A 109,279-nucleotide genomic window follows, 5' to 3' on the forward strand; every position below is an offset into this window, starting at 1 on the left:
CCAGAACTTTGAAAAAGTACTAACTAGCGATCAGGTACTTTCAGAGGGGGATTTTTTAACCCGGAACTACTGGTTCCTGCGGTTGAAACACACCGAGTACCACCGTAGTTCCTGGGTAAAGTTCCTGCAGTGGAAACGTGGCTAAAGTCAATAAAGAACATTTTTAAGAGTAATTCAGTTTATATAAAACAAGTCTTACCACTTTTTCAAACAAAGTCAGCTTACTCAATTTGGTCCTTTTTATTAAAATGTGTGTTTTTTTTACAGTTTAATGTACATTTCAATATATAGTCTAATAATTAACCAGACTAAGTGAAAGATGGAAGGTGGCAAATCCAAGCAATCCAAAAGCTACTGTAGCCTGATATGCAACATATAACTCATCATAATGAGCTTATCCACTACAGTTATCCAACCAGTGTAACACAACCAAACGAGGTCAAAAGGTCATGTAGTGGCAAAAAGAGTGAGCAATCCTTTCAGGAAGGAGACAATTTCATTTCCACCCAATTTGGACTCCCCATAAACACGATCCACAAATGTAATAGGAACCTGCGTAATAAACAGACAAGACCACTTTCAGAGACCTATAAAATAAAGCACTCTGCTACTTTGAAATAGCTATGAAAAAAACTTTACTTGAAAGTATAAATGTATGCAATGTAATTTAGTTCAGTATAATACAGTAATAGTTCACAGTCATAATAGTCTCATTATTATGTAAATGATTCTCTAAAAACATGTATTTATTTATATTAATGACAACAACATTTATAGGAAATGTAGAATGAGAGATGTGCTGACCTCCCCCACTGTATATCCCAGCTGTCTCGCACGGACAATCATCTCCATCTGAAACACGTAGCCTTTTGACACACACTGCTCTACTAGTTTTTCAAGAACCTCTTTCTTATAAAGCCTGAAAAACATGATAGGAAAGAGTATTAAAATAATGTAGTATAAAAAAAAAACATGTCATAAAAGCAATAATTCATTTATTAACATGCACTAACCTAAAACTCCCTGTGAGATCAGATGCTCCTGGTCTGAGCAGCACTTGTGTGATAAAGTTTGCCCCACGACTAAAAGAAAATAATCATTACAACAAAGTTATCTAGTGCCATAAAATCAATCATAAACATGGACATTGATGTGTGGCAGAATATGTGTGTATGTGGCAGTAAGGATAGAGTTTCAAAAGGATGCAAAATTTCAAAATATATTTGGCAGTTATTACAAAATGTATTTCCTCAGTCAGCTGAAATTTCCAGTCAAATACCTGATGAGTTTCCGGCGCAGATCCCATCCATACACACCACCGTCTCCTCTGTACCTTGTGCCAGACACCAGGTCAAATCCACCCTCCTTCTGTTTTCTGAACGAATAACAAATCCATGTAAGTGGCTGCTATACAAATGCATGTGATAATGCTATTGTAGCAAAACTATAATGAGCAGATAAAAAGTCTTTTAACAGCAGAGGCATGAGGTAATAGAAAGGAAATGACTTACTCAATGAACTGTGGGATAAACTTTGGCTGTGAGGGAGAAGGAAAATAAATCACTTATAGTACACAATCACTTCCGAAGGTTTCACTCAGCGAAGCAGAAACAAATGATTTATTTAAATTTCTGAAAATGTGAGTAAACATGCTTGAAGCAATCCAAAACTTTTTGGCAAATCAATTTCCAAGACATTTCCAGTGGTTCTTAAAAGTAATTCACATTCAAACATTCGCTAAGGAGTCATTCAGACTAATTTTGTGAACCGCTTTGATTCTAAGGAAGCCCATTTCTGCTACATAAGAAAACAAAGTCATAATTGACAAAAAATAATTGTATGCGACTGAAAAGTCTTTTGTCACAATAATAACTTACGTCTTTACTATGACTTTTGACTACTTTGACTATTTTATAATTATGACTTAGTATCTCATAAATGACTTTGTGTCATATTTATGATTTTACCAAATCATGATTTTTTTTATTATGTGGCAGATATACAGATTAATTAAAAAGGTCCAACTCAAAAGAATGATTTTCACAAATTATTCACTGTTGCTCAGGTTTGTAAACACATTGTACTATATCCAAGATACATATTTCACCAATTAAAGGTGCTAAAGAGGATGTTTTGTTTTACACATTTTTGCAATATTACTTGAAACTGTCTTTACTAACGGATAAAAGACTATTTATTAGGTGCACTGAAAGTAATATTAATATACATCATCTGTGCACGAGGTAGGGCCTTAAAAACATCCGCCAATCGTTTCCGCGAAAATAACAGCGATTGGCCCTCTGGCTTGTCAATCACTGCCATGACGTTCCTTGTGAGAGACGCGCTCCAGTAACTTTCCACACTCCACAGGCGCTGCATGCAATGTTTTTGTCCGGAGACAGGAGTAACATCTGCAGATTATGAGTTACCTGCGGTGAGTCCGACATAATGAATCCAAAAAACACGACACAGCAAATGCCGGTGGTAAACACTCGTGTTCCAATACTCATGCACGATTTTTGGGAGGCGTTCCCTTGAAATGAGCTGTGAAGGAGGGGGGTTGTTCTTACGCATGAACTCATTTCAAAAACTCATTAACAGTCTTTGGTTTCTCAGTCGACGAAAAGACCCTCTTTAGCACCTTTAAGAGCATAACTAGAAAACATTTAAGGCATTATAGAACTTTTCATGACATTAATTTCCATGACTTTTCCAGATCTGGAAAACACAAATATTTCCAGCTTTTCCACGGCCGTGGGAACACTGAATACCAGGATTTACTCAAGGAGGTACAAAATCAAGGAATGCTTACATGATGTGAGAGATCTGCATCCATAATGATAACGTAGTTTCCTGACGCATGTTTAATGCCGTGGATGTAAGCCGTTCCTGAAATGACATGAACGTAAGTCACGCTGTGTAAGTTAGCTCTAAAGGAAGTATTAAGAAATATGAATCAATTTACCTAATCCCAGTTTTTGTGCTCGCGGTCTCAGGAGCTAAAAAGAAGAGATATGCCATATTTTCATGATTTCTTTCAATATTCGACGAGCTGTCAATCATGCGGTGTGTATTATTATTATTATTATTATTATGCACAACTCACAATCTTATCCGCGCCGTATATCTTCTGCAGCTGCTCGGCGATCTGCAGTGTTCCGTCTGGACTACCATCATCAATGACTATGATCTCGTAGTTGTAGCCACTGCATTAAAACATGGTAATTTGAACAAGAACACTCTTTTTAAAACAAATGAAATACCTTTTCTTCTTAGGGACTCTCTAATCAGGTGGTTATGTTCTGTGATGTCAGTGACAGCTCATCATTAGGACTTCTACAATCTGACAAGTGGTTGTTTTCCGGTTCTTGACACACAACAACACAATTACCTCTCGCCGAAGTACTTCACCAGCAACCACACAATCAATGGGAGGTTTTCTCGCTCGTTGTAGGTTGGTAACAAAACAGAATATTTGTCAGACTGCTCCCGGGTCTTCGCATTACCTCTACGGTTCGCCATGTTGGCGTCTCCGACAAAATAAACACCGGATGTTTACACCAGACACGTTGTCCGTGGAACTCACTAGGTCTATCTTTTGGTTCCGGAGCACATAACGAAAAATATTCGAGTTGTGCGAGTGAAAAACATCGAACAATGGTCTTGTACAGTGGAACAATAGTAATGTGCAATTCACAATACAATTCATTCAGACATGAAGGTTTAAAGCTTCAATTTGTAGTAAAGTTGTAGCCTATGTTAGTTATACTTTACATTGGGATAACGTCTTGAAAGAAATCAATACTGCACGAAGTTGTAAGCAAAAATGTAACAAATACGAATAAAAATACCACATTTGACTGAAAAACAAAACAAAAAATAAATAATGGACATATTTTTCTTAGCAGTTTGTTGCTCCATCTGGCAATTATAAAGACAAAATAATATTCATTGCACTGACGTCTGTCATTTACACTGAGGTAAAAGGCTTTCCTCCTGAAATACTCAGATTTTGTGCTGTGTTGTTGATTTGATCTGTTAAGCCAGTTATTTGAAACTAGATTACATCAAAAAGATAAAGAGTTTCTTGAAAATGATCTTGCATGTTATTAAGGATTTCACTACTAAAATTCTGCTTGTGAAACTGGGATTTTGTAAACAGCAGTGAGAACTACTGATTTTGTCTGGAATGAAAGAGAACGCGAACAGTAACTATTGACACAGCATGACAGATCTCAGATGAGTCAACTTTTTTCATTTCATACAGGTTTAAACATGAATTAACACAAAAACAAAAGACCAGTTCACTTAGTATAATCCTATAAAATACTATGGACAACACTTCTGCATATGTAAAAAGACAATTAATATAATATCACAGTGTATTTCATATCAACATATGTATTGCTCTTGCAAAATATTTCTTATTTCATATTTTTTTTTAAATACAAAAATCAGAAAGTGAAAGAAACTGGAATGGAAAATATTGAAAGTATTATGCCTTCAACAATATACACACATATAGTGCATTAAATACAATAAAATACATTATGCAAAATAGCAGAAACATTCTTAGTGCGGATATTGTTCAGTAACACACTAGTTCCTCATCTGGATGTCCTTCCTTGTCTGTCTCTGTAAAACAGAGTCTGAGTTTGTTGTGAATTCCTCTGTGCTGCACAAATAGTTCTGTACTTGAATCTGCCGTTGTGTCGCAGCAGCAGATCAGGTTGAATACTGGGTAACACAGTCAGGGTCAAGGATGATCAGTGCTTTGTTGATCTCAGAATGGGTGTATTGAGCGGAGATCAGCTACCACTTTGAGAAAATAAAAGTAAAAATATTCCATCAACAGGCTCATTCAAAGTCAACGTCTGGCAGAATCTCTTTATCCATTATGTCACGTAGTGTCCTTATACAAAGTCTGGGGAGAGAGAGGATTCTGGCCGTGCTGAAGTAAAAGACTTTTCAACTCAAGGCTGGTATCCGAGGTATGGGTCCTCTAAAAACGATAAAAACATACAGTAATTTTACCCAATGGTCGAACATAGGCTTACACCGTTTTTCATGGTGGTCACAATGACACATTTCTTTACCTGCAGCCGGGGGTCCTTGATAACATCCACTGCTGTCACATACACCAGGGGGTCCGACTTCTCCTCGCAGACCTGAAGCTCCTGGAATACCTGGAGGTCCTGCTTTACCATCCTCACCTTTGGGACCTGGTTCCCCTGTTTTACTTTCACCTGGAGGTCCTGGTGAAGTAGAAACAAATATTGGTACTATTAAAACTTTAACTGTAACTGTTTTAACCATACATGTTCTCACAAAGTGAAAAAATACATTGCAGAGCAAAGAGGAAGCTGAAAACGCATTGACAGAAAAGACAGAACAGGTTACTTTTGATATGAAACACAATCTCAAATTTTGTAATTTTTAAAGAAATTTAAACAATACTGTTTTGTGACAATACTTTTTGTGTCGTGACAGATCGCTGTAGATCAAGTGGCTCATGAACAGATCATCCTACTAGTTCATTTATATCATCAAATAAACATGAATGAACATCAGAATGAATGTTGTTTCAACCGTGGAAAGATGTCAGAACACACCCTTTTTTCACGTTCAAGTCCACAACGTTAATCTACTAATTCCCCTGACTGCTTTGTCAGACATAACGGCGGATTTGGCGTTATGATTGGTTAGTTCGCCTGTCAGTCAAACTCCCGGCAAAGTGTCAATTTTGCTCCTCCAGTAAATTTACAAGACATTTAGATATTTTTTGGGAAGACAAGACAGAAATACTGATTAATAAAATATGTTTTGCAGTGTTTTTGACACGTTTGCTAATGGAAACCTAAAATGACCCTGGACCAAAAAAAACAGTCATAAGGGTCAATTTTTTGAAATTGAGATTTATATATCACCTGAAAGCTGAATAAATAAGCTTCCCATTAATGCATGGTTTGTTAGAATATGAAAATATTTGTCTGAGATACAGCTATTTGAAAAACTGGAATCTGAGAGTGCAAAAAAAATCGAAATATTGAGAAAATCGCCTTTAAAGCTGTCCAAATGAAGTCCTTAGCAATGCATACATTTAATTTTTATATATTTATGGTAGGAGATGTACAACATATTTTCATGGAACTTCATCTTTACTTAATATCCTAAAGATTTTTGTCATTAAAGAAAAATTGATCATTTTGACCCACAAAATGTATTGTTGGCTATTGCTACAAATATACCCATGCGACTTATAACTGGTTTTGTGGTCCAGGGTTACAAAAATGATGATAAAATGATGACAACCCCATTAAACATTTTTACAAACACAGCAATGTGATACACAAATATATTTCAATACCTGCAAAACCCTTTATTCCCTGTGGTCCCAGCACATTTGCTCCTGGAGACCCTTTCTCACCCGGCATACCTCTGCGTCCTAGAAGTTAATCAAAGAATTATGTACATAACTTAAATTCAAAATGTGATTAATGGCAACCATCAGATGTAGTTTTTGCCTAAGAAAAAAAAAGTGTGGAGGCTTACCCTGCTCACCAGGGTACCCGGGTCTCCCAGACTCCCCTCTGCTTCCTTGCCGCCCCTGAGGGCCTCTGGATCCAGGTGACCCTCTTCCCCCCGGTATACCAGGCTCTCCTGGTGGCGCTACTGGTTCCTGGATGGGCACTGGCTTTCGATTCATCTCATTCAGAAAAGCATCCAACTTCAGCACTTCATCTAGAACACAATTTATTATCAACTCATAATTGAAATGCAGTTACTCACGCCAAGATTTCCATCAAAGCTGCTTTTAAAATTCTGCATTTACTTTGATTAAATTAAAATGGATGTAGTTAATGTACTACATACTGTGCACAAGCTTTTCACAGGCCTGTGAAACAAGCTGGAAGATCACAGCAAGCGACTGTGGCTCGCCCTAATAAACAAAATAATTATTAAAACAAAATAATTTATTTTAAGGTTATGCAAATAGCAAACATGTAATTTTGTAACATACCTTCTCTCCTCTCTCACCCTTACTTCCAGGAAGACCCTGTGAAAAAAATAATGTAGTATTAAACACTCCCATCTGTAACATCTACTTAACATTAACCAATTTTATCCATTCTTTTTTTCCCCAATTATATCAAACATCCTTTCTGAACATCTATCTTGGCTGGATTATGTGGATAAAAAGTAATAGAGTTTTACTCACAGTGGGCCCTACAGGACCTAGTGGCCCTCTCTCTCCTACTGGCCCTGGATGACCAGGCATACCATGGAAACCCTACAAAGTGTAAACACTGATATAAATAAAAGTGCAATGAAAGCATGCATTAGATACTCCTTAAATGCATATGGCTGTCTTACTCTTGGCCCTGTGATTCCTGGGCTGCCAATGTTACCCTCCACTCCTCTGGTGCCCTGTGAGAAATGTACAGACAGAAAGTTGAATGACAGACTGAACATTTCAAATGCACTTTTGACAATAACAGCCTTGAGCCACACAGAGACTTGCCTTAGGACCAGGGATGCCCTCTTCACCTTTTGGACCCGGAGGCCCTGGTAAACCCTACGAACACAGAGTGAAGAAATTCCTGAAATTAGATGGCCTGAAAAACACTACTAATATGACCAGCTACAAACATAGCCTAAAAGCTCACCTGACTCCCTGGTCTTCCGATTTCTCCTTTTTCCCCTCTTGCTCCTGGTGGACCCTTATATAGACAAAGAGAGATGGTTTTAATCTGTTCCAAATGCTCATATGCACTAGATCTTCTCTGTAGAACAAGTGTAGATGTACCACTTTGCCCATTACAGCTATTCCCCGTGGACCAGCAGGTCCAAGAGTGCCAAAGCCGCCTTCAGGGCCCGGTTTACCAGGTGGGCCCACCTCACCCTGGAGAGAAGTAGAAAAGGGACAGAAACACATGAATAAAACATACAATACTGTTCATATAAAATTAAAGGGTTAGTTCACCCAAAAAAGAAAATTCTGTCATTAATTACTCACCCTCGTGTCGTTCCACATATTTAATGAAATCTGAGAGCTTTCTGTCCCTGAATAGAGATCCAATGCAACTACCACTTTCAAGGTTCAGAAAGGTAGAAAAGACATTATTAAAGTAATCCATGTGACTCCAGTGGTTTAACCTTAATTTTATGAAGCAACACGAGTGCTTTGTTTGTGGAAAAAAAAAAAAAAAATTACCACTTTATTTATGAAAATATTGATACGCAGCGCACGTTCATGAGAGCATCACAACACATGCGTGTTGTATTCAGACTCACGTGTCAACAACACAACTTTCCTACATTTCTGGACCTTGAAAGTGATAGTTGCATTCGTTCTCTATGGAGGGACAGAAACCTCTCGGATTTCATTAAAAATATCTTCATTTGTGTTCTGAAGATGAAGAAAGGGCTTAGGGATATGGAACGACACGAGGGTGAGTAATTAATGACAGGTTTGGGGTGAACTAACCCTTTAACACTTATTTAGCAAGGATGCATTAAATTGATCAAATACATTTTTGAAGTCAGTAAAGAAATTTTTGATGTTACAAAATATTTCTATTTCAAATAAATGCAATTCTTTTTAATTTTCTATTCATCTAAAAGATTTTAGGGGGAAAATGTACTAGTTTTTACAAATGTATTAACTAGCACAACTGTTTTCATCATTGAAAAATAATACAAAATCAGCATATTAGAATGATTTCTGAAGGAGCATGTGACTCTGAAGTCTGGAGTAATGATGCTGAAAACTTCAGGAATAAATTACAGTTTAAAATATATTAAAATACAAAACAGTTATTTGAATTTGTAATAATATTTCACAATATTAGTGTTTTAACTGCATTTTTGATCAAATAAATTAGATTTCTTTCAAACATCTTGCCGACCGCAAACTTTTTGATGGTAGTATATAATATTAATATCAGTAAAATGAAAAATGTGGTGGTGTGGCTTAGTAGTTTGTAGGTTTAAACCCCACATAGTCTGTATGCGAGTTGCCCTACCTTTTGGCCCAACTCTCCCTTTTCTCCCTTCTCCCCACGAGGGCCAGGTCTCCCCTGAAAACAGGCATATCATAACACTAATAATTATCATAACACTAATTATTCCAACCAACTATTAAATGATTACACAAGCTTTCTAATGTCAGTGTTGGTTTTAAAATGCAGCGTTGTAATCTCACAGGTGGCCCGATGTCTCCAGGTGCTCCAGGGATGTCGGTGGTACAGGTGCAAGCATAAGCAGGGGCTGGACAGCTCTCATCGTCTCTCTAGAGAACAGAAATTGACATTAAAAAAAAAGAAGCATCCTGCACTACATAGAGTAATTCAGTGCCATCCATATTGAGATGTCGACACAAACTAGATTGATTGTGTACCTGAGAGGGCAGATCACAGCAGCTGTCTTCTGATGCCCAAGTAGTGTTGCACACAATCTCAAAGGACTGCAGCTGAAACTAGAAAAAATATAATACATATAGCCTTAATATGTGTGTATATATTACAATTCAATGTTTAGTGTCAGCAAGATTTTTTTTTTTTTAAGAAATTAATATTCAGCAAGGATGCATTAAACTGATCAAAAGTGAGAGTAAACATATTTATAATGTTACACAAAAATATGTTTCAAATAAATGCTGTCTTTTTTACCAAAATTTTTACCAACCCCAAACTTTTGGACGGTTGTGTATGTACAGTTTGTATATTTGTATTTCATATTTGAATTTGAAGTACGTTTCTGGTCATGAAGTGAGACTCACAGCTGCAGATCCGCTGTGAGGTCCACGTGTCCTCACTAGTTTTCCCAGCATCTCAAAGCCATCAGTAGGCAAAGTTCCCAAGGGACGTGCGGGCCGCTCACCAACCCTCTGGCAGTCTACAGACAGTGATACGCTCACCTGACTGACTGACAAATGGATCTGCCAATCAAATCAGGTAAAGAGATAAAAAAGAATCAGAGGCAGCTTTATTGTTGTATCTCTTTTCTCCCCTTACTAAAAGACACTTCGCTATGCCCTGCCTTAAAGGTGCCGTAGAACATCTTTTTAAAAGATGTAATATAAGTCTAAGGTGTCCCCTGAATGTGTCTGAAGTTTCAGCTCAAAATACCCCATAGATTTTTCTAAATTCATTTTTTTAACTGCCTATTTTGGGGCATCATTAACTATGCACCGATTCAGGCTGTGGCCCCTTTAAATCTCTCGCTTGTCTAATGCCTTGAACATGAGCTGGCATATGCAAATATTGGGGGCGTACATATTAATAAACCTGACTGTTACGTAACAGTCAGTGTTATGTTGAGATTCGCTTGTTTTCCGGAGGTCTTTTAAACAAATGAGATTTACATAAGAAGGAGGAAACAATGGAGTTTGAAACTCAGTGTATGTCTTTTCCATGTACTGAACTCTTGTTATTTGACTATGCCCAGGTAAATTCAATTTGTGATTCTAGGGCATCTTTAAATCGTTTCGGACCAATACAACCTTCACAACTGTAACTATCTGCCATTTTATAGACAAGCTTGCACAGTTTTAAAACACAATTTTATTGAAATTCTCCCAGAAAAAGGTGGGATGCTTATAACCTTTTTCTTTTTCTAAACTTTCAAATGAGGCTTTTCTCTTTTTAGTTGCTGTTCACAAGCGTTTACCTCCATTCTGATTTCAAGTTATTGTTTAAAGGTGCAGTAAGCGATTTCTGAGAAACGCTGTTGAAAGTGGAGCGCACTGAGCACCAAAACACACTTCAGCCAATCAGCAGTAAGGGGGGAGGTGCCTGTGTTACATAGCGTGTTTGTGAATTTGGGGGTGGAGCTATCAAGATAGTGATCCTTTTGGGTAGAGGCATGTTTGTTTTGGTGATTTTAAATATCAACAGAGTTTCTCAGAAATCGCTTACTGCACCTTTAATTTAAAAACATAATTCAAGTAAAATGGCAAATAAAAAACTTTTTTGAAATGCCAAATAACAAACAATTATTGTTGGAAATCATTCTGTAAAGCTTTTCTGACTGAGCATGAGTAACCAGTAAGGTTTGCACAAACCTTATGAAAACTGCCGTAGAAAACCGAGTGGACTTGTGGCTGGTCAAAGGTCAGTTCCTGTATCTCTCCTCTGTAGTCCAGACTGAAGTACAGCAGAAGCTTCTTCTCAGCTAAATAACAGAACAGAGAAGAAGGATCTAATGAACTTGACTAGGGATTTACAATTCAATAGTCTGGCTTTTGAATTCAAACCACTCTTGAATTTATTTACAAAATGTCTAGGTGCTTACGGTCCAGCACTACCCCCATCTTGGGCTGGAAGTCATTGTCCGTGAGCTGCCAGAGGGCGAACGGTTCCCTGGGTGAATCCTGCAAGAGCCTAAAGGCCATGCTGATGGTGTGTTCTGGAGAAAATCCAGCCGGGTGGATAAAGCTGAGACAGACACGCAGGGTGTGAGCGGTGACTGCAGGGTGTAACTGGGCTGTTTAAAGATATGTGCATGTGTGTGTTTGTGTTTCTTACCCTGTACTCTGGGTCAGCTGTACGTCTCTATAGAGGGTGTAACTGGGCAAGGTGTTGAAGATGAAAGGTTCAGCTGCCACACCCTCAATAGTAGAGTGAGCTCTCTGAGTCAGACCGAATGCTTCCATCATGTTGAATCCTAGAAAACACATGTACACACAAACACACACACACACACACACACACACACACACACACACACACACACACACACACACACACACACACACACACACACACACACACACACACACAAATTCACATTTTCTAATAGTTCAGGGCTAAACAAAAAGGATGGCCTGTTAACTCGGTTGGTATGAGAGAGTTTATGAATATAAGAATGGAGTTTTCAGTAAAAGCAAATAATGAAAATAAGTAATTTCCAAGCTAATTTTATTTGTAAAGAAAATATAACATTTGATAATATTTATATGTTCTGTTAAAAAATACTTTATTTTAAATTGAATATTAAATGCAAAAATTACATTAAAATATAAAATGTTTTTAGTTTTTTTTTTTTATTAAAAAATATGAATCTATTAAATGACAAAAAATATATTAAAATGAGAAATTGAAAAAAAAAATATTGTACCTGAAATATTGGCCTGACTGGATAAACACACAAAACCTTACTGTTGATCCCTGCATTAGCATAATATTGCTTTCTGAGAAAGGCAGTAGACTATATCTTGGTTGTTGAGATTAAAAAGTCAATGTCATGGATTTGTTTTTCAGGAAATGCATGAAATGATCATATGTACACCTAAAATTCTATGCAAGTATGCAAAAGTATGACCATACCTTTAATCACATGATTTCTGACTGTCATCTCAGGACACACTGAAAAAGAAAGAAAGAAAGAAAGAAAGAAAGAAAGTTATGTTTAAGAGAAAGCTGCGTTTTTACCAAAAGCAGCATAAAGGTCTGTTCACACCAAAAGTGAAGTGGAAAAGCAAAGCGAATTGCTTTTGTTACATTTGCATTCAGTATTGACCCACTCGCCAAAGAAAAATAGCTTTGTTCTGATGTCGAATGAATTGGTTTGATATGAATAGATCAAAAAGGTATGCATTGTTTCTATTCAAAATCTTCTTTGCACTGAATATTCATTGAAATATTTGTGTTTGGTATGAATTGCACTTAACTCTTACCTTCTCTTTGTATGGGATGCAGACGAGGAGGAACCTGAATTCTCACAGGAGCGGTTGCTTTATGAGAGAATCATATGCGATTACCATTTAGAAAAACATAACATCAGTCATTTTTTGGGCTGAAATCTGTCTCAAACAGGATTCTGACCTGTGGGGTGAAGGATGGTAACAGCACCACCCTCTACTGTTCCTAGACGCGAGTGCACACTGATGCGGTACACAGTTTCAGACTGCAGCTCGGAGAAACAGTGACTGCTGCTGCCAGCATCTACTATCTCCTCCTTAGTCTGTTTATCTGAGCACAAACGTTCAGAGAGAAAGAGAGAAATAAATGATACCAAACAAACTGCCTGTTCAGCAAGTTTTCCAAAGAGTTTCATGATTCTTTATGATGCTTCATTTCAGAGCTGGTACCTCTGAGGGCCTGGATGACTATGCGATAACCACTGACTGCTGGTACGGGCCTCCAGGACACACATATACTGGAGTGGTCAGACCGTACCACACTCACGCTGCTCACCCGCAGGCTGGCTGGTTGTGCAGAGAAACACAGGAGATTACATTCAAGACATAGCTGGCAGTGCAAAGTATATACTTGGTCAGTACACATGTAATACTAAAGATACTCTGTGTGTTTGTGTGTGACTCACTGGTTTTCCCCTGAGCTGAGGCACTGCCGCCCTCTCTGCTGCGGTACTCAGCAGTCACCAGCACACTGTAACGAGTGTCTGGCTGCAGATTCTGCAGAAGGACCCGCCTCTCCCTGCCTGGCAATGACACCTATTCAAAATAACCAACATGAATATTACACCACACTTATAGCACAACAAACAAATCAAGAAGTATTAAGAAGTTTCAGGGTTATTATTATTATTTTTAATTTAGTTTTTACCTTTATTTATTATCAGTTTATCCTTTGGTTCATTATACTTATTCATTGTTTTTCTATTTTTTGTTTTCAATTTGTATTTTGTTTCAGTGTTTTTCTATTTTTTATTTTTAGTATTTTAGGGCTGCAAAAGTTAGTTAAGTTATAGCATTTAAATGTGTTAACATATTTTTAAAAAGTATAATCTTTATAATAATATCCTAAAATATATATATACAATATACACACATTATCATTCAAAAGATTGGGGTTGGTAGACATATCGTTAAGATATGCTCACCAATACAGTAAAAACAGTAATTTTGTGAAATATTATTACTATTTAAAAGAACTGTTTTCTATTTGAATATATTTTAAGATGGAATTTATTTCTGAGATGCAAAGCTGAATTTTCAGCATCATTACTCCAATCTTCAGTGTCACATGATCCTTCAGAAATCGTTCTATTATGCTAATTTAGAAACATTTTGTATTATCATCAATGTTTGAAAAAAGTTGTGCTGCTTAATATTTTTGTGGAAACCGTGATGCATTTTTTCATTATTTGATGAATGGAAAGTAATATATAGGATACAAATCTTTTGTAACAATATAAATGTCTTTACTGTAATTTTTGATCAGTTTAATGCATACTTGCTAAATAAAAGTATAAATTTCCTTTCCTTTACTGACCCCAAACATCTAGTCCCCAAACATCTATCTCGAAGGCCATCTGGTGTTATTATCAACTGGCTTTTTTATGATTAATCAGGATGGGTTGTAAGATTTCATAATATATGCTGGCAAAAACTAAAATTAATCTGAGGTCATTACTTTATTAATTTGAGTTTGTAGTTTGTTTTGTAGTTTGTTTGTTTGTTTGTTTTTTTTTAATTACACTACCGTTCAAAAGTTTGGGACCGGTAAGATTTGTAATGTTTTTAAAAGAAGTTTCGTCTGCTCACCAAGGCTGCATTTATTTAATTAAAAATACAGTAAAAACAGTAATATTGTGAAATATTATTACAATTTAAAATAACTGTTTTCTATTTGAAAATATTTTAAAATGTAATTTATTCTTGTGTTGGCAAAGCTGAATTTTCAGCATCATTACTCCAGTCGTCAGTGTCACATGATCCTTCAGAAATCATTCTAATATGCTGATTTGCTGCTCAAGAAACATTTATGATTATTTTCAATGTTGAAAACAGTTGTGTACTTTTTTTTCAGGATTCCTTGATTAATAAAAAGTTCAAAAGAACAGCATTTGTCTGAAATACAAAGCTTCTGTAGCATTATACAACCGTTCAAAAGTTTGGGGGCAGTAAGAATTTTTATTTTAATTTTGTTGAAAATAAATTAAAGAAATTAATACTTTTATTCAACAGGGATGCATTAAATCATTCAAAAGTGACAGTAAAGACATTTAAAATGGTACAAAAGATTAGATTTCAAATAAATGCTGTTCTTTTGAACCTTCTATTCATCAAATAATCCTGAAAGAAATATTGTACACAAATATTTTGTACAATTGTACACATTAAATGTTTCTTGAACAGCAAATCATCATATTAGAATGATTTCTGAAGGATCATGTGACACTGAAGACTGGAGTAATGATGCTGAAAATTCAGCTTTGCCAACACAAGAATAAATTACATTTTAAAATATTTTCAAATAGAAAAGTTATTTTAAATTGTAATAATATTTCACAACATTCCTGTTTTTACTGTATTTTTAATTAAATAAAATGCAATCTTGGTGAGCAGACGAAACTTCTTTTAAAAACATTAAAAATCTTACCGATCCCAAACTTTTGAACGGTAGTGTATATTTTTGTATTTTAATTTCAATCATCATAAATGTTTTCATTTAGAACCAGATCTTTACATTGTCTGAAGAAAATATTATTGGTGTTTGGCCATTCAGAAGTTGTCAGGCCATTGCTATGCAGCTGCTAAAATGATCTAAGTGGTTTTAAGTGCCTTCAGGACAAAACAACTACAACATAGGCAATACAAAATAAGTTTCACTCTTCTAAAAGCACTTACTGAGTTCTCTCTTGCATCCCCATTGAGGGGAGTGTAAGACACACGGTACTGCAGCACATGGGCATTGGGGTGAACCCAGGTGACCAGCATACTGACTGCTGTCTCCTCTGAGATGGATAAACTGCTCGGACCACCTCCAGACACTAAAAGAGCACAAAAAAACCCCAAGTTATTCATGTATTGTAGTCAAAAAATTTTATATATGCGTATGAGTTTATATACTTACAGGTGCTGTATCGAATGGCCACAGCCTCACTCTGAGCCCCATCGGCATATAGAGCAGAGAGTGAAATCTGATATTCCTTATCTTCCTCAACCTCTTCCAAGATTGCCCCCTCACTCTCCCCATCTACTGTCAGCTGGAATATACCCATGAATCACCACCTATTACCAAATTACTATTACCTATAATTACCTATTACTAAATTCATGTAGTAATCAAAGCTATTTCAATCAGTATTGACTGCACAAACATAACACAGGAAGTGCTAGAGTTGGAGCGAACCTGCCTGAGGTCTCCTCCGCTGAGGGAGATCCATTTGATGAGATAAGAGACCACGTCATCTGCCGCGGCTTCCCATCGCACCGTTATGTCACTGCCGGAGAAGTTAGTGACTCTCAGATCTGAGGGAGCCGGGACCCTCACTGAAACATCAGAGAGCATTTAAGCAACAATCTTTCCAAACTGGGGTCACGAAATGAAACTTGTCAAATATGTGTGTAACTTACAGGTAGTGACATTGGCTGTGACGGGAGTGGAAAGGCCCTTTTCATAGAGTGATTGGACTGACACCAGATACCTGGAGAGGGAAGACAGATTCTGCAGCAACACTGTGTTCACACCTTTGACCTCCACCTGAGAAACAGAGAGAATGAGTACATACTGTACACTACCGCTCAAAAGTTTGGGTTTTGTAACAGTATGAAAGTTCTTACTGTCACTTTTGACCAATTTAATGCATCCATGCTTAATAAAAGTATTTAAACTAGTTTAATCTCTGCTCGTATTACTAGAACGAAAGAGAAAGACTCAAAGCTGTTTGGGACATCAGAACCTCATCAAAAACCAGCTAACAAGAGACTTCTGAGATCTGCTTACCTGCTTGACATCACTGCCGTGATTGGTGCTGTAGACGATGCGGTGTGCAGGAACATCGACAGCTCCAGGGACCCATGTGACCTTCAGAGTGCTATGACTAACCATGGGAAATTGCAAACTGAGAGGAGACGGCAATGGGACTGGAAGAAAATAGACAGGCGAGAGAAAGAACAAAAGGAATGAGCAAAAGACACAGGAAGAGGTCTGCATTCCCATGGGATTCCTGCCTCAATTCAATTTGTTGCAGCAAGGGACTAAACTTCTGAGCTGGAGGTGGAAATCTGTTCTCAATTTCCTGTACTGGTGGGAATTCCCAGTTGATCAGTTTTTGTGAATTGTTTATTTCAATGAATTGGTTTAAAATGATTCAGTGATCGTTTTGCATCAATCTGAGATAGAACGTTTTGAGAACGTTTTGTAATCATGCTGTGCCGAACCAAGCTCAAGTGGAAATATAACTGGAACTGTTCCTTACCATTCTTGGAAACGTTCAATTAAAAGTCCAGATAAAAGTGTGTGTGAGCAGGAAAATCAGTCCTGCACAGACCTCAGATAGAGGTAGATACATTTCTATGTAAATGCTGATAATGAATCGATATTTACATGTGGTGCCGATGGCAGTGATGGGGTCACTAGGGTCCTCATCATACAAAGCATAAAGTGTGACTGAATAATCTGTGGATGGCATCAGATCCACTAACTCTACGTCTGTCTGAGCAGGTCCAAACTTCACCTGGCACAAAAAACAAGAGCACAGGAAAGGCATCAAACCATTGTAACATAATTAGAAACACTGAACCATATGGCCAGACATCTCACCTCTTTGGCATCATCAGGCTCTCCATCATTGAGCGCAGAGTATAAGGCCATGTACTGTGTGGCTCCTGCGGCCGGTTGCCAGCGTACTCGCAGGCTGCTGGGGGAGGAGGCGGTGACCTCTAGAGCCTCAGGTATCGCCAATGGTACTTTAAAGTGGAGAGCATTTCATTAATCCAAATTATATTATCAGCATAAAAAAAATCAGCATGAATTTTCAGAATGACTTTAATGTAAGAAGCATTTTTTATTAACTCTGTAATATGTACGTTAATTCATGATCGCCTCATGCTGCCTTCATGTGCTATAGGAAATGTGATAATTCCCACTTCTGAAGTCATGATTACGAGCTTATCGTATTCAAGTTTAGACATAAGAGGGCGTTCATGTGCACTTCTTTACCTAAGAAACTAATATTTGTGATAATTCTGAGAGCATGTAAAGGCAGCATAAGTCCCCTTTAAAACTCATATGAAACCGGCGAAAGGCTTTGACTCATCCAGGTATTTCAGTCAGCGTTATTCAGCGTGTTCTTCAATCCGCAGCAGCGCAGTATCAGAAGCAGAGGACAATGTGTGTGCATTTATTGATAGATTGTTATGATATCTGCATCTGTGTAGTTTTTTTGTCGTAAATGAAGTTTACATAATATGATGTGGGAGCAATTCATGACTGTAAAATCTGGGCTTATTTATTTATTTTGTGAAATTCCATTCATCTAAATGGCATGAGACTTTGTGACTTTTCCTACTTATGTTATACTTCATATTTCAGTGCAATAAAATTGCTAAAAATGTGTTATAATATTAATTTTATAATAAATCCAAAAGCAAAAAATGCAAACTATAAAAAGGAGTGGAAATGGCAAACTGAGCCAATGAGTGGTCATCTGCAGCCATCTACTGGTTATAGTGGTAATTTCAAGTCATTTTCATGTTAAAAGTGTTTGGTGACAGAAATCCTCCACTAAAGCACAGAACTTTTTCTTTCATTTATTTATCTCCATGAATGAAAATGATAAATGTAGATCTTCTTTAAAGTAAATTTTACTGGACAAATGTAACTAAAAAAATAATAGTGTTTAAAACATTACATACAAAAAAATATTTTACCTGCATATTGCCAATATAGACAATTACAGTAATATAAAGTTTGTCTATATTCTTAATGAATATTAATGAATATTAGCTGGTTATTTAAAAATGATTAGAAATGTATTCAATATTCATGGATTGATTTGATAGGTAGTGTAGAACCTGAGCCCCCCTACTATCTACCTAAATCCTAGAATCGACTCTGATTCAATAGTGCAGAATCTGAAATATTTCTAATTCATTTTTACTATTACAATTATTTCTTTAAAGTTTTCAAATTCTAAAATTTTCTCATGTCCAAGTTTTGAACCCCAGATTTTTATGAAGGTTAATCAGTAGCAAAACCCGAGAGGTTGCTGATTTGAATGTGAGAACTTGTTGTATTAATATTTGTATTTGTAAATTGAAATTTACACTCACAGCCCTGATGTGAAAAGCTGAATGTTTCGATTTGCACACACGGACAACAATCAAAACACCCGAGTTGTAGTTGCAGATTAATAGTTACAAATGTCTAAAATGGCATTCACATAAACAAAATGACAGACACAAATGTGTGTGACATATTTACATTTTTACTTTACTTCAGTTTCGCTGTACAGCTTTAAGTCGGCGCTTACAAATTAATTGTTTGTAATTGCTTAATTATATATTATTGATTGTTTCCACTTTTGAGTAGAAATGAAAGACTATAATTATAATCATTTGGTGCAAAGTAATAAAAGTATGATGCAACTTCATACCCTTATTAAAATACATCCATTCAGAAATGCACCTATGGTGTCTCCATAGAGATAAACTGTTATTGATCACTAATGGCTGTACAAATAGCACAGGCACATTATTCACACTAGGCATGTTTGCATTGTACTGAGCCCGAGCGCGTTTGTCCCCCTCCCCACTCCCCACTCTCCCGCTGGCCTGCACTCACACAAACGCACACCTTTATATATTCTCATACTCACTTGCTCTCTTTATATATAATGAGTTTACACAGATTTTAATAATCAATTTTAAAAAATTTGTAAAAAAAATAATTAAATAAAAATAGCGCCCTCTCATGGTATACGAACAGTGCGTACACTGGCATTGTTCATTGTGTCTGTCATTTTGTTTATGTGAATGCCATTTTAGACATTTGTAACTATTAATCTGCAACTACAACTTCGTAACACGGGTTTTATGATTGTTGTCTGCGTCAATTTACAAATACAAATATTAATACGACAAGTTCTCACATTCAAATCAGCAACCTCTCGGGTTTTGCTACTGATTTACTTTCATAGATTTTCAATGTGGTCTTGTAACAGCATAAATAAGCATTTTCAGTGCTGAAACTCACACGTCGTGAAGGTTCCTCTGAGAGCAGAGCCCACATTGTGCTCATAGACGGGGAAGATGGACAGGTGGTACTGTGTCTGTGAGGACAGTCCTGTCAGCAGTGCTGTGGAGCTTGTTCCATTCACCACCACCTGAGACCAATCAACAACATGTGAATAATGCATGCATGAAGTGAGTTTTCTGAATGCAATTATAACTGCAGCAGAGAAAATGTCCTGTAGGTGGCGCCAACAAACCAACCTTTCCTCAATTCCTGGCGCTCAAAAGTAAGACAAAATAAACACTGCTGTCTGATATAAGAAATTATAGCTTTTTACATCTTTACATGAAAACAGCTTTAAGTGTGTACCAATGGCTGGTAGATGCCAACTCTTAGTCTAACCTATGCAGACTAACATTTTAGTACTAGACACCTGGCTCACCTCTTTCAGACTCTGTCCTTCAGCGGTGTGGTACACTACTCTGTACTGTTGGGGACCTTTGCTGGGGGCCATCCAACGCAGGCGCACCTCTCGTGAGCCTAGTCCTACGTACTGCAGATCAGTTGGGCTGGGATAGGACAGGACTGGGTCCTGAGTGGGTCGCTCCATTCCTTTTTACCATAGACACATGCCATTTCTTTTTAAAGGGAGTACACAGAAGAAATTTGTAGGATCAATATAACGAAGACAAATTGACCTACTCTTCGCTTTAATACGGTCTTCAATCTTGCCACAGAGGATGCGTGCTAGTCTTCCCACCAGTTTACTGAGCAGAGGAAAATCATTCACGTTATACACATTCAGCTCCAGTGGTTCAGATGCCACCTGCCTCAACTCGGCCTCATCTGCATTTTTCACACCTGGACATAAGTGGGAAAGAAATAAAAAAATATGTAAAACTTTAAATGTGTGTGTATATATATATATTATATTATATTATATTATATATATATATATATATATATATACACGCACATAACTACTAATAAAGGTCATTCTAAACATATAATAATAGTATATACATACACCACCGCTCAAAAGCTTGGGGTCAGTATTTTTTTAAAAGGATACTTTATTCAAAAAAGAAGCATTAAACTGATCAGACCAGATTTTTATTTCAAAGAAATGCTGTTCTTTTGACATTTCTATTCATCAAAGAATCCTGAAAAATTTGTCAAAGTTTATTGACATTAAGCAGCACAACTGTTTTCAAAATTGATGATAATTATAAAAGTTTCTTGAGCAGCAAATCAGCATAATTTCTGAATGATCATGTGACACCAAACACTGCTAACATATCACAATATTACTGTTCTACTGTATTTTTAATCAAATTAATGCAATCTTGGTAAGCATAAGAGACTTTTTTAAAAACATGAAGACCTTCTGAATGGCAGAGTATTCATTAGCAAACAGCTTTACCTTCAGAGCCTCTCTGAAATTCATTACACTCCATGTGCAATTCGCGAAGAAAGTCTCTCACCTATAGCAATTATCTCCACTCCAGCATTCTTCAGCCTGTTAGCTGCAGCAATGGCATCATCCTGAGATTTCCCATCAGTTAAAAGCAGCAGGAATTGTGGGGTGTTAGGCCGTGCTCCCACTTCTTCCTTGAGATTGTTCTGAAGAGCGTGGATAAGAGCCTGACCTGAGTAATAGACATCATGTTAAAAATGGCCACGGAAGACAAAATCACGTATTGGTCTCATAAATGAATCCTATCACCACTGCTGGATTACTTTGATTTGTGAAGTCAAGAGTTAAGATTATTAGACAAAAAGCAATAAGCCACAAGATGCTGTGCATTTCAGTGACTTTACAATGAGTAATAGGTATACTTTGGGATGATGAATCCCCCTTTACCACAGGAAAAATGATTGCTTATAAATGGTGACAATGACAATATGATAAAAGATATAAATGTTCAATAGATATTAAAGGATGCATGATATATTGGCAAAGTCCCTTTAAGACAAGTCATTTCACTCGGCGGCCATCCTGGGCATCATGCAATCTCTTTGAATGGGGAAACATCAAATTCTCCAAAACTGTTCGCCAACCTTACAATTAAATTTCATATATGAAATCACCAATGAAATCTAACAACAACCGGCTCATAAATTTAGTTTCTAAACACTCAAATCATGACAAAATAAAATATTTTTCAGGCTGGATCAAGCTAATGCGCATGCGCAGACCTAAATGCGAGTCTCTTCGGAGGTGCGCGTCTGACTGTTTCTATAGAAACCGGTGATTGTAACGGCCGCTGAAGTGGCGCAATAACTTTACCAGTCGGCGATTGGCTCTTATTTAGATGGCGGGACTTATTCCGCCATATTGCGCGTTACACTTTCTCCCATTCAAAACAATACGAGTGACACGTCTAGTGTTATTCTATAGTCTTTGATATTCGTCATACTGGTACTGGCTAGTGACTTGTTAAAGTTATCAGTATCAGTCCTGTAAGTAAAATAGGCTGGTATATTTAGACTGATAAATAACAGACCAATGCTCATAGGTTTTAATGGTTGCCAAACAATGTGATACATTACTATAGAATGTGCATTCAGAGGGGTGCACTGAATGCAGCCATTCAGAATTTAGAGCCTGAACTTTTCTTTTTATAATATTTATTAATAACAGGTTGGTAAGGAATATAAAGGGTAACATGTCTAGTTACCAGTGAAAGTGTTGCCTCCCTTGTATCTGAAGTTCCTGATGGCCTCCAAAAGTGGCTCTCTAGAGGTGAAGTTATTAAGATGCCACTCTGTGCGAGGATCTCCACTGTACTGAGATAATGCTGAAACAACAACAAATGAATACTTTTATTCAGCAATGATGTATTAAATTGATCGAAGGTGACAGTAAAGACATTTATAGTATTACAAAAGATTTCTATTTCAAATAAATACTGTTCTTTTTAACTTTCTATTCATCAAAGAATCCTGAAAAAATGCATCACAGTTTCCACAAAACTATTTTTGTTTCAACATTGATAATAATAAATTTTTCTTGAGTACCAAATAAGCATTTTAGAATGATTTCTGAAGGATCATGTGATACTGTCTGAAGACTGGAGTAATGATGCTGAAAATTCAGCTTTGCCATCACAGGAATAAATTTCAATTTAAATTATATTAAATTAGAAAACAGTTATTTATATTATATTGTATTAATATTCACAAATATTACTGTTCTTAATGTATTGTTAATGCCTTGTTGAGCATAAAAGACTTCTTTCAAAAATAAAAATATATTTAAAAAATCTTTAAATATTAGTGTATAAACTTTCATTAAGTAAATATTTAATTAAGTAAAGTTTAATGTTATCGCAAAATATATTCCCATGAAGTAGCATCTTACCTATCTGCACGCCCTGTGGGCCGATGTGAAAGGGGACAGCCAGGCCCTCCAGGAAGTCACGCACTTTTCTGAAGTTTGTGCGGCCGATGCTCCAGGATCCATCCACAAGAAGGACCAGATCTGCCTGAACTCCAGCACTGCATTCAAACGGCTTTCGAGTGGAAACACCTTCACACACATTGGGCAAGATTCAAACAATGCTGTTTTAATAAGGCAACATAAACTGAGTGTGAGAATGTCTTTTAATGTCTCTTGTCACGATCACGTCTGTTCCTGTCACATCCCGGACTACATTTCCCATGATCCTCCATTGCTCATCACCTGCACTCACTTCACAATCACTCCACACTAATCACCACACCCAGCTGCCACTCATTACCAGGACTATAAAGGACTGTTACACACACCACCTCACCGCGAAGTCTTGATTTCCCAGTGTGTCATTTCTGAGCGTTTCTGTGTTTCCTGTCTGCCCGTGTTTGATCTTGCCTGTTCCTGTTTATTGACCCGTTGCTGCCTGTCCTGACTCTTGCCTTGTATACCGACCTGTGAATGATATCCGCCTGTCTCGATCTACTGCCTGTACTCTGACTACGACTCTGCCTGTTCCTTGCTGTTCTTGTTTGCCCCTGATCGACCCAGCCTGTACGACTATGCTCACTTTGAATAAAAGCTTGCAGATGGATCTCTGCCTCAGTCCCACTTCATTACAGAAGACTTCGCCGCCACCACGATCCAGCAGCTTTCCCGGAGAGCATATAAACGGTATGGACATTGCTCAATTATTGTTGTGGAGTACACAGGGTACACGATCGCTAGAGGAATATGTGCAGGAATATTTGAACATTGCTTACCTCTCTGATCTACCGGACTGTGCTCTGATTGACTTCTTTTGTGATGGCGTCAACCAACCTCTCCAGAGTAGATTAAGACAAGAGGGACCGCGTTCATCACTCTGCGGTTTTATGGACTATGCTCTGTTGTTAGTTGGTTCTCCATTTACTGTGGGTGTCGCAGAGGAATGCGATTCCTCGGCTGGCTGTGTAATGGCCGCCGCACCTAAGGACACTCACAAGATGGCGGCTTCCATAACAGCAACACCAGTTCACGTCTCCGCTGATCGCCCAGAGCCACGTCACGTCTCCGCTGATCGCCCAGAGCAACGTCACGTCTCCGCTGATCGCCCAGAGCAACGTCACGTCTCCGCTGATCGCCCAGAGCAACGTCACGTCTCCGCTGATCGCCCAGAGCAACGTCACGTCTCCGCTGATCGCCCAGAGCAACGTCACGTCTCCGCTGATCGCCCAGAGCAACGTCACGTCTCCGCTGATCGCCCAGAGCAACGTCACGTCTCCGCTGATCGCCCAGAGCAACGTCACGTCTCCGCTGATCGCCCAGAGCAACGTCACGTCTCCGCTGATCGCCCAGAGCAACGTCACGTCTCCGCTGATCGCCCAGAGCAACGTCACGTCTCCGCTGATCGCCCAGAGCAACGTCACGTCTCCGCTGATCGCCCAGAGTCACGTCACGTTGCTGGTCCTGTCAGAGAGCGGAGAGGATTGCGTGCCAGCATGAATGATCCTCCACTGACTACAGCACGAGCAGCTGGCATTCCGAAACCCACGGCCGCTTCGCTCTCAGGCCCGCCGGCCGCTTCGCTCTCAGGCCCGCCGGCCGCTTCGCTCTCAGGCCCGCCGGCCGCTTCGCTCTCAGGCCCGCCGGCCGCTTCGCTCTCAGGCCCGCCGGCCGCTTCGCTCTCAGGCCCGCCTGGTGCAACGCTCTCAGGCCCGCCTGGTGCAACGCTCTCAGGCCCGCCTGGTGCAACGCTCTCAGGCCCGCCTGGTGCAACGCTCTCAAGCTCGCCTGGTGCAACGCTCTCAAGCTCTCCTGATGCAACGCTCTCAAGCGCCCTGGTCGCGATGGACAAGATGGCTGCTTTGCCAGTGCCTATGGGCAAGATGGCCGCCCCTTCAGTGCTCACGGAGGTAAGGGGCGTTCCAGCCATTGAGTCCGCTCCAGAACCCGCTTCAGCCAGTGAGTTTGCTCCAGAGACCGCTCCAGTCGGTGAACCATCGCCTCACTCCCGGAGGAAGAGGAGGAGGAGGAAGAAGGCGTCCTCCTCTCCTCAAGACGCAGACGCCGTTCAAGAGGCCGCTGTGGGCCTGGAGACCACTCCAGAGGTCTCTCCTGCGCCACCTGCGCTCCTCGCCCTGCCGGCGCCACCTGCGCTCCTCGCCCTGCCGGCGCCACCTGCGCTCCTCGCCCTGCCGGCGCCACCTGCGCTCCTCGCCCTGCCGGCGCCACCTGCGCTCCTCGCCCTGCCGGCGCCACCTGCGCTCCTCGCCCTGCCGGCGCCACCTGCGCTCCTCGCCCTGCCGGCGCCACCTGCGCTCCCTCGCCCTGCCGGCGCCACCTGCGCTCCTCGCCCTGCCGGCGCCACCTGCGCTCCCTCGCCCCTGCCGGCGCCACCTGCGCTCCTCGCCCTGCCGGCGCCACCTGCGCTCCTCGCCCTGCCGGCGCCACCTGCGCTCCTCGCCCTGCCGGCGCCACCTGCGCTCCTCGCCCTGCCGGCGCCACCTGCGCTCCTCGCCCTGCCGGCGCCACCTGCGCTCCTCGCCCTGCCGGCGCCACCTGCGCTCCTCGCCCTGCCGGCGCCACCTGCGCTCCTCGCCCTGCCGGCGCCACCTGCGCTCCTCGCCCTGCCGGCGCCACCTGCGCTCCTCGCCCTGCCGGCGCCACCTGCGCTCCTCGCCCTGCCGGCGCCACCTGCGCTCCTCGCCCTGCCGGCGCCACCTGCGCTCCTCGCCCTGCCGGCGCCACCTGCGCTCCTCGCCCTGCCGGCGCCACCTGCGCTCCTCGCCCTGCCGGCGCCACCTGCGCTCCTCGCCCTGCCGGCGCCACCTGCGCTCCTCGCCCTGCCGGCGCCACCTGCGCTCCTCGCCCTGCCGGCGCCACCTGCGCTCCTCGCCCTGCCGGCGCCACCTGCGCTCCTCGCCCTGCCGGCGCCACCTGCGCTCCTCGCCCTGCCGGCGCCACCTGCGCTCCTCGCCCTGCCGGCGCCACCTGCGCTCCTCGCCCTGCCGGCGCCACCTGCGCTCCTCGCCCTGCCGGCGCCACCTGCGCTCCTCGCGCTGGCGGCGCCACCTGCGCTCCTCGCCCTGCCGGCGCCACCTGAGCTCCTCGCCCTGCCGGCGCCACCTGCGCTCCTCGCCCTGCCGGCGCCACCTGCGCTCCTCGCCCTGCCGGCGCCACCTGCGCTCCTCGCCCTGCCGGCGCCACCTGCGCTCCTCGCCCTGCCGGCGCCACCTGCGCTTCTCGCTCTGTCGGCGCCACCTGCGCTTCTCGCCCTGCCGGCGCCACCTGCGCTTCTCGCTCTGTCGGCGCCACCTGCGCTTCTCGCTCTGTCGGCGCCACCTGCGCTTCTCGCTCTGCCGGCGCCACCTGAACTCCCTGCCTTGCCAGCACCACCCGAGCTCCTGGCCCTGCCGGCGCCATCCAAGCTCCTAGCCCTGCCAACGCAACCCAGGCGTCTCGCCCTGCCGGAACCACCTGTACTCCTTGCCCACGAGGCCGCAACAGACCCCGTTGAAATCCCCAAGAACTTTTTGGGGGGGGGCAGTATACCTGAGGGTGGGGAGCTTGTGGGTGGGCACTCTGCCTGGCCACTGCCGTCATTGGCCTTTGAACTATTATGGCCGTTTATGGACCCTAACCTGCCGTGGTTACCCAAACCACCTGACCTACTGTGGTTACCCAAACCACCTGACCAGCCGTGGTTGCTCAAGTCACCTGACCTGCCGAGGTTACCCAAGCCACCTGATCCCCTATGGCCTTCTGACGCTCCGGACTCACCATGGCTGCCCGTGGCACCTGACCCGCCATGGCTGCCCGTAGCACCTGACCCGCCATGGCGGCCCGGGAACCTGCATTGGAGACTCCATTCCTGTCCGCCACTAGAGCTCCAATGCACCCACCCCCCCTCCCTATTGGTGTCATCTACGCCGCGAGGACGCGCCTTCCGGGAGGGGGGCGTTATGTCACGATCACGTCTGTTCCTGTCACATCCCGGACTACATTTCCCATGATCCTCCATTGCTCATCACCTGCACTCACTTCACAATCACTCCACACTAATCACCACACCCAGCTGCCACTCATTACCAGGACTATAAAGGACTGTTACACACACCACCTCACCGCGAAGTCTTGATTTCCCAGTGTGTCATTTCTGAGCGTTTCTGTGTTTCCTGTCTGCCCGTGTTTGATCTTGCCTGTTCCTGTTTATTGACCCGTTGCTGCCTGTCCTGACTCTTGCCTTGTATACCGACCTGTGAATGATATCCGCCTGTCTCGATCTACTGCCTGTACTCTGACTACGACTCTGCCTGTTCCTTGCTGTTCTTGTTTCCCCCTGATCGACCCAGCCTGTACGACTATGCTCACTTTGAATAAAAGCTTGCAGATGGATCTCTGCCTCAGTCCCACTTCATTACACTCTTAACATGTGCGTTTTCATGAGTCTTTTCACACCGGCAAACCTCGCATTCCTCTCTGCTCTTATATCTCTAACAATTTGTGATTTTGCATTTTTTGTCAATACATATAGTATGTGTGTGTTCCTCCATGGTGCATTCCTATCTTTGTGTGTGTGTTTTTTTGTACAGATGGGAGGAAGAGAACAAATTTCAGTCCTGAGGGCACACAAGGGGCCCTGATAAAAATCTACAGTGTCATTAACTCTGGTTTGTCCCTTATTCTGTTATTAGCCCTCACTATACAGACACAGGAAACATCAGCACAGCTCATTACCTCTGCTAAACACTGACCCTAACATTGTCCTGTATCACGGGTGAGTCAATGTGCATTTTACATTTATATTTGCATATTCATGAGTTTAATAACATTGTACATTGTCTTTTTTAATAGCTGTTTGTCCATCTGGTTGATTTAAATCATCTGAAATGTGAATCATCTTACCTGTGACAGGTTGTGTTGGGGTGGTTTTTCTCAGTTTGTTGGTGTTGGTGACTTCGTCTTTCAATGACTTCCCTCCATTATCCTCTTGATCATTTTTATCCTCAGTCTTGGATCGATTCTTGTCTTTTTTTTTCTTTTCTTTGGGGCTTCTGTCAATTTCTGGCTCAAGCTCAGGTACAGCAGGAGGCTCTATAGTAGCAAAAAAGACATCATGAATGAAAGATAAATAGCTAAATAAAAATATATGTACTGCAGCAAAAAAAAAAAAGTCTAATAAAGCAATCTTGTCTCAGATTTTCAATACATTTTTAATTGTTTTGGCACTGTTACACTATAACGAATGAATCTGAATTTTAATAATCTTAAAAGTAGGTGAATTTGACTCAAGGATGTGAATGACAATCAACACATTTGCACATATAATTGTGGCTATAAATAGATGCAAGGCTAATCACAATCATGTATGCAAGAAATGCAAGACCACCATATGTAAGTCAGTACACAATTATCACTATGACACCATTACAGCTGGTGAGCAAGTGGAATATTTTTAAACACACACAAACATACATACACACAAAACATGGTTATACAACATCAAAAGCTTAAATTATCTGTAAAACTAAATTGTAATGTATGTTAAGAGGTTTCAGAAGAAAATCTGAGAGATATCAAAATATAGAGACTGTGAAAAGGGTCCACAGCTAGTGATGGTGTTTGTATTCCCACACCCCAGCTTGTAGACATTCAGCACAGGTGGTCAGCATCCCCTCCTTGCCCTGTCCTGTCTCATTACAGCACCATTGATTACAGGTGTTTGAGTGAATAGACTCTTATTAATAGGTTAGTGAAGGAGCTGGCGCCAGTTCAACTATCTGTAGCTACACCAGTAAAAAACGTATAATGACAGAGAGGCTGTGGGACAGAAGGTCAGCATAAAGTTCCTTGGCTTTGTACACCCATTTGGGCAGTAGTAGGTTTGGTTTGTCACTAATAAAAGCTCATTATTGTAGTAATACCATTTTACACATCTGGAACTTGGAGTGAAAACTGCAAAACCAGACATACACTGATATTTCAAACTGAAAATGAAATTCTTTTATGTCAAGTACAAACCCGGTTCCAAAAAAGTTGGGACACTGTACAAATTGTGAATAAAAACAGAATGCAATGATGTGGAAGTTTCAAATTTCAATATTTTATTCAGAATACAACATAGATGACATTTCAAATGTTTAAACTGAGAAAATGCATCCTTTTAAGAGAATTAATTTCATGGCATCAACACATCTCAAAGAAGTTGGGACAAGGCTATGTTTACCACTGTGTGGCATCCCCTCTTCTTTTTATAACAGTCTGCAAACGTCTGGGGACTGAGGAGATAAGTTGCTCAAGTTTAGGAATAGGAATTTTGTCCCATTCTTGTCTAATACAAACTTCTAGTTGCTCAACTATCTTAGGTCTTCTTTGTCGCATCTTCCTCTTTATGATGCGCCAAATGTTTTCTATGGGTGAAAGATCTGGACTGCAGGCTGGCCATTCCAGTACCCAGATCCGTCTTCTACGCAGCCATGATGTTGTAATCGATGCAGTATGTGGTCTGGCATTGTCATGTTCGAAAATGCAAGGTCTTCCCTGAAAGAGACGACGTCTGGATGGGAGCATATGTTGTTCTAGAACTTGGATATACCTTTCGGCATTGATGGTGCCTTTCCAGATGTGTAAGCTGCCCATGCCACACGCACTCATGCAACCCCATACCATCAGAGATGCAGGCTTCTGAACTGAGCGCTGATAACAACTTGGGTTGTCCTTGTCCTCCTCATTAGTCCTCTTTAGTCCGGATGACATGGCGTCCCAGTTTTCCAAAAAAGAATTTAAAATTTCGATTCGTCTGACCACAGAACAGTTTTCCACTTTGCCACAGTCCATTTTAAATGAGCCTAAGCTGCAAATCTGTCCTCCAGCTGTTCCTTATATGTACACTTAACTTTTCCGGCCTCTTATTGCTACCTGTCCCAACTTTTTTGGAATGTGTAGCTCTCATGAAATACAAAATGAGCCAATATTTGGCATGACATTTCAAAATGTCTCACTTTCAACATTTGATATGTTATTTATATTCTATTGTGAATAAAATATAAGTTTATGAGATTTGTAAATTATTGCATTCCTTTTTTATTCACAATTTGTACAGTGTCCGAACTTTTTTGGAATCGGGTTTGTACTTCAATTAATTATTATTATATTATTTTTTAGAATATATTAAAATCAACTTGTATTTTATATGATAATGTATACACACAATATTAAGAAATATACACTACAGTTCAAATGTTTGGGGTTGGTAAGATTCTTATGTTTCTTATGCTCACCAAAGCTACAATTATTTAATCAAAAATACAGTAAAAACAGTGATATTGTGAAATATTATTACAATTTAAAATAACTTATCTTCTAATACATTTTAATATGTCATTTATTTCTGTGATGGTAAAGCTGAATTATCAGCATCATTACTCCAGTCTTCAGTGTCACATGTCACATGATACAGAAATCATTCTAATATGCTGATTTGATGCTCAAGAAACAATTCTTATTATTATCTATGTTGAAAATAGTTGTAATTGACAAACACATTTTTAGATTGCATTGACAAACACATATCTCCTGGGAAACTGTACCTGTAGTCGTCGGTTCTTGGTAGAGAACAGTGGGAAGGGCTGCTAGAGCCTCCGTTACGTCATCCACCTCTCCAGATCCAGAGCCAATGGAGGGAGTTTTCTTCTTCTGCTCCCTGTTCCCACTGCGGATCAACTCTTCCTCACGCAACCCATCGACTGTGAGAAAATGAGGAACAGGGAAAGTGAAAATGACTTTTGCTTATTTATTTAGCAAACCATTAGGTAAATCAGATTATATAAAACAAGTAAACCGTATTAAAGCCCTATTTTTTTTTATATATAAGCAGATCCATATGGAAAAACTGAGTGGATGCTTTGGCTTTTATGAGGGAACAATGGAACAATCCCCCCAGACAAGCAAGCATGGCCCTCTAGCCAAACCACACCACTGGCCTGTCCAGACCTGCATGGCTCGACACAGTAACCTACTCTCCTAATCTCTCATCCCAACGTATCACAGATGTTTGGCATAGTCTGCATCTTTTGACAATGACAACACCAAGCTATTATGAAATAAAGTCTGATCTCCCATCTGCATTCTTATTTTAGCACATTCACAGCTGACGCGCAATTCAAATGCAAAGCCAGTTTCTTTACTAAGACATTTCATCATCTGATATCAGGTTTCTTTCAGGGTGGTCGTTTACTGTGTTTTAAATTCCAAAAGTGTTATGTGCCTGTAAAGACACAAGAGTCAGTCCCAGCCTGTAATCTGGCAGGAATCCACCATTTGAGAGTGTCAATTACAGACAGTGCCCCACTGTGTTGAGTATGTGATGTGTTAAAAGGGAAGGTTTCTGTACTTTGGGTCTGTGTGTTGACAACTTCTGACCACTGGGAACTATGCTTCTTGCACACAAAAAGCTCTTATCTTTGGAAAGATCCCCAACCTCCAACAACAGTTGGATGGGAAGCCTCTAATCCTGATATTAAACTTCTACCATTTTTGGTACAGATATGAATGACTCCTCATATGGCTTGAAGTGCAGAGATGTGTGGTTAGTTTCCTAAGTAATCACACTTATTTTAGCCTGGCAGATGATAAAATGGGTGAAAAAATCCACTGCGGTTACAGGAACATGACCTGGAGTACCACCAAATAGGAGTTGAAGGTTGGCGCTTTTGACTTGGGTCAAGTCAACTAGCAACACATAGCGACAATTCTAAACACCAACCACAAAGCAAAGTCCTCTCATCTTCCACTCTTACTGGTAAAACGTCTTTTTGCAATGAGTTTCTCCTGTGTCCCATTGAGCACCAGGACTTGGAGGAGGTATTCCTGTCTGGAGTCCAGGCCTGCCACCGTGGCCCGGCCGCGTGTGGTCGTCAGCATCAGCTCTGGCTGTTGAACCTCTGGAAAAGAAAAAGAAAAGGTGATTTAGATTTAAAGCTTTTTAAGTGTGTATTGCTTATGCTACTAGCATCACCAAAAACCTGAAAACATAATGACTGCTTCAAGCAGGTTTTGCAAACAAACCCTATTGGGTGGAGAAGCAGACAACCCTGCCCCAAACTCATGCCATTGGTTGAGCTGAGGAATTAAAGATCCCTTGTAATTTTGATAAAAAAGACTTTCTTACTATATGCAATGTACTTGATCATTTCAGTCAAATCTTAACGGTTGGAGCAGCGTGTGTCAGTGAAGATTTTTTTTTTCACAATGTAATGAAGCTTTGCAAAGAGGCTGATACTGAAGTACAGGTTTGTTAAAATTAGGGCTGCCCCCTAAAAGTCGACTAACCATTAGTCGACGAGAAAAGGCTTAGTTGACCAAAAATGTATTAGTCACAGGAAAAAAATTTCACAGGAAGTAGCGAAGTCACGCAGTTTGTGACGAACAGATCGTTAACAGCTGGTCTATGTGGTAATGTAGTAACAGTACATCGGGCAGGACATCCAAACGCTCCCCTATCATTCAAATATGGCTGATCATCTGAAACATGTAAGTAGTAGCAACTTTACATGGCTGCTCGCTTTAACATTAACTTAGAAAAATGTGGACTATTCAAGTGTTTTTGCAAAGTGTGAAAGCTGAATAGTAGTGCACTTACTGCATGACAGCTTACATGGTGGCGCCGGTGCGATCACTTGCACTTAAAATACTCCGTCATTTTAGGTCATACCGATAAGAGTAATACAACTTTTGAATCTTTGAAGTGTCTACTTTTATTTGTGTGCACTCAAAATAACAACAAAATGTTGTGCTTTTGTAAAACAATGAAAACAAACAGGGTGCGCTTTCTGCGTCTCTCTCTGTGAACTTGAGCATGCCAAAAAGAAAAAGAAAAAAAGAACTGAAACTCCATGTAAACTTGCCTCATTTACATGTTAAATGTACATCATTGAGGATGTCTCATTTCAGAAAAGTAACCATTATAAAACTGAATGAATTCCTCATGAGGTGAAAATTACTGTCATTTCTTTCTTAATTTGGAATGTAATGGCTGCTTTTCTGAAATGAGGCAGCCTCAATGCTGTATGTTGCTGACAAACGTGACCTCCGGAGGGTGCAGACTTTGAAATGAGACACAGCATGGGGGGTTTTATTTCAAGGTATGTGAATTACTTATGGGAATTATGAAAATAGTTATATAGAGAATGGCCAGCTTTATGCTCATTACACAGAAGTTAAATATAAATGCAATCAAAAGATGGCAGAGTGTGAGACTTAATTATGAAACACGATTGCCTATTTCTGTCTGTCTCTGCCTGGAGCACTTTAGGGCATGTGTGCTGTTTGTTTTGCTGTGTGAACTTTCTCGAGACTGCAAAAGACCTGTCTGGACTCACCTAACTGAGCACAAGGGCGGAACGGTAGATAAGAGAGACAAAGAAAAAGACAGAGAGAGAAAGAGAGAGAGAGATGGTGGGAAAGAGAGAGGGAAATAGAAGGGGTTTCACTGAAAGATAGACACATACAGAGTGGTAAAAAAAACAAGATGAGATGTCAGAAGTGATATGAGCAAAGGTTATGACTATCCTCATCTCTCAAAAATCCTGCTTTCCCATTCCTCACCTGTTCTGAATGCTTACTCAGTGGGATAAGAATGTACTGAAAAGAATTTATCCGAGCACACAATTTTTTAAAATTCATGTGCCCTCGTAATCTTTATTCTAAATAACGATAATGATAATGGATAATGACCCAATCAATTCAAACAAATAAATAAATAAATCAAGTCCCGCTCAACATTTCTGCTTGTTTGAGAAGCCATTTTACTTGTTTTTAAGGCACAATAGGGAAGAAAAGATTATTGCGACTTCATTTTCTGCTGACTTTAAAAATAAGCAACTTTTCTATTTATTTGATTTATTTACTGACAAATATAGAAGTTTCAAAAGTGTGAAAATGCTGCTGGTAAATGAAACAAATCTCAGTGCTTCAGTGGAATCCAGTTCTTGTTATGTGTAGCGGACAAAATTTGGGTGTTTCCTCAGAGCAGCGGAGGATTTAATGTGCCCTGGAGCCAGCAGGTATGACTGCTATGCTTTGCTGTTGTTCAGAACAATCAGTGTGCACCTTTTTGTGTTATTATGTACATTATGAATGCACATTGCATACACCACCGTTCAAAAGTCTATGGTAGGAAATTAATACTTTTATTCAGCAAGAAGGCATTTAAATGTTAAAAAATGACAGTAAAGACATTTACATTGTTATAAAAATATATATTTCAAATAAATGCTGTTTTTTTTAACTTCATATTCATCAAAAAATCCTGAAAAAAATAGATGTAAATATTATTTTTAAATGTATTAGCATTTCCACAAAAATACTAAGCAGCACAACTGCTTTCAACATTGATAATAAGAAGAAATTTGACACTAAAGACTGGAATAATGGCTGCTGAAAATTCAGCTTTGCCATCACAGTAATGAATGACATTTTAAAATATATTCAAATAGAAAACAGTTATTTTAAACTGTGATAATATTTCACAACATTACTGTTTTTAACTTATGGTATTGATACATTATAAAAACATCTTACTGACCCCAAACTTTTGAACGGGAGTGTACCAATATGCAAAGTTTTTGTCCACAGCAAAAAAAAAACCAAAAAAAAAACAGCACTTCAAATGTAAAAAATACCTGCAAGCCAAGCATATGACAGTGAGAAAAAGTAACAAAAAGGGATATTAACAAGGTACTTTCAGTTAGAAGTAATAATGTAATCTTAATTCTTTACTAATAACTAAAGCAGTCTCACCTGTGATGGGCCGCACACGGACCTTGTAACCCTGCACTGGTCCTTCCGCCTCCTTCCATTTCATCTGCAGCCGATCTTCAGACAGAACAGTCAGCTTCAGCCGGCCTGGAAAGGCATTCAAAGACTTTATAAAAAATGCACGCTCACAACACATCATTAGCAAGACTGATAGACATTTGATAATTCTGATTAGTTTGTGTCCACTATGTATAAGTCAGATGAGGGACAAAAACAAGCATGTAATTTCTAGAGAGAATCATGGGAAAAGAGGCTTGTATGTGCAACTAAAATGTATGTCTTGAAAGATCAAAGTCTTCCTCTACAAGCTTCTCAATGGCTTTCTTTTCCCTCAACTTCCTCTCTGAGAATTTATAATATTTGAACGGGAAGTTTTTTATTCATTCCTTCTTTTCCTTCATCACTGTTCTCTTGTTCAACTCTGCCCTTGTCTTCAGCTTATCTGCATAATTTCCACATGCCAGCTTGTCACAATCCCCTCTTTCATGTTTCCTGCTCCGTCTTCCCCTCTCCCCAGCTGTCCGCAATCGCTCAAAGCAGGCCCTGTAATGCCCTGCAGGGTAACAGGGGGTTGAGGACCACAGGAAATCTGCTTTTCGGTGGGGTTGAAGGTCAGCCTGAAGGGGATGCGTGCTTGTAACGTCATAGCCCAGATGAGTGTTACAATGGGTACGACCCCAAAAAACATGAAGATCTTTGTCCCCTCATACTGTAGTGTCTTTAAGCTCTGGATTGTTTTATTGGGGGAATAAAATCAGGGACATGGTGAAATGTTTCATGCACTGCATAAAAAAAAAACTTTTTATCAGGTATAAAAAAAAATGCTTCATATATATATATATATATATATATGTAACATCTAAATTAACAGGTTTAATTAAAGTAAAAAATATATTTTATTTATTTATTTATTATTATTATTATTATAAAATCAGGGGAATGGTGGAATACACTGTAAAAATCAGGTATAAAAATTACAGTTAATATGGTAACATCTAAATTAACAGTTTTAATACAAGCCAAAATATTTTGGTTTATTATTATTATTATTATTATAAAATCAGGGGAATGGTGAAATGATGGGTTTTATCCGGTATAAAAATTATGCTTCATGCGGTAACCTTTAAATTAACACTTTTAATTCAAGTTAAAAAAAATTATTTATTATTAATATTAAATATGGCAATCAGCTGCATTAGATTACATGAATAAAAGTCATTTTTAATGGTCAGAATGGGAAGAAATAGCTCCTTAAGGTAAAAACGTTTTTACACTGGCAATAAATAAATATCCATCCTCTGCATTAACTGGCAGTGGATCAGAGGCAAAACGAAGCTTTCTGGCCGACGCAGCAGCACCACCAACCCAGAAGTCAACAAATGTGCGGCCAACTGCTCAGACAAAAACAGTGTGGAAAACACACGCACAGCATGTATCCTCTAGGGAAGACAGGGATAACAAGAGGCCTAGAAAGGACACATAAATAATTCCAAGCATTTTAAGGCAAATTTCTTTCCCAAATGTAGAAACGTCCATCAAGGTCTATGTGCAGTTAAGGATTCTGCAATGTTGCACAAGCGCCTCAGGCAGTGAGTCACTATTTTTTCTGCTGTGCTGCTAACCAAAAATGTCCTTCCCTTAGGGAAAGTTACAATTTAGACAGTTTAAAAAAATCAGTATCATTTGGCTAAAAGTCTCTATAGTGTCTAAATATGGCTTTCTGACTATTACAGGTTTTTCATTGTTTTGTGGGGTTACAACACACTTTTCTAGCATGTGGGTTGAAAACTCTCTCCCATTAGACAGGCTTTTAGGAATGCAGATGACATTTCACAAACAAAACAAAAGCTGTGTGTTTTCTGACAGTATTTCAGATGCTATCATAATTACAAAGACAGAATAAAACATCTGGGAATGCATTTACTAATGTCTTATCTATAAACTGTTTATTTCTTTAAGGCAATATATATGATATAGTATTAGTAGTACTAAAATACCATTAAAAAAAAAAAACAATGAGGAGATATAATTTTTTTTTTTTTTACATGAATATAATTTCTGTGCCACTAGGAAACTACCATGAACTTATAGTTGTTTCTGCACCTTAAACAATGCTAGGAATATTTTAACATCATAAAATTATACACTTTACCTTTAAATGAATGAAAAAGCAAATGTAGTTCTGTCCCACAAAAAGAGCTATATGTGGATTGCTATTTTGTGGGCATGAATGCTACTTGACCCTTTATTTCATTCTGAAGCACACAGGCCTTGCATTTTGGTTAGAAAAGGGGCATCTAATTATGGAAGCACCAGCAATTATCCATGGCTCTTAAATCTGACCATTTTCAAGGAAGCAGAGACGTGTGTAAAAATGAAATAGCAAACATATAGAAAATTTTGAGTGTTAGGGGCTTACAAAAAATGGCTATATTGGAATATATTTAGTATATCATTGTCTGCTGGTATTTATTTACATATATATTACCTTTGATTTTTCCGTGTTTTACTTTTCACATATTTACGCAAAATAATATTGAGCCATTGATTATATCAGCCATTTTTCTGTTATCCATCATAACAATAAAACTAATTTTCAAAATCAGACAGAATTGTAATATTGGTGAATAAATAGAGCATCATGGAGGGAAAGGTAAAATGCAACAGATAACCTTGGGAATGAACTTCAAAAACCAGCATAAGGAGAACCGTCACCAGGATGAGTGTCGTTCGCTCTAGGAGGACGAGAGGAAAGATGTGGGCCATCATGGTATCAATTAAAGATCTGTGGGAAAATAGTCACTGTAAGCAACGCGAAATAACTTTCATTCACTCCAGATATACATCAAAGAAACATTATCATAATAACATAAACAGTAGCACTGTAAAGCTGCTGTTCTCCGTTGAAGCCGGCCACATACAGAGACTTTCCCAAACCTTTTAATGTAACAGCTTTAAATATAACAATAAGAGGGAGTGATAAGGACAAAAAGAGATGGAACACTTGCAGAAGTGGTCATTACAGGCCCATTGAAGCCAATTACAAGACGAGGGGGGGAAAACTGAGCACCTGTTATATATTTATAACCAGACATGTCTGCAAACCTGAATGTAATTTAGTATGTATCCAGCAAGTGAACTGACACATTAAAATCCCACCTGTCCACATTAAGAAAAAAAAAAAAAAAATCAATGGAGAGAACAGCAAATCTTCTCAGTAGTGCTGGTCTGAATCACACAAATATTATGTGTGAGAAGTGCAATAATTTGGCACCTATTTTAATTGGACTCCCCTTGCTTTGGGCCATAATACGACGGCATTTACATGCATTGGCTTGTTGTGCTGAATACAAACATATGATATTGGGACCTCGTTGAATCTGTTGTGATACCACACCTACAGTGAGCTGTCGAAAGCTATTACCGCTACACAAGAGCACTATGAAACCTACGCATTACTGGATGGCTAGACTTTACTGTCTTTACTCATTAAGTCAAACATTACATGACTTATATAGATAGACTACTGCTCAAATCAGTTAGACAGGAACCACTAGAAGCAAATACAGCGAGTCAAAGGTAATTAAAATATTAATTTTAAAACAGCAAGTTGCAGCAAAGCATTGAGAAAAGCACACACATACTCATAATATATAACGCTATCTGACTCTGATAAGGGTCTATTGGAAATAAGGTAGTTTACCTGAAGCTGAAGAGTGTACCTGGCGCATTCCACACAGGTAAGGGATGTTAACACATTGAGTCCCGGTCACTCACTTCCCATTCGCTCTCGTTTATGTCTCTACTTTGGTTGGGTTAGGTGTGAAATCTGATACGGGTGCAGTGCCCTCCTCTAGTAATATAGAGGCGGGGAATATTCTCAGGGTGGTATATCAGCTGTTCTGCAAAGCTCGAGAGAGAGGAGTTGTGTCTCAAAACTTTGTGCTTATACTTAAAGCTTTTGAACGTAGATAATCCTAAAAATTCGTAAAGTCAGTAACTAGAGCATGTGAGGCGCCATAATGTGTTTAAACTTCAAGTTAATTTTATGAAGCATACTTAAAGGTGAGAGGATTTTTTCGTCGACTGAAAATCCAAAGACTGTTAGTGAGTTTTTCAAATGAGCGCATGCGTAAGAACAACCCCCCTCCTTCACAGCTCACTTCAAAGGAACGCCTCCCAAAAATCGTGCACGAGTATTTGAACACGAGTGTTTACCACCGGCATTCGCTGTGTCGTGTTTTTTGGATTCATTATGTCGGACTCACCGCAGGTAACTCATAATCTGCAGTTGTTACTCCTGTCTCCTGACAAAAACATTGCATGCGGCGCCTGTGGAGTGTGGAAAGTTACTGTAGCGCGCAGCCGCGCTGGTCTCTCATAAGGAACGTCATGGCAGTGATTGACAAGCCAGAGAGCCAATCGTTTATGCGATGATCGCGTAAACGATTGGCTGATGTTTTTAAGGCCCTACCTCGTGCACAGATGATGTATATTAATATTATTCCTTTCAGTGCACCTAATAAATAGTCTTTTATTCGTTAGTAAAGACAGTTTCAAGAAATATTGCAAAAATGTATAAAACAAAACATCCTCTTTAGCACTTTTAAGTAATGTTCAAGTATATTGTTAAGTAAGTCTTAGTTCAATCAGGATATTTAAGTAGCTTTTCTAAACATACACTACTAAAAACATTACTGGTGATTTTTAAGTGATTATAGTTTACTATTTATATTATATTTTTACTTTCAGTATGTGTTCCAATTTAGGTATTAGGTACTTAAAATATACCTTTAACAGTACTTTAATTTTATAAAACATTTTATTATAGCTTCATGCATGCTTTTGGGTAAGTTTGTGGGTAATGTGGGTAAGTTTCATAAAGAAAGGCAACATTTTAAACAAAAAGTTGAGAAAATGTAATTTTTTGTCAAAGATTACACCTGGATCAGATTCATAATGATGACCAAAACACAGATGGAGCAGATTGAGTCCATCAACACCCCCAAAGCTTCACAGTTGTTTCCTCTTCATAGGTTTATCATGTTATTCAATAACATAAGACAATTGTGATTTATATGCTGTTTAATGCATGAAGATCACGTTATTTTACATTTGCGCGAGCAATCTTCTATCGCTTGTTTCAGCTGCTTCTTCTCGTGTGTTTTGATCCGGAGATTCTGTACTAGAAGATGTGTAATAACACCACCAACCATATAATAGTGGAAACATGGATAGCTAGAAAAATTAAGTCAATGGCGGGGAAAAAGTAGATTTTAAGTACATTCCTATGTACACTACCAGTAGACTAGCCTACACAAAAATTCAGATACTCGGAATTAGGAACATATCTGTTTTGTTTATAAATCAATAGTTTCAAGTTTATAAGAATGTTTTTAATAGGCTTCTCAATCAAGACTACAAGCCAAGTATACTTTGAATACTTAATTATACTTTTAAGCATATCTCGATCAAAAGATTGAGTACAAGTATGGCTAAATATACTTAGACTTTTCTCCCAGTATATGTCAAGTATACTTAGGTGCAATTTCTGAGAAGTACATAAAAAGTAGACTGAAAGTATATTTTTTAGTTTAAAAGAAGTATACTAATAAAACACTTGAATAAAAGAGTGCACATGTGTGGATATGCGCGAGATGTAAAGGCAAACTGAAGCATACGTTCCGCTTAAGTGAATTCATTCCCATCTTCTGAAACAACTGCTCTGTCTTGATCTTCAGTTCAGACTACTTGGAACCGAAGTGGCCCTCTGCCTCCATGAATAATCCACTAAACAAACTCAATGAACTCAATAAGGTTCATGAATTTATAGAATTCCCTCCACCTGCAAGAAAACTCCAAACAAATCTAATTAGACTATATAATCTGCTTTGCTGAATTCAGCCTCCCTCTCTAATAACAGTTGATAACATTTGCTGAATGATGAAGTAGGCTAAATGCATGCCATTCATAAAGTTGCCTTGTATAAGGTTAAAAGAGAAAGATTTATTTTAACGTGGATTCAAAGTTCATTCATTTTATTAAAAAAAAAAAAAAACCATGCAAGTAATTCACTCACATTCCGTCATAATTAGTGAAATCATCATGGTGGGCAACTGAAATAAAATTGATATTTAGTAAAAATAAATCCTTTATTGTCATGTAAACAAATGTGTAAGGCCACTTGGAGATTGGTCCTGTGCTGAGACTGATGCCACAAGTAGTTTTAAAGATATATTTCACCTATAAATTAAACTTCTGTCAAATGTACTCACCCTAGTATCCTCCAAAACCCATGTGACTTTTTCTTCAGAGACAAAATGAATTATGTATTACAAAATCATACAGCTTCAGGGGCCTTGGAATATTGCACATTTTTGGAGCTTAACAGTTCCTGGTTCCCATCCACTTTCATTTAAAGGAAGACACTCTTAAAAACATCTCCTTTTGTGTTCCAAAGAAGGAGAAAAAGTCATATAGGTTAGAAATGGGTATGATGACAGAAGTGAATTGTTTGGGTGAACTATCCCTTTAATCACCCAGTGGCTTTTCTGTCATGTCTTCCCAGGAGCACAGGCATTCTCTGTTCTCTCAGCATCATGGAGAGACAGACAACACAAATATACCCCAGTACATTAACTTGAAGTGTCTTCTCATGCTTATTCATTACATTGCTGAGGCTTGTTCAGTACCTGTGGTCAATGTGACCATTGATACGAGCCTTTAAAGCAGAACATTCCATGAGTCTATTAAGGACATTCATGTCTTTCACAAACTAATAAAGAATTTCATGCTCCTCTTCATCATTGGTGTCTTCACAATAGTCGTCTTTTGTCTGCAGAAGTGGAAGCTCAAGGTCTGGGTTGTCTCTGACTGGTAATTGCCTCACCGTGGGGCCATTTCCTATAAAAAGACACAGAGGTACATACAGACTAAGAGCAGCCAATACCTGGTCTCCATACAAACAAAACAATTATAGATACAAAAACTGGCGTTGTGCATTTTCTAAGTGTGTCTGCTGTACATTACTGAGAATCCATTTTATGACAAACACTTCTGAGAAGCCCATCTTAATCAATATTGCACTATACAGCAATTTTCTCAATTAAACACAATAAATCATGCCAGAAGAGGTCACAAACTAATTGTATGTGAAAGTATCTCTTAAAATGGGCTGATAATAATAAATATAAAAATAATAATAATAATAAATATATTAAAAGATGATTTTATTTCTACCCAACAAAATTTTTGCGACAACATGGTTAAAAAGTGGTCATGAACTGCATCTTTCTTTAATTGTATAATGTTCTTTGATGTCCACTTATAATGTTATCAAGATTTACAAAAAAAAAAATCATATATCATATCATAATTTAGTAATAGGCTATTTTTTATCCTGTTTTTTTTTTTCTGACACTCTTTTAAACACTGTTTTAATGCCCACTGCTCTAAATGAGTAACAGAATTGCTTATTAAAATAATTTTCAACGTCCCTGCCATTACATGTGTGGAACTGTTTTGTAAACTTCCAATGTTGAAAAATATCTTGTTACATAGTTGAAACATCTGCCAACAATGTGAAACATTTATGTGTATTACATAAGCTTTATGAGTCTTGGTTGTGCTGTTTAAAGGATTAGTCCACTTTTAAATAAACTTTTCCTGATAATTTACTCACCTCCATGTCATCCAAGATGTTCATGTCTTTCTTTCTTCATTCGAAAAGAAATTCAAGTTTTTGATGAAAACATTCCAGGATTTTTCTCCGTATAGTGGACTTCAATGGGCACCAAACAGTTGAAGGTCAAAATTAGTTTCACTGCAGCTTCAAATTGTTCAAAACGATCCCAGACGAGAAATAAGGGTCTTATCTAGTGAAACTATCGCTCATTTTCTGAAAGAAATTGAAGATTCTATAAGTTTTAACCAGAAATGCTCATCTTGAACGAGCTCTCTTCTTCTCCTCTATTTGAATTCCAGCAGTGTAGACACTGCTAAGTGTATTACTGCCCTCCACAGGTCAAAGTTTGAGCTAGTTCAAGATGAGCATTTATGGTTAAAACTTATATAATTTTCAATTTTTTTCAGAAAATGAGCAATGGTTTCACTAGATAAGACCCTTATTTCTCATCTGGGATCGTTTTGAACAATTTGAAGCCGCAGTGAAACTAATTTTGACCTTCAACTGTTTGGTGCCCATTGAAGTCCACTATAAGGAGAATAATCCTGGAATGTTTATCAAAAACTTTAATTTCTTTTCCACTGAAGAAAGAAAGACATGCACATCTTGGATGACATGGGGGTGAGTAAATTATCAGGAAAAGTTTATTTAAAAGTGAACTAATCCTTTAAGTGCTTGGAGTTACCACAGTAAAAATTCACATATGATAACTTGCAGTGTTTTATGTAAACAGAATTATGAATGAATGTGCCATTGTTTATCACACCGTCCTTCTTATAGGCTATTCATATTTCATTCTATTTGGTAAAGTGAAAAACGTATACATTGCCCTTTGCAGTGTCTTGTTTTAAATAAAAACAGATGTCGCTCACTGTAGCTTTTATTCAGGATTACAGTGAATGGCTTAGATCAAAACAGTAACAAAAGCAGCGTTCTCTACGTGCTTTCGTTTGCATCCTATTATCCAATGCATTAACCCCGTAAATGCCGAAGCAAAACAGCTAATCACAACTATCACAGTTTGACTGCATCGCTACAGTATAAATACTCAGTACATAATCAAATGATCTGTATCAGACAAAGAAATAGTAACACTTTTACTCACATGTGTTGCGACATTACTGTCGGATCTAGGGCTGGACGATATATCGCATGTGATTGTCACGTTTTGTCAGAACCGTAGATCACTGACAAGCTACGCAAAATTGCATTCATTATCACAGATGAATCGTCTTCGATAATGAACGCGATATTGCGTGGCTTATCAGTGATCTACGGCTCTGTCTATCAAATGCCGCTCCATTTGAAAGCAGGTGATGGCGATTTAGCGGTAATCAGGGAACCAGCTTTACTGACGAAATGCGCGTGACAATCGCATGTGATATATCGCCCAGCCCTAGTCGGATCCATTGCAGTTGGCACTGCATCATCTTTTATTTTCAGTCTCTCTGAAAAGCCTGCACCGAACTCTCTTGTCTAAAAATGTATCCGCAGTAAAATCAAGCGAAAAACTAAGTGTCTTACTGACGCAATCCAACTGGAACTTAAAACTTAACTTAAAAATAAACTTTATCCATGCTTTCTTAATGTTAAAGAGATAGTTCACCCAAAAATGAAAATTAGATTTTTATCTGCTTACCCCCAGTGCATCCAAGATGTAGGTGAATTCTTTTCTTCAGTCGAACGCAAATTATGATTTTTAACTGCAACCGCTGCCATCTGTCAGTCAAATAATAGCAGTAGATGGGAACTTCAACTATAACAGTAAATAAAACTTGCTTAGAAAAATCAAAATTAAAACCTGTGGCTCGTGACGACACATTAATGTCCTAAGACACGAAACGATCGGTTTGTGTGAGAAACCGAACATTATTTATATAATTTTTACCTCTAATACACCACTATGTCCAACTTCGTTCAGCTTCCTGTTAGTGAGGTCAAAAAACGCGTTCTGAAGACGGAAGTGATGTCTCGCCCATATACTTCAATGAGAGCGAGACATCACTGCCGTTGTCAGAGCGCGATCAGACCTCACTAGCCGGAAGCTGAACGCAGTTGGACATAGTGGTGTATTAGAGGTAAAAAATTATATAAATACTGTTCGGTTTCTCGCACAAACCGATCGTTTCGTGTCTTAGAACATCAATATGCCGTCACGAGCCGCAGGGTTTAATTTGGATGTGTCTATGGAAGTTTTTTCGACTCTTATTGTTCAAGTTCCCAATCACTGCTATTATTTGACTGACAGACGGCAACGGTTGCAGTTAAAAATCATAATTTGCGTTCGACTGAAGAAAAAAAGTCCTCTACATCTTGGATGCCCTGGGGGTAAGCAGATAAACATCAAATTTTCATTTTTGGGTGAACTATCCCTTTAAGTTCACAAGGATGGCAATGCAAAGACTGTTTTTCCACAACTTGGCACTTCAAAACTTCTTGTAATCCTCAGAGGCATCTTTATGTTTTTGTTGCTGTTTGCATTTCTCGTATTTACTACTACATGACATGTGCAAATGGGTGGGTGGGGCTAAAGAGGAAATAATGTATAAGTAGGCGTGGAGCTTCTTCTGCAGAGGCGGTCTTTCTTCGCACTATGACGTAATAACGTGAAAAAATCCAAAACGAGACATTTTCTGAGCTTGGTTTCACTAAAAGCTGTTTTGGACTAACGAGGACTGAGTTCTGAAACTTGCAGGATATTATTATAGTACAATGCCCTCTTATATGTCAAAAGATCAAGGAAAATTTGTCTTCTCAATTCATGACCCATTTAAAACAAATGAAGCTTGTTTAAAAACCTTCCGTTCATCTGCCTCTCCTCTGAGTGCAAAGCCCTCATTTCAAAATCAACAACTAATACATAAAAACTAAGTCCCGGCCCTACATTTTTTTCTTTTTCAATAACCTGTTACACTTGAATGTATATCACAACACGGTTGCTACTTCCATTTAATTGTGACTTAACTTACAGTACCTTTATCATTATACCCAAATGCCTGTATGAATCATCGTATTGCATTATTTACAGGCATAATCAGGAGGAGTCTTACCTTTGTTATAGTATGTTTTGAGGCTAATATGCAGTGATATGCCAGAGAGACACACAGCAAAACCCAACCAATTCACTGTGCTCATTTTATCCCCCATGAACTCCACTGCCAGCAGCAGAGTGCACACCTCCTACAGAGAGAGACAGAGAGAATGTCTTTGTGAAGAACATTAATGGTTTAAGTCTAATGCAGGCTTTGAACCTAGCTGAGCAACTGAGAAATGGACATAAATAGGAAGAGATAAAGACCTTCTGCAGCTTTTCATATTACTATTTTACAAGAAATTCCTGAAAATGTATCCTCACCTTAAAAATGCCTGCAATGGATAGCGTGAGGCTGGATGTGCGGGACACCAGCAGGAACTCGGAAAAGCCCAGCCCAAATGCCAGCAAGCCACCCACAGACAAAGTCACCAGGAAGTAGAGCAGGTGTGAGAGCTCACTGACCCTGAAAAGCTTCTCTGTGGTGCTCACACTCAGTCCTGTTCATGAATGACAAGATGAAGAAACAGGCAAGCAACAGGTTACTTTAGACACAAACACACTGGTAACCAAGAAACATAGTAAAAATGGCAAAAAAAAGGGCCAGTTGATTTTTTTTTTTACCCCCTAAAAGAAAATATAAATTAGATTTTGAATGGCGTAAATGAAACATATTTAAGAACCATTCAGATGTATTCCACTGCAAATGGATAATTATAAAGGGGAAAAATTATATTTAAATTGTAAGGTACAACTATAAGTCTTCAGGTTCAATAATTTGAGGTTTCATGAAGGTAATTTAAAACTTTTGGGAGACCTTTTTAAAGACAGTAAAGTAAAGAACATTTAAGGAATAAATTGAAGGAAACACAATATGTTCTCTAAATGTAAATGTCTAAGGAGAAACACAATGGGTTGTATTAGCATCACTTTACAGTTTGAAAATACAACTTCCAACAGATATCCATTACTTTTTAATTAAAAAAAGTAGCTTGAATAGCTCTGCTCCCAGCTACTAGAATATGGAAGAAACTTTGACTTTACCTTCTAATCACAGTGCAAAAAAGTGATGTTCTTCCTCCGTATTTTTGTCTTGTTTCCAGTGCAAATGTCTAAAGATTCAAAATTACTAAAAATTAAGATTAACATTAACATTTGTTCTTGTTGTTTTAAGAAAAAAACTAATTCATTTTGTTCAGTTTTTTTAGACTTCAATTTTCATCTCAAGTAAATATATCTTGATTAAAAGATGTTTAGATATTTTTACTGGAAAACAGGACAAAATACTGAGTAAGATGCATATTTTTTGCAATGCATGCAACATGTAATGCCATTAAATGTTAAGACCTTTTAAAGGATTAGTTCATTTTAAAATTAAAATGACCCCAAGCTTTACTCACCCTCAAGTCATCCTAGGGGTATATGACTCTTCTTTCTGATGAACACAATCGTAGAAATATTAATAAATATCCTGATGCATCCAAGCTTTATAATGGCAGTATGCGTTCCCAAAGAGTATGAGCTGAATAAAGTGTCTCCATCCATCATAAACATACTCCACATGGCGATGCGTTTTGTGTAAAAAAAAAAAAATCCATATTTAACACGTTATGAACTGCCAGACCGCCTTTCGTATTCTTCATAACTTGTTAAATATGGATATTTTTTTACACAAATGCATCGCTTTGCTTCAGAAGGGCTTTATTAACCCTTCGGAGCCATGTGGAATATGTTTATGATGGATGGATGGATGTGGATGGAGACACTTTTCTTCAGCTCATACTCGTTTGGTAACGCGTACTGCCATTTTAAAGCTTGGATGTGTCAGGATATTTATTAATATTTTATATTAATATATTGTGTTCATCAGAAAGAAGAAAGTCATATACAACTAGGATGGCTTGAGGGGGAGTAAATCTTGGGGCAATTTTCATTTTAAAGTTTGTGTAAGGATGAATTAAGACATTTTTTAAGACTTTTTTAAAACTTTCAAAAAACCTTTCATATTGTATTAATATTTACACATTTTCCAGAACTGTGGAATTTACACTACACTTCAAAAGTTTGGAGTCTGTAAGATTTTTTTAAATTGTTTTTGAAATATTATTACACTTAAAATGTTATTTTAATAAATTTTTATATATTTTTTTAATAGAAAAAAAAGAAAAACCCTTGTGTCTGACTGACCCTCATTGAGAAGAAACAGAGGAAAGAGGCCCAGGAACATGAGGGGCTGTAGATGGTACATGGTGTCTATGGGGTTCTGAAGGCCTGTGTGGCAAAGAGAAGGACATAAGAGTCACAAGAATTCACCAGACAGAACAAACACAGGTCATAAATTAACGTAAATGTAACATAACGACATGGTTTAGTGAACCGAAACTTCCAACGTTCTCCTCACACCAAGACTTACCAAGCTCTGCTTTCTGCATGAGCACTTGAGTGAGAGTCCAGCGGATCCCTCCGATAAAAGAGGCCAACAGGACCATAAGGAAACCCTCCAGATTAAACTGAGTGGACTTGAGAGTGAACATGAACAGACCGCTGGCTATAAGCAACACAACGATGATCAGGAATGGGTTCTGTTGGGTTCAAAAGAGTCAGGCAGTACACATTACCTACAACAAACACCAAGCCAAAAAAGGTAGCAAGCCCTTCAATATCTCTCGCCCCAACATCCTGTTTGAATACACTGTAAATTCAAATAGTATTCCTTACTATAAAAACACTAGTATGTTTACTTGATTTTAACCAAAATGTTGACTTTACTACAAATTTGTTATTGTTGCTGAAATTTTAGAACCTATAGTTCCCATAACTAATGTAATTTGAGTAAAATTACAAAAAAATTTCAAGACATCCTTGCACACAGTGCAGAATCACACGGACTGAGGTTTCAGCGTAATGTTTGCAGAGTGGATCTACTTCGGTGAAATAAAAGTAAAAGCTATTCTTGCTGTCCATTAATGGCTTGTTTACTCAGAAAACCCAAGTTAAGCTCAATTAGTTTGATGTTGATTTTCCCAAAAAGGTTTTGTTTTTTGTTTTTTTGTTTGTTTTTTTACTTACAATGATGGTGATTCATGTTCCCTTTGGTTGGGCACTTGGAACTTTGTTAAAGATTTTATAATTCTCTCCATTTTGGTGCAGCCATGCATCAAGAAATCATTATTTGTGGTTTCAAAGGAAGAGAAGTAATAAAAAGATAATTTTTAAGAGATGATCTGATTTCTAACTGAATGTTGTTTAGTTAGATGTTTAATTTTCGTATTCAGTAGTAATGTTTTAAAATGTTTGTGCTAACACTATGTTATCAACATCTTGTTAAACTTTTAATTGAATATCTGTAACAGTAGCTTACAGCTGACCACTTGAGCCACACACAGATCTCAACATTCAGCATGCAAACCACAACAAGGGTGACAATAAAAATGTGTTTAAAGTAAATTAAGTACTCTCTACAGTTCTTCTTTTAGTTAGTAGTACTCTCGTGTAAGTGAACTATACTAACAAAGCTTTTGTCAGTACAACATACTATTCTTCTTTCACTTTACCGTTGCACATAGTTTTTTAAGTCTATGTAACATAAAATGGCAGATTAAAGCCATGTTGAGAATAATAGTATTTAAGATGTTTGCAGAACACAATATAACACTGTTCGTTAAATGGAATTTCTTGTGTAATCTTACTATTAAATCTTAAGTAAGATTAGTAAATATTCTAGAGTATGTTAACTAGAATTGACATTAAACTAACTTATATTTATTACTTAATTTACTTGTGAAGAGTTAATCAGATCAACATAATATTTGGTCAGTCTATGCTTAAGGCCTTAGCGATGTTACATTGTAAAGATCTTGAGTTTTCATTGAAGGGCGTGTCTGTGGCAGCCTGACAAATTTAAATGTTTCGCCAGGAAGGAGGAAGCTGTTGTAACATAGGCTTCACATGTGTGACAATAGTCCTGGCCTATTGGCGGTAAGCCCGGGTGCAAGGGCCCTTTCAACGCTGCTTGCAGCTTTAATTTATGGTTTGTTTTTTTCGTTAGCCGGGAAAGTTTTCTTAAAGCTGCTATCCATAAGTTTTGCCTCTTTGTCGCCATCTCTGTTTGAAACCTGCAATTGCAGCTATACACGGAATTATTATCTTTACGTGGGTTGTGCTTTGGCACGGCTCTTCGGCGAGGACAAATCTAATGTTTGCAGTCAGTCTAAAGTTCCCAGAACATTAGTTTTTGGTTTGTATAACATTATTCTAACATTAATCTAGCGTTCCCAGAACGTTATTCGAACATTAATCAAACATTCCCAGAATGTCAGTTTTTGGTTTGTATAACGTTATTCTAAAGTTAATCTAACATTCTCATAACGTTATTCTAATGTTAATCTAACGTTCCAGAACGTTAGTTTTTTGTTTGTATAATGTTATTCTAACATTAAACTAACATTCCCAGAACATTATTCTAATGTTCCCAGAACATCATTCTAACATTAAACTAATGTTACCAGAACGTTATTCCAATGTTCCCAGAATGTTAGTTTTTTGGTTTGTATAACGTTATTCTGAAGTTAATCTAACATTCTCATAACATTATTCTAATGTTAATTTAATGTTCCCAGAACGTTTTTTGTTTGTATAAGATTATTCTAATATTAAACTAACCTTAATATAACGTTCCCTAAGAATAAAGTTATACAAACCAAAAACTAATGTAAATAGAACATTAGTTAATGTTCATAGAATGTTATTTTTTGGTTTGTATAACGTTATTCTAACATTAATCTAACGTATGGTTAGCCAGGAAAGTTTTATTAAAGGAACACTCCACTTTTTTTAAAAAATAGGATCATTTTCCAACTCCCTTAGAGTTCAACAGTTAAGTTTTACCATTTTCAAATCCATTCAGCTGATCTCCGGGTCTGGCGGTACCACTTTTAGCATAGCTTAGCATAGTTCATTGAATCTGATGAGACCAACAGCATCTCACTCAAAAAAAAATGACCAAAGAGTTTTGATATATTTCCTATTTAAAACTTAACACTTCAGTAGTTACATCGTGTACTAAGACCGACGGGGTGGTGGTGGCCCAGGGTGCAAGGGCCCATTCATCGCCGCTTGCAGCTTTATTATTACTTACTTAAATGGTGGTAAAATTGGTTGGCTTTATAATATATCTCATAAGTAGTTCTTACATTTTTTCCGTCTCATTGACACAGTGTGACCACTCAAGAAAAGCTCTTATGGTGGATGTAATAAATATAATTTCAACAGCCCTTTTACCTATAGCTTCAAATGTACTTCATTCATAACCACAGTGGGAATGCATTCATGCATTGGTAACTGCTGAAGACTACATGCTGATTCCAGTCTGAGGGGAATAATGATTATATTCTTCAGTTTTCAAGCATTTTTTCATATTTGAACCCTTTTCAGCAGTGGCTGTATGATTTTGAGATTCATCTTTTCACACTGAGGACAATTGAGGGACTCAAACTCAACTATTAAAAAAGGTTCAAACATTCACGGATGCTCCAGAAGGAAACGCGATGCATTAAGAGCCGAGGGGTGAAAACTGATGAATCTGCAGGAGCTGGATGAATTTTCTGAAGAACAGAGCTCAGTTTAACTGCTCAGGACAAACAAGAGACTCATGAACAACCATCACAAAACATAAAAACAGTCGTGGATCATCAGGTAACCACACACAGTATTGAGAATCAATGGTTCACATACTTATGAATGGGGTTATTGTAATAAATTCAGCTATTGTTTTGTCTTGTGAACTAAATGCAAACATCTTTTATGTAAAATATCTTACTTAGGACAGTACTAAATAAAAAATAACATGCATTTTTTTATTATCCCTCTTATTTTATTAAAATAATTCTCATTTTCACAGATTCTGCAAGGGGTTCACATATTTTTTCATGCCACTGTACATATGCAAAATGTATGTTTATTTAATGGGTCTGAATCAAAAATAGCTTATTTTGAACAATAACTTCTTTTACTCCTTTATTCACAAATCAAGTGTATAAACACACTTACCGGCTCCTCCAGTTTGAAGACCAGGGAGAAAAAGAGAATGAAGAGAACAGCTGAAGACTTGGTCATGGTGTACCTACAGGAAACCCAAAAATCCCAAGTAGTTTCAAATTAACTTAAGTGAAGCAAACACCAGTACTTGTAACACAGGTCAAGTATAGCATTCAAGATTCAAGTCTGGAATAAGCTACAAAACTTTTTTTAGTCAGGACGAGTTCTTGCTAGATTTTACTTAATATCATGTAGTGTATGATGGGCGGATTGGGCACAGACTACGTTTTTTAGCTTCAGAGTTTAATGCCATCCATTCAGGGAAAATCAAACATGTTTGATATTTTAAGTCGATTTAAGAGCACATATTGTTTTCAATGTCATGCATCTCCAAACAATGAGACGCATGTTTCTGCGTGAGTTTGTTGCATTTGGAATGACTTGAATGGCTGGTAGTGAGGGATGCTATGTCGTTTAGTGTATGATGCCCAGTTTGTAACCATTTACAAAGTCGGTTAGGATTTAAAAGTGGTCTAGCATATTCCAGCCTTCAAGGGTTAGGCTGAAAATGAAAATTCTGTCATTTATTACTCACCCTCGTTCCACACCTGTAAGACCTTCGTTCCTCTTCAGAACATAAATTAAGATATTTTTGATGAAATCCGAGAGGTATAGGACTCATCCATAGACAGCAATATAATCACCACTTTCAATGTCCAGAAAGGCCCTAAAGACATCGTTAAATATGTCAACGTGACTGCAGTGGTTCAACCTTAATTTTATGAAGGGATGAGAATAAGATGAAAAAATAACGACTTTATTCAACAGTATCTTCTCTTTGCTGTCATTCTCATACGTTGTTTAGTCCAGCGCTTCCAGGTTCTACGTCAGAATACCGACTCATTATTGGCCGGATCCTGTGCCAGCATCACATGAATGTGTCGTGCTGCTCACGAGAACAGCCTCTGCCAATAACGAATTGGCGTTCTGATGTAGAACCTGGAAGCGCTGGACTAAACAATGTACGAGAATGATAGCAAAGAGAAGATATTGTTGAATAAAGTCGTTATTTTTGTTTTGTTTTTGCGCACAAAAAGTATTCTCGTCACTTCATAAAATTAAGGTTGAACCACTGCAGTCACGGTGACTGTTTTAACGATGTCTTTAGTACCTTTCTGGACATTGAAAGTGGTGATTATATTGCTGTCTATGGATGAGTCTGAGAGCTCTCGGATTCTTAGTTTGTGTTCCGAAGATGAACGAAAGTCTTACGCGTGTGGAGCGACATGAGGGTGAGTAATTCGTTTTTGGGTGAACTAACCCTTTTAGTTTGGCTTTAGTTCTGTGTAAATGAAAGGCAACATCAGAGCAGCGTTGCCGCTTTCATGACGCTCAACAAGAGGTCGCGTTAACCGAAAATTTTCCGTCATTGACGGAATTGTTTTATCAATGACGGAAAAATCTGAAGGCCGTCTGTCACGGTGACAGATTACCTCAGGGTGATCTACTGTAAATTGTAAGTGTAATTCACACCCCTGTTCAGTTGGTGGCGAGTGCGCTCCAATGTAGCAGCAGAGCACTGGATCCAGAACAAAAATAAAACTGGCAGGAATCTTTTGCTATGCATTTGATACTGATAACGCCCAGGCGAGTACCCAGAAGCTACAACTCTCTATCACGCCACATTAAAGAGCGCCAAAACGGTATTTATTGCTTGAATTACTTAATGAAATGGACAGAATTTGAAATCTGAGACTTTTCTTCCATATCAAAAGCAACACAAAGCGTTAAGCCTATTGCGATTTATTGGATGGGAGGCGCACAATGCACTGTTTAATCATCAACTGAAAACAGCATAGCCTACCAATTGATCGACTATGGTCTACGAATCGATATTGGTCTCATGAATGCGCAAAACAGCAAGGAGACATTTTAATTGTTTATTAATAAAGTAATGTTTTCTGAATCAGTGTCGGCTGCAAAGATGAAGTTGATATTGACTCTCATCATCTATGGATGCGCTAGAGAGAGAATGCACTTCATTCGGTTTAGTCTACATAATCAGAGTAGCCTATTTCTTTTCGTTTTGAATTAATTCGTTTTCGTTAAAGTAGGTATTTAATGCTTTCTGTAGATATATTTCTCATGTATGTGAGGCAAGCAGCCGCTGAGTTTCGTTTCATTTAGCCTGTAAGACGCGCTCCAGTTCACGCGCCAGTGATCGCGCCCGTGCCTCCATGTCATGATTATATTGTCTGTTATATTTGCTTCTTATTTATTACATACAGGCAATTGGTTAATGAAACATTGATTAAAATTAAGATACAATTTTTACAAAACGAAATTCACCTTAAAGAAAGGCTTTCTACAAAATAAAACTTAATGAAGTGTTTAAAATCATGTCTGACCCACTCCATGTCTCCGGATATACTGCGCATTTCATGATGCATCTTACTCATGCTGTTAACTTTTCATAATCAAATAGATGAATTTAAAATATAACATAGGACTATTTAAACATAAATATGAAATTACGTTTTTTTTAATGGCTACCAACACTTAGCCTATACAACAGTCACGTTACAGAGAAATTTCACGTGTGAATTACCCATCATTTTAATTTTCATATTTTAATTATAATAACACATTTAATTGCTTTTATTTTTGTTCAAATGTTATAATAACACATTTAATTGCTTTTATTTGTGAACAAAAATAAAAGCAATTAAATGTGTTATATAATTAAAATATGAAAATTAAAATGACGGGTAGTAATAGATTATGACGGAATTTTTACGACCCTGTCCGTCAAAATGACGGACAATGTTAAAGTCTAACGCAACCTCTGCGCTCAACACACATTTAGATTCTGAATATGAATTGTTAAAATATAAGCAAGAAAGACCAATCACAATTCAGTATGCAAATTTGAAGACAATCTCATCAGACAATGTCAGAGGATTATTTTGCAATAATGACCAGCTGATTTTACATGACCTCAATCATATTACTAATTAATACAAATATAATAATAAATTTTAAAACATTATATATTTATTTAAAATGATCCAATTATGTGACAAAAAGTGTTCTATGAGAATGGTAGGAAACTGGTGGCCAGGAACAACACTAATATATACATTTTTATCATTTTTACTGTAATTACAAGAAAATATTTGACTGGAAAATCACATACCCAACCAATCAGAACCAAGTATGTAATAAAACAATTTGTTAGACTTCCAATTTCTACAAAAAGTTTGAATGTCTGTGTGTCTGTAGCATTTAAGGTACTACAGATTTCTTTTATCTGAGGAAAAACTAAGTTTTGCTTTGCAAGCACAATCCACTCATTTAGAAGATAATAAACAACATGCTTACAAACTAATAGTGATGAAAAGGAAGCTCCAGTTGGACAGTCCAATATCCAGCGCTGTCGCCAGGGCTGATGGAAACAGACAAAAGATTGTATAGATAATTTGATGAAACACTTTCTCGCAATAATACAAATTATAGATGGGATGAATCAATCTATGGTCAAATCTAAACATGAAATGAATTGATCATGAAGGTGTGGTTAATTACAGCAAGCTAAAAAATAATGGTCTTGTCACAAGACCCCAGAATATTCAAGCAGAGATAAAAACAGATTCCTTCCGTTCTTGGCACAATCAATGTGGACTTCACCCACCCAAACTATGTGTTGGATAAACAAAAAGATTACAGGTTTTATCTCATCAGCAACCATTATGACACACATTCAAACACATTTTTGGTCTTTGGACTCACTGATGATTTCTCACCTGTTGGGGCTACTTTAGAAAGGTAAACCTTCCAAGGAAGGGTAACTCGAGGCTTTCCCGTCCAGCACTGCATGGCAAAACGTGTCAGTGTAGAGAAACAGAATATTATAGCGAGATGAACCAGGGTCATGAACAGAGGAAAGTGGAAGTCCTAAGATAAATGACAAAAGCATAAAAACAGACATTATACCAAACCAAATAGAACAAATAAGTGCTTTTTTCAAAACAGAACAACAACAAAACTTATGGAAAAATCAAACCCTAGTTTCAAGAAGGAAAAGGCAGATTTTTATGCCAGTGAACTACATCTCACCTTCATGAGCCACTTGTTGTAGAACGTTATGCCAATGGAAAACACATAGTAGAAAAGCACCAGGCCCACAGTGCGCAGCGCCCTGCAGAGGAACTGCATCGGGAACGCCATCCTGGACAACCCGGATACAAGGCACAGCTAAACACTGTTAAAAAGAAAGTAAGACAATAAGAATGAACCAGAGCTAGTCACGAAGTACTTTAACATGTGGAAAATCAAACTCTGAGTAGGTTGATAAGAACATGCAGGGCCAAAGTTTGATGTGCGCGATTGTGACACTTGTTGAAAAGTGCAACAGAACAGCTGGTACAGTTATAATGTCTGGTAAAGTGCGGGATGAACCGTAAGATGTATTGTTTTTTTAGCCATTTAAGCAATGAACTCTATGTGGTTTTATATATATATATATATATATATATATATATATATATATATATATATATATATATATATATATATGTGCATAAAATCTAGCTTAAATGTTGGTTCTAAGTCCTCGCGAGCACCTCGTTACCTGCTTTGACAGTTTGAGCACGCTGACTGTACCATTTACAGCTAACCAGTACTAGCTAGGGGCAGTGCTCATAGATTTTCTTACCTCACTGTTTACATAGTCCTTGTAAACGAAAAGCTGGTAGTATTAAACACTATGTAACCATCATTCGCAGGCGTGCTTCTTCTCACAGCACTAGAGTGACATTACCGCGCGAATCCTTCTTAGAATTGTGCCATTCAAATAACAACTTGTTCGTGAACCTAACCTACAGTCAGACCCCCCCGTGTAGTTACTTCTGCTGTGACGTGGACGTTGCTCTGCTGACACATGCGCTGCAGCCCGGAAAATTTGAATTCTAAACAGATTTGAAATTAAATCTTTATTATTATTATTATAGTCATCCTGTGTGCGAATTCTCTAATTATTTGCCCAAGCCACTGTGAACTGAGCACAGAAGGACTGCTGTCAGCTACGCTTTAGCTCTGTTAGATTCGTTCTTTTGAATTTGAATCTTCGTTCCAATCGTTCTTTGGATCTTTTCGGTGAATCAGGTGAACCGATTAATAAAAAAACTATCTAAACAAATCGTTCTCGAATCAGACTGAATCTCACCTCAGCAATGAGTACAGAATAGCATACTAGCATACTATTATATATGTATATTGTGTGTTTAGAATTCCAAAAACAAATATCCAAACAAAGTCACACACACTATTTTTTTTTAAATGACTCCTTTTGTTTTGTTTATAAAATTTTGTATAAATAATAACTATAGCTATATTTTGATTCAACGACATCTTTGGCCATATTTCTGTTCACTTTGTTGGGATGTTTGGAACATAGAATGTCACGTTGTGACTTGGAAGAATCACTGAATTGATTAGTTCGAAAGAATCGTTTCGAACTTTCCACCCGTCACCCAGAACTCTAGATGGCGCCCTCGGGTTTAATGTCTCTTCCAGTGTCGTGTTAGATGTAAATGAATGAACAGAAGTTCCTGTCTTTACATTTGCTGGTCTGTGTATTTTGTTTTTGTTCCAGTTCTTTTTTCACATGTAAGTTATGTTGTACAAAAACACTGTGCCTGTTTGTCTTCTTATAATATTATATAATATTTACCGACTCTTGTGTTTACATGGCTTTTCTAATCATCGCATTGTTTCGTTTAAAGAATGGCTGAGGAAGAGGATGATCCTGGTTTTGACGAGGATTTGGACGACGGAGGTAACGGAGGAGATTCGGGCCAAGGTAAAAGAAAGCGGCTTTTTTCGAAGGAGCTTCGCTGCATGATGTATGGGTTTGGAGACGACCAAAATCCGTACACCGAATCAGTGGACATACTGGAGGATCTTGTAATCGAGTTCATCACGGAGATGACACACAAGGCGATGTCTATAGGGCGTCAGGGCCGTGTGCAGGTGGAGGACATTGTCTTTCTCATCCGCAAGGACCCTAGAAAGTTTGCGAGAGTGAAGGACCTGCTCACCATGAACGAAGAGCTGAAGAAGGCTCGCAAAGCCTTTGACGAGGCAAATTATGGGTCTTAACATGCCGTCGGTTGCTATGCTATTATTTGATTCAATCGACGCTAAAATGGTTTCTTCTTGACTCTAATGGAGTTTTACCTGTTGTTAACATAAGCCCATTTTTCTTTTAGTTCTGTATTTTTCAGTTGCATGACCGGTCACAGTTCATTTGAATGATTATTTCTAACATTATTATATTTGTTTGTTTTTCAGTTGTTGTACAATAAAGATACATTTGTTAAACTTTTAATGGAAGACAAAAGGTTTTATTATTTTGAGACTCGTTTCTGCAAATACTCAATGTCAAGAAACATGACTGTTTCTTAGTTATATTAAGGTTGTTGTACGTCATCTTATAATATATTTAATGACAGTTTGACATACTGACATTAATTTCCCCTAAATGTTTTGTATCCTGGGAGATACTTATAAAAATATCATGGCATGTCAGCAGGTGTCTTTTACACAGTGTGTGTGAGTGTGTGTGTACAGGTTTATATTACATTGTGATACTGCATTGTGCAGTCCTTATGGGGGAAATGGTTTAATAAACGTACTAAATTGTTTTTTTAAAAATGTAATGAAGAGTCCCTACAAATATAGTGAACCAGATGTGTGTGTGTGTGTGTTTCTATCCCAGCGGGGCCACAAAACCAGTCATAAAGGTCATTTTTTTGGAATTTATACATCATCAGACAAAGCTACATAAATAAGCTTTCAATTGATGTATGGTTTGTTAGGATAGGACAATATTTGGCCGAGATACAATATTTGAAAATCTGGAATCTGATGGAGCAAAAAAAAATCTAAATATTGAGAAATCGTCTTTAAAGTTGCCCAAATGAAGTCTTAGCAATGCATATGCAAATTTTGTAAATGCAAATTCACAAATATCTTTATGGAACATAATCTTTACTTAATATCCGAATGATTTTTGGTATAAAATATTTTTGGCCCATACAATGTATTGTTGGCTATTGCTACAAATATACCTGTGTGACTTATGACTGGTTTTGTGGTCCAGGGTCACAAATGTCCCCACAAGGATATTAAAACCTGAAATCACCTTCAGGGTAATGGATTAATAAACATACTAAATGATGGTTATTTAAAAATGGACAAATGCAGAAAATTTCTTGTGATGGAATATACGATTTTAACAGTATAAAAACAATTACGCCTATGGAGAGTCCCCACAAAGATAGCGAAACAGAGTATGTGAGTGTGTGATTTTTTTTAAATTACTATTAATATTAAATATTTCGAAGAAAAACTATGACATTAAATCACATTGTTGTTGCAAATTGAAGGGTTAATCCAAGTTTGCTTTGGTAAATAGTGTCTGATATTGTTCAGAATTATAAAAAGCATTTAAAATAGCTTACACATTTGCAATAATGTAAATATAACTAATGCATAGAATTTGGATACATATTTTTTGCTTTAGATTTATTGTAACCTTGCAGTGGGAGGATAACTTCAATTTTGGTGACATTACATGCTATTTATAACTTAGACATGCATGTATAACTCACACTAATACATGGTGCATTATCAATTTTTCTTTTAACATTTGGTATTTTTTTCTAGTGTATGTCAATCACCGAAATGAGGAATGGGTCTCATTTACCTGCTTTCAGTTCTCAGCTATTTGCATTATTAGCGTTCAACCACCATTTAATTTACAAATAATACTCAGCAGCCATTGACCAGATAAACAAGACACAATTTACTGATTTCCACACTTGCAGAACACAAAGAATGTCATTTTGAAAATCTAAATGTGCAATAGAAAAGCAGAGCTCTTCCTACAGTATGTCTAATAAAACTGAACTGCATATTTTAATTGAATTATCACTTTGATATTTGGAAAAGTCTGGGGTTAGGGTTTTGCTGCTACATAAACAGTAATAGTTAAGAGTCTTTAGTATATACAGAAATTGTTAACTAATTGGGGTCAGAGACTCGGGAGAAAAAAAAAAGATGTTTAATTGATAAAACAAAACCATACAAATCAAAATGTCAGACCAACTAAACAATGTGTGTTTTATTTTTTATTCTGTTTTCAAGCATTTGTTCTTAAATACAGTGAATCGGTTGTGGCTTTGGCATTGGTCTATGCAGCGATATCAAGCTGCTGATCTAGACTAAATCTAGACTAAACACCCACATACGTGGGGTCTACCATGGCATGTGCTTCTAGCAAATCTTAACATGGTGAACCTGTGAACCACACCATAGCTTGGCTCCTTGGGTCTTGCATGAGGGTCAGTGGGAGCCCAACCATGGCAAACCCCACACAGGTGTTTATCTGTCTGTCTGCTGAAGAGGTGAGATGGAGGCAGAAAGAGGACAAAAGGGGAAAGTGAGTTTGAGTGGCATTGAGAGGGCAGGGTTTCAGTCGGCAAGGGTGAGAGGGGAGAGGAATGTCCGTGAGTCTGTTTTACTGCACGTTCTCCATCATCTTGAGGAATTCTGGGGGAAAATGGACATTGTGTTGCTTCAGTATCTGATCAGAATCCAGAGTTTAAATGTATAAGTTAAAATGTATAAACCGCATCATACCATCAAAGTCCAGCATGCCATCGTTGTTCTTGTCTCCATCTTTAAGCAGCTCATCAATCTCTTCCTCTGAGATGGTTTCACCAGTGCTGCGGATGATCTCAGCAAACTCGTCTCTGTCGATGTAGCCATCACCGTTCCTGCAGATTGACAGTGTTTAAGTGAGACTTGGTCACATTCAAAAACAGGTGTACACGAGAAGATATCAAATGACATACTTGTCCAGCACACGGAAGCATTCGGACAACTCTTCCTCGCTCTTGCCAGCCTGGTCCTCCTTTAGGAGTCTCACCATCATGACCAAGAACTCCTCAAAGTCGATGGATCCGCTGCCTATAATTTCCATTATGAAATACCTTAGCTATTACAATCGATATATTTGCATTTTTATGCTTAAAACCAAACAGACCTTATAATTAATGTATATAGACAAAATCACGTAGACCAGAAACATACTTTACGCAAGTAGTATGCGAACGCAGATGTATAACATACTTCACTTGTGCTCTTCCATTGGTCTGAAAGACCATTCGTATACATTTAACATTACGGGATGTTAACTTTCAGCAAGCAAGATTCTTTTCAAACTGTTGCTCTACCTTAACAATATTTGGCCTGAAATAAATAACTGACCGTAAAAAACATTAGGCCTACATCAATGTCTACTGTATCGCCCCTTGCGGCAGCGCTGAGAATGCAGCGCATACTTGAGGCCAGAAACACTAGAACACATGAAAATAAGCTTTTATATTGTACTATCTATCCACTTTTTCAACTGTAACATTTTGTTTACCGTCTTCATCGACCTCCTCGATGATTTCTTCCAACTCCTCTCTGGTTGGGTTCTGACCCAACATCCTCATGACGGTACCCAACTCCTTGGTGCTGATATCACCGCCACCATCGGTGTCGAACATGTCGAAGGCAGCCTTGAACTCTTTGAAATAGACGCATATAGTTTAATAGCACAGAAAAACGCGGATATTGCTGATATAGTATCATTTTTCTGTGTGTACACTCACCGGCAAGCATCTCCTCGCTCAGATATGAGCGGGCCTCCTGTTGCGCGTCAGTCTGTGGAGAGACAGCGGTTACATTATGAACGGTTAGTTTCAGATATGAACAGTACAGTGTCTTAATCTGATAATAGAGACATCCTGGTTCTCCTGGAGAGTCATTTGTTTTTGTTTTCCTAATAATCTGTATGAATTAAGACCGCAAACAGCAGATGGTGCCCTTGCAGGACAGTTTTACAACTATTTTAAGACTCGAGACGTTATCCCCTCAGTCAGTGACTGTACATGGTAATTCCGAAATAGGACCCTTGGAATGTGTCGCCTCAGCTTTTAGTTAACCCCCTTAACCTAACCTGCTGACCAGCTTCATATCAAATAGCAGGATGTCAGTGTCCACACACTTACTGATTTCTGACCACCATCCCTTATTTTAAACACTCATTAGTAGCCTACCACTCTACTCTTATATATATTTACAGGTAATCAATCGGGGAAATTTCAAATCTTGGAAAAAATGAACTCTTTAATGTCGCATTCATGCTAAAACATTAATACATAGTAAAAAAAATGTCCGTGAGCTACTTTACAGTAGATTCTGCTGTGATGTGTGATGATTGTAACGAAAAATAAACCAAATAGGCTAAGCATTGGTCTTGATTAACTAGCAGTCAATTAACTTTGAATGTATATAAAATAACATCTAAAATAATACACCTAATAAAGTTACTCTTATATTATGTCAGACATCTCTGCCCAGACAGAAATATATATATGTATATTTTAATCTATTATTCAAAACTAGAATTATTTTTTGAAATCATTAGGGACAAGAAAAGTTGCCCTAACTGAAGAATGACCCATTTTTATTCTTTATTATAATGCTTTATTAAATGCATGCAATAAAAATGCAAGGGAACTATTAATAATAGTCTATTGTAACCTTATATAATCCTTTACCAATAATGACTGATGCATACTAATAGATGCAATTTTAATTATTTTTTGACTAATAGTCCATTTGCACATTTTTGTTTTCATGCGTCCATTAGCAAAACTGACTGCTTATATTATTTAAACTCTTACCATGGTTGTGGATTAGCCTCCCTCACTTATATCCACGAGAGAATCAGTGGTCAGCGCGCTCACACCCCAACAGAAAGACTAGACATCAAATGACAGTTCTGACACACTTTAAACAGGCCACCCAAGACCCGCCCACAGGCCTCCGGATTTAGAATCCTGAACTTTTAGGGTTCGGCTGCTCCCATAAGCCAATAGAAATGAGTACACTTTAAGAACGGTCTGCAAGAATACAGGAAAATGGTTATTCTGCTGTGTACTATCAGATAGCTTGTATTTAATGGAAGAACTGCTAAAAAAGAAATAAAACAATTATTTTTTGTGTCTGGTAAAATGGAATTGTGGAAATGCCATGTTAATGTTGACCGCACTAATGTTTGGGCATGATTTCCTAGCAGTCTTTCATTCTCAGTCTTTGCTTTTCACCAATTCCCCTCAGAATTCCTACCAAGTCTGAGAAAGCGAAAATGGTGTATGAAAATGTTATAATAATTTAAAATAAATAAACTTTTTTCTCAAGTGTACAGATGGAAATTCATTTTTAAAATGGCGAGAGCCGATAGCGTTCTGCACAATCCCCCTTTTAGTCAAGCCGAGAAACCCTAAACCTCTTGGGAAGGTGCTGTGTTGCAAATCTTCAGCGTGCCCTGAATAGCAGATGATTTAAATCTCCACCCCACCCACAATCCGCAATGGCGACACAGGTACCCCAAACCCTGAAGAGCCTAAACTCAAGTTTCCATGTATAGCATATGCTTCCTGGTTGAGGAATCATAAGGACTTGGATTGGAGAATGATGTGGGGGAACTCGGAGGAGGGGGTTCCAGACTATATACTTTCAGGCAGAAATGGAGTGATTTAAAAGGAGATTTCGAGGAGAGCAGAGAGGTCCGGGTGTGCATTTTGCATTTAATTGCAGCTCTGGAGACTGGCATGAGATAATACCTCAATCAGTATGACCTGAAGACAAAGGAAAGGATCACATGGCTTTCCACAATGAGACGAAAACATGGAAATCTGACCTTTTGTCCCTGATCAAAACTTATGTATAACTTGCATGCTCCAGGCACAAAAGATTGTCTTTAGGATTCAAAATTGATCTTTTTCATTATCTTTCTTGTTCATGTGAAGACTCTGTCCTGAACACAGGGTACATATGAAATATCGGAAGAGACCAACAGACGAAACGATAAATACTACAACACTACGGATCTACTAGATGGCCAAAGTGTTGTCTATTTTGGACATGGACTACTGGAAACCAACATGGTGGGATGATCTTGTTTTTCAGATAAGATCACATGAGTTTCAGTTATAGCTTCTAGAAATGAAATTTTAAGCTTTGTAACAAGCTTTTTTAGGCTTGAAATTGAGCATTTTATCTGTAAATGAGCTGATATTTTTTTACACACAAGGGCATGAATAATATTAACACAAGGAGATCATTTTAGATAATACGATCACAAATAAACAAGTAGGTACATTGGCCAAAACATGCCTTTTTAATAGATTTACAGAGACACTACTAACAGGAAAGAGATTTCTTATCTCCATGACAACACAACAATAAGTCTGTTTCCAAGGTAAATACTTCAGCAGGGTTATTTTAAAATACTGTAGAGGGGAAGGGGCTTGAAGGAAGGCTGGAGAATGTCTTGGGAAGAAGCAGGTGTAGTAGGGGACAGCTGGGGGTAAGTGGTTTCCTCTTAAAAGGTTTGGATGGTTATTTATAGAGACCATCATAGTGTGGTCCCTGGGGATCAACACTGATCTATAAAATTCTCTGTCCCTTAATGCAAATTCTAGCCCATTTTTATTTCTGGTGATTTATACCAGGGTGTCTCTTTTCCTTGAAAGATCTCAGTGAGTTTTTCTTCAACATCTTGACTTGCTCTCATTAATGATTGGAGGGGATGGAATGTAATTTTTTTCTTACTGGACGTTCTCCATCATTTTAAGAAACTCTGGAATGAAAATGGAAAAAGAGATTACATATCAAACAAACACATTTCACACACTCTCCACAAATCTGAACATCCTTAGCATGTCTTCTCTCACATAGTCAAGGAAAAGAATTCCCATGAGTATTCATGTATTTATATCTGTATATGCATTAATACGCTTTAAAAATAAATAAAGAAATAAAGGTCTTTTATTGTCCTTTATTGATGGTTCCATGAAGAAACTTTAACATCGATAGAACCTTTCCATTGCACAAAAGGTTCTTTATAATGGAAAAGGTTCTTCAGGTTATTTAAAGGGAAAAAAAAGTTATTTTAAGAACTGTTAAATGTAAGGTTCTTTTGGGAATCCAAAATGGTTCTTCTATTCCATCGCTACGAAAAAACACTTTTGGAACCTTTATTTGCCACATGAGAGCAGCACATAAAAATAGAATAAATACGATTTGCTTTACCATCAAAATCAATCTTTCCATCTTTGTTTGTGTCTGCATCTGCCATGAGTTCATCTATGTCTTCCTCTGCCAACGGCTCGCCAGTGGCACGCAAAATTTCTCCAAACTCCTCACGATCGATCCAACCATCTTGGTTTCTGTTTAAAAAAATATATGACATTTTAATTACATTATTGTCTTGTGATGTCAAGATGTTTTTGTTTCTCCATTAAACTGATGCGTGTTTAAGTGATGGTGTCATACATAATTAAGGAAGCACATAATGTTGAACATTTTCATTTTAAACCATGTAAATTTGACAAAAAAGACAATATAACTTAATTATAAATTTGTTGCAAGTATAAATCCTTATGCAATGAAAGCCTGTTTCATTAAGCTCAGAATACATTGCATTCAGAACTGAGGTGGTTCCACATGGGATTTGAACCCAGAACTTTCCAGTCAGGTATAGAGGACACATCTGTGCTGATCCCGAGGAGAGCTTACGATGTGAGAATGAACAAATAAGTGCACTCTAAATTATTAAAATGCTAAGCTAACTTGGCTGTAAACTTTGCTTATGTTCATCAAAAAGTGACATTAGAAAGAATGACCAATGGTTAGCATGCTACGGTGGCCGAGAGAGCTCAACGTGCTGCAAATGAAGAAAACACATGCAAATAGGCCTGCTCATAATGCACATATGATCAGAATGTTAACAAACAAAAGTATAAACAAAAGTATAAACAAAACAACTCACCTTTCAGGTGCACACCTTGATTGAAAAAACGATTTGGGGGGTATTATTTTGCATTAAAAATATTATTAATAAATTATTAATAATAAATAATATATTTTTTAAATAATTTACTTGATTTTATGTCTCAAATCCCAGTCAATTATTCACTGCAGAAAGTGAAAGTAAAAACTCAGCGATGAGAGCTCTACTTCAGTGTTCTGATAACACTATTTAACCTTAAATTATTTCTTAATATTTCTCTTTCATACGCACTGAAAAAAATGAGAAGAGAGATGTAGGTGTTACAAGTTGTTTTTTTTTTTATAAAAAATGAGGAGTTAGCTAATCTTATTACAGTTTGTCTATTTGCATGTATTGTGGACTTGTGATGTTTTCTTTACGGTGTTTTTTCTATTTGCATGTGTTATCTTCATTTGCAGCGCATTGAGCTCTCTCGGCCACCGTAGCATGCTAACCAACCAGATAACATAGCACTGTACAAGACAACAAATACAGGCACGGTCGACTTTGGAAAGGTGTTTCATCTCATCTGAGATGAAGTTGGGCAAAATTTAGAGAATTAGGAGAAAAAAAAACTGGTTTACATATACAGCAACATTTTGAAAAATGACAAATGAGATGGTCATAAATAAAGGAACATAAATACATCAAAAAAATAATTAATTTCAGACAACTTTTCGATATGAAACTTTCCAGATACCTTAAAGAAATGCTGGCAAAAATGTCAAAATTAAAAAATTATGTAAAAATTATGTGCCAATATGTTAAAGGATTTTAAAAAATGACAAATTTCAAAATGGTGGACAGGCTATTTGTCCGGTCCTGGCAAAATTGGCATTGACGTATTCAGCATGACCCAAGGAATCCATAGACACCAATTTAGACAACAAAAATACAGATTTTTTTGGACAAGTACGTTGTAGAGACCCCAAAGTATGTCAGATTACTATTCAAGACCACCTCTATCATTGTACTCTATTTCATCATTTTCCTATGTATGGATTATAGGGCTGCCATAGACTCCCATTTAGGAAGAATAATAAGAAAACTAAAATAAGAAAATAATGAAAATAACTAAATTATGTCTTTTTCTTCCCCCCCTCTTTCAGACTTTTTTCCAGACACAAGTGGTCTTCACCCTTAAGTGCAATTTGCTATAATTATAGATTACAGTGACAGAGATTTCACTGCAGTGATCACGCTTGACTGCTTGCTACCTAGATAAACAATATGTTATGTACAGTAATGTCGAAAAAATTATAGATTTTTTTTCTTAAAAGTGTAAAATGGACCATATAGATTTGCATTTGCACAGAATGAAGGAGATCGTGAAATACCTGAAGAACGACATCCATTAGGCTCATTGATTTGTTAAAAGGCTTCATTCATTCTATCGTACCCTCAGCTTTCACAAAAAGCTTTATTGATAAAGAAATTTAGTACCTTTTACTATGTAAAATAAGCAGCGCAGGTTTTCTTTGGATTCATATTCATGATTTCAAGATGCATATATCAAGCCAAATACACTGTAAAGGTGCGGTCAGACTGCACTTTTCGTTCCATTCACTTCCATTCAAACGCATGCGAACGCGTCAGGCCAGAAATGCAAGCTCGTGCGAAAAATTGCGCATTTCGCTGCGTTCCAAAGTTTGTTGAACTCTGACCTGCGAATTCGCATCACTTGAAGACGTGCGACCAGTAGAAGTTTGATTCGTCACGGCATGACCTCTTGGATGAATTAAAAGAATTATATTTTTTGCAGTAAAGTTATGGGTTGAATTCATGTTTTTAAAAAAGACGTTGTAGGCCGTGACGTCATATCACGACCGTTACAGCATCCGAATAAATTTTGCACGTTCAAAGTCTAGTGTGACCGTGGCTTAAAACCAGTGCCCAAGGAAGTCGACCGGAAGTTGAAGTCGGCCGGGTGCCGCCATCTTGTAGCAGAACTTCACTTGCGTTAGCATCCCCATTGACTCCCATTCATTTTGGCGTCACTTTGACAGTGAATAACTTTACATCTGAGGCGTTTAAAGACTCCATTTGTCCATTATTTATTTCCAAAGATACACGACAATGTATAAAGGGCTCCATTACCTTCTATGTTACATTATGGCCCCGTAGAAACAGTTTTTGTAAAAATAAGCTAACGATTGCGTCATAACCACTCGACTCTCTGTTGCACAGTAGAGAAATTACCGTACAGACAGGAGGAGAAGCTCGCAGGCAATAGTATGCATTAACTTAATATGGCATACTGGCGTTACATTTTAAAATACTATACAAAATAATTAATCAGAATACTTACTCCTGCTCACTCACGCCAAAGAACTCCCCGCTCAAGCTCGCCGTCTCTGCAAGATTAACGATGGCAGTTTGCACGCACAGCTACTAGTAGATTTACATCTGTCAGACAGGTTGCGGACGTCATCAAGCTTAGTGTGAGTCTGCGCGTCAGAAAGGGAAGTGCTAAAAATCGCTAAAAATGGGCTTCACTTGACTCAACTGAGTTCCAATGGGGTCGCTGTGTCCATTTCTTTTACTGTCTATGCTTAAAACCGAACAGTGAGTTTGTTTCACTCAAATAATAATGAAAGTTCATTGTACTCAAAAAGTTGAGTTGCAAGATTTACAAGATTAACATAGAGAGACATGAGTTAGTGTTTAATGCTGTGTTATGTTGGGATTTACAGGGGTTCTGTAATGTTAGTTTTGTAGGGTACCATTGTGGTGAAGAGTAGAGCATGTGGTTAGGTTGAAGATGGGCTGCTAAACTTTTAAGACCACGTATACTTTATAAAGGGCAGCAAAACTGTTTGGATACCAACATTCTTCAAAATATCTGTTCCACAGAAGAAAGACAGTCATGCAGGTTTATGACAGAAACGGTGACAATGTTCATTTATGGTTGAACTATCCCTAACAATTTTGCATGCCTCCCTACTGTGGACATGAAAGACAAATCCAATGATTTTTCCTCACACTGCTATTCTGTTTCACTTGGTGTGGACATCAAGTGACATACTTGTCAAAGACACGGAAGCATTCAGATAGCTCCTCTTCAGACTTGCCAGCTTGGTCTTCTTTTAACTGCTGCACCATCATCACCAAAAACTCCTCAAAGTCAATAGTGCCACTGCCTGAGGATGCAAAACTTAGATGTGACGGGAATGAATGCATAGAGGAGAACAATTTGAGTATTTGGTTTCTGAAGTGTGGTTGGCACAAACCAAGTTCAAGCTCTTTGCAATCAAACTCGCATGCAATGTAGTCCATTTTTGTCTTGTGACCAGACTTACCATCTTCATCTACTTCTTCAATGATGGCATCCAACTCCTCTCTGGTTGGGTTCTGACCCAACATCCTCATGACGGTACCCAACTCCTTGGTGCTGATATCACCACCACCATCGGTGTCGAACATGTCGAAGGCAGCCTTGAACTCTTTGGTTTTAGATGACAAAAAAGAAAAAAAACGAAGAACAAAAAAGAAGAACAAATCCAAGAATGTGAAAGGCTGTGTGACCAGAACTTTTTCATCTAACAATTCACCTCAGAAAAGCAAGCAGCGTGAATCAAATGCAATGGGCAAAATCTTTACACTCACCAGCAATCATTTCCTCACTCAGGAAAGAGCGGGCGTCCGCCTGTGCATCAGTGGGCTAATCAGAAAGAGAGATTATGGTTTACTAAGAGCCTCATGTGGCTTTCTATCAGACTGAAAATTTAAAATGATTTTGTTCATTATTTAGAACTAGAGAAACTTCACAGGGGGTTCCTATTATTGGATTAATTGTGGGAAATATATTTCCAGAAATAGCCATGGCAAATAAAGAAAAGACACAGGACCAACAACATAAATAGCTCTTCCTTGATTTGATGCAATCACGTTTATACATTTTCATATGATTGAATGTCCAAATACTTTCTAGGTTACCTGACGGTGGTAAAGACACTTAATAATCCATCTATCTACAGGGGTTGGACAAAATAATGTTAACACGTATAGGGATTAATATTAGAGGCTACAGTGAAAAAACAAACATTGCAATTATGTTTTTGTTGTTTAAATTCTCTTGTTTTTATATCAGTGCAGTATACTGTAAGTGGATTTCAGCAGTGTTTAGTACATGTGTGAAATGGGCCCATTTAACAAGAGTATCTGTAACCTTAACCGCCCAATTGTGTGTTTTAAGAACAACAGTCTTTATGACTCAGACTGTGTTCAAAAAGGATGGCAAGACTTCATCAGCGAAAAAGAATAGAGGGCAAAAACTGAAAGTGAATCATCGGGATCGTCAAACACTAAGAAGGATTGTGTCCAAACAACATAAAGAAAAGAAAAGTGACAACAATACTGACTCAATATTCACACCGAAGACCATGTTTCCACAAAAACTGACCACAGAAAACCTCACAAAGCTAACATCAATGAAGGAGCTGCAATTGCTAAAAATATAATTTCAGACACCACTGCTAAAATGTGAAAAAGATGGTGTTATGATTAATACACCTGGACAGTTGGAGCACCAAGATGAACTTCATCATCTGCCCTGGTCAGCTTAATCACCTGACTTGAATATTATTAAACTATTGTGGGCAGGTTTGGAGAAAAGACTGAGAAGCAGATTCCCTCCTTCAGCATCTCTGAAGCAACTGTCAGATGTTCTTATCGATGATATTCAACTGGAGATTATTGACACAAGTTGTATTAATCTATTCTAATGAAGCTGGATTCTGTATTAAAGGCAAATTTTTGGTAAAACACCTTAATAAAGACATATTGCCTATTTCACATTATTTTGTCCAACCATATTTTTTTTAGAACTTTTTAACATGTAAAAATAAATAAATAATAAACCTTGACAAGTATGGGGTTATGGATATGCAATAAATGAATAAAATAAATGAAGTAACATGTATAGAACTACTTACTTGATTGAATATAATAACTAATAGCTCTACATCACAAAGATCTGTGGATGATGTGCAGGATGAACTCTAGCCTATTTACCATTCATATGTCCTCAATGAGGCAGATTTAATGGGTTTCTATTGAAGCTGAAGAGGTAAAACGAGTTATAAATATCACATGATTATTTACATAGATTGGTTCTGCAGCCAGAAAAGAATGAGAATGTGACAGGATGAAATCGATTCATTTACCTAATGATGACAAGATCTCTCATGTCACACTTACACAGTATACAGATGATAAATAAAAATAATATCAAATCTAACTGTATAGGCCTATACTTTTTAGGGAATTTATTTAATTGTAGTGTTTCAGAACTCCTTAATGAAGGCAATGTAAAAAAAAAAAAAAAATACAAAGAAATAATAATAAAAAAAAAAACTTTTCCATATGTGAGATGTGCTGTATGGCTAATACATTGCTGAAAGTGGCATTAATGTGTTCTTGTACTGGGAACATTTGCTAGATTCCATGAAATGTATTCTGATAAATGTACAGACTTTGAAATGAAAATAGAACAACAAGAAATCTGCCAAACAACATGGTGGTGAGCGGGACACAAACTGATGCGGGGTTAGTTGTAACACACATGGTTTAAACATTTACACACATGCTAGCCACTTGCTAATTGCCTATAGAAAAAAAAATGTGCCAAAATTCTAAAATCTTTGTAAGATAATCGCTGAGCATTTATTTAAAGGTGCCCTCGAATAAAAAAATGAATTTACCTTGGCATAGTCAAATAACAAGAGTTCAGTACATGGAAATGACATACAGTGAGTCTCAAACTCCATTGTTTCCTCCTCCTTATATAAATCTCATTTGTTTAAAAGACCTCCGAAGAACAGGCGAATCTCAACATAACACCGACTGTTACATAACAGTCGGGGTGTACGCCCCAAATATTTGCATATGCCAGCCCATGTTCCCAACATTATGAAAGGCATTAGACAAGGGCAGAATGTCTGGATCTGTGCAGAGCTGAATCATCAGTCTATGTAAGCAAAAACAATAGCGAAAAATGGCAGATGGAGCAATAATACCTGATATGATCCATGATAACATGATATTTTTAGTGATATTTGTAAAATGTCTTTCTAAATGTTTCGTTAGCATGTTGCTAATGTACTGTTAAATGTGGTTAAAGTTACCATCGTTTCTTACTGTATTCACGGAGACAAGACTGTCGTTATTTTCATTTTTTAAACACTTGCAGTCTGTATAATTCATAAACACAACTTCATTCTTTATAAATCTCTCCAACAGTGTAGCATTAGCCGTTAGCCATGGAGCACAGCCTCAAATTCATTCAGAATCAAATGTAAACAATATAACAGTATACAATAGACTCACATAATCCGATGCATGCATGACGAACACTTTGTAAAGATCCATTTGAGGGTTATATTAGCTGTGTAAACTTTGTTTATGCACTGTTTAATGCAAGTGCGAGCTCCGTGGGTGTGGAGCAGGAGAATTAAAGGGCCAGTAGCCCTGAATCGGCTCATTTATAATGATGAAATAGGCAGTTAAAAAAAATTAATTAAAAAACATCTATGGGGTATTTTGAGCTGAAACTTCACAGACACATTCAGGGGACACCTTAGACTTTTAAAAAAAAGTTCTAGGGCACCTTTAACCATATCAAAAGTAAATTTCTGGCTGAAGTAAATTTTTCATCTCAGTTTTTAGTGGTTATTTAAAATTAGACAAATTTGCTGTTATTTTAATCTCCAATCTGTTATTTATCAGTTTAGATACTTCTTTAATGCTTCGATAACTAGCAGAAGACATTAGCCGAGTTTTATCTGCACATTCCCAAATTTCTATATATCCTAATTATTGTTAATATATAATTCATTTTTCCAGGAGTTCCAATGTTCAGAAATTATTATTTCAAGAAATGTAAAGCATTCCGGCACATCAATTTGTCTCCTGTTCTGTGAGAGCTGTGTGTGGAGGGAGGGGGGTCACGGCTGGATTGGTAATCAGGACACCGGCATTTTCTCGGTGGGTTGACGCACTTTAAAACATCATTATTTTATTTTAAAAATGTAATAATTTTATTTTAGTTTGTTTTGTATATATATATAGTTTCATTAGATCAGATAATATTTTTAACTCATATGGTCATATGACAACATGCCCCTCACATGTTACAATGTGCCTGACCTATGGGGCATGTTGTCACATTTCACTTCAATTCTTTCAGGGTAAATAAAGAAAAAAGTATACACTGTAGTAATGAATCAAAACCACAAGTGTACTAGACATGTGTGAAATTAATGTGGAAGAAATTAATACTCTAAACCCCATGTGGATTTACATAAACTGAGAAAGTCAAAAAGTGTTATGTTGTGCTCCGCTCTCTGAACACAGTGCTTAAATATAGCTCTAACTGTCTAACAAATACCCACAAAAGCAAAGGGTCATCAACCAACACAACACATATTCATCATCGTTTCTTCTCTAGCGAGTCTGGTCTGTTAATTGGTGGGTAGAGAAGGACACAAAAGCTCTAACCAGAAACAACAATATTATTTTGTGGAGCAAATACCAACTGTCCCTCTTGTCCGGTCGTCGGTTGTGTGTAAAAATGCTATTCAACACCAACATGGATATACAGCCCTCTTATAGAGCCACATGTACATGATCACAAGGAACCATAACATGACATTGCAAAATGTCAAAGGACCATGAAAGTCTCAGCACTGTAATCAAACCCTATATGTTCCTTCTCTTTGATGATGTGGATTACCGCATGTATCCGCAGACCACAAACAAGGCCAAACACTATCAAAGATGACAGGCAAAGAAGAGAAATCACCTGTCAATCACTTGTAGCATTAAATACTTAACAGTATTAAAACTATTAATTAATTTATATTACTTGATGTCATTAAGATGATGTCATTAAGATGCAAGTATACGGGTTAGAGGTTTAGATCAAGTAAAAATTACTCCTTGTAAAATGTAAATCCTGCACATATAAACTTTTTCATTAGATCTTCTGCCATCATACAAAGATCACTGATTGATTGAATCATCTTGCTCCATCCACTCCTTTCCAGATATCTTACCATTCTGACAGCTTGTTAGTGAGATCAAAGTGTATCTGAAAACAGTAACAGTCTTCTGTCCAGCAGCCTTCCTCCTAAATGTGCGCAGATGGACAAAGATCTTCAGACTCCCCTGATAATACCTTATATTGCTCTCACCTTTCTAGAAAATAAGCAGGATTGGACAAGAAACTCAAGACAGTGAACTTGTCAACCAATGCCTGTGTAGACTTAAAAAAAGCCCCACCCTTCTTCTTTATCTCTTTCTAATCCATTGCCACCTCTATATGCCCTCTATTGCCCCATATTTAGCTGAAGGATGGACAAGTGGTCTCAATAACATTTCCCTGCCAAAAAAAAAAAAGAAAAAAAGAAAAGAAAAGGAAAGCAATGAAAGGTTATTTAGGCAGTGGATAAGCTTCCAGAAACAGATGTAGGCTATACTCGCTTTCCACACAGGGTAGGGTTTGTGCCCTTATCCACATGCCTGTATTTCTTCACCTTCTCTGTCAATTCGTCCATCCATCAGTCATGGCTGTGTATCCCTGTCGGTGCTGACTGGCTCACTTGGATCTGAACCACATTGACACACAATAAGAAACAGTGAGTCACAACAAGACAATGAGGTGTGGCTTTGCATGTGTTGCACATACAGGAAGTCAGTCATTGTATCAGTTTATTACATAGTTACTCAGCAAATAAATAATTAAACAGGGATTTTCACACATGAAATAGTTAAACCTGGGTCATTCTAAACCCCAGGTTATAGGAATCCTGGGTTATCTTGCTTCACGTTTCACGCCAATCAGAATTCATCCAGGGTTAACAATTAATCCTGTAAGCATTTTACATTTTTTCTCTCAAACACTGAATTTACTGTTTATATACAATGTGTAGTGTTTCCGTGACTCTCCAAAACTGGCAAATACGAGTACGCGATTGGTTGTTTGTTGCTAAGCGTCTGGCTGTACCATTCTAACACCGCATAGTTTCACACTGTACAAGTTTGGCACCGTAATGCTGGGTTAACAACGCAAAAGAAAACGTAACCCCGGGTAAAAAGCGGTGCTAACCCCGCTTCAAAATTACAAGTGTGAAACGCTCCTTTACCCGGGTTAAAAATGGTGTTTAGAATGATGATAACCCGGGGTTAGGCGCAGTGAAAAGCCCTTATGTGGACATGAATATTAATTCCAACTTTTCAACTCAACAATCTCAACTTTTCAACTCTAATATTGACTTGAGTTGAAATTCTGAGTTGAAACCTACTACTTTCGCAGAGATTCTAAAGTTTTTTTTGTTGTTTTGGTTTTTCACCCAAAAATCACTGTTTTATAGAATAATTCCTTATTTAGAACATACGTTAAGGGTTGTGAAGTTCATTCTTTTTAAAATGTACAGTAGAGGGCCTTCCTACTCGGACAGTATGATTCCGGATACTGTGGTATGAAAGAAATTCGGATGTACTACCAAAGATTCTTTACAATAGAATTCAATGCCTGTACCATTAATGAAAGCTTAACAGTAAACTTCATTCAGAAAAATAAAAATAAAGGTTCTTTACTGGCATCTGGTTAAATAAAAAACCTTATATGGAAACTCACTGTTTGCAGACAGCATAAAAATTGAGAAATTTCGTAAATGGAATCCAACAAGTCACAAAATGATTTCTCTTATAGCAGCATTTTTTGTTGTAAACTCTAAAAATCAATCAAACCAAAATCAATGTTTAAAATGTTAAACATGTTGAAGATGATATGCTGTTTCTTTAATTCACAACTCCTATTCCATGGTCTCATGGGATAAAGCTTACATCAGATGCACACAGTTCACCCAAAAATGAAAATTCTGTCATCATATACTCCAAACTTGTATGACTTTCTACAGTGGAATACAAAAAGGAAAATTTTTAAGGGACTGGAGCTTTCAAGCTTCTAAAAATACCTTCATTCTGCACCATTAAAGCTTCATAAAAGAGTCCATAACAATGACCCGTTCATTGTATACAGGTCTTCTAAATTCATACCAGCTTTGTGTGCAAAAGTTTAAATTGTCATTTAACATGAGGATGAGTATTAATTTAACTGTAAACTGTCTCTTTGTGCTTGCATTTTCTCCTTCATGAACTGCTTCCCCCTCTCTCTTTTACTCTCTACTTGTGTTTATATTTTCTTCAGTGTGACAGAACAACGAGTGACCTTGTCAAGACTCGTAAGGCTCGTCATCATTACCCTTCCATGCCTTATCTGGTTTCTCCTAATAATCCTCTGACTGCTAGAGTTTCATAGGCTTTGCAAATATCTACTCCAAGGGACAAGCCTTGGACCACATAACACACCTACACACTATCACTTATAAACACTTGTAACTCAACTTGTAATACAGTAAAATCTGTGTCATGATGTGTAAAGATGTCATAGCCAAATGTAGACTAGTGTCATGGTCTCAATTAAAGGCACAAACTGAAACCTCGCTTTTGGATATCAGACAAAATTGCATGACTGGAGAGTAAAGCAGTAAAGCAACTTGATAGTACACACAAGTATTACGAGATTTATTAATTAAAACCTTTCTACGTCTTCCTTTTTAATATTTTTTCTAGTCCACCTTTTCATTAAAATGAATTAATTAGCCAAATAAAGATTGAGCTGCATCCAGAAGCAATGCGTCCAGGAAGAAAGCAATCTTCCTCTCCAGCGAACGACCACTTATTTTAATTACGGTGACCCATTATTATTAAAGCCAGTGGTTGTATGGAAGACTGTCCATTGTTTCACAGTCATGCATTTTCTTACTATTATCTATATTAATAACTAATTAAGGGTCAGGCATCAGATACACTTGCTCTTCTGTAACATCAGAAAGAACAAGCTGATTTTGAGCCAGATGTGGTCAATGTAGTTGCCAAAGTTGTGAGATAAAATGAACAAATAAAAAAGAAATAAATAAGTAAAATTAAAATACAATACTGTTCACATAGACTTTAACAAATAGAAAGACATTCCCACACTCATCTGTTGACATATAGGTCAGCATTTCATAAACGAAAACAAACAAACAAAAACAATTTCCCACATTCATCCGTTCACATATGAATGAATGAATGAATGAATGAATGAATGAATGGAATTCCCTCAGTCTCTCTACCTTTTAGTCTCACTAACCTCTATACTGTACGTAAAAAATATTTTCCATTAACTTATGACGATGACTTTAAGCATCAGAATAGCTGCTTACTCATTAGGGATATTTACATAAATAACAAATCACTCAGTCGAGAGTGAGTGTCCTGTGATCGCTGTTTCTAACCCAGCCCCCTCCGCTCCAGTCCATAAGGCAGACAGAGTGTGAGCAACACATAGGTAACCTCTGGGGGCTCAGTTAAAAAGCATTTATTCTCTGTGAGTGCCTTATGTCAACCTAAGTTCTCCAAGACAGTTAAGCTGAGGTAAATGACAGCAACAACTGTCAACCTCTTGTTCCTGTCTCTCTGCCTAACACTCCTCCTTTTTTCTTCGCTCTATTCTTGGACATTCTTAGGGACAGCAGCTGAATCTTCGAGAACAACTAGTATAGCAAACTAAATAAGGAGAGAGCGTACGCTTATCTATCAAGAGTGGTCACTGATTCTACAACTGCATGAATGAATGCTAATACAAGCCAGAGAATAATAGGCCTATATGATTGTGTTTGATCAACATCCTTCGAACCAGATGATTTAACATGCAGACAAAGGAGTTCTAATGGAGTTTGGGAGGGGCATGATCATCTACTCCTGTCAATCACAACTCAAGGGAATAAACAATCGCTTACCTCACGCTGAAACAACTCTTTGTGCATCCTTCCACAACCACGTTCAGTCTATTTTTAATTATTTCTATTAAGATTATAATTTTCCTTCAGTAGTCATACCCAAAGACAAAAGAAGACGAAATGGAATACGATGACATATGTGATCAACGCTTGCAGCTGTTTATGCCATTAGGTGGCACACATATTAATTATACTGTATCTTATTGTGTTTTATTTTAATAGTCTACCTTTGATGTTAAATGGACATTGTGCTTAAATAAAGTCAAATGTACTGGCATGTTAACCTTTTCATGCATGAATTATTATAACCACAGTCTCAGGGCATGAAAAACAAGATTTGAACTTTTTTACACATATTTTACAGAGAGATTTTCAGATGTTTGCGTTTATGTTTTTAACTAAAAAGATTCTGTATTAAACATAATACAGTAATAGCACAGCAATACTGTGTGTATTTAACAAATCAATTAATACAATGATCATCAAGTGAAAACTATAAAATGTTAAATTAAATTATCAGGCGTTTTCAAATCTCATCTGAAATTAGCAGTGATTGGCATACGCATTACAAGTAACATGCAATATGTGAGCAGATTACTTTTTTAATGTTTTAATTTTTAACAAGTAAAATAACATTACAAGTAATGTGCATTACGTAATCAGATTACTGTTTTGATGTTACAAGTATGCTTCACAAGTAATGTGCATTATGTAATCAGATTACTTTTTTGATGTAACGAGTAAAGTAACACATTACAAGTAATGTGCATTACGTAATCAGATTACTGTTTTGATGTTACAAGTAAAGTAACACATTACAAGTAATGTGCATTACGTAATCAGATTACTGTTTTGATGTTACAAGTATGCTTCACAAGTAATGTGCATTATGTAATCAGATTACTTTTTTGATGTAACAAGTAAAGTAACACATTACAAGTAATGTGCATTACGTAATCAGATTACTGTTTTGATGTTACAAGTAAAGTAACACATTACAAGTAATGCGTTTTATGTAATAAGATTACTGTTTTTATGTTACAAGTAAAGTAATGCATTATAAGTATGTGCATAACGTAATCAGATTACTTTTTGGATGTCACAAGTAAAGTAATGCATTACAAGTAATGTGCATTATGTAATCAGATTACTTTTTTGATGTTACAATCAACGCTTTACAATGAATGTGCATTACGTAATCAGATTACTTTTTGATGTTACAAGTAATGCATTACAAGAAATGTGCATTACGTAATCATAACTTTTTGATGTTAAGTATGCTTTACAAGTAATGTGCATTATGTAATCAGATTACTTTTTTGATGTAACGAGTAAAGTAACACATTACAAGTAATGTGCGTTACATAATCAGATTACTGTTTTGATGTTACAAGTAAAGTAACACATTACAAGTAATGTGTATTATGTAATCAGATTACTGTTTTTATGTTACAAGTAAAGTAATGCATTACAAGTAATGTGCATTATGTAATCAGATTACTTTTTTGATGTTACAATTAACGCTTTACAATGAATGTGCATTACGTAATCAGATTACTTTTTGATATTACAAGTAATGCATTACAAGAAATGTGCATTACATAATCATAACTTTTTGATGTTACAAGTATGCTTTACAAGTAATGTGCATTATGTAATCAGATTACTTTTTTGATGTTACAAGTAAAGTAACACATTACAAGTAATGCATATTATGTAATCAGATTACTGTTTTTATGTTACAAGTAAAGTAATGCATTATAAGTATGTGCATTATGTAATCAGATTACTTGTTTGATGTTACAATAAACGCTTTACAATGAATGTGCATTATGTAATCAGATTACTTTTTTGATGTAACGAGAAAAGTAACACATTACAAGTAATGTGCGTTACGTAATCAGATTACTGTTTTGATGTTACAAGTAAAGTAACACATTACAAGTAATGTGTATTATGTAATCAGATTACTGTTTTATGTTACAAATAAGTAATGCATTACAAGTAATGTGCATTATGTAATCAGATTACTTTTTGGATGTCACAAGTAAAGTAATGCATTACAAGCAATGTGCATTATGTAATCAGATTACTTGTTTGATGTTACAATTAACACTTTAGAATGTGCATTATGTAATCAGATTACTTTTTTGACGTAGCATAACTGCAAATTACAATATAACACAAATACATTTATTTACAGCCAAAAATGTTACTGCAGATGAAGTATTTTCAAGAACAACAGTCACAGTAATAGTATAATAGTTGTAGCATAAATGTGATGTCCAATTTAGTGGACAGATGGTTAACCATAATTTCCTGCCAATCTAAAATCAATTATTTAATGTAACAATGATATGACTCCAATTTATTTATTTAGATTTTTTTTTTTTTTTTTTTTTTTTTACCTGCAAGAGTCTCCTAGTATAAAAGGAATGGAGCAACTTTGCTTTGGTACTATTTTCACAAGTAAGGTGTCAGGTTTGGAGGTGGTGAAAGGAGCGAGGACTCAAATGCAGGGAAGGAAGGGCTTTTTATTAATAATAAAAAGAAACAAAACAACAAAAACTACCCCGAGGGGAAAACAGACAAAACACTTGACTTGGACTTGACTGACTTGACTTGGAGGAAAAACATGAGGGAATAAACGACGACGAACCAACACAGGACTGCAAACACAAGGAGAATAAATAGGAGAGCAAACAAGGCAGGTAACGAGGGAGGACAGGTGGGGCAAATCAACCAATAATGAGGTAACAAGGTGGGCGGGGTCAAGACAATAGACATGAGAGCACATGGCACAAAGAAACACATGACAAGCCATGTGCTCACACCAAACAAAACAAAGACACAAGCACATGGCCAATGAAGACAAAATCACAAGCCATGTGCTTACACAAGACGAGACATGAACACGTGACTATGAAAACTCATAAGCCACGTGTTCACACAAAACAAGACAACATGAGAGCACGCGGCAGGTGGAAATAACCGCGTGCTACACAACATGACAATACAAGAGACAAAACAGGAGACAAGAACGCATGGCAAGTGAAAGAACACTCGACCGTGCGCTCACAACAAAGACAGGACTAGGAGCGCGGGTGTCCGAATCCCGACACGAAACCGAAACCAAACTAGACACGAGTGCCGGGATCCGAACGCCACGCTCCCAACATGAAACAAGGCACGCAGACAACAGAGCGCACAGCCCCGAGAACCCTCGAGACTGTACGCTCACCCAAAAACACGACAAGAATGGGAGTGTCAGAGCTCTGTCACAAAACCAAGAAATAAGCAAGACTGAAGTGACAGAACCCTGACATAAGGTGTACAACTCTTAGTACAAAACTCCAAACTGATCACACTTGTAACACAGCTAGTCATTGTTTCAAAACTTGATCTCTTTCTTTAATTTTAGTTGTACATGTTTTCATTCTACATAATCACTGTTTCAAAACACAAGATCATTGTGATATAATGAGAACATTTGGTTTAATCACTGAAACAACAGTATGATCTTCTTGTTTAGTACTTTTAACAATCAGTTCATTTAATAGCAAACAATGCAAGATACATGTTTCAAATCACCCTTGTTGCTGAAATAATTACACAGGCTACAGATGCCACATAAGAAAATACACTTACATTAAATTACATAACTGACATAAAATCCATAACGTTTGTAATAGAATTTATTCAGTGTGTTGTGATGAAGTATGACACAGTCATGAAGTTTTTAGCTAGAACAGAGTTTGCTGCCAATACAGTAAATGTTCTCATATGACTGAATCTGTACTGTAGTTGACCTTTCTAAGGGAGAGTAACAGTAATGTGGCAGTCTCTACCATGGTAATACCTCTGTTTACAGTATCACATGGCATACTATAATGTAAAATGACGCCATCTGTCTCCCTTCTTCTGATGCAGCTCTGATCAATCTAATGTTATACTGTACTGTTCTTTTCCCTAGTCCTTCTCTGTGTTCAGAAATTCAAATCTCTCTCTCTCTCTCACACACACACACACACACACACACACACACACACACACAAAAACATGCCCCCCCCCCCACCCACACACACATTGATTTTTCCATGTTTTATGGGGACTTTCCATAGAAATGATTTTTATACTGTATAAACTGTATATTATATCATATCACAGAAAACTTGCCTATAGAATAAATATCTATATAGAAATCTATAGGTGTACCAAATGATTCATTAATTAACCATTAAGTTCAGTTGGATTAAAGGTGCTAAAGAGGAGGTTTTGTTTTATACATTTTTGCAATATTACTTGAAACTGTCTTTACTAACTGATAAAAGACTATTTATTAGGTTCACTGAAATAAACAATATTAATATACATCATCTGTGCACGAGGTAGGGCCTTAAAAACATCAGCCAATCGTTTACGCGATCATCACTTAAACGATTGGCCCTCTGGCTTGTCAATCACTGCCATGACGTTCCTTTTGAGAGAGCAGCGCGGCTGCGTGCTCCAGTAACTTTCCACACTCTACAGGCGCGCATGCAATGTTTTTGTCAGGAGACAGGAGTAACAACTGCAGATTATGAGTTACCTGCGGTGAGTCCGACATAATGAATCCACTAACACGATACAGCGATTGCCGGAGGTAAACACTCGTGTTCCAATACTCCTGCACTAGTTTTGGGAGGCGTTCCCTTGAAATGAGCTGTGAAGGAGGGGGGTTGTTCTTACGAATGCGCTCATTTCAAAAACTCACTAACAGTCTTTGGTTTCTTAGTCGACGAAAAGATCCTCTTTTGCACCTTTAAATAACAGACAAATGTATTAAACTGCATGAAAAGAGATATATAAATAAAAAGTTTGATAGCATTATGAAAGTGTCATAGACCCGCCAGGCTCTTCCATCAACCAATCACTGCGCACTCCATCACCAGAGTTCTAAACACACACACCCGATCCCCATCATCACGCAGTCACAGCAGATACTTTAGCACAGCACTCACCTCAGTTCACTGTCCGGTCTCGTTTTAAACAAGGACTCAAACTCCTATGCTCGTGCATCGTGAGAAAACTTACCTTCTCCACTGCAGCGATCTTCCTAGTCTTCGTGAGTGTATCCTGTGTGTTACAGTCATCTCTGCAACCGCCATCATCCACGAGACATCCACCTGCAAGAAAAGGACAGTATTATCTATTCAGTTTACCTTCACAACCATCTATCAACGTTACTCACCTGATCATCTGTCATTGCTACGCTGTTAATAAACTCATTCACCTTTACCAACCTTTTGTCTCCTACTCTGTCCGTGACAGAAAGGCAGTTACTGTGAATGAAACATTAGATGAAACGCTTATTCTGTGTAGTGTGAGTTTTGAAAATGTACACCTTAGCTACTTGTGAAAATAGTACCAAAGTGAATAAAAAAGTAGGCTATTTAACTCCCAAATCTATATCAGCGAGAGAGCGACTTGCGACAGCACTCATGGAAAGACTGCGTTTTTGCTTGGTTGGTAATTTGCAGTCAGTGTGGGTTTCTCTTCGCGAGACACTAATAACTTGAAAGGTTTATAGCCTCATAAGCTACTAGAAAACGTCTCGTAATGTCAATACATTATTGCAAACGTTATACAAATGTATCAGTGGTTTATGCTATTATGCACATACATACACCCACAGCATTACAATGAATAACATAAAAACATTACAATATTTAAGCGTATTATAATATATTTTTAAGATCAGAAAGGAACAATTACAATCCATTCTAATACACCTCTGTGGGTTTGACTTTATAAAAAAAATGGGTTTGAACGGGTTAACTTACAAGTGCAATCAAGGCGAACTCTTTAGACTGGTTATTTTTTTTTACGAGAGATATGACTCTTTGAATGAATTTAAGCTCCACCTTTATTCAAGTCACTCACCAGCTCATATGTTCTAAAAACACATCGTGTGCAGTCACAACTAACAGAACATCAGGCTCAGAGTTGTCAAAATTAAAGCGCTCCAGATGCGTTTCACACGTGCTTTACCGGGTATCATGTTATGGGCTGCAGCCTGCGCGTGTACGACTTCAAACCAGGATGCCAGCAACATCACTTTAGACACCCTCCAGCTGTTGGACCAAGGACGCTGCCTCTTCAGATCCATGCTGCCTTCAGATACAGCTGTGCAGGTACTGGTGTGTGTCTTTGTGGTGATGACCATTATCTCACTTTTGATCAATGGGTGCACCCTGTGTTGTCTGGGCAGTTCAGAAGACTTATCCTGGGAGCGCCGCTTTGCCTTGCTGAAAAACCTCATAGTGAGTGACGTTCTACTCATTGTCACGCAAGGGCCTACAGTGATATACTGCCTGCTGCAGAAGACCACACTGCCGTACGGAGCTTGGTGTGTCATTCAGTTCTTTATTAACACCGTTTGTGTTTTCTGCACTTTGTTTACTATCACCTGCATGGCTCTTGAGCGCTACCTGTACGTGTGCCAGGCCATGGACTACCTCAGTATACTAACCACTAGGTGCCTTTACCTCATGGTCGGGTTCACGTGGCTTATTTCAGTGTGCTTAACGACAATTATAACAGTTTTGCTCAGTTTAGGGCACAATAACTCATTACTGGGCAAACCCATTACAGGACTCCTTTGTGAGCCGGACACCTTGGAGTCCCACCTGGGTTTTCCGCGGGCTGCTGCGGTGTTTCGCAAAGTGGTTGGGCTCATGGTGGTGCTGCTTTGCATCTTTTCCTACTCGTTCTCGTACCTGCGCATGTATCAGGTGGCACGCAACGCCGTTCAGCCATTCCAGCGGGTCAATAAAAGGGCACGCAATACCGTGATGTTTTACTGCTCAATGCTGCTGCTTCAGCTGCTCCCCATCTTTCTGAAGATAGCCTCGGATGCTCTGTGGGAACTTGAAGGCAACATGGCCATGATCCGCTCGCTAGATAATCCCGGAGGCTGGACGTTAGCTGAGATCCTTCACATCTTGCTTCTGGTGACGCTTCAAGCGCCTCCTTGCATTAATCCACTCATTTACGGTCTGCGCAACAGGGAAGTGAGGGAAGCTCTGCCTAGGCTGCTGCGGTGGTGGAGGCTGAACCGTTAAGTGAGCCCGGGATTATCTTCTACTGCCAGATGTTCTGAAGAAACAGAATGGAAGGACGATAGATGAGTGTGTCATGGTCATGTTGTCAGTGTTTACAGTGAGATTATAATAACGTAAAATATAAAACTTTAATGCAAAATGCTTTGAATGCAAAACATAGTAAACTTGACTTTACATTGAGGTTAAATTTGTTAATATTATTTTGATGTAGTAGGAACAAGGAACAAACAATGAGCAAAAATGCATTTGTGACACTCTAAAATATGTACTCATTTTGGCTATTGTGATTTTGGATGAAAATTGTTTATTTTCCATATACTATTTTTCATTTTTGCTTATATTTTACATGTCAAATGTAACATGAAGCTGAAAAATGTAAATCATTGTATTTTGCTGAGTGAGGTTGGGACTCTTATTTTGAAAGTGAATTGAGGACTCGTACAGAGAAGATTGTGCGCCGGCGCCCTCATTCTCAATCCTCTGGGGATTATGTGCGACACACATTTGCTCCTGTCTCCTCATTTTTTCCCCCTGTTTTAATAGGTATGACTTTCACAACAACAAAACAATAGTGATGGGCAGATCGAGGCTTCGTGAAACACTGAAGCAGTTGAAGCAAATGTGCCGTGATGTGTCGAGCCTTCGAAACAATCCACTGTTACCCCTAGTGGTCACAACAGTGTAAATGCAACAAAACTCAGGCCAAACATGCATTAAAATACCCTTTAGCAAATGTATTGCAAAAGTTTTATTGAAAGCAAAATCAAACAAATCATCTAATAAAATTAAATATAGAGTGTCTGTATAATCGGTGTTCTTTTATGAATTTTCAAGGCTTGTTTCTCTGTTCCATGGCTCAAGATAAACAGGCCAATAAGAGATTAATAACTACCATTATTCATTTTAATTATTCTAATGTCTAATTAAAACATCTACAAATGTATTAAACTGATCGGAGATCGGGTAAAGCCCCATAGACACTTGTTCAATAGTTCGCAGTGAATCTGCATGATTCATGGGTTCACTTTATCATCGCCCTCTATCGGTGAACAATTGAAATTTTGAACAGTGATGACGTAATGAAGCCTCGTTTACTAAAATCACGTGACTTTGGCAGTTTGATACACGCTCCGAATCACTGATTCGAAACAAAAGATTCATGAAGCTTCGGAGCTTCATGAAGCAGTAGGTGCGTCCCAATTCGCGTACTTGTGCACTATTCTATGACGTTTTTAAGTATAAATAGTGCGAGTAGTGCGTTCACACAGAAAATTCCAAAAAGAAAAAGTGCACTTTAAATACCCGGATGATGCACTAAATTAACGAAAAAAATGAAGTGTGGAATGTTGGACACTTCGTGCACTCGACTGTCGCAGCTTTAATTACGTAGTGGAGGGGAAGGGTGGATCGGACTCTGTTGTTAAATGACAAAATAACCTTATACAATTCACGCACTACATGGATGAGTGCATAGTGCACAAGCACATAGTGTATAAGTGCATAGTGTATAGTGCGTCATTTGGGACGCAACTAGTGTTTCGAAATCGGCCATCACTACAAAACAATATGCACTCTAATCATTTAATGCAAATATATTGTATATAAATGTTCTGGTTTGTGAAGATATTCAAAATGCGTACATCGTCCGCCATTTTGTGGACGCTATGAAATGCATTTAATTTGATTTATACATGCCCCAGTTGTTGCACCAGCTGTGCATAAGTTATAACGTAGCCTAGTTTTGACGTACCGTAAATGGGCACTAAGTTACAACTTACGCACTAGCTACTAAATATATTGCTGCGTCCCAATTCGCCTACTTATACTACACCCTAAAAGTATGTACTCTTTTTGTGAACAATAAGTACTTTTGAGTGTGTAGCAAAAGAGTAGATAAGCTTTGGGACATACTATCACGTCATACAATCGCGTTCGACTTTATGTTCCAACCTAAGAAAGAACTTACGAACGGCTGGTGCAACCCTACCCAGGTTATTATGTTCATTATTTGTTTATTTATATTTGTGTTTGTTTTGATGGCAGTTCTGATTATAAAATCAGTAACTTGAATGTTAAATGTGTATGGTTTACATACATGTACCTACATGTTCAGTCATGTGTGATTATTTCACATGCATAAAATACCTTTTGAATTGTCTTAAAGAAACAAAGTGAACAGCTCAAATGTATGTTTGTGAAAAAAAGGGGAAAAACATAAATGTGAAATATGTATTGTTTTGACATGAAAAAGAAAATGACATTTGTGCATTAATAAGAAAAATAAATACATTTTATTGATAAAGCTTTATTGGTTTAAAATGTGAAAAAAAAAAATGAATAAACAGTTGCTGGGGATTATGTGCCACAGACATTTGCTCCTGTCTCCTCATTTTTTCCTGTTTTAACAGGGACTTTCTAATCTGCCAACACGGCCTTTTGCACAGGGCCTGTAACACATTTATTAATCTGTTTGTGATATCTTTTTTTTTTTTATTTGCATATGCCAGCTCATGTTCAAGGCATTACACAAAGCCAGGACGTCTAGATGTGCACAGCTGAATCATCAGACTAGGTAAGCAAGCAAGGACAACAGCGGCAGATGGCAGATGGAGCAATAATAACTGACATGATTCATGATAACATAATATTTTTAGTGATATTTGTAAATTGTCTTTCTAAATGTTTCGTTAGCATGTTGCTAATGTACTGTTAAATGTGGTTAAAGTTACCATCATTTATTACTGTATTCACGGAGACAAGACTGTCGTTATTTTCATTTTTTAAACACTTGCAGTCTGTATAATTCATAAACAACTTTATTCTTTATAAATCTCTCCAACAGTGTGTAATGTTAGCTTTAGCCACGGAGCACTATCAAACTCATTCAGAATCAAATGTAAACATCCAAATAAATACCATACTTGCGCGATTAGACATGCTGCATGACGAACACTTTGTAAAGATCCATTTTGAGGGTTATATTAGCTGTGTGAACTTTGTTTATGCTGTTTAAGGCAGTTGCGAGTTTAGGGATGGGGAGCACGAGAATTTAAAGGGGCCGCAGCCTGAATCGGCGCATATTTAATGATGCCCCAAAATAGGCAGTTAAAAAAAAAGAAAAAGAAAAAAATCAATGGAGTATTTTGAGCTGAAACTTAACAGACACATTCAGGGGACACCTTAGACTTATATTACATCTTTTGAAAACATTTAACACTCTTAACACCCGCCCCCTGCAATCTGCAATAGTGCACTGTTCTTTACAGCCTTGTAAATAACTGTATTTTTCAAAAATATCTTCAAATACCCATGATAAATGATAGTACAAAAAAGGCTAAAATTTGATATAGAGTTATTTTTATAGTTATAATAATGATTTTATAATGTGAACCATTGAGTAATACTTTAGCCATCTAGTGGTTGTAGTTAAAAATTCATGTTATTTTAATTTTAATTTAATTAAGTGTTTGCTTTCCAGTAGATGGCAATAATCGTCCACTAAACCCAGGCACATTTTTCATGTCCCTCACTATGAATGAAATTTAGAAATGTAGATCTATATTAAAGTGGATTTAACATACAATTTTGCTATTTAATATAAATGTATATACTTAAATTATTACAAATTGAGGCAAATAAATAACACAAAATACCATAAATCCTACAAAATTGCACAACTTTAAAATATTAAAGTAGGCTATTACGTTTTTTTAAAAAAAGGTTACATTTTACAAAATCACATTTTACTGTCTGGTTAAGCTAGTTGGACAGAAAAATGAATATTGTTGGCCAATGTGTAATAGCATAGCAAGCAACATAACATATATGTTCACTTATAAGTGATAGGCCATATTTTATTATTTGCCTACTATTATTAGGCTACGATATGAGTAAGCTGCATACATGCCTTTATCTTTTGCATGTTTTCCCCTCTTCCTTTTTATATATTTACGTTACTTAAATCGGCCTCCGGTGGCTTAGACCTTTTGCCTTACCATAATTTAACGTTGATTTAGAACTCATCCCTTCTTCTCGTATACTTTTTGAGTGAGTTGTCTTCTCTGAGCACACACTCCAAGTTCCTCCCGACCAGGTTAATTTACCCACCGAGTGACATGATATCGGCCCTGGGCCGTCCAGGTCTAAATCCGTCACTGAATGGTTTTTAGGAAAAAGTTAGGCTACTCAGCTTAGTACATTTGGCAGTGTCCACAGTTTCTAGAGCATCCACATTTCAACCCAGTGCCATGACAACACAGGCCCTCGCGGCCAAATAAACAGACCGGCCCACCTCCCAATTTGCCAATCCGGGCCCCTTGCTTGTACATAGATAGAAATGGCTCATTCTAAGGTAATAAAAACATAACGGTTCATTATGTAAGGTCTTTATGCACCACTGAAAACATAGTTATATATATTATATTGCATTTCTGTCAATAGATCCTCCCAAATTTTACACACTGCACCTTTAATGGTTACCTGCCAAGAATGTAGATAATAGGCATAGCAAAAATGTGTATAATGGCAGATATGGTGTCAGAGACTAATACTTCATAAATGAATACAATATATTATTTTTTTATTTATTATTTATTTATATGAATTTGTGTATATGTATAGTATTTATTTATTGACAATTTTTTTTTTACTTTAGTTCAGTTCAGTGTTGCCATCTCTGTAAAAAGCTTAATTATGCTATATTATATAATTGTTTGTAATTGCTTAATTATATATTGTTGATTGTTTTCACTTGAAATTTGAGTAGAAATGAAAGACTATAATTATAATCATTTGGTGCAAAGTAATAAAAGTATGATGCAACTTCATACCCTTATTAAAATACATCCGTTCAGAAATGCACCTATGGTGTCTCCATAGAGATATCCTGTGCTTAATAAACTGTTGGAAATGGTGTGTAATTGATCACTAATGGCTATACAAATAGCATAGGCACATTACTCACACTAGGAACGTTTGCATTGAACCGAGCCCGAGCGCGATTGTCCCCCCTCCCCCGCTGCCTGCACTCACACTGCACAAAGAATTAGTTCACCCAAAAATGAAAATTCTGTCATTTATTACTCACCCTCATGCCGTTCCACACCCGTAAGACCTTTGTTATTCTTCGGAACACAAATTAAGGTATTTTAGTTGAAATCCAATGGCTCCGTGAGGCCTGCATAGGGAGCAATGACATTTCCTCTCTCAAGATCTAATGTACTAAAAACATATTTAAATCGGTTCATGTGAGTACAGTGGTTCAATATTAATATTATAAAGTGACGAGAATATTTTTGGTGCGCCAAAAAAACAAAATAACGACTTATATAGTGATGGCCGGTTTCAAAACTCTGAAAAAAAAAAACAAGTCAGCCCAACAAGCTAGACTTTCTTTTCCTGGCAGAACATGACTAAAACAAATATGACTATGTTACTATTAACAAAGTCCCTTTAAGCGTTATTCTATAGTCTTTGCTATTAATCAATATCAACTTTGAGTTATAGATATGAACAAGCATCTAAAACCTTAAAATATTAAACTATGATGTATACCTCCCCCACAACATTTATTCAAATTGTGTGACCTGTTGAGGAGAAGTGTGCTATTTCTTTTATAAATCTTTTAATTTGACTTACTGTCCACAGCCTTTACTGCGACATTTAACACTTTGCAATGCATCTCAAATGTGCTCAACCTTACTTTTAATTATTTTCCCTTACCTATTTAAATGAAATAAGTGATGGGAGAATTGCATTAAATCAAATGAGGATGGAACATTTATATATAGTGAAAGTCCAATGTCATTTTGGCAAATGTGAAAACTGCAAACATTAGAAGTGTGCATTTAACAGAAAAAAGAAAGTATGCTCATTAAATTTTCATTTAAAGGAGAGAGAAAGAGAGACCTTGACTAAAGAATAGCTTTTGTATTTTTCTGAGGGAAATCAATAATTTGTGATAGACATCTGGTCTTGTTCACCAACTAGGCTACTATTATTGTTGAGTGAGAGTAAAGAGTGTCTTTACTATTTCATTGGTCTGTTCAAGCACTTCAGATGCAGTTTAAAGCCATCTGTTTAATGATAAGAGTCCTTGAAAAACACTTAAACTAAAGTGTTGGTATACAGAGAGATGGTAAAAGGTATCCTGTGATGCAGTGTGATCCAGGCAGTACAGCAATTATGATGTCAGAGATCAATAATCAATAATTAGGACAAATAAATGTATTAAGAAAAAATGTAAAATTATAGAGACAAACTAATTAGATAAATAATAGTTTATAATAAAATCCAGAGTATTGTATTTAACAGATGAAGAGTGAATATCATATTATAGAGAAATGAAGAATGAAACAAGATATTTGCAGAATGAAAGGAGAAGCAGAAGTAGAAGCAGAAAGAGAGGCAAAAAGAGTAGAAGCAGAATAAAAGCAATGACAGGAAAACTTTTGCCTTCTTAAACTCATGTTTTGGTCTAATAAGAAAAAGGTCAAATGGAATTAACCATTATGTCATAATTGGTGTAACAGCTAGGCCAGAGTGACTGGTCAAATGTGAAAGATAGATGAAGGAAGTGTTGTTTTGACACCATTAAGAGAATATTGCAGATCTTGAATTATCTCATGTCTGCAGAGATGGAAACAGACATAGTATTTTGATACAAAGGTAATTCTAATGGAACATACACCCACTCAATCTTACAGCACAGAAAAGACACCAAAGATCTTACATTTGTAAATATTCAAACATATCAGAGCATATAGTAGAAAATATATGAATGATTAAGGAAATGTAAAAGAATACTAATATATAAAGAATAATTAATAAAAGAAATAATATGAAAAAAGAAATTATCATAAACATTAACCATTTAGGATACACCAGTAGCTCATAAAAATAACTATTTAAACATAAAATTTGTTCAAGGGAAATCCATTCTGAATTAAATGAAACCAACAAGTGAAAACAAGTCTGGAGTGATTAAAAATGTCTTCCTCTCAGGTGAATAAAGACAAAGGAATGAGGAAATGATGACTCGCTGTGTAATCAGTCACTTCACACTGATGCATTACAGTAAGGGAAATTTAACTGTTGCTAACACACTCACACACAAGCCACAGAAACGGACCTGAAACCAAAGACAAACAGGCTGAATAGGTAAGTGCAATTTTACCGATTTATAATAATGCAACATAAATTTACATTTAGTTGGTATTTTAAACATGTTGTAAAACACAACTTTTTATTTATACAGTACTTACAAAGATTGTTGCTTCTGACTTGGCTATAGCTCAGCATGACAATTACTCCAGACTGATACATATTTCTGGCTGGCAGAACCAGTTTGTCTGTTGCAAAACCTTTGCCATCTTAACCCAAAACATTCCTAAACCTGTTTTTACTTGAAAACAGTTGCAACTGGTAAAATATTATTATTATAGTAGGAGAGATGAGTTAGAAAAGCTATAATGTTAGTATGTAATGTATTATAAAAAAATATTATGTAACAAAAAGTTAACCCAACCTGTGTGTGTGTGTGTGTGTGTGTGTATTATACATAATGTGTGTGTGTGTTATATATATATATATATATAAATACATATATATATATATATATATATATATATATATATATATATATATATATATATATATATATATATATATATATATATATATACATGAAACATTTGCTTTTAAGAAAAAAATATAGTTTTTTTGCACTAAAGAATCTATTTAGTTTAACAAAGACGGGGAAATGCAAGGAGGAAGCAACACTCAATGTTTACCAGCAACATTGTTGGAATGTAAAATATTTTCACCAAGATAACAACTACACCATGGTTTTAAAAAGTAACTGCATAGCAAAACACTAAAGATCAATTTAAGGAAGTGCCCTGGCCTTTGCTCAGTCAAATCACCTTAGCATCATGAGTTTAAAAAGTGCAAGCACCACTTCACCATTTTCTTTAAAATAAATGGCTCAACTTGGATACTAGCAGCTGATTCTATGATTCATTTCTGTACCACAAAAAACGCAAGACACACTCTGTTTTGAAAAGACTTACCTTAATATTAAAATAAAAGTAGTTATAGCTGAAGTGCTCATGTTAACTCTATTCCATTCCAGCATCCATGGAAAACGAATGGGATGCACACCAGCAACAGGAACCTTGCTCCGATAACAGCCTTGTATTTATTTGTAAGTTACCGGCCAGGGAAGGATTCCAGTCACTGGACAGGCAGGAGCCCATTCAGATCAAACTCCCAGCGCAATGCAGCGTCCATCAACTTCGTGTGCGCCTGTGTATGCTAGTACAGGAGAATAACAGACTTTCAGAGCCATTTGCACTTCTGGACCCAGAACGATACAGTCTGTTGTACCAGAAGGAGGAGGAGTGGTATGAAATTTATGATGACTTTCAGGTATTAAGAACTCTGGACGCACCCTGGTTTCAGGGTACTGATGGTCTTCAGACCGTCTGTGTCACAGTGTTGGCTCAGAAAACTACCTCTGAGGAGAGAATTCGCTTCCAGGGCATTCTGAACGAACTAATCGGCTATGATTTAGACTCCTCAGACACTAATCGTTTAAGTGAGTTAGGCTATACCCGAAGAAAGTTTGCCACACCGCGAAGGGAAGAACTGAAAAACCGGGATCCTATAGTTTATGCCACTGAACCATGGACAAGTTCCACAGTGCTCCCAAATGACCAGCCAGGTCATCTTCAGCGTAAACTCTCAGTGACTCTTTATTATAATGGATCAAATATTTCCATTAATGCTGACTTGACACACACCCCCAGTGATCTCCTCAAGATCTTCTGGGAATCATTGCCAAAGGGGGACCTGTCATTCGAAGGATGGTCTGTTGATCATGTCCTCAAGGTGTGTGGCAGAGAGGAATTCTTGAGTGGAAACTTTAAGCTCTCAGACTACTTGTGGGTCAGGCACTGCCTTAAAAACTCACTGGAGCTTCATCTCTCAGTGGTTGCCGTCTCATCCCTTCCAGATAACACAGTAAGCAGAGAGTACTGGCCGCTGGTAGACAGTCTCACTGGTCTCTCAATCTCCCACGAGGAACTTTCCCTTAAAGGGAAGGAAGTAGATGACATTGTGATGATTTCTCTGTGGGACTGTGAGAGAAAATTCAGAGTTAAACTCTTAGGGTTTGACATCCCAGAACTACCAAGTAAGGTACCTCCATTTGTTCATGTGGAAGCTATCATAATATATGGTAGAAAGATTGTGTCATCGGTTTGTTCAACTCCAAAAGAATTTACAGATGAAGTGCTGTGGAACACCTGGTTGGAATTTGACATTCTGATCAGGGATATCCCTCACGGAGCAAAATTAGGCCTCACAATTAATGCCGGTACCACAGAAGACACGTCAACCAAGGACACAAAGTCAAACTCCTCTAAAGTACCAGATTACCAGAAGGGAAAAGGGCAAGTACTATACTTTGTAAACCTCCAGCTGATTGACCACAGAGCCCTTCTTAGCCAAGGTCCACACACTCTGCACATGTGGGCTTTCCCAGAGTGGGACGAGGAGGCATTCACTTATGAGGCGGAAAAGCTGTCTACCGCCACTAACCCTGATGTAGCTAAATCAATGGCAATTACCTTCATGCTGGATCGCTACAGCTTTCCTGTTGTCCTGCCACATGGCAAGAGCTCCTCTTTTAGTGGTACATCTCCTATCTCAAGCCCTTCTACACTGGACCTTTCAGGAAAATCCAGACTCTCCTCCCCATCCAATGAGGCCCCTACAACAACACCCTTCACCCTCAGGAGGCTCAAAGAAGAAAGTGTCCACTATGCCTCAAATTTACCCCAGTTTTTGCGCAAGGTCGACTGGATGATGCCATCTGCGGTCCAGGAGGTCTACTGGCTGTTGAGTCACTGGGAGCCAGAGGACATAGAGTTGTTTGTGGCTCTTGAGCTCCTGAGTGTGGATTTTGCAGACATGAAAGTCAGAAGCCTGGCAGTTCAAAGATTAGACATCCTATCTAATGATGAGGTACTTAAGTACCTGCTGCAGCTGGTTCAGGTAAATTGCTCTAAAAGTATACTGACCTATACAATAATGCCAGTATCAAAGTAATGAGCCTCCTAAGAGCTCTTTTTGGAATTTTCGGTTACACTTTATTTTACAGTCAACTCAACTCAAAGTAGAGTACTATTAATTAACTACATGTACTTACTATAGAGTTACAGTTAGGGTTAGGTTTAGGGTTAGTTACTTGTAACGTGTAACTACAGCACTGTAAAATAAAGTGTTACCAAATTTTCTCCAACCGTGATTTCCAATAAAGCATGCTATTTCTGTAGACCCTTAAAGTCGAGCCATATCATGATAGCTGTCTGGCAAGATTCCTTCTCAAAAGAGCACTAAGGGTGAGTCATATGTTTCTAGCTATGCAATGCATGCTTTATTAGACGATGTTTCACATCTCTATAATTTTCACCAAAAGTACCAATTCACCTGAAAAAGGTTAACTCTATGTACTGTCGCCATTTCCTGGAACACAGAGCAGACGGATCGGACACTTCTTTTTCTGGTATTTGCGGAGTGAGGTGGCAGGATGTCCATTTTTCCGCCAGCGTATGGCAGTTATCCTGGAGGCATACCTGTTGGGCTGTGGAGAGGCAATGCTGATTGAATTCCAGCGTCAAGTACAAGTCGTCAAATGCCTGCACGATGTGGCTCTAGCAGTAAAGGTGCTCTACCCAGATAAGACAGACCTTCCATCAACAGGTAAATTTCAAACATCTTTGCCCTCAGTACTACTTGTGTTTTATACAAACATCTACATCATCATGTATGTGTGTCAGCTCCTCAGAAGCTGCAGGAGTTATTGGAGGAGTGCAATTTACCCTCCAACTTCCTGGTGCCTTTTGATCCCCGTGTCAGAGCAGGAAGTATCATAGTGAGTTGGTCATATTTATCTATAGATATGGTTTCCAGTATATGCTTGAATATTAAACAGTTTTCAAACTTATCGCAAACATAAGCTTCTCTATGTTGGGGGATTGATTTACTCCCAACCCAACTAGAACTTGTTCTCAACTTAAACTGTTTGTAGGCCTTCATAAACAGATATGAAAAAAAAGCCCTTAAATACAAAGTATACCATAAAAGAAAAAATCTCTAATTATTTATTCACCCCCATGCTGTTCCAAACATACAGGTGCTGGTCATATAATTAGAATATCATCAAAAAGTTGATTTATTTCACTAATTCCATTCAAAAAGTGAAACTTGTATATTATATTCATTCATTACACACAGACTGATATATTTCAAATGTTTATTTCTTTTAATTTTGATGATTATAACTGACAACTAAGGAAAATCCCAAATTCAGTATCTCAGAAAATTAGAATATTGTGAAAAGGTTCAATATTGAAGACACCTGGTGCCACATTCTAATCACCTAATTAACTCAAAACACCTGCAAAGGCCTTTAAATGGTCTCTCAGTCTAGTTCTGTAGGCTACACAATCATGGGGAAGACTGCTGACTTGACAGTTGTCCAAAAGATGGCCATTGACACCTTGCACATGGAGGGCAAGACACAAAAGGTCATTGCAAAAGAGGCTGGCTGTTCACAGAGCTCTGTGTCCACGCACATTAATAGAGAGGCGAAGGGAAGGAAAAGATGTGGTAGAAAAAAGTGTAAAAGCAATAGGGATAACCACACCCTGGAGGGGATTGTGAAAAAAAACCCATTCAAAAAAGTGGGGGAGATTCACAAAGAGTGGACTGCAGCTGGAGTCAGTGCTTCAAGAACCACTACGCACAGACTTATGCAAGACATGGGTTTCAGCTGTCGCATTCCTTGTGTCAAGGCACTCTTGAACAACAGACAGCGTCAGAAGCATCTAAAGACAAAAAGGACTGGACTGCTGCTGAGTGGTCCAAAGTTATGTTCTCTGATGAAAGTAAATTTTGCATTTCCTTTGGAAATCAGGGTCCCAGAGTCTAGAGGAAGAGAGGAGAGGCACACAATCCACGTTGCTTGAGGTCCAGTGTAAAGTTTCCACAGTTAGTGATGGTTTGGGGTACCATGTCATCTGCTGGTGTTGGTCCACTGTGTTTTCTGAGGTCCAAGGTCAACGCAGCCATATACCAGGAAGTTTTAGAGCACTTCATGCTTCCTGCTGCTGACCAACTTTATGGAGATGCAGATTTCATTTTCCAACAGGACTTGGCACCTGCACATAGTGTCAAAGCTTCGAGTACCTGGTTTAAGGACTATGGTATCCCTGTTCTTAATTGGCCAGCAAACTCGCCTGACCTTAACCCCATAGAAAATCTATGGGGTATTGTGAAGAGGAAGATGCGATATGCCAGACCCAACAATGCAGAAGAGCTAAGGGCCCCTATCAGAGCAACCTGGGCTCTCATAACACCGGAGCAGTGCCACAGACTGATCGACTCCATGCTACGCTGCATTGCTGCAGTCATTCAGGCAAAAAGAGCCCCAACTAAGTATTGAGTGCTGTACATGCTCATACTTTTCATGTTCATAGTTTTCAGTTGGCCAAGATTTCTAAAAATCCTTTCTTTGTATTGGTCTTAAGTAATATTCTAATTTTCTAAGATATTCAATTCAATTCAATTCAAATTTATTTGTATAGCGCTTTTCACGATACATATCATTTCAAAGCAGCTTTACAGAAAATGGATGTCAACATTACAATTTAAAGAATGTAGTTAGCAAATAATATACTTTAGGTAATTACAATCACTGTTAGCAGTTTAACTGAAGGTAGAAGTAATGAGCTCCTGGAAAATGAATTACATTAACAATAAATTAGGATATAGAGATTGTGCAATGTGAATGTTGATCTAGATGATTGCGTCTCCTGAAGTCCTCGCAGGAGCTGGCGCCGTCTTTTCACAGGTGATGGTCATCTGAGGTCTTCTTAAGAGGCTGGATACAAACTGAAGCTGATGTACTCTCTAGTCACCTCAGGGCGGGTGTCCCGAGGTAAAACAGAAAAGCAAAAGGAGAACAATTAGCGTAGCTGCTGTTCATAACTTTAAGCAAAGATAGTCATGTGCAGTTGATCTGGTATGAGATGCGTTATGTGAACGCTTGGCTAAAGAGATGCGTCTTTAATCTAGATTTAAACTGGGTGAGCGAGTCTGAGCCCCGAACATTATCAGGAAGGCTATTCCAGAGTTTAGGAGCCAAATGTGAAAACGCTCTCCCTCCTTTAGTGGACTTAGATATCCTAGGTACAACCAGAAGTCCAGAGTTTTGTGATCTTAAAGAGCGTGAAGGATTGTAGGGCGATAGAAGATTGGTTAAGTATACAGGAGCTAAACCATTTAGAGCCTTATAGGTCATTAGCAATACTTTATAATCGATACGGAACTTAATGGGTAACCAGTGTAGAGATGATAAGATTGGTATTATATGATCATATTTTCTTGACCTGGTAATAACTCTAGCAGCTGCATTTTGTACTAATTGTAGCTTGTTTATTGAGGAAGCAGGACAACCAGCTAATAATGCATTACAGTAATCTAGTCGAGACGTCATGAAAGCATGAACTAACTTTTCTGCATCAGAAATAGATATTCCGTATTTTAGCAATGTTTCTGAGGTGAAAGAAGGCTGTTTTTGTAACATATGAAATATGATTTTCAAAGGACAAGTTGCTGTCTAATATAACACCTAGGTCTTTAACTGTCGAGGATGGAGTAACAGCACATCCTTCTAAATGCAGATTGTAGTCTGAGAGATTCTGTGCACAAGTTTTTGGCCCAATAAGTAATACTTCAGTCTTATCTGAATTTAATAGAAGAAAATTACTAGTCATCCAATGTTTTACTTCTTTAACACACTCTGTCAGTTTGGATAATTTAGAGATTTCATCTGGTCGTGATGATATATATAACTGAGTATCATCAGCATAGCAGTGGAAACTAATCCCATGTTTTCTTATAATATTGCCGAGTGGCAGCATGTAGATTGAAAATAGCAGAGGTCCTAACACAGATCCTTGCGGCACTCCATAGTTTACTATCGTTATCTTAGATTTTTCCCCGTTTATATAAACAAAATTGTTACGGTCTGATAGGTATGACTTAAACCACCGTAATGCCTGTCCCTGAATACCAGTGTAATTTTGTAGTCGATCTAAGAGTATTATATGATCTATAGTGTCAAACGCAGCACTGAGATCAAGTAACACTAGTATTGAGACACAGCCTTGGTCAGAAGCTAGAAGCAAGTCGTTTGTAATTTTAACGAGCGCAGTTTCTGTGCTATGATGAGACCTGAATCCTGAAGATATGAATTTGGGATTTTCCTTAGTTGTCAGTTATAATCATCAAAATTAAAAGAAATAAACATTTAAAATATATCAGTCTGTGTGTAATGAATGAATATAATATACAAGTTTCACTTTTTGAATGGAATTAGTGAAATAAATCAACCTTTTGATGATATTCTAATTATATGACCAGCACCTGTATATGACACAATAAGATATTTTGAAAAATGTCCCAGTGTATTGGATGTCCAATTACTTTTATTGTATGGATAAAACCAGTTGACACATTATTCAAAATGTCTTCAATTGTGTTTGTCAGAAGAAAGAAAGTCATACAGGTTTGGAAGGACATGAAGGTGAGTAAATAATGACAGAATTAAACTCAAACTATCCCTCACACAGCTGAAAGACTGTAAGGTCATGGCCTCTAAGAAAAAGCCACTCTGGCTTGAGTTCTCCTGCGTACAGTCAGAAGCTCCAGCCTCTCCTCCTGTCGGCATCATCTTTAAGCATGGAGATGACCTCCGACAGGACATGCTTATCATCCAGGTAAATGAAAACAATTCAAATTCAAAAACAATTTTCATAACAGACCGATTTTTACTAACAACTATAAAACTTAATTAAGAAATGTAAGGATTTTTAATGTTGTTTTTCAGACTCTAGTGGTCATGGATTCAATTTGGCAAGAAAAAGGTTTAGACTTGAACCTGGTGCCTTATGGATGCATTTCAACAGGATATAGCATAGGTAATGATTAGTCTAACTCTTGTTCTTTTAACAGCAGTACATTTTGCAGTGAGAGCATTTAAAACATTTAACAAATATTGACAGCAAAGCAAAGCAAAAATAGAATTTAAAAAATAATAATTTTGACACAGCACTCAGGGATACTTGATTCTGTATAATTGCATGGTACAAAAAAAAGTCTAATGACCAACAAACTGACTGTTGTCTCTGACATTTAGCTGTATATCTGTCTTTGACACAGGAATGATTGAGATTGTGCGAAATGCGATCACTATTGCCTCAGTTCAGAAGAGTCACGGAGGTATGGCGGGAGCTTTCAAAAACAATGCCTTGTATGACTGGCTTCAGAAGAAATGCCCATTCCAGGAAAAAGTAAGCAGATATAGTGTACAAATACTATTTCATGTGAAATATGAAATAGTATTAGTACTCTTTCTGTCAGCTACCTTCCATTAGATCTGAGATGTCGATAAGCAGGTATCTGATAATTCTCTCCGTTATGTCTTGAACTTTGGCGCAACAGCACTTTCAAGCAATGGAGAAGTTTGTGAACTCGTGTGCCGGCTACTGTGTGGCCACATATGTGCTGGGTATAGGTGACCGCCACAACGACAACATTATGATCACTGAACAAGGTAAAAGAACAATTTTGTCCTTTGCTTCTGACAAGAAAAAAAAAGCCATTTTGCATTAGGGAAAATCTGCAAAACCAGTAAACTATGCAGACAAACATACAAGAAAATGATCTATGGAATACTTTAGTCGTTACAGCTGGTTACTAAAATACGATTCATGCCCAGAGTATTATGAAAAGATTTTTAGAGGTTTCAATAGCACAGAATATGGACATAAATAGATGTACAAGTGTTTTACTAATGAATGTGTATAAAGAGAATCTAACTAATATTAAGTCTTATGTTCTTCTCAGGCAACTTGTTCCACATTGATTTTGGCCATATCTTGGGCAACACTAAGAGCTTCATGGGGGTGAACAGAGAAAGGGTGCCCTTTGTCCTCACCCCTGACTTCCTGTACGTTATGGGCAGGGTGAAAGGCCGTCCCAGCCTCTACTTCAAGAGATTTATGGTATGTTCTTCTGCACTGTCAAAATCTTCTCGGTGTTACAGTGTTCAAGTCATCAAAATGCTACATCCTATCTGTTCTCTCTCTAGGACACCTGTATCAATGCCTATCTGTCCCTCCGGTCTCAGTCTCGCCTTCTTGTCACGCTCTTCTCTCTAATGCTCCTCACGGGAATTCCTGAGCTCAGCACGTCACAGGACATGCGCTACCTACGTACTGCACTGCAGCAGGATCAAGGGGAGGAAGAGGCTCGGAATCACTTCCTGCAGCAGATTGCACTTTGCGAGCAGAAAGGTTGGACTGTGCAGGCAAACTGGTGGTTTCACTTGATGGCGGGCATTAAATAGAAAATATGAGGAAACTATGTACCTTTCTGACAGATAATGTAATGTATCCACATGCTATAATTCAACTTAAAGGCACAGTTCACCCAAAAATGAAGATTATGTCATTTACTCACCTTCATGATCTTCCAAAGTTGATTTTGCTGATTTTATTTTCTACGTTGAACATGAGGAGATGTTTGTCATGCTCATGCTGCTCTTTCCATACATGAAATGGTGTCCAGGGGGTGACAAAAAAATCAAGTACCATTGGTCCATATGAATCCTGCACTATATTAGAAGTCTTCTGGCACCATATGGTTGCTATATGTAAAGAATAGACAGAAATTTAAGTTGTTACTTACTGAAAATCTTTCCCTCTGCTGTAGGTCAAATCTCATTTATGCAACTTAAATGCACAAATTCAGATTTGGCACATTAATGAAGTATGGCAGACTAAATATTCTCTTGCTTTTCCATGGAAGGAAGAAATTCATCAGGGTTTGGAATAGTGTCAAAAGTACCGACCGCGATACCAAGTCGGTACTGAAATTTAAAAAATGTGACGTTTTGATCGCTGTTGAGTGGTTTTGTGATCACCTCTGATTGGCTGCGGAAGCTCCCGCTTTCAAATCGCTTTTAAATTCAAACACTTCTATGTGCTTTCAAACACTCCTACATCTGTAAGCGCTCAGTGAAGAGCATCGTTGATGTCTATTTACAACATGTTTTTGAAGTGTTGATCATTGTAGCCAATCACAGACATATTTGATGAGTGAGTGAACACAATGGCCAATCAGAGGAGTTTACGAATCCTCTCAACAGCGCTCAAAGCGTCACATTTTTTAAATTTCAGCACCTACTTAGTACTTTTGACAGCACTAGTTTGGAACGATGTGAAGGTGAATTTTCAACTTTGAGTGAACTATCCTTTTAAATTTGACATTTTACCATGCAAATTACATGGAGAAAAAAAATTGTGTTCAATATAAACAATAAAATTTTGTTTGCTACTATACATGTTATTTTTTTCCATTCAACAATCATCAAAGAACCTGTCACAAATCACAGATACATTTAGACCATCTTGACTCTGAGTGTATCATGACAGTATAAGAATGACACACCAAGAAATGAGGCAGGTATACAGTGTAATCACATGCTCTCACATGAGTACCATTCTGCTATTTACAGTGTTTGCCTTTAGAGGGCACCCTGGCCCATATTCACCTCACATGCACTGGGTCATGAGACAACAGATCTAAAAACACGTTGCTCGTTAACAAAAGACTCTGAGATAAAACAGTTTTAGTTCATTAACAGTATTAAAAGTACAACATAAAAATGCGAAAATCTCCTCACAAAGGCAGTGTTGGGGAGTTGCCATGGCTGTTGGTGAGGGTAGGGAGAGAGGGGAGGGGTGTATGGTGGGTGTAGGGGTGTTTTCAAAGCCAGCAGTTTGGGGGGCATGGGCGGGGGGCTGTCAAGTCTGTCTGAGAGACTGTTTCCAGACAGACAAGCCTCCATGCTTCTCTTAGCCTCTCATCTCTCATCCACTGCATCCTCACATCATGCTGTTCTTCATTCAGTCTTTTCCTTTGTTTTTAATCGTCAAGGTATTTTTCAGTTTTTCTCGTTTCTCATTTTTAACCACGTTTTGTCTTTAAAACAGCACTGAGTTCATTGTTTCATTTATTTCACTCTTCCTCGCTTCTTCTTTCTTACTCACTCGCACACAAACACACACACACATGCCAAGACTGCATCACTGTGCTGCTGAAGAATGATGAGCACATGGTCACCCCACACACTGGCTGGGTACCTTTCTTGGGACCGTCCGTTCGTCACTATAAGAGATCTACAAGAATTTTGAATCTCTTTTACTGCACTTTATCTAAAGGTAAGACTATTCACAATAGCTTGAAAGTTGATGAATATATATATCAAATACATTGACTTTCAGCTGCTGATCCAACATCTTCCATCAGACCAGATGAGTGTTACATAGATGAAAAAAATATTCATTCTGTCAAGTTATAAGAAACTATATTTATTCCTATTTGCGATACATGATAATAATAACATTATTTAAGTATGTGATATAAAATATGGTTTTGTGAACTTAAGCTAATATTTATTGGTTGCAATTATCTATTGTGACTCAAATAATATGCTTTACACTTGATATCCTATAGGACTTTCGGTTCAATTACAGTAATCCATATTCGAAACTGCTGCATTTCTTTACCCTAAATCCCCTGCATGACACCCTGCTTTTAAAACCCACATGGATTTGTAGTCATATCCCATCACCATGTGCTCTCCTTGAGGTCACACCCTCAAAAAAAGGCCATGTTTGATCCAGCCTGCTTTTTATAATTGAGAAGCCCCAGTAATTACTGATAAAGGGTGTGCCAGTGGGCAAGTCAATTCATATCCATTTGAGTCTTGGTTACTGAGTGCACGTGGAGGACACAGACAAGCAGTAATGGTTTCCAAAACAAAAAAAAAAAGAGCACTGACCTAGTTCATGTTAGACAGACCAGACAGACGAGCCCCCAGTCTCCCCTCATCATAAAAAATATGAGGATTGTTTGAGATTTAACAGTAATTTTTCTAGTAATCAAATCAATGCAAAGGCATTTTCACTGATAACACAACAAATTACTGTAAAGAAAATAGCCAGGTTGTTCTGCATTGCAGGATAATAGCGTAAAAGAGTTTCGTTATGGTGATTAGTGTGAATTATACGGGATGAGAGAAAAATCATTAAAATTAAAGAAACACTTTTGCTGCTATTGAGGTGGGATATGGGTAAGGTTAGGCACAGGTTTGGTGGTATGGTTAGGGTTAAGGGTAAGGGAAAGGTCAACTGTGTAATTATAGATGGAATTACAGAAATTAAAGGGTTAATTCACTCAAAAATGAAAATTATGTCATTTATTCCTCACCCTCATGTCGTTCCACACCTGTAAGACCTTCATTCATCTTCGGAACACAAATTAAGATATTTTTGATGAAATCTGATGTCCTCAGTAAGGCTTGCATCTCCAGCAGTGACATTCCCTTGCTACTAAAAACATATTTAAACCAGTTCATGTGACTACAGTGGTTCAACTGTAGTGCATTAATAATAATAATAATAAAAAAAAAACAGCTGCAACCTCTGCTAGCATCTTTTACTTATAGTAGTAGATCGACTCATAACATATACTTGTGCCTTCACACATCCTTAAGCTGTTACTTATGATCACATCAGCCTGTGAAATGACATTTCTGTTCACAATAGCACTGTAACTTTGGAAATGGACTACTTTTTCCCCAAAAGTCAATATATCACATCAATTGATTTCTGGTGTAAATGTTTAAGATTGGAGTTGATTTTGTGTGATTTTTAATGACTGCAAACATGTAGAGATTTGTGTACACACCACAGGTGTGTCTTTAATCAAATCTGTCTTTTCTTTTCAAATCTGTCTGGTTAAGTACAGGTGTGGCTAACTACATTCAACTAAAACTGACAGAAATGCTGCTCATTGGCCTCAGGGGCTAAACTTAAAGGATCATGAAACCCTAAAACACATTTTTGAGATGTATAACAGGTGTGCACACATTGCAAATTAGGGAAACATACAAAAAGAGTGATATCAAAGACTTATTTTTAATATTAAGGGCTTTAAAATGAAGTCATTATTCACCTTTAAAGTCTTTAACTAATATTAAAGACTCTAGAGTTAGTAGCTGAAGCTACATCACAGGTAATCTCAAATCAAATATGGCTGTTATAGCACAGGCTGGACATCAATAACTTCAAGCATCACCATTAAAAACTGAACCATATTTGATTTGAGAGCTACTCTCAGATGCAAGAGATAAAAATATTTTTGGTGAATAATGACTTAAAGGTGCAGTAGGTGATCTGGGAAATGCTAACGTTAGCCTGCTAGCACTGAAAGCATACAATCCCACCCTCCCTGCAAATCATCATCCAAAGCCATGCCTCCTCAAAAACACATGAAGAAACATCACAAGAGACAGCATTAAACTAGCTCATGTCTCAAAGCACATGATATTACAATAATAATGAATGTAAACAACTTAGCTTGTAATACCTGACTGCTGCAGATTAATTTTGGTGTTGATACTGTTGACATGGAAACGCATAATTCCAAGTCGGTTTAGAATGTCACTGGGTTACCATCTCTTAATTACGGTAGTTATGGCATGAACGCAGCCAAAGTCCCTTTAAGACAAGTCATTTCACTCGGCGGCCATCTTTGAAACGCCTCTCGGGCATCCTGGGCATCATGCAGCTCCTATCTCTTTGAATGGGGAAACATCAGATTCTCCAAAACTGTTCACCAACCTTATGATTAAATTTCACATTTGAAATCACCAATGAAATCTAACAACAACCGACTCATACATTTAGTTTCTAAACGCTCGAATCATGACAAAAATCTTTTTAGTTTTTCAGGCTGGATCAAGCTAATGCGCATGCGCAGACCTAAATGCGCATCTCTTCTACCGTCACATCTATTCTAACGGCCGCTGAAGTGACGCGATGACTTTACCAGTCGGCGATTGGCTCTTGGCTTTAGAAGGCGGGACTTATTCCGCCATATTGCGCGTTACACTTTCTCCCATTCAAAACAATACGAGTGACACGTCTTGTGTTATTCTACAGTCTTTGACGCAGCATAAGCTTATTGTTTTGATTCGGTAAGAAATGTAAAAAGTGGCTGCTGTTTGTTCGCGCTGCTCTGTGACTGACGTCTGTCTACATAAACTCTGCATAGCATTAAACGCGCTGATGATGTATGTAAAAACATACGTTGACAGGCAGGTAGGACATTATTTCATTCAGACCGAATATAATAATTGGAAAAAAAGATAAGGTAGAAACTCAATGAAACTAAAAAACACATTTATACCATTTAACATAGTAATTGCTATGGGGATATGAGGAGACTTTCAACCAGTATAACAAAAAATGTTTCTGTAGAGAATCACTTATTGCACCTTTAAATTTCAATAGGTTTCTCAAAGCTATTGTATGGCACCAGAAGACTTGGAATATAGTGCACAAGTAGTATGGGCTCATTTAAAGGTGCTTTTCTAGTCTTTTTTGGATCTTGAGAACCAATGGTCACTAGAAAGTGTCATTTATGACAAAAAACATTCTGACAATAATTTAAAAATTCTTTGTTTGCGTTCCACTGAAAAATAACAGTACGCAGGTTTGGAACGACAGGGTAAGTAGGGTGAATGGTCCCTTTAAGTGTCAATCTATTCATTTAAAATTGAGTGACCGAAGGATGTTATTTCAATTGTATGTATTAAAAGGATGTGAAATATATAAAAGTGTATGAATTTAAAAGCAATTAAAGCTAGCAATTAAAATGACAAATGTGTGTGTGTTTGTGCTGGTTATTCCCACGTCTGACACAGATCCGCTGCCATGCTGATTCTGGGAGGTATCCTCTTTTCAGCACTGATGGTCCATGGCTAAGCTGCTATGACACGCTACAGCGTCCTTCAGAGGGGCCCACCAATTACCACAGAGACACACAAACCACCAAAAACAATGTGCATGCAATCTATGGAAAGGTCCTCTGGAAGCAATTCATAAATCTATATGAGTATATGAGACTAGAAGAAGACTAGAAGACATGTGTTTCAACTGAGTGATATTGGCATTCGATTTGTTTTTCACCTTTAAATGCATTTGCGCTATTTATTTAAAAGCTTGTTTAATGGTGCCACACAAAAACAGTCCTCCACTATGCTTTTACCTTTGTAGCGTGACTGATTTCCTCTGGTGTTCAGAGTGGACTGGGGTTTTCTAGCACCATTTGAAATCGGTCGTGCTGAAAGGTATGGCGTCTCTTTCATATGAGTACAGCAAAGACCACTTTGTAGCTGGTGAAAAGGCAGGAAATGGTTGGGGCGAAGTTAAAAGTTGTAAACTTATAAACCACTGAAGGTCGGAAATCATCCAGGGCTCAAGCGGAAAAAATAACAACAGATGATTAAAATGCAGGGAAAACAATGATCTCTTAGTGAATTTATAATCTAACATTAACATATTCTAGCACATATTGCCATGTTAACATAATATGTGCATTATTTACAGCTCCTTTTATCATTGATGATGATTGATTAAAAGACAATTATTCCGATTGAAAATGTATTTCAGTACATTGATTCAAAAGTTTTTTGACATGGAAAACAAACCATGTATATGCACCTCACATATGAGCATCATTTACTTTCATACTAAGAATACCATGGTGACTTTTTTAATCAAGAAAACTTTTAAAGGGTTAGTTCACCCAAAAATGAAAATTCTGTCCAAGTTTGAAATCCAAGGTTTTTTTAAATCCCCAATAGTAAGCAACGTAATTTCCATCATTCAACGCCCAGAAAGGTATTAAAGACAGTTGACACAGTGAACTCAGTTCAGCGCTTCCGTGTTTACGTCCGAACGCCGATTCATTATTGGCCGGCTCCTGCATCAACATCACATGCAGGCGTCGTGCTGTTCACATGAACAGAGTCGGCCAACACTGAGGTGGCGTTCGGAGGTAAACACGGAGGCGCTGCACTGCGCTCATTGTGTCAACTGTGTTCGAGACTGACAGAGTAGAGAAGAAATTGTTGAATAAAGTCGTTATTTTGGTTTTGTTTTTGCACACAAAAAGTATTCTCGTCGCTTCATAACATTAAGGTTGAACCACTGTAGTCACATTGACTATTTTAACAATGTCTTTACTACTTTTCTAGACCTTGAATGATGGTAATTACATTGCTTTCTATGGGGCTTAAAAAAACCTTGTATTTCATCCATAATATCTTAAAGGTGCCCTAGAATCAAAATTAGAATTTACCTCGGCATAGTTAAATAACAAGAGTTCAGTACATGGAAAAGACATACAGTGAGTTTCAAACCCCATTGCTTCCTCCTTCTTATGTAAATCTCATACACCATAACACCGACTGTTACGTAACAGTCGGGATCATTAATATGTATGACCCCAATATTTGCATATATGCTAGCCCATGTTCAAGGCATTAGACAAGGAAAGACAGTATGTTTGGATCTGTGCACCGACAAGGTAAGCCAGCAAGAACAACAGCGAAAAATGGCAGATGGAGCAATAATAACTGACATGATCCATGATAGCATGATATTTTTAGTGATATTTGTAAATTGTCTTTCTAAATGTTTCGTTAGCATGTTGCTAATGTACCATTAAATGTGGTTAAAGTTACCATCGTTTCTTACTGTATTCACGAAGACAAGAGCCGTCGCTATTTTCATTTTTAAACACTTGCAGTCTGTATAACTCATAAACACAACTTCATTCTTTATAAATCTCTCCAACAGTGTAGCATTAGCCCATTAGCCACAGAGCACAGCCTCAAACTCATACAGAATCAAACGTAAACATCAAAATAAATACTTTACTCACATAATTCGAAGCATGCATACAGCATGCATGACGAACATCTTGTAAAGATCCATTTGAGGGTTATATTAGCTGTGTGAACTTTGTAAATGCACTGTAATATAGTCAAGAGCTCGTGTGGCAGGGAGCAGGCGAATTAAAGGGGTGGCGTGCTGCCAAAATCAGTGTATAGTTAATGATGCCCCAAAATAGGCAGTTAAAAAAATTAATTAAAAAAAATCTATGGGGTATTTTGAGCTGAAACTTCACAGACACATTCAGGGGACACCTTAGACTTATATTACATCTTGTGAAAAAGCATTCTTGGGCACCTTTAATTTGTGTTCCGAAAATGAACGAAGGGATTACAGGTGTGGAACGACATGAGGGTGAGTAATAAATGACAGAATTTTCATTTTTGGGTAAACTAACCATTTAAGACAAGGTAAACATGCTATTTTTTATATGCATACAGAAGTCATCATGTTCAAAATCTACATGGACTGTCTTTGGACAGAATTTGTCTTTCATCCTTCAACATTA

The 109,279-nt window shown here is 37.8% G+C and overlaps 8 protein-coding genes across 8 annotated transcripts; 3 read left to right on the plus strand and 5 right to left on the minus strand.

Moving 5' to 3' along the window:
- Positions 1 to 225: 225 nt before the first annotated feature.
- Positions 226 to 3,545, minus strand: dpm1 (dolichyl-phosphate mannosyltransferase subunit 1, catalytic). The gene is made up of 9 exons (XM_067370806.1): positions 3,392 to 3,545; positions 3,107 to 3,206; positions 2,966 to 2,999; positions 2,813 to 2,889; positions 1,512 to 1,537; positions 1,280 to 1,375; positions 1,014 to 1,082; positions 805 to 919; positions 226 to 552 (listed from the first exon to the last, which is right to left on the minus strand). The coding sequence occupies exons 1-9, from the start codon at positions 3,520 to 3,522 to the stop codon at positions 448 to 450; spliced, it is 753 nt and encodes a 250-aa protein (XP_067226907.1). The 5' UTR covers positions 3,523 to 3,545; the 3' UTR covers positions 226 to 447.
- Positions 3,546 to 4,314: 769 nt separating this feature from the next.
- Positions 4,315 to 38,964, minus strand: LOC137008975 (collagen alpha-1(XX) chain). Its single transcript, XM_067370807.1, has 42 exons — positions 38,885 to 38,964; positions 37,854 to 37,966; positions 35,164 to 35,268; positions 32,163 to 32,306; positions 30,954 to 31,109; positions 28,270 to 28,458; positions 23,293 to 23,460; positions 22,610 to 22,729; positions 21,413 to 21,577; positions 20,631 to 20,789; positions 20,371 to 20,540; positions 19,950 to 20,079; positions 17,517 to 17,662; positions 17,301 to 17,430; positions 16,698 to 16,837; positions 16,328 to 16,454; positions 16,104 to 16,243; positions 15,825 to 15,957; positions 15,599 to 15,741; positions 13,330 to 13,459; positions 13,094 to 13,210; positions 12,828 to 12,974; positions 12,680 to 12,736; positions 12,330 to 12,368; positions 11,529 to 11,667; positions 11,296 to 11,438; positions 11,066 to 11,175; positions 9,782 to 9,940; positions 9,401 to 9,478; positions 9,206 to 9,292; positions 9,027 to 9,080; positions 7,808 to 7,903; positions 7,668 to 7,721; positions 7,523 to 7,576; positions 7,375 to 7,428; positions 7,220 to 7,291; positions 7,022 to 7,057; positions 6,874 to 6,940; positions 6,553 to 6,741; positions 6,368 to 6,445; positions 5,097 to 5,255; positions 4,315 to 5,002 (listed from the first exon to the last, which is right to left on the minus strand). Exons 2-42 carry the CDS (start codon positions 37,948 to 37,950, stop codon positions 4,974 to 4,976), a joined length of 4,710 nt encoding a protein of 1,569 aa, XP_067226908.1. The 5' UTR covers positions 37,951 to 37,966; positions 38,885 to 38,964; the 3' UTR covers positions 4,315 to 4,973.
- A 2,264-nt stretch (positions 38,965 to 41,228) lies between these two features.
- Positions 41,229 to 57,032, minus strand: slc35c2 (solute carrier family 35 member C2). The gene is made up of 10 exons (XM_067370805.1): positions 56,647 to 57,032; positions 56,049 to 56,193; positions 55,736 to 55,886; positions 55,314 to 55,377; positions 51,945 to 52,017; positions 48,310 to 48,478; positions 48,084 to 48,167; positions 46,221 to 46,396; positions 45,916 to 46,045; positions 41,229 to 42,084 (listed from the first exon to the last, which is right to left on the minus strand). Exons 2-10 carry the CDS (start codon positions 56,157 to 56,159, stop codon positions 41,957 to 41,959), a joined length of 1,086 nt encoding a protein of 361 aa, XP_067226906.1. The 5' UTR covers positions 56,160 to 56,193; positions 56,647 to 57,032; the 3' UTR covers positions 41,229 to 41,956.
- Positions 57,033 to 57,497: 465 nt separating this feature from the next.
- Positions 57,498 to 59,199, plus strand: taf13 (TATA-box binding protein associated factor 13). Its single transcript, XM_067371747.1, has 2 exons — positions 57,498 to 57,599; positions 57,716 to 59,199. The coding sequence occupies exon 2, from the start codon at positions 57,717 to 57,719 to the stop codon at positions 58,089 to 58,091; it is 375 nt and encodes a 124-aa protein (XP_067227848.1). The 5' UTR covers positions 57,498 to 57,599; position 57,716; the 3' UTR covers positions 58,092 to 59,199.
- Positions 59,200 to 59,779: 580 nt separating this feature from the next.
- On the minus strand, positions 59,780 to 62,831 carry tnnc2.2 (troponin C2, fast skeletal type, tandem duplicate 2). The gene is made up of 6 exons (XM_067370758.1): positions 62,732 to 62,831; positions 61,655 to 61,706; positions 61,426 to 61,569; positions 60,851 to 60,965; positions 60,636 to 60,772; positions 59,780 to 60,545 (listed from the first exon to the last, which is right to left on the minus strand). Exons 1-6 carry the CDS (start codon positions 62,732 to 62,734, stop codon positions 60,514 to 60,516), a joined length of 483 nt encoding a protein of 160 aa, XP_067226859.1. The 5' UTR covers positions 62,735 to 62,831; the 3' UTR covers positions 59,780 to 60,513.
- Positions 62,832 to 64,239: 1,408 nt separating this feature from the next.
- On the minus strand, positions 64,240 to 74,041 carry tnnc2.1 (troponin C2, fast skeletal type, tandem duplicate 1). Its single transcript, XM_067370942.1, has 6 exons — positions 73,938 to 74,041; positions 69,490 to 69,544; positions 69,183 to 69,326; positions 68,909 to 69,023; positions 65,145 to 65,281; positions 64,240 to 64,692 (listed from the first exon to the last, which is right to left on the minus strand). Exons 1-6 carry the CDS (start codon positions 73,938 to 73,940, stop codon positions 64,661 to 64,663), a joined length of 486 nt encoding a protein of 161 aa, XP_067227043.1. The 5' UTR covers positions 73,941 to 74,041; the 3' UTR covers positions 64,240 to 64,660.
- Positions 74,042 to 83,767: 9,726 nt separating this feature from the next.
- On the plus strand, positions 83,768 to 84,832 carry LOC137008794 (olfactory receptor 2AG2). Its single transcript, XM_067370510.1, has one exon. It carries the CDS (start codon positions 83,768 to 83,770, stop codon positions 84,830 to 84,832), a length of 1,065 nt encoding a protein of 354 aa, XP_067226611.1.
- A 7,079-nt stretch (positions 84,833 to 91,911) lies between these two features.
- Positions 91,912 to 102,249, plus strand: si:rp71-17i16.5 (phosphatidylinositol 4,5-bisphosphate 3-kinase catalytic subunit gamma isoform). The gene is made up of 11 exons (XM_067371937.1): positions 91,912 to 91,990; positions 92,964 to 94,888; positions 95,170 to 95,235; positions 95,371 to 95,596; positions 95,674 to 95,768; positions 99,532 to 99,678; positions 99,789 to 99,879; positions 100,121 to 100,251; positions 100,403 to 100,514; positions 100,808 to 100,965; positions 101,052 to 102,249. Exons 2-11 carry the CDS (start codon positions 92,969 to 92,971, stop codon positions 101,307 to 101,309), a joined length of 3,204 nt encoding a protein of 1,067 aa, XP_067228038.1. The 5' UTR covers positions 91,912 to 91,990; positions 92,964 to 92,968; the 3' UTR covers positions 101,310 to 102,249.
- The last annotated feature ends 7,030 nt before the right edge of the window (positions 102,250 to 109,279 follow it).

This window comes from Chanodichthys erythropterus, chromosome 20 (genome assembly GCF_024489055.1).
Source record: "Chanodichthys erythropterus isolate Z2021 chromosome 20, ASM2448905v1, whole genome shotgun sequence".
Classification (NCBI taxonomy): domain Eukaryota; kingdom Metazoa; phylum Chordata; class Actinopteri; order Cypriniformes; family Xenocyprididae; genus Chanodichthys; species Chanodichthys erythropterus.

Bases quoted from the DNA above. Each gene is read 5' to 3' on its own strand.
- slc35c2 (XM_067370805.1), bottom strand. From the start codon at position 56,159: ATGGCGTTCCCGATGCAGTTCCTCTGCAGGGCGCTGCGCACTGTGGGC. The intron at 55,887-56,048 runs GTGAGATGTAGT...CATTTATCTTAG, and splicing joins ACAACAAGTGGCTCATGAAG to GACTTCCACTTTCCTCTGTT. The intron at 52,018-55,313 runs GTAAGCATGTTG...GGTTTCCTGTAG, and splicing joins CTTTTCATCACTATTAGTTT to GTACACCATGACCAAGTCTT.
- LOC137008975 (XM_067370807.1), bottom strand. From the start codon at position 37,950: ATGATGGCCCACATCTTTCCTCTCGTCCTCCTAGAGCGAACGACACTC. The intron at 28,459-30,953 runs GTACAGTTTCCC...TTGCTACTATAG, and splicing joins CCAAGAACCGACGACTACAG to AGCCTCCTGCTGTACCTGAG. The intron at 9,941-11,065 runs GTTTGTGCAAAC...TTTGATTGGCAG, and splicing joins TCTACGGCAGTTTTCATAAG to ATCCATTTGTCAGTCAGTCA.
- taf13 (XM_067371747.1), top strand. From the start codon at position 57,717: ATGGCTGAGGAAGAGGATGATCCTGGTTTTGACGAGGATTTGGACGAC.
- LOC137008794 (XM_067370510.1), top strand. From the start codon at position 83,768: ATGTTATGGGCTGCAGCCTGCGCGTGTACGACTTCAAACCAGGATGCC.
- tnnc2.2 (XM_067370758.1), bottom strand. The intron at 61,570-61,654 runs GTGAGTGTACAC...TCTATTTCAAAG, and splicing joins GAGCGAGGAGATGCTTGCCG to AGTTCAAGGCTGCCTTCGAC. The intron at 60,966-61,425 runs GTAAACAAAATG...TGGAAATTATAG, and splicing joins CGAGGAGGTCGATGAAGACG to GCAGCGGATCCATCGACTTT.
- si:rp71-17i16.5 (XM_067371937.1), top strand. From the start codon at position 92,969: ATGGAAAACGAATGGGATGCACACCAGCAACAGGAACCTTGCTCCGAT. The intron at 95,236-95,370 runs GTGAGTCATATG...CCTGGAACACAG, and splicing joins TTCTCAAAAGAGCACTAAGG to AGCAGACGGATCGGACACTT. The intron at 99,679-99,788 runs GTAAATGAAAAC...GTTGTTTTTCAG, and splicing joins AGGACATGCTTATCATCCAG to ACTCTAGTGGTCATGGATTC.
- tnnc2.1 (XM_067370942.1), bottom strand. The intron at 69,024-69,182 runs GTAAGTCTGGTC...TTGCATCCTCAG, and splicing joins TGAAGAAGTAGATGAAGATG to GCAGTGGCACTATTGACTTT. The intron at 65,282-68,908 runs GTATGTCACTTG...TTTTTTAAACAG, and splicing joins TGCTTCCGTGTCTTTGACAA to AAACCAAGATGGTTGGATCG.
- dpm1 (XM_067370806.1), bottom strand. From the start codon at position 3,522: ATGGCGAACCGTAGAGGTAATGCGAAGACCCGGGAGCAGTCTGACAAA. The intron at 3,207-3,391 runs GTAATTGTGTTG...GTTTTAATGCAG, and splicing joins GTGAAGTACTTCGGCGAGAG to TGGCTACAACTACGAGATCA. The intron at 920-1,013 runs GTTAGTGCATGT...CATGTTTTTCAG, and splicing joins GATCTCACAGGGAGTTTTAG to GCTTTATAAGAAAGAGGTTC.